The 132,027-nt window shown below is 42.3% G+C and overlaps 1 protein-coding gene across 2 annotated transcripts; it reads left to right on the plus strand.

The window, feature by feature from the left end:
- Window positions 1-25,932: 25,932 nt before the first annotated feature.
- Window positions 25,933-115,281, plus strand: PDK3 (pyruvate dehydrogenase kinase 3). Of its 2 annotated transcripts, none has more exons than XM_074968299.1 (11): window positions 25,933-26,091; window positions 60,300-60,441; window positions 69,466-69,537; window positions 80,496-80,680; window positions 85,126-85,215; window positions 97,368-97,445; window positions 98,040-98,116; window positions 99,820-99,921; window positions 100,176-100,286; window positions 109,654-109,767; window positions 111,993-115,279. In XM_074968299.1, exons 1-11 carry the CDS (start codon window positions 25,986-25,988, stop codon window positions 112,134-112,136), a joined length of 1,221 nt encoding a protein of 406 aa, XP_074824400.1. In that variant the 5' UTR covers window positions 25,933-25,985; the 3' UTR covers window positions 112,137-115,279. The 2 variants fall into 2 exon arrangements, with proteins under 2 accessions (XP_074824400.1, XP_074824402.1); XM_074968301.1 differs by lacking the exon at window positions 25,933-26,091 and adding an exon at window positions 67,574-67,632 and having other exon boundaries at window positions 60,317-60,441; window positions 111,993-115,281.
- The last annotated feature ends 16,746 nt before the right edge of the window (window positions 115,282-132,027 follow it).

Raw genomic sequence — 132,027 nt, forward strand, 5'->3', positions numbered from 1 at the left:
GTCGATTTCTTACCTCTTTCAATCCATTCCAAATATATCCCTAGAAAACATTATTATTGAGAGAAGCAAGAGGTGCCTTATTAAGCACACAACCTTATTAGAGACTCTTTGTACTGTTTACATTTTTCCTTCAGTTTTCTTCTTTAATTGCTAAAATTGCAGTTTAATACCCAAAAGCTCCGTTTCTGTGCTTGTAAATAAGTCTAGGTGATTGTAATTTTGAAGGACAGTGTGCTCCTCAGTTGCCTTGAGGAATGTCTGCAAAAACAGATATAAACTAGGCTTTCCACTTCTGCTGCTGCCATTGCTGCTGCAAGACATGGATTACTTGTTGTGACTTGTTTTAGGGGAAATAATGACCTGGGGCTCCACAAACAAGCAACCTCAGATACTGCTGTTATACTGGAAACAAACAACTTTCACTGATCAGTTTGCTTTCACGGGAGGGGGGGCGGGGAGGGGGGGAGGAGGAACAACTTAATTTACAATTCCAAATATTTTAAAACTGTAAGAGCTGTCATCATTGATATCTTTGCCACAAATACTGCATGTAGTAGCCTAGCATCACACTTACTTTCAATTACCATCAGAAAAATATTGTAAACTCAGACTGCATGAGGGAAAGAAATGTTGATTGATAATAACTTAGTATGCATCTATCACATAAGCTTCTTCAGTCTGGGGACAAAGGCTTTCTCTTTGTACTATACAGTGCCTAGTAGGCTTGGGTGCTGTAAAAAACCCAAATGAATAAATCATCATTAATGCCGTACAAAAAAATGACCCCTTACAGCTTAATTCTGGGTGAAATTTTCACCTGTGCAAAGGACCCACAAAAGACTACTTGTAGGGCATGCCAGCTTGCAGCTGCTGAGGTCCTCAAATCAGGGTTTAGGTGAATGTAAGTGGTGCACAACTTGTACCCTAGTATTACTGAGTCCCATTAATTATCATCATTCCAACAAGTGTCTGTAATGCCTGGCCATTTGTGCAGGGATGAATTTTGCTCTTTGTCCAGTACAGGTTAAAAGCTCCTCCCTAATATTGTGAAGCACCTCTTTTCTGGGTCAAATTGTACCCTAGGTATAACACAAAGCTTCCCAGGTCTCCATCCTTTCCACCAATTGGTCTCCATTCTATACATTTACTTCAGATTTATAGATTTCAAAATGATTCTCCCCTTGGATTAAGGAGACTATCACTTCTCTATTATTTCCATGTGATGCCAGATATGTCCATCACAGGCTTTGCTGTCCTGAGGTGCTGATGGACATGGCATAAAGAATCTAGATAGAAGTCTATTCTATGCTGCAGGCAACTGGTTATGTTTCTGTTCTGTATCTAATGGCCTGCGGTGCCCGGGAGAAGCTGAAGATTCTGACAGAGAAGCTCTGTGTTCAGCCTCGTTAATTTTCACCTCACCTGCCTGTGTTGGAGTAGCAGTCAGCCCACACAGACGTGCTCCTTAACAGCTGTAGTTCTTTCCAGAGGTGACGCATGGGGGAGGGCACGTGGGGTCACCAGATTTCTGCCAGGGTGGGAGTCAGGCCGAGCAAGGCTGAGAGGGATGTGCCTGAGAAAGGCACCGGCACCTAGCACTCCTGCTGAGCCCAACTAGGAGGCACCTGGAGCAGGGAAGAGAGACCAGGCTGGCAGCTCAGCTCTGCCAGACAGGGCGCGGGGAAGCCCACTGAGTCCCGTCCCTTCCTTGCCCACAGTCGCAGTTACCGATGCTCAGTAGTAGGTGTCTGGAGCCTGCTCTGAACTGCGCCGTGCCCACAGCAGGGAGACAATGGGACCAGTGTGGGAGGAGCTGTGAGGGGAGCGGCAACTGGGTGGTGCCAGCTTGGAGTGCGTGTGGTAGGCATGTGGGACATAGGCACCACCTCCAGTGGTGCTCTGGGACTGGAGCACCCATGGAAAAAAAACAGTGGGTGCTCAGCACCCACCAGCAGCCCCACAGATCTGCTTTTTCCCTTCCCTCCCAGTGCCTCCTACCCAGTGCAAATCAGCTGTGCAGGGGTGGCGGTGGACTGAGGGCAGGCACAGGGAAGAGGCGGGGCAGGAGTGGAGTGAGAAGAGCAGGGCTGGGATGGGGCCTTGGGGGAAGGGTTGGAGTGGGGGTTGAGTACGCCCAGGGAGATGAGGAAGCTGGCACCTATGGTGGGGGGCGTGGGTAAGGGGCCAGAGGCAATGCGTGAGGCCGTTTTGTCCCCTCTCAACCCCCCAGCCTTTACATTGTGTCTATCAAGAGTTTTGTGTCACCTCTGGTTCTTTCCCTGTCACTGGGATCTTTTCTGCTCCCATGGTTGACTAAACGTGGTTTTGGGTGGCCTAGGAGCAGTATTCAGGCTGGAGAGACAGTTGCTCCTTAAGGGTGGGTGGTGATAGTCTGCTGATGTCACTTAACAACAGAAGATGAATACCTCCTGACACTTACCAGCAACCCCTTTGCCATTCAAGGAGTGCTATTGGTGTGGTCCAATGGTGCAGTCAGTTTATCCACTACCATCATAGGTGAGGGTGGTAGCTGACCTAGAACCTTGAGACTGATGTGTATGACAGGGATGAATAAAGCAGGGAAGAAGAGGGCATGCCCAGGACTGTATCACTCACATAGGGGACCCCCGTGTACTCGGGAGAGGGATCATGATCCGGTGCATAAAGCACAGGACGGGGAGTCTGGACACCGGCATTCTATTCCTGGCCCCTCTGCTAAATTACTTCCCCTCTCTGTGCCTGTTTCCCACATGCAAAAATAATTGGGATAATAATGCTTTTCCTGATCGGAGTTGCTATTGCAGAACAGTGAACCCTTTACCAGTCGGCACTGAGGGGTTCTTAGGGTCACAGTAACACATATGCACCGGAGAGGAAATGGGGGTAAATGAAAGTGTTTGACAGCTAGATGGAAGTTCCCATCGAAATGGAGAGGCATGTATTACATCCCTGATTATTATGTCACCTATACTGATGTCACACCAGTCATTCAAACAGTATCTTTAACTGGTTTTTGAACATAGCATTTAGATGATTAAGATTCTGAGGCCAGAAGGGACCACTGTGATGATCTAGTCTGACTGCCTGTGCAACACAGGCCATAGACCTTCCCTGGATCAATTCCTCTTTGAACTAGAACACACCATTCAGAAAAACAGTCATTCTTAATTTAAAAATTTCCATTGATGGAACTTAGCAACCCTTAGCAAGTTGTTTTGCTGGTTAATTGTTTCTGTAGGATAAGCAGCGTCTAATGTAGGGGTGGGCAAACTTTTTGACCTGAGGGCCACATCGCGGTTGTGAAACTTTATGGAGGGCCAGGTAGGGAAGGCTGTGCCTCTCCAAACAGCCTGGCCCCCACCCCCTATCCGCCCCCTTCCACTTCCTGCCCCCTGACTGCCCCCCTCATAACCCCCGATCCATCCAACCTATCCTGCTCCTTGTCCCCTGATCCCCCCTCCTGGGACCCCCGCCCCTAACTGCCCCCCAGGATCCCACCCCCTATCCAACCCTCCCCTGCTCCCTGTCCCCTGACTGCTGCGACCCCTATCCACACCCCCGCCCCTTACAGGCCCCCCATGGTCCCATCCCCTAGCCAACCCCTCCTGCTCCCCATCCCCTGTCTGCCCGCCCCCCCACCCCGAACCTCCACCCCATCCAATAAATTAAAAACCAGCAGGATCTTATTAAAGGGAAAAAGGCAAAATACCACATTTATTGTGAATACAGAAAGAATCATAGTAAGCAGTTAGTTACAGCTGTAACATTCCATTCAATCTCATCTTTATTCACTCATTCATTCATACAAACACACGCACACACACAGGTTCTGCAAGGTTGTTATCATAGTAAGCAGTTAGTTATAGCTATAACATTCCATTCAATCTCATATTTATTCACACATTCATTCATTCATTCATACACACACACACACACACAGGTTCTGCAAGGTTGTTATCATAGTTACCAGCCTTAGAGTTGCTCATGCCAAGCCACTGGCCAGGTGGCCTGGACATGAGGAGGGAGCAGGGCCTTGTCAGATGCTCATCTGATGCTCCTGGAAGTTGGTTTGCAGAATCAGACCCCAAAGTTCTCACTTTTTAAGAGTCTATTTTTATAGGAATTTCTTCCTATGCCAGTCTATGGGAATTGCTTCATCATGCTGTTGCTGAATCAATCAGCAGATAGCACATTCCTGACGGCTCCAAGAAGTTATCTTGTTCTTTGGTTCTCCCATTCTTGAGGCTGTTGGGTGGATTCCAGTCTGCCCTCCGGGGGTCCTCTGGTTATTTCCACTTGACGCCTTCTTCAGCCGATGGACACTGGATTCTTAGGCTGGCACCTCCCTGATCATTCAGTTGTTATCCACACCAAGCATCCGTCCACATACATCCTCTATCTCTATTTTAATCACAATTGTTAATACAACAAAAGGGCGGGGAGTCTCTGGGTGCTGTTTCTGTTGTTAGAGTATTGCTTTGAGTCTCTGTGAATTGCTTTGAGAACAGATTCTGTCTTAGAATGTACTAACACAATTAGCAGCTTGCAAGTTTCACACATAGAGGGAGAGAAACAGTACCAAAACCCAAGAGACCTCTTAATTAGTAATACCCTGGAATTTAAACTATGGGGAATCAAACTCATTTGTGATTTTAATACAGAACTTCTTTAATATGATCCAACACCGCCCCCCCACCCCGAACCTCCACCCCATCCAACTGCCCCCTGTTCCCTGTCCCCTGACTGCCCCCTGGCACGCCCTGCCCCTTATCCAACCCCCCCGCTCCCCGCCCCCTTACCATGCCACTCAGAGCGGCAGGAGCTCGCAGCCCCGCCGCCCAGCCGGAGCCAGCCATGCCACCACACTGCTCGTCAGGAACGGTGGGCCAAAGCGCTGGTGGCACAGTGAGCTGAGGTTGCAGGAGGGAGCGGGGACAGCAAGGGAGGGGCCAGGGGCTAGCCGCCCTGGCTGGGAGCTCAAGGGCCGGGCAGGACGGTCCTGCGGACTGTAGTTTGCCCACCTCTGGTCTAATGTGACCAAATACATCAGAGATACACTTTCAATAAAAAGCCTGGTTTCTGAAATCGTCTGCAAAAGATAAGAACAATTGATTTTGTGAGGGGACCTTTTTGTAGAGTACAAATAAGACTTTTAAAAAAATTGATTTTAATACTCAGGCTGATGGGAAAGAGAGGGGTCTCCATCTTAGTCTCCGTAACAGCAGAGTAGAAATGCTCTTAGCTATTTGATAAGTTAGGAGTCCTTTTTGTTATCAGAAACCACACATGGCGAGAACTAAGCCTGTGATCTTGATATTACAGCTGGAAACAAGCTCTTTGATTTGACAGTTAATCAAAATTTACTGCAGACAAATCAATACAAAGTTAATCACATTTGCTATTGTACCTGCCTTCAAACTCTCACTGGCTCTGATGGGCCTATAATATCAGCATGCTTTGTTCTGTAGGAGAATGCTGTGAATTTTAGTACTTATGCTGTAGCCACCTCCAAAATATTCAGATATTGTTCCAGAAAACTCTTCTGACAGCAGTTGGGACAGGCTTTGCATTAAGACTTTTGACAAACTTAGAAGAAATAACAATGGCCCAATTTCAGTGCTGATAAAAATTGTATGTTGGTTATAGGTGCAAGAGGTAAATGAGTGCAATTTGCACTGACTTGGCATTTCATGGGTGTGGAATATGAGTGTAATTACGTGCTGAAAATCCTGGAGCAGAGTAGACCTTTGAAGTCTATGAAAAACACAGCTTCAGGCCCCGTAATTTTGTGGATGTCAGCATGGCCAGATCTAACAATCTTTTCACCAGTGACATGATTTTAGCTGTGGAACAGAGAGATTAAGTGATTTGACCAAGGTCACCCACAGAGTCTGTGGTACAGCCTAGAACAGTACCCAGCTCTTCTGAGACCCAGTCCACTGCCTTAACCACAAGACCATCTTACCGCCCATGATTTTAGCTGGGGCTAGAGCTGATCTGGTGATGAGCAGCAAGAAGCTCCAGCCTGTCAGTGAATTTGAGCCCTCTGATTGGCTGCCTGCTCCACTTGCCCACCTCCTGGGGCAGAATCAGAACTACTGCTGGCCCTCTCCCTATCTAGCAGCCTGAAGCCATTCTCACAAGAAGGGAGGAGGGAACTTAAGAGTCTAGCTGCTCAGGGTGCTCTGCCCCCCCTCCCTGTGAGCAATAGGGACAGGATTCTTCCCCCCGCCTACAGCACCCAGCCTGAAAAGGGAGAGAGGAGGGTGAAGAGCCTCTGGAGCTGCCCCCCCAGGAGGGGGATAGGGGATCCCATTGCAGTCCCACATAGGCCCGGGAGAGGCATATGAAGAGTCCCTGGGGGAGCATAGGTGAGGCTGGATGGGGCTGAACTGGGAGGGTAAGGGCTGAATTAATTGCTGGGCAGGGGAAGGGTAGATGTGAGGTGTGAACTCCTTTAGCAGGAACTAAATTCCCCTTACCCAATACATGTGGGAAAGTGGGCAACCCTAATTCTCTCTCTGTCTCACACACACATACACACACACGGGATGGGCAGGAGAAGTTCAAAAATCAAAAGATAGACCAAAAAACTGCACGGTATGGTCTTTTTAAAGAATAATGCATGATTTTTGATCTCTTGAGGTTGGCAATACTGGAACATAAACATGTGAAAGAGAATCTCTCTCTCTCTCTCTCTCTCTCTCTCTCTCTTTGCTCGCCCCCGCCCCTGGAAGCATCTAAACCTTTGTCTTGCAAAGACAGCGTTCACATGGAAACCAGTCACTAGGGCTTATGTTCTAATACTGTGACTTTTTGCACTAAAGATCATGGGCTATTCATCGTCCTCCCTGCACTTGGAAGGGGTGGCCTCTAGGACGCTGAAACATGTGGCCATGGGTCTGTAGGCTCTGGAATCTTTCCTTGTAATAATGTACAAACTTAGAAAAAGAAAGAAAAAGCTACAGCTTTGCTTTTAAATCCCACTTTGAGCTTGCAAGGTTGGCAGTTAGCAAAAAAAACCTTGAAAACTGAGACTTTGATCTGGAGACAATAATCATGGACCTCCTCTATACTTTTTTTTTTTTTAAAAAAGGGACTGTACCTTTTTCCTAAGGTCAACCTTACGAAGATGAATGTCAGCTTCAATTTGGCAGGTGCGTATTGCTGAGTGAGCTACTTTGCTGACATCGCACAAGAGAGGGCTGCTGAGGGGAAAAGAGTTGTTTAGGTGCAAATTTAAGGAAAAATCTTGGCACAAGCAGCTGTTAGTAGTTGCATATAATGTGCACATAAAGACTAGGGTCTTCAGAAAGATTTGAGCTACTGATTCTAATACGTCAAACAGCTCTCAGTGAAGATGAAGGCAGCCTTCGGTCACTTGGGATGAGGCTCCTGGGAGTCTTTACAGTGAATGTAACTCCATGACAGACAGCATTTCTTTTATCTCTCCTTTACAATTTTGATTCCCCCCCCACTTCCATTGTTCCTCTGGATTGGCCATAACAATCTGACCAAATGGGCTAATGCGTTTATAATAGCTGCTTACAATTGCTCCATGGTGTGTGTATTGTTTGCTTTTCTTCTTTGTATTTTATTAGCAGTTTATTAGAAATAGAAAAAGCCATTTAACAAAAGCAGCTACTATACGTGGGTAAGTGCTTCCTGCAACAAAAAGAAAAGAATTGGCAGAAAATCTGCTTTTGTGGCACTGATGTGTCTGACCCCTGAGTATAAGACTTGGGCCCCTTCTTTGTCAGAAGTACAGATTATGGTACTCCGCTAGAGCTGGAAGTGGGAGCCCTGTAAATACACCATCTCTCCATGCAGGCTGCTTTGGTCTGTTAACCATTGCCATTATTTTTCAAAATAAAGAAGCGTTCGAATATGGCTTTGAGATTTTTCAGTATTAATCCTCTCCTTTATTTGGGATAAATCTACTGAGCTCCATTTTTCCTATGAAAAAAACTGTTTCAAGCTTCATATCAGCTGCATGTTCCATGAACAGAGCACAGTGATTAAAGAACTCTTACTTTGTGCTACCAGTTGGGAAAATGGCAGGAGATGCATTTAAATTATACTGTCTAAAGGTTATAAAGTTCTTCTATTTCATGGTAATGCTAATATTTGCCTATCTATTGATTAATTTGTTGATCCTATAGCAGCTCTGTTCTTAAAGGGAAATGCAAGTCACACAACTAAATGAGTGTTTCCAGTTAAGAGAGTGCAATACAAGGTTATTTTTGTTTGCAATTGAGTCGGATGCTTGCCTTCAATATTGCCCCATTGGGCTGGAAAACTGCTCTAACCAGTATGGAGGAATCCTAAATTGCATGGACCCAGCATTCCGCCCCTCTCTCTTGCAGCCCTCTCGGCATGTTATACTGCAGCCAGCTAGGGGAGGCAGGCCAGAATGCTGCTGCACTCTGGCTAATCTCCAACTGGGGGAATGGCTCCTTGAGAGCAGTTAGTAGCCACTGTAATTTAGAACGGACCTAAAACTGCTCTAAGTTGTGCTACGGCTTGAATTAGGTCCCAGCTGACTTTAGGATTGGGGGAAGCAGAAAGATAGTGTCACGGTTACTGGGTGAGTTGTGCTTTAGGCCCCCTTTGCAGCCCCGTGCAAGTATGCTCCCCAAGTGCCAGATTGTGCCACCTTCATGCTTCCCTGGGTGGAACCAAGAGATCCTACCATCCTCAGACTGGATCTCTGGGCAGCAGCCCCATTTACCAACCATGTTCACACACCTGCAACTATATTTGGCAGCTGCAAGAAATTTCCCTCTGGGAGCTTGTGACCAGCAGTTAATTAAAGTGTTGCAAAACAACTTCTTCAAAACAAACATTGTTTATTCACCCAAATATACATAACAATCAGAGAACAGGGATATAACCTCTATGCCTTGCCCTTACCTAAAAGCTTATAATTTTCCTCCAAGCTTTGGCAAGCCTAGCTGCTCCAGACCCATCCTGCAGGGCCTGTGTCTCAGTCCATTGGCTGTTCATGAACTGCTCCCAGACAACTGAACCCTCCTCCCTCTCTAGAGAGACTTGCTAACTGTTTAGGATTCTAGAATTTCCTATGTTAGTTTGCTCCAGTGTTCCTACTTGCTGTTAGGCTCTCAATATGTCTACTCTGCGTGGCTGCCTCCTATTCTGTGCAGTAGCTTATTTTGGGAGCTGTAACTTAACTGGCAAAAATGGGACCTGTAATTTACCACTTATGCTCCGCCAATGGTAGCTGCTGCAGAGTAGACAGAACTCAGGCAATTTAGCAGCATATTTTCACTGGACTCTTAATCCTCTTTTGCTACAGCTTCTACTAATGAAGCTGTACGGATGTTTCCATTTTTGCCAGTATAGACAAGACCTGGGACTACTTATATGCTGTCTCCTATCCAAAATGCACACTGAACACTACCTCAGAAGTTAACACTTTACTGCTCTATCTTAATTTTTAATGATATTTTCTGTAGGGGAAATTATATGGTACAAACCTCTCTGCCAATTACTCCATCCACCTTCCTACAACCCATTTTGGCATTTTCCTAGACTCCTCCTGCACAGAGCAGGTTCCTCACTTGCTAATACCAAACAACGTTTCTTGATTTTTGGGCATCATGTGGGCCCCTAGCTTCTCTGATTAAATCTATTGGAAAATGTGACTTAATTTGTTTTCTCTCATCTAAGACTAATTTTCTCTCTGTTCTGCAATAAATACTGTAATTTCCGAAGGATAAGGTCAAACATCAGTAAAATTGCAAGATATAAGAGGCGTTCTTGTCAGTGTTGTATACTAAAATAAAAAATGTTTTATGACTTCTCTAGTTACTGAGCCCTTGTTTGAGATAGTTGCATTGGGCTCATGGTTAAGAGACCTGCTATGCTATTCTTCATCTTAGCCTCTTATAACTGTTAGAGTCATCTTAACACTATGGTAATTGCCTTAGAACAATTAAAAAAACCAACGTACCAAGGGACGTGGATCTGTTCAGCAGTAGATCACTAACATTAATGCAATCCACATTCAGGTTAAAAGTGATCAAAACTTTGTAATAATAGTGATTGCTCAGCACAGGAATACACCAAACCCCTAGAGCAGTGGTTCTCAAACTGTAGGTCGAGATCCCAGGGCTGGCTTAGACTTGCTGGGGCTTGGGGCCAAACCGCACACCCCTGGGCAGCGGGGCTCAGGCTATAGGCCCCCCGGCTGGAGCTGAAGTCCTTGGGCTTGGGCTTTGACCCCTTCCCTGCCCGGGGCAGTGATGCTCAGGCTTTGGCCCCCGACCCAGGGAGGTGAGACTCTGGCGGACTCAGGCTTCGGTCCCCCCTCCTGGGATCGTGTAGTAATTTGTGTTGTCAGAAAGGGGTCGCGGTGCAATGAAGTTTGAAAACTCCTGCCCTAGGGTGCCAGTAGCAAGCCAGGTGTAACATATCTCAGAGGCAACCTTTGTAGATGCTTCAGGAGCTAGACCTTGTAGGCACCAGGTCTGTGGGTCCCAATAATCACAAGGGGAAAGGTTGCAAATACCCTAGGGTACAGAGGCTTAAACAGCTCCTGTTCAGCATGAACAATAGCAGTTCTTGTTTGGGTCCCTGCGACAGTGCAACGGAAAGTTAGGGCTCTCCAGGCTTAGTGCTTGGAGTGCCCTCTACAGCTCAGTCTCTGTTCAAACAAATGGGGGCTTGCAGGTTTCCAGGCTGGGCTCAGTTAGTATCTCTCACTGGGCCTCTTCTGCACTGACTACGTGTTCAGCTGCTGTTGCTCCCCAAGAAGTCCCACACGGACCTGCGACCAGTTGTATCATCCAGCAAACTCTGCCTGTTCCTTATGTGGATCTGCATATGGTTCCTGGGGATTCGACTCTGCATGCAGCTTCTCTCCAGTTCCTGGCTTGCATGCAGCTGTTGCTTTTCCAAGAGAGCTGTTCAGAACCTTCTTACATGGTGAGGGGACCGGGAAGTGCAGTGGGGTCTGGAAAACTTAGTCTCTGCTTTGCCAGGAACAAGGTCTATCCAGTGGGGACAGGGCTGACTTGTAGTTCCCTGCTTAGCAGAGCCATTAGAACTTACTGCCAATTGATGGTTATATTACACATAAAAAAACGATAAAAGGACATCATTAAGATTCCAAATCAACTGCTCAAAGATTGGGACATGTCAGAATTCCACTTGCCAATACAAGCTTAATTTGACCCCTTTGATAAAATCTTTAGTTACATGATCATTTCATTTTTTCCACAGGACCCCCTACCTCATTCAGTGCACAGGTTGGAGGGTTCTCTGTTAATGAGCAGCTGTTTCATAATTTGTTTTCTCCTCATATTTCATCATGTGGCCCAATGAATTATTTACTGTACACTATTCTAACCTGGCTCTGAAGACAGAATTATTAATTTCCTCATTTTAGCAGCTGAATGCTTCACAAACATTAAATTAATTTAATTGCACAGACAACCTTAATTCTGGCATTTCCTAACTTCTGAATGCTTGACTTGGAACCCTAATAATGTTATTTTAACACAGTAGTGTGTGTTTGTGTGTGTGTGTGTGTGTGTGTGTGTGTGTGTGTGTGTGTAATTTCTTAGATTTTTAAAAAAGCAAACTGAAAAAAACCAGAAATTCCACCATGTAGCATCATATTGACATCGGTGTGGTTCATCAGCAGGGTTGGAACCTTTAAGTCCATCACACAGACCTCTGCCACGTGAGCTAATGGAGTAACTGTCAGCAATAGTGGGTTGTAATTGTCTGTGTGGCCCAGCATTAGAGGGGGAGGCAACACACACTTTGCCGGTGAGTTTCACAGATATTTGCTGATAGCCGAGGAATGTTGAAATTCAGGAATCTTGGGTTCCTTTCCAGGCTCTGGAGGGGACCGTGCTCTAGTGAGCACAGACATTTTTGCTCCATCCTTGACCCACTATGGTCTCTTTATCACTTCTGGCTCCTTCTCCTTGTCCCAGTCTCCCCATCCCAGTCCTAGTCTCCCTCGCTGAGCTTGCTTCCCAGTGTCCTCCCTGACTTCCAGTCTCTCCTCCTCCCCATACCCTGTCTCAGTCTACTTTCCCAGCTGTTCCAGTTCCTCCCTTCTGGTTCATCATCCAATCTGTCTCCCCCACTGGTTCCGAGTCCTAGTTTCTCTCCCCAGGCGCCTCATTCAGTTTCAGTCTCCCCTTCCATCTCCTCCTCAGCTCCTCACCCTTGTCTCCCCACTCTCTGGCTCATTGTTCCATATCTTTTCCTAGCTGGTCCCAGTTCTTTCCCTGCACCCCAGCTCCTCATCAGATGTTTCTCCTCCCTGCCACCCTCATTCCTGTCCTCACTGGCTCCTAGGCCCAGTCTTCTTGTACAGCCAGTCCTACTTTTCCACTACCCCCCAGCTCCTTAGCTGATCTGAGTTGTCCCAGTGTCCTCCTTTTCCCCCATCAGCCCCTATTCTCCTTGTCCCAGTCACCTCATCCAGACAGTCCCAATCCCACTTTCTCTCCTCATCCAGTCCCCATATCACAAGACTCCTTGTCACAATCTATTCTTTTCCCGTCACCTTGGTCTGGCTTATGCACTGTCTGCATTTAAATCAGGTGGCTTCCTCTTCCACACTGCCTGATTGTCAGCATGGGGTTTACCCAGAGCAGAGGAGAGGGAGGCTTCCTGCTCAGTACCAGTGACTGGCTCCACCTCAGTCCAGAGCAGCTGGGAATAGCCATTACAGGGAAAGTCTGGCTTCACCCCTGTAGCCATGGGCTGGAGGGAGCATGCTCAATTGATCTAATGGGGATAGAATATGCACAGTTTAATCATCAATAGGAGGCGTGAGGGGATGCAGCATGCACAGTTCGGTCAGCAGGAACAGCTGAGAGGGGCTCAACATGCTCAGTGAAGACAGAATGTTCAGAGATTTTGGCTGTTAAAATTGAAATCTCGGATTATGCACAAATTTTGATTTTTTTTTTCCAGAGGCTTACAATTTGGCCAGATTTGGGGGGATTTTCCTGGGGACAGCAAAAGGCACATCTCTGACACAAAGGCCACAATGTCAAGTTTGTGTTGCAGGGCATGAGGGAGGGTGTGGTTGTTCAAAGAAAAGGTCTCCAGAATTAAACATGTGCTAAATAACATATTTTTTTCACTAGCCTCATTGTCAGAAAAAGCTGAACTGTTTTGGCTGAAATTTTCCAAAACTGTTCAGCCTGAGGCAGATACCCAGCATGGAAAATTTCAGCCCACATAGTTAATTTGACACAGATATAAGAAACTGAAAACAGGGTCTTCTATTGGGAAGTATCAGATAACCTTAATAAGAGGTGGTGCTAGCACTCTGCCTATAATAATGGTCTAAGTCTCAGTCCAATTTCCAATAGGTAGGTATCCAAATCACAAAAACACACTATTCACAGAGAAGTGAAGTATTCTAGGTGTAGGGAAAATGGAAAATTTTTGAACCACCTGATTGTAGAACTTTCTAGGTTGGTTGTTAACTATTAATGTGGTGTAGATGAACTTGAACCCTGGCTCCCAATCCACTCAAACAGCGGTGCTGTTCCGAGCAATAACAAATCTGCCAGAGAAATCTAATCCACCCTGTAATTAGCTACCAGACAGTACAATGGTTTGCATAGGGGCAGGAATGTCTTGCATATAGGTATATATTATCAGTTGATGTCCTGAAGCATAGCATTTAATTACTTTTATTATCATGAGGCAGGTGCAGCTTGCAGATAAATGCGAGGAAGTTGCATTTGTGCTGTTTGTGCTGTACTTATTCTTTGGAAAGAGGATCAAGTTCCAGTGTTTGTGATTTTACACCTTTCATGCAGAATAAATCCACTTAAATGTCTCCAATCTAAAAAGCAAACAACCAAGTAAAGGTTTTCTTCCTAGGTGTGGCGTGCTTTGGGCACTGTCTTGCTTACTGCTCACCAGAATATCTGGCAAGATAAGATTTTGTGTGTTGCTCAGTGGGTATGTTCTGATGAATGTCTGATGAATGGCAGGATGTTCCTTGCAGGAGAAAGGCTTTTGGATGTACTGTAGTTATGTTAAAATAATGTAATCTTAAAAAAATTAAATATGTTAAACAGCAGAACATGTATAGAACTTACGTCATGAAAATGTTATTTCTGTAGAAGGGGGAAATGATTTTTAAAAATTTGTTTTTAAATTTGGGATTTTTGTGTGTCTCAGTTGTGGCATTCTTGCCCTTAGTGCTTTAAGGAAACTCTTTTTTTTAGAGACCCATGAGGATTACATGAAAGATAACGTTGGAATAACTGTCATCTAACCAAATTAGAGTTGGACCTCAGCCTTCAAATTCAGATCCAGATTCAAACTCTCCCAAGATCAGGTACTTGAAATATTATAGTAATGAGAGTGGTATACATAGCTGGAGAGGGAGGTAGAAAAATATGGGTGAATAGAAATTTCTGAAGGTTTTGATTTGGGGGTCATCTTGAGTTCCATTACAGATATAGGTCTGAGCTGTGACATTTGTGTCCTCATCTGAACTTGCCACTGTTTGTTTGAGTGGATTAGGAGCCAGGATTCTGGACTAGACAAGGAGACAGGTTTGTAGAACTGTTTTAAAATGATGGGCACAAAGCTTCAGTTTGTGAACCGTTACAGAAAACCAAACAAAATCTGTATTAAAATACACTGCGTATTGCACACTTCAGTATGGAGAAATATTCAGGACTTTCAGAATCTGGCAGAAAGCATTACATCCATGCCAACGTATCAGCAGAAGGTACAAGAGTAAATTTGAAGGTCATGATATCACAGAAAGGTTAAAGATAATATTTAACTTGTGTTCCAATGCAGGCAGTTTTTCTGTGATGAATTTGCAAATCAGCAACATAGAATGAACAAGTGAAACTCAGTGGTTTGAGCATTGCCCTGCTAAACTCAGGGTTGTGAGTTCAATCCTTGAGGGGCTATTTAGGGATCTGGGGCAAAAATTGGGGGCTGGTCCTGAGGTCCCTTCCAACTCTGACATTCTGTGATTTGGAAATGTAATTCTCTGTGGGAATTTCCTCAAAATAACTGCTATTGGTTTCTGTTACTGTTAGGTTTTCAATTTTATTATACCCATTCTCAATGCTTGTGCTTGTGAACTTTGATATAGGGGTTACAATAATTTCAGAATGGATTTTTTCAGTAAAATAAAAATTCTACAATGAAAGTCACATCAAGAATAAAGTAATGACCATGTTATTCTTGTTTCATGTCTTAACATGCAATCTGTTGCCCCTCTGACATCCATTTGAAATTAATTACACTGAATCCCACCTGTTAGTGAAAAAGGCTACCAAATGCTCTATGATGATGAAAAATAAACTTTCTTAGAGAGATTATAGCAACAGTGATGTAATATTCTGAATGGTTCATTAAGAATTGAATTAACCAATCCCAGTCAGACAAAATATTCACTGTAAAAACTTTTGCTTCCTAGACACTGAAGAGCAGAAACTGAAGTATGTAGAGTATCGAAGTTTTGGAATACAGGACATGGAATAGAAATAGGACTTGTCTACACTTAAAATGCTACAGCGGCACATTTCAGTGTAGATACTACTTATGCCACTGGCACAGGTTCTCTCATCAGTGTAGGTAATCCACCTCCTGAAGAGGAGGTAGCTAGGTTAATGGAAGAATTCTTTCATCGACCTAGTGCTGTTCACATGGGGACTTAGGTTGGCTTAACTGTGCTATTTAGGGGTGTGGATTTTTCACACCCGACTGACATAGTTAAACCGACCAATTTCTAGTATACAGCAGGCCACAAAAGATTATAAAAAATGAGCATGTGTGGCCAAATCTGACTTGTTCTGTGGGACTACTCACATGAGTAAAGACTAGTCACATGTGTGAGGGTCTGGCAGCTAACTTTATCTATTAACTGCACAGTAGCCTATTAAAAATATAAAAACATCATAAATATCTAAAGCACAAAAGATAGAAATAAAGTGGCCAGATTTTCAAAAGTGGCCATTGAAGTCAATGGGAACAGTGGATCCTCCAAACCTTTTAAAAATCACGCCTTTGGTGATTCAAATTGGGCACCCAAAACTTGAGGCATCTTTGATCAGTAGCCACTTCTAAACATTTTGGCCCTAATTGTCTATGAAAAACAGGCAAAGAACAATCTTTACAAACTAAGTGAGCTTAGGTTTCAGAGTAGCAGCCATGTTAGTTTGTATTCGCAAAAAGAAAAGGAGGACTTGTGGCCCTTAGAGACTAACTAATTTATTTGAGCATAAGCTTTCGTGAGTGAGCTGTAGCCACACTCTAAGGTGCCACAATCCTCCTTTTCTTTAAGTGAGCTTAGACATCTACAAAGGGTTCTATACTCCCATCAGTGTGTAATGGATGCACTGAACCCCCACTGTGAGGTAAATCCACCTGTATCCTCTCCTCCATAGCTGTGGGAGCCTTTTTTACAGTAAGGCTGATGTGGTTCTGCTGCACGGAGAATGAGGGGAGGCGGTTGCACAGTGAGTTGTAGAGAACAGCTCCATGAGAGCTATGCATTGGAACACAAGCAGGTGGGAATGAGTTATGGGAAGTCCAGAGTTGGGCGAGGACCAGAAGAATCACTCATACCTAGGGTGACCAGATGTCCTGATTTTATAGGGACGGTCCTGATATTTGGGCTTTTTCTTATATAGGTGCCTATTACCCCATACCCCTTGTCCCGATTTTTCACACTTTCTATGTGGTCATCCTACTCATACCAGAGTTGGATTTTGTGGGCCCTTGAATGCCTTGAAAATGGAAATATAGAGAAGAATGTGATGGGGTTTACACACTCCATACTAATGAGGAAGGTGGCAGAGAGGCTAGCCCTGCCCCTCTGACCTTGCTAGTCATGTATGATAGGAGGCCTTTAAAAGGGAGGAGACTGCAGTCAGCTGGAGTGGGAGGAGAAGTAGCAGGATTGCTAATGTGACACCTGGGGCCACAGGAGGACCTCCCAGCCAGAAGACTTTCACCCCGAACCTATGTGGAGTGCAGCAAACTCCCAGGGAGAGACTTAAGAAGGCCTGCAAGAGGTAAGGGCCAATGTAAGAAGTAAGGAACTAGGGGCTGTGTAGGAGCCTCCCAGTGCAAGTAACTGCATGTGGTCAGCTTCTCCCACCATCTGGGAGACAAACCTCAGGGGACTCCTATACAAAGAATCTCAGCTTTCATTTTTTAAAAGTACATTTCAGGCCCTCTTTCTTCCCAAGATAGCCATGGGCTCCCTGCATCCAGATCACTTTCCCCATCTGAGCTGTGTAACGAGAGGGCAAGAGAGTTCCTGTTGCTCACTTCACAGCACAGCCCAGGTGGGGAAAGGACATGGATGCATGGAGCGCTTGGTGTTGCTCCTTGCTCCCCACCTCACAGACCCCTGGTGGGGGGCACAGAAGAACATGGGGGGGGGGGGGGAAGGGAGCAGTATCTGTGAGTTCCAGCTTGTGACCCCCACCCCACATTCCTCTGCTGGGAGGAAGCACCTTCTGTGAGTTTGTGGAGCTCCTCTGCCTGCTGGCAGTGCACATCTCTGTGCTGCTGCATGGCACCCCACCAACCATGGTACCCTGAGTGGTTGCCCAGATGGGCCACCCCAAAGCCTAGTCCTGCCTTTGGAGGCTGGAAAACCAATAGCAATAGGTCTGTTGATTTTTGAGAAGAGCCCCAGTCATTTCACAGTGCTGCCTGGACAACTGTAAATGACACTAATCCTAACAACCCCCTCTCCCCACAGCTGCCTCTTGCCTTCCTTTCCCCCTTATAACTGGAGGGGTGTTAACAGGCCACTTCACCATGAATTATCCCTTGAAATATGTATTTAATACTTATGCTAAGTACTTGTATTTAGCTGTGACACTAAAATGTTTCCCAGACCTGAAGAAGAGCTCTGTGTAAGCTTGAGAGCTTGTCTGTCTCAGCAATAGAAATTGGTCTAATAAAAGAAATTACCTCACCCACCTCATGGGACCAAAATGGCTACAACATTAGTATTATTGAAAATTCATTATCAGACAGCTGTCTGTGACTGAGCCAGGTCCTCTGCTGCATAGCTAGCATGACCTATGTATAAAAGGAGATTGAGCTCAACAGTGCAAGAGGACTGAGGAGGGGAGTAACTAACACCTTCTGGGGCCTTCTGTCAAATCACATAGGACAAAATTTTCAAACCTGGATATTTAAACGTAGGTACCTAAATCTAAAGCTACTGATGAGTAGCTTCCAATCTAAAGCTTCCAATGACTTCAGTCTGAACTGAGAGCTCAGCACCTCTAAAAAGAAGGTCACTTTTGTTTAGATGCTTAAATATAGTCAGGTGCTTAACTTCATTTACTCAAGTTTGAAAATGTTGGCCTTAACCTCTCTGTGCCCCATTTCCCCCCTTTGTAAAATTGGATAATACCTACCTACATTACAAATGTTAACAATTATCACAACTCCTCTATAAAGTGCTGTGTAGGTTCTAAAACTCACCAGTTCGAAATAATGGGACTATATGGATAAGATAAGCAAGATTTGGCCCTATCTGTCAAGATCCTACATAAAAAGATAGACAAATAATGAGAAAAAGATTAGACCAAGAAAATTAGGCCAAAAATATACTAGAGAAGATGCCTATTTGGTATTAAAAATGCCCAATGAGGTATTGCTGGAGAAAATTAGCTGCCCAATGAGATGAGACTGATCATTAGCATTTTAACTGATGTCATCTATCCCTGCTCAGAGAACTGGACAACACATTGGTTGAAAAGCTAATAGACTATGCACATTTGCATCATGTTGTAATCATGGGGCCTACACATTTACCCTCATTATGAGCTCAATTGTGAGAAATAAGTGAAAATTCAAAAATGTGTCAATAACAATAAATGTTGATAGGAAAAGATGCAAAAGGGCTGCAGAAAGACTGCATTCGTCCAGACAAAAAGGCTGACTGATATAATAAAGGACTGTGTTAAGATCATGCATGGTAAACAAGAGAAGAGTGGCTCCAGTGTAGGCCTGGTACCTAATCACCCCTTTTCCCCGCACCATATTAAACCAGCCTTGGGTGAAATTCAGGGAGTTCACCACTAAAATTGAAGAAAAGAATGCTCTGCTGCTGCAGCTGATAAAGCATGCCCGCCGCAGGAATGTCCCTAACAAGAGTTATTACTGCCATGCACAGGTGCTGACTTTCAGCTTTCTCCAGGAGTGCTCTGCCCCCAAGGCCTCGCCCCCCCTCTGTGCCTTCCCCCAAGACCCCACCCTTGCTCTGTCTCTTCCTGCCTCTGCTCTGCCCCCTCTCCTGAGGCTCAAGCCCTTCCCTGCCCCTGCTCCTTGCCCCCTCCCCAACAGCTGATTGGTGGTGGGTGGGAGGCCCTGGGGGAGGGGAAGGGGCTGATCGGCAGGTGGCTGGTGGGTGCTGAGCACCACTATTGTTGTTATAAAGGATTGTAAAGACACCCAGGTGCTGGGAAATTTTAGGGAGGATACAGAGAGACTCGGCAAATGGTGAGATAGGCTCTGACCATCAGCAGCAACAGAGAAGGTCACAAATAAGTGATAATTTGGGCATGAAAGATAAATTGTAAAAAAAAACTTGGGCAGGAAGGAGGACACATAGGTACCAGTGTGATTGGTTAAATTTTTTTGTTCCTTAAGGGGGTGGGATAATGTGATAGGTTTAGTATATTTGAAGGAGGTAATTAGTTTTGCCTATTTAATGTAAATGAAAAGTAATGCTCTTTGGGAATTGACTCCAGACTGCAGTACAACAACAAGTTGCAAGACATCATACCCTACACAACCATGATGTGTAAGGGCATCGGGAACCCTCAGAGGAGTGAATCCTGACTGGCTATCTGATGAAATTTGTCTGTATATTGGGAGCGGTGAGCATAAGAGATTTGCTTGGCATCTGTATTCTCTGTGTGTTGCTAATAAATAGATGTTTAGAGCATAGCTGTGTAAGGCTCTTTCATTGGGAAGAGGTCCCGCAGGCGCGTAGAGCCCTGAGCCCCGTGGGTAAGGGCAGGTACTTAAATTGACCAGGTTGAGCCCTGGGGGTAAGGGTAGGTGCCTTATGCCCCTAGCCCTTGGAAGGGAAAGGGTGGGGGGTTTCTAAATTGACTGGGTCACACCTTGAGCCTTGGTTGGGAATAGGTAGGGTGCCCCCAATTATGTGGGTAATACCAGAAATCAAAGGACCAAAATTGGTATGATGGAAATTAGACTTAATTGGTGGACAAATTAATGTGGGGATGAGCTATTCCAGCCATCACTCCCTTTTGTGGTCCTTAAAAAAAGATTTTGGGAGGAAAAGGAAGCTGTCTGACAACTGCTGGCTGGGAGATGAGTGGACAAAAAGAACATAAGAGCTGCCAGACTGTTTTCCACCTATGTATTGGTCGGAGTTCCGTTGAGGCCTAGGGGCTTTGGCATGAGCTGGCACCTGATCTGCTAGCATCACACGAATATACTCTCTTTTGAACACACTGTATCTACATATCAATTTAGTTGCTGGAGAGAATAGGATATCTTATTTCTATGAATAGTTTAAATGACCATTCGGTCCAGCCACTATATTCTGGAGGTGCCTTAGATAAAAACAAATTATGGAGCAGGGTGGGAGAAAGAAATCAGACCATGTTGCTGGGGATGAGGAACAGATGAAAAGGGTAATAGACCAGAGGTCATAAACAAGGCTATTCAAACATTCCAAAGTACTTGGAAGCTGTGTAATTATTTATAGTATTTATTGAGCACCTGTCAACATGGGTGGCCCTGCCTAAGCATAGAAGAAGATATGGTCCCTTAATTAAGGATCTTTTCATCTTGGAAATTCGTTCTACTTTCATGAATTCTTGGACAAATATTTGTGCCAATAAATTTGTCAGAGCTAGAGGCACACATTTCTAGGTTAAACGTAAACTATAAAACCTAGTAGAGCCAAGGAAGATACAGCAAGAATTTATAGAATAAATAATAATGAATATTTAGTTTAAAAAAATCCCAACAGATTGATATTTGTATTGTTGTAATCCTTCCTGAAGGAGGCAGCATGGTTTGGAGGACAGAGCATATAACTGCATCAAACTGCCTTAGTTCTAATCACATCTATGACACTGAATCATTGTGCGGCCCATGACAACTCACAAATTCTCTGAGTGGATTCTGCTATGGGGTGGACAGTTCACTATCTCATACCATATATAGCCATTTACACATGTGCAAAGGGGATGTAAAAACTACCAAATTAGAACAGTACCATTTTATAACTACTATGACTACATATGATGAAAGACTGGAGAGAATGAGGCTCTGTTTCCAGTGAATAAAATGGGGTGATCCTATTTCCCTTATTATGAGCATTAATGAATAATGCTTTGAAGATATAAAATATGTATTGGTGTAAGTAATAAAGTATTAAGAAACACTGGAAGAAAATTATATCAACCCCTTGACCTCTCAGCACACAACGTTAACTTTTCTTTCTGTTCTAAATATATAAATAACATATAATAAAATACTAAATGCAGGTGTGATTTTCTCCGAGGGTAAGACAACTGAGGGTCATATGATAAAATAAAGGAAAAAAGCTTATGGCGCTGTCTGTTCTAATTTCTTGGCTTTCCTTGAGGGGTCAGTTTTCTGAAGAATTCATGCAGAAAGATAGAACTATCTGTGATATTTATGTTAGTGAGACACAGTCAGCCTAAAGAACACGTTTAATCACTTGGAGTTGGAAAAATAATACATTTTATGACTTCCAGAGTGAGGTCCAGAACTGCTAGTTTAGTATTGCTGAATCTTCAGAAAATGGTTGCAGAATTCTGACTTAAATCACTGCAGAATTCTGGACCCTGATTCAGGAAGGCCTCCCTGCTCAAAAAACACATGCATTTGTGTTTAAGGATGATTGAAGTCAATAGGATTTAAGTATATACTTTGTTGCTTTCCTGAATTGGATAAAGATTTGCCTTTGAAATTCTTAAAATGAAGCAAAAAGCAAACACGTTCTTGGACTATACATGGACTTGTATTTTCCATGTGAAGTAGACAGAGAAGGTAACATTTAAGAAATTTGAATACCCACTAACATACAATGAATCTGTTTTTGAGCAGTGGCAAAATTGTAATTACCTCATCTGGAGCAGTATCAAGTCCCCATTCTCTGCAAGACTATTTATCTGGTATACCCAGAGGTGCAATATGACCTTGATCCTAAAATCATGCACATGCTTACAGTTAATCACATGGGTGTTTACAGGATTGGAGTCTAAGTTCAGTGCACAAGACATACCTGGTCTGAGTAGAAGCCTGTCCCTATCTTACATCTGTTATTATGACATCTCCCCATCACTAACTATATGGATTGCAGTTTAAGATGCTTAGTGACACCCGTCCATTTTCCTTGCCTTTTTGTTCTCCTGCCAGTCCCACAGTCTAAGTCTCTCTCAATATTGCTTTCAGACATGAAAATTCAAATAATACGGCCAAGAGAAGAGACATAAAAATCTTTCTTGGAAATTAAAATTATTTCATTATTTTATTATTGTATATTAAGAAAATAACCAACCAGTGACAAAGGCTAGAAAAAGTATGAGCAATTCTGAAGTCTGGGCAGAAATAACACAAAATGGAAAGTGGTGAAATAGATAAAGAAGAAAATTACCTTTGAAACAAATATTTCTTAGAAAATTATTGTAGAAATTTTGACTCTGTGGAAGTCAATGGAGGCTTTGGGATTTGGCTTTTCAAAAAGAAAAAAAAAATACAAAAACTTTTACAAATATTTGGATGGCCTAAGGCAATGTTTCCCAAACTTGGGACGCCGCTCGTTCACGGAAAGCCCCTGGAGGGCCGGGCCGGTTTGTTTACCTGCCCTGTCCGCAGGTTCGGCCGATCGCGGCTCCCACTGGCCGCGGTTCGCCGCTGCAGGCCAAATGGGGCTGCGGGAAACGGCCGCTGCTTCCAGCAGCCCCCACTGGCTTGCAGCGGCGAACTGCAGTCAGTGGGAGCTGCCATCGGCCGAACCTGTGGACGCGGCAGCTAAATAAACCGGCCCGGCCCGCCAGGGGCTTTCCCTGAACGAGCGGCGTCCCAAGTTTAGGAAACACTGGCCTAAGGCATTATTACACATGCAGCTTGGTTCAGTGGATGTGACACTACCCAGGACACCTGGGTTCTATATCAGCTCTGCCATTGATGTGCTTTGTGACCATGGGCAAATCATTTTGCCTTTCTTTCCCTTCCCATCCTCTGCCTGTCTTACCTATTTAGATGGAGGGTTTTTGCAGCTGGAATTTTCTCTTATGATGTGTTTATACAGTGCCTAGCACAATGGGACCCTGGTCACAGCTGGAGCATCCAAGTGCTACTGTGACATAACATAGATAATGCTTCATTTGTGTCTGCATACACTGACAATAGTCCTTACCTATGAGGGCTCTAAAGAGTATATCAGACTACATCTGATACACTAGCTATGGAAAAAGAAAAGGAGTACTTGTGGCACTTTAGAGACTAACAAATTTATCTGACAGGTTTCAGAGTAGCAGCTGTGTTAGTCTGTATTCGCAAAAAGAAAAGGAGTACTAGTGGCACCTTAGAGACTAACCAATTTATTTGAGCATAAGCTTTCACGAGCTACAGCTCACTTCATCGGATGCATGCAGTGGAAAATATAGTATATTCAGTATTTTCCACTGCATGCATCCAATGAAGTGAGCTATAGCTCACGAAAGCTTATGCTCAAATAAATTTGTTAGTCTCTAAGGTGCCACAAGTACTTCTTTTCTTTTTGCGGATACAGACTAACACGGCTGCTACTCTGAAACTAGCTATGGAGCAGCCCTCTCTCTACATATCAATAAATTATGCTTTATTGTGAAGGACCAGATTGCACCATAAATTCCAGATACAGGTTCCAACATTTCGTTTAATAAGTGAGTACTATATACTGATGTGTCCAACCTCTTCTCTCTATATAGCATCAGCTGGCCCAAATCCTCTCTCTCTCTCTTTTGCACTACATCAGGCTGTTCCCTTTCCTCCTCATAACATTGCCTCGAGCTTTTTGCTCGCTAACTTCTCGCCCTAAAGTTAATGCTTACTTTGATACTAAATTTAGCCCCTAATTGCCCTGTCCATTCTCATACACCCACCTACATTAATAATTTCCCACCCCCACAAAAGAGCACCGCTCCTTCTTGCCCAACTCATTACTACCCACTGAGATAAAATGACCCCCAACGGTGTAACAACTAATTCATCAACTCCCACCGTTATCTATGCAGTTACTGTTAATAGTGTCACTCTAGGCTAGCTCACCTGCCAGTATTCAGAAGTCTTTTTGCTATGTATGGCGAATAAAGACAGTAACAGTTGTCACCTTTCTACACTTGATAATCCTAACCTTTTATGCATATGGAGAGATTGCCTTACCATGGACAAATGTGAGAGCTGCCTGTGTGCTCCTCACTGTTCCTCAGATTAGAAGATTTTGCTGTATTATATTCTCTGAGATGGATATTACTGTATGTGTTAGTGTCCCCACCTATGTGGAGATTGGCAGTATTACTGGGTGAGTTAGGCTGTGACTTCACTAGGGAAAAGGGTATTTAAGCCATATTAAAATCCTAATGAAGCAATTATAGTTTTAACCTATCTACGCTGGTCCAGGGGCATATGCCTGGGGAGGGGGGATGTGAAGGTTTTCCTTGACCAGCTAATATGGGTTGAAACTACAATTTGCCTTATCTACATTAAAATTCGAACACGAGTTACCTTAACATGGGTTAAAAATACACCATTACTCCCAGATCGCAAGACCTTACAGTCTCTGGCTTTTTCACTGCAAAAGAGGTCAGTTTTACATTGAGATACCTAACTCCAGAAACAAGATCAATGGAGATAAATCACAAGTAGTTTTTACCTGAATGTAGCTAGTTGAGGTGAACCTACACCGCCACCAGGCTACCTTAGATAAAACTATCAATGCTTTGTCTCCACTGGGATTTTACACCATTCAACATCTTTATGTAAAAATACACTTTTTTTTTTTTTTGGCAGTGAACATGTTACCTATTTCCCTGTGTGGGGGCGAAGGGTGTGCTACAGGCTGTTCTCCTGTGTGATGGAGGGAGGGAGAGAAGAGAGTTTTGCTGGGTGTCTTTTCATTCAGTGGTTCCCCTGCTGTGGACGTGAGAGTGGTTGCTGGGCCTGTGACAGTTTTTTCTCTTCTGTGGGGGCAGCAAGGAAGGGGGCATGTGACAGTCTCTCCCTCTGTGTAAGGAGGAACATGCAGGTAGTTGCTCTGCGTGTGTGTGACAGTCTCTCCCTGTGCCAGGAGGGACATGGAAGATGTTGCTGTTTGTGTGTGTGTGTGTGTGTGACAGTCTCTCCCCCTGTGCCAGGAGGGACATGGAGGATGTTGCTGTATGTGTGTGTGTGTGTGTGTGACAGTCTCTCCCCCCTATGCCAGGAAGGACATGGACGATGTTGCTGTTTGTGTGTGTGACAGTCTCTCCCCGTGCCAGGAGGGACATGGAGGATGTTGCTGTTTGTGTGTGTGTGTGTGTGTGACAGTCTCTCCCCCATGCCAGGAAGGACATGGATGTTGCTCTGTGTGTGTGTGAGACAGCCTCTCCCCCGTCTGTCTCGCTGTTACACCCCTCTCCTGCCAACCTCACTCCCCCAGACCCGAACCCTCGCCAGCCCGGGCCCGCGGCCAGGGGCAGTTGGCGCACGCGCCCAGCAGCGGGCGCGGCTGCGTGCGAGCGGCTGCCGGGGTGCGCGCGCGCGTCAGGTGCTGTCGCCGGGCGGGGAGCTCCCTCCCTTCCTCCCTCTCAGCCGCCGGCCCCCGTTGGCTGCCGGTGACAGACGGAGCCGGCCTCGCGGCTGCCCGGCATGACGGGGGGCGGCTGCGCCCCGGCCCCCGCTCACTAGCCCGGCCGAGCCGCGCAGGCGGGCCCGGGGAGCGGCGCGCCATGCGGCTGTGCGGGGCGCTGCTGAAGAGCCCCATCCCCAAGCAGATCGAGCACTACTCGCGCTTCTCCCCCTCGCCGCTCTCCATCAAGCAGTTCCTGGACTTCGGTGAGTGGCGCCCCCCCGCGGGGGTGTCAGCCCCAGCTGCCCTCGCAGCGGGACCCCCCCGGGCTGCTCGGTCTCTCGCGGGGGGGGGTGCGCAGCCGCCCGGTTGGGGGGAGGGGGGTGGCACCGGCACCGCCTGGCTGGTGGGGTGGGGGAGGCTGAGCGGGGTGATGCGTGTCGGGCACGTGGCTCGCCACGGGGCGGCGATGCGCCCAGCCCCGCTGTGGGTGAGGAGGCCCCTCTCGCCTCCGCTGGGCAGGGAGCGCCGCCCGCCCAGGTTGGAGGCGCCCGCGCCGCCGCCGCTTCCTTGCCACGCGGGCTCCTGCGTCCCCCGTGGCAACGGCCGCTCTCCTGCGCCTCCCTCGCCTGGAAAACTTCTCCTGGGTTGTTCCGCGTGCTCCCCGGAACCGGCCCGGACAACTGCACGCCTCGGCTTGGCCTCCGAGCGGCGCCTCTGCGTGTGTGGCCGGAGCTAGGAGTCGCCGAAATACCCGGCGCAGGAGGCTTGCAGAGGCCTGGCTGAGGGTTACTGTTGTTACTGCAGCTGCGGAACCTTGAGAGCTGGAGGGGGTCAGGGGGACAGAGAAACTGGCTGCGAGGAGATCTCCTACATGAGACAGGGAAGAGATGGGGGCTGCTTCACTGCAGTGCTCTCTCGAGTTACCTGCGCTCCAGTTCGCTCCTCGGGAGTTAGCCTAGCTCAAGTGAGAGCAATCACATGGCAAGCTGTACAGAGTGACTGTATTATCTGCACAGAGTGCTGCATCCTCATTGCCTTACTGACTCAAGCATCAGCAGCAGCACTTGAGTGTTTTTTAACCCATGCTCCCTGAGTGGCCAGCTAGCTTGGGTTTAAAGCACCACTTAAACTGAGCTGGAGATTTGTGTGTGTGAACAAGAATTGGGTGAGGGTCACACTTGAGTTGTGTCTCATGCTAACGCTGCGATGAGGACAAGCCTTATGTCTGTGCAGGTGGTTGGTAGCAAATATCCTCTTCTCTTCAATTCCTTGAGACCTGTGAGTGGAGTTGTGCCTTTGACTCTAACTCAGTGTGTAGGGTAGTGGGCTTTCGTTCCTCTTGGTACTGCTTTAAAAAGATCTCTGCTTAACTTAAAGATGATCTGCAAAGAATTTTTTAAAATTGGGCTTGTGCTCTCAAACGTCTTCATTTTGTACAATAAAGATCATTTGAAAGGAGTTTTCTCTGTTTGCTGTTTGTATTAGATATATCAGGAATGTTGAGTTTGTTCTTCCGTGCTTTTGATGATGGACTTCTGGGGCCTTCAGTATGTTCGTTGAAGGTATTGAATCCTTAGCAAAGGCTTCCTTTTTCCAAAACATTTATTCATGATTGAAGTTATGTACAAAAAGACAGTTTTAAATAGTCTCATTTAAAATTCCTTCGCCTCTTAGACAACATTCACTATGCATCCGATGAAGTGAGCTGTAGCTCACGAAAGCTCATGCTCAAATAAACTGGTTAGTCTCTAAGGTGCCACAAGTACTCCTTTTCTTTTTTCTTTTTACGAATACAGACTAACATGGCTGTTACTCTGAAACCATTCGCTCCCTTGGCTCTTCTGATGTTCCCCAAGTAATTATAGTCTTTCAGGCATTTTCTAGGCTTGATTTCCAATATTAAAAAAAAAAAGGGGGAGGATGAGGAAAAATGTTTTAGTCCTTTATACACAGTAAAGAAGTAAAATAAAGCACAAAATAATTTTTTTTTGCTGTTTATCTTTAAAATAGCCCCTGCTATATCTCTATTAGCAGTTGAAATTTCCTGTGACAGAAATATTAATTATTTGAAGGGAAACTGTCAGGTATCCATAATAACCCCAGAATTAGGTCTGTGTAAATGGGGTTGGGAACAGAATGAAACAACCTAAAATCAATAATGTTTTGTTGGAACTTAAATATTTCAATATTGTGTGTTTGCAACCCAAACAGTAAGGTATTGTTCCAATACAATGGTTCTTCAGCTACTACTTTTAGATCTTTCCCTGATTCCCCTCTGCGGACAACCCAGAAAGTCAGACTGACCAGTCAGTTTTCATTGTTAGCCTGTGTGAGTGCAAAATATCTTTTATTGGACCAGCTTCTGTTGGTGAGAGAAAAAAGCTTTCGAGCTTACGCAGAGCTCTTCTTCAGGTCTGGGAAACTAACTCAGGCTATGTCTACACTACAGATTACTTTGGCATAACATATGTCGCTCGGAGCAGAGTTTGAATAATCCACACCCCTGACTGACGTAAATTATACTGACCCAAGCACCAGTGTGGACAGCACTATGTCGGTGGGAGAACTTCTCACGCCGACATAGCTAGTGCCTCTCTTGAAGGTAGGATTTATTAAGCCGAAGGGAGCAGAGCTTTGGAGCTGTGCTCTGGCTCTGCTCCAGCTCCAGGCAAAAACCTGCAGCTCCGCTGCTCCGTGGGCTCCGCTCCAAAGTCCTGGAAGGGAGAGCTCTTTCCTGTCAGCTTAGGCCATGTCTACACTAGCGATTTTACAGCAACACAGCTATACTGATGCAGCTGTGCTGCTGTAAGATCGCTTGTGTAGCTTCTCTATGCCAATGGGAGAGTCTTCCTGTCGAGCGGTGGTAGCTAGATAGGCAAGCGAGCATCTCCTGTCAACATAGCGCTGTCCACACTGGTGCTTCTGTAGGTGTAACTTACGTTTCTCTGAGGGGTGTTTTTTCACACCGCTGAGTGACATAAGTTATACTGACAAAACGGTAATGTAGATATAGCCTTAGAGCAGGGGTGGCCAACCTGTAGCTCCGGAGCCACATGGGGCTCTTCAGAGGTTAATATGCAGCTCCTTGCATAGGCGCCAACTCCGGGGCTGGAGCTACAGGCGCCAACTTTCCAGTGTGCTACAGGGTGCTCACTGCTCAACCTCTGGCTCTGCCTCAGGCCCCAGCCACACTCCACTCCTTCCTCCAACGCCTCCGTCCCTTCCCTTGAGTCTGCCGTGCCCTTGCTCCTCCTCCTCCCTCCCCTGAGCCTCCTGCACGCCACAGAACAGCTGATGGCGGCGGGCGGGAGGTGCAGGGATGGAGGGTCAGGTGCTGATCGGCGGTGCTGTTGGCGGATGAGAGACACTGGGGGCAGGGAGGGAGCTGACGGGGGGCGGGGCTGCTGATGTGTTACTGTGGCTCTTTGGCAATGCACATTGTTAAATTCTGGTTCCTTCTCAGATGCAGGTTGACCAGCCTGTGGCTCCGGAGCCACATGCAGCTCTTCAGAAGTTAATATGCGGCTCCTTGTATAGGCACCGACTCTGGGACTGGAGCTACAGGCGCCAACTTTCCAATGTGCCAGGGGGTGGTCACTGCTCAACCCTGGCACTGCAACAGGCCCTGCCCCCACTTCATCCCTTCCCACCTCCTCCCCTAAGCCTGCCGTGCCATCCACCCTCCTCTCCAGAGCCTCCTGCACACCACAAAACAGCTGATCGGGAGGTGCAGAGAGGGAGGGAGAGGCACTGACCGGTAGGGCTGCCGGTAGGCGCTGGGAAGGGGGGTGGGGAGCTAATGGGGGGGCTGCTGACTTATTACTGTGGCTCTTTGGCAATGTAAATTCTGTTCCTTCTCAGGCTCAGGTTGGCCACCCCTGCCTCAGAGCGTCTTCACCAGAAGTGCTACAGCGGTGCAGCTGCTGTTGTGTAGACATAGGGCTTGGCTACATTTGCAAGTTAAGGCGCATTAAATCGGCCCCGGGTGCCCTGACTCCTGACGTGTCCACATTGGCAAGGCACTTAGAGCGCCTGGACTCTGCAGCTGAAGTGCTCCTGGTAATCCACCTCCACGAGAAGCATAAAGCTTGCTGCGCCCCAGCTGAAACCCCTGGGAGTCAGTGTGAACAGTGTGTTGCATTACTGCGCTGTTTGGCCTCCGGAAACATCCCATAATGCCCTGAAGTCAAGTGGCCACTCTTGTCATTGTTTTGAAGGGCATGGCTACACTAGAAACTTCAAAGTGCTTTCGTGGGAACGGCAGCGCTTTGAAGTGTGAGTGTGGTCGTGCATGAGCGCTGGGTGAGAGCTCTCCCAGCGCTCCTGGTAATCCACCTCCATGAGGGGATTAGCTCCTAGTGCTGGGAGCATGGCTCCGAGTGCTGGGAGCATGGCTACACTAGCGCTTTAAAGTGCTCAGACTTGCTGCGCTCAGGGGGGTTATTTTTCACCCCCCTGAGCCAACAAGCCTTAGAGTGCTATAAAATGTAAATGTAGACAAGCCCGAACTTGGCTGCAGGTATACGGATATCCCCTTTCGAAGCTCTGTTTCTGATCGCTGGCATGCTTATCTGCTCCAGGACAAAGCAAACCATTACTGTGGAATGCTGCTGCTGTGTGTGTGAGGCGGGGGTCTGTCGCTTTCTGAACTTACAGGACAGCATGCTGACACACTTTCTGCCCCCCAAAACACACGGTCTCTCCCCCCACATACACACAACCCCCCCGCCCATTTGAAAAGCACACTGCAGCCACTTGCACACTGGGATGGCTACCACAATGCACTGCTCTCTGTGGCGTTGCAAGAGCTGCTAATGTGGCCACGCCAGTGCGCTTGCAGCTGACAGTGTAAACACACAGCAGTGTTTTCTCTGCTGCGGACTCTGAAGGCTGGTTTAACTCCCAGCGGTCTACATCTGCAAGTGTAGCCAAGCCCATAGTCTGGGTGTTGTTGCTAAATACAAAGTGACCTGAAGAAGAGCTCTGTGTAAGATTGGAAAGCTTGTCTTTCTTACCAACAGTAGTTGGTCCTATAAAAGATATTACCTCACTCACCTTGTCTCTCAAATACAAGGTGAAACAGATTGTTTAGTATAAGTAGTTCACCTTGAATGGTCCCTTGAAATGTGTGGTAAGTGGCCCATTAACACCTGTCTAGTCCTAGGGAAGAAAGGGTGGGGGAGCAATTGGGGGGGAGGTTGTGAGTAGGTTACAGATTGTAATAAGCCATAAATCCACTGGTTAGTCTCTAAGGTGCCACTAGTACTCCTTTTCTTTTTGTTTCTATTCAGTCCATGATTTTTAGTATCTAGCAAAGTTATAAATTTAAGCTCCCAGGCTGGTCTTTTGAAAGTGTTGTGCAGATTTCCTTTGAGGATGAAGACTTGTAGGTCAGATGCAGTGATTGCTATGTGAAAAGTGTTTACCCACCACTGATGTGGTGTTTTTATCTTTTATCATTTTCCTGTGAGAGTTCATTTGTACCTCACCCACCTTGTCTCTCTAAGGCCTTGTCTACACTGCCACTTTACACGCTGCAACTTTCTCGCTCAGGGGTGTGGAAACCCCCCCCTCCCCGGGGCTGCAAGTTTCAGTACTGTAAAGTGGCAGTGTAGATAGTGCTACAGTGCTGGGAGTGACTCCACTCGTGGGGGTGGTTTTTTTACAGCATTGGGAGAGCTTTCTTCCAGTGCTGGTGCTGCGACTACGCAGCCACAGAGCTTTAACGTTGCCAGTTAAGAGATACCCTAATATCCTGGGACCAACACAGCTACAACAACACTGCATGCAAAAATATAGACTTTGAAAGTACTACCCTTTCTAATGTATAACACAACTTTTTGGTTAAAATAACAATTTTTAACCTGAAGCTGTCCTTTGTCCCTTTGTGAATTTTGCAAGTGTTAAATGTATTCTCACCCGTGTTTTTTTTTTTAAAATGTTCTTCTTTGAGTGCTTGTCATTGCCTTGTTCTACTCTATAAACTTGTGTTGGCATAACTGTGTTGCTCAGGGGTGTACACTCCGCTGAGCAATGCAGTTATATCGACCTAACTCCCAATGTAGACAGCTATATCAGTGGGAAGGCTTCTCTTGTTGACATAGCTACTGCCTCTCCAGGAGGTGGAGTACCTATGATGAAGTTTAAGGATAGAAGCTCTTGTCAGTGTAGGTAGCATCCTCGCTAAGTGCCACTGCAGCTCTGTAAGTGCAGACAAGTTCACTGTTGTGTTCCACTTCTGGTGTGCATGAACCCAGTGTGCTGGCGATCACAACACTTTAGCCAGCACTATCCATCTGTGCACTTCATGCCCTTGTGGGGACCCCTCAATTGAGAGTATAAAGGGGGCTGAGCGACCAACCAACCCTCAGTTCCTCCTTGTCTCCTGTGGAGCCAGCTAGCTGTCACTTGCACTTGTGCTCCTTTTTACTCTTTTAGTAACTTTTATTGTAAATAGTTAATAGTGTGATGTGCAGCTATTAGTATTCAAGGTTATACAGTGTTCTCTCAGCCTTCAGTGATTAAGTTTTTTAGAGGATTTATTAGGGCATTCCTTCTAGCTTTGGAAATCTCCCCTCACTTGGATGGGTCCTCCATTTAATCCTTTAGCTTCATGTTTGTTAATTCTCCAGTCTATGAAGACTGCTTTCCTTGTGACAATCACTTCAGTACACAGAATGGATGAATTACAAACCCTTGTGACTGGAACAGTTTTCTACAGAGACAACCGTATACTCAAACTATACCCTAAATTCATCCCAAAAGTAGTTTTGGGCTTTCATTTAAATCAATCCATGCACTTAGATGTTTTTCCTTTAAACATTCATCCAAAGAGGTGCCCCTTTTTTCCTACTTCAGGCCTTAACTTTTTTTTTTTTTTTTTGAATGGCTCACATAGTAACTTCCCAAATTTTAAATACAATCATGGCTATTGTAGAGCTCAGTCAAGAAAAATAGATTGAGTTATCTGAAACCCATAATTTAAGTGTTTTGGAGCTATTAGGCTAGCAATAGAACTGGGATGGCCAGTTACCCTAATTTTTCCTTCATTAGGGCTATAGTTCAGCATTAACACATTTGTGAGATGGATTCTGCAGTAATAAGGTTAAATTTAAATGTAGCTTAAAAAGTAGGGATGAGACTTTCCCCTCCTTTTTAAAATTACAATACATAAAAATTCAAATATCAGATAGCCACTACTTGGATGGGGGGGTGGGGGTGGGAAGGAACTCATCCAAATAATTAATGTCCTATGGCTAAAGGCTATGGCTACACTACAGCTTGTTGACATAAATTATATTACTCAGGGGTATGAATTAGCCAACCCCTTAAGCGACATAACTTATGGCAACTTAAGTGCTGGCGTGGACTGTGCTGTGTTGGTGGGAGAGCTTCTTCCACCAACATAGCTACCACCGCTCGCGGGGGCTGGAGTAATTAAGCTGATGGGAGAGCTCTCTCCTGTTGGCTTAGAGTGGTTACACTAGAGAGCTTACAGTGGCCCAGCTGCAGCGATGCAGCTGGGCCACTGTAAGCTCTCTAGTGAAGCCATAGCCTTAATTATTTGATTTTGAAGTTAGCAATGTGTGTAGTGTTGTGGTTCTGGGAACAAGACATCTATGAATCAGAACCTATGTTTGTAATGTGCAGAAGAGCTAGCAATGAATGGGAAGGCAGACTGTAGATTTGTAGCAGTCCGTTAAGATATAAAGCCTTGGGGGTTGGATTTTCAGACTTCTTCAAATGTCTTAATAGATGAGATGTCCATGTCTTAATATGCGAGGGTCTTATGGACCTCGTTCCCTTTCCATTTCTGTGGCAATTACAGCAATTGCTGATCAACATCCTCTGCAGCAAACAGGGGAAAGATAAAGAATGAGCTCTCAAAAATGGATACTCTCATAAAAAAAAACAACCTTCCACACAAACTTCCTCGTGGCTGGACTTTACTAAAACTAGACAAGCCATTTACAACACACACTTTGCTTCTCTACAAAAGAAAAAGGACACTAAACTTTCTAAACTACTACATGCCACAAGGGACCACAGCAATGGTTCCCTCAACCCACCCAGCAATATAGTTAACCTATCCAACTATACTCTTAGCCCAGCAGAAGCAGCTGTCCTATCTCGGGGCCTCTCCTTCTGCCCCTCCACCCCCATGAACATGATACAGTTCTGTGGTGACCTAGAATCCTATTTTCGACGTCTCCGACTCAAGGAATATTTCCAACATACCTCTGAACAACATACTAATCCACAGAGGCCTCCCTACCAACACTGCAAAAAGGAGGATTCTAGGTGGACTCCTCCTGAAGGTCGAGACAGCAGACTGGACTTCTACATAGAGTGCTTCCGCCGATGTGCACGGGCTGAAATTGTGGAAAAGCAGCATCACTTGCCCCACAACCTCAGCCGTGCGGAACACAATGCCATCCACAGCCTCAGAAACAACTCTGACATCATAATCAAAAAGGCTGACAAAGGAGGTGCTGTTGTCATCATGAATAGGTCGGAATATGAACAAGAGGCTGCTCGGCAGCTCTCCAACACCACTTTCTACAAGCCATTACCCTCTGATCCCACTGAGAGTTACCAAAAGAAACTACAGCATTTGCTCAAGAAACTCCCTGAAAAAGCACAAGATCAAATCCGCACAGACACACCCCTGGAACCCCAACCTGGGATATTCTATCTACTACCCAAGATCCATAAACCTGGAAATCCTGGGCGCCCCATCATCTCAGGCATTGGCACCCTGACAGCAGGATTGTCTGGCTATGTAGACTCCCTCCTCAGGCCCTACGCTACCAGCACTCCCAGCTACCTTCGAGACACCACTGACTTCCTGAGGAAACTACAATCCATCGGTGATTGTCCTGATAACACCGTCCTGGCCACTATGGATGTAGAAGCCCTCTACACCAACATTCCACACAAAGATGGACTACAAGCCGTCAAGAACACTATCCCCGATAATGTCACGGCTAACCTGGTGGCTGAACTTTGTGACTTTGTCCTTACATTGTCCCCAAATGTAAAATAGTTATGGATATACCTTCAAATCAGCGGCACTGCTATGGGTACCCGCATGGCCCCACAGTATGCCAACATTTTTATGGGTGACTTAGAACAACGCTTCCTCAGCTCTCGTCCCCTAACGCCCCTACTCTGCTTGCGCTATATTGATGACATCTTCATCATCTGGACCCATGGGAAAAAAAGCCCTTGAGGAATTCCACCATGATTTCAACAATTTCCATCCCACCAACCACCTCAGCCTGGACCAGGCCACACAAGAGATCCACTTCCTGGACACTACAGTGCTAATAAGCGATGGTCACATAAACACCACCCTATAACGGAAACCTACTGACCGCTATGCCTACCTACATGCCTCCAGCTTTCACCCTGACCACACCACACGATCCATTGTCTACAGCCAAGCTCTGCGATACAACCGCATTTGCTCCAACCCCTCAGACAGAGACAAACACCTACAAGATCTCTATCAAGCATTCTGTACCCACCTACGGAAGTGAAAAAACAGATTGATAGAGCCAGAAGAGTTCCCAGAAGTCACCTACTACAGGACAGGCCTAACAAAGAAAATAACAGAACGCCACTAGCCGTCACCTTCAGCCCCCAACTAAAACCCCTCCAACGCATTATCAAGGATCTACAACCTATCCTGAAGGATGACCCAACACTCTCACAAATCTTGGGAGACAGGCCAGTCCTTGCCTACAGACAGCCCCCCAACCTGAAGCAAATACTCACCAACAACCACATACCACACAACAGAACCACTAACCCAGGAACCTATCCTTGCACCAAAGCCCGTTGCCAACTGTGCCCACATATCTATTCAGGGGACACCATCACAGGGCCTAATCACATCAGCCACACTATTAGAGGCTCGTTCACCTGCACATCCACCAATGTGATATATGCCATCATGTGCCAGCAATGCCCCTCTGCCATGTACATTGGTCAAACTGGACAGTCTCTACGTAAAAGAATAAATGGACACAAATCAGATGTCAAGAATTATAACATTCATAAACCAGTTGGAGAACACTTCAATCTCTCTGGTCACGCGATTACAGACATGAAAGTTGCGATATTACAACAAAAAAACTTCAAATCCAGACTCCAGCGAGAGACTGTTGAATTGGAATTCATTTGCAAATTGGATACAATTAACTTAGGCTTGAATAGAGACTGGGAGTGGCTAAGTCATTATGCAAGGTAACCTATTTCCCCTTGTTTTTTCCTTACCCCCCCCCCCCCCGATGTTCTTGTTAAACCCTGGATTTGTGCTGGAAATGGCCCACCTTGATTATCATACACATTGTAAGGCGAGTGATCACTTTAGATAAGCTATTACCAGCAGGAGAGTGGGGTGGGGGGAGGTATTTTTTCATGCTTTGTGTGTATAAAAAGATCTTCTACACTTTCCACAGTATGCATCCGATGAAGTGAGCTGTAGCTCACGAAAGCTCATGCTCAAATAAATTGGTTAGTCCCTAAGGTGCCACAAGTACTCCTTTTCTTTTTGTCACAGAAAAGTAATATTCATAGATTCAAGGCCAGAAGTGATCATTGTGATCATCTAGTGTGACCTCCTATATAACACAAGCTACAGAACCTCCCCAAAACAATACAGAGAACATCTTTTAGAAAAACATGCATTCTTTATTTAAAAATGGTCAGTTATAGATAAGGCTACATTTTAGTCATGGGCATTTTTAGTAAAAGTTGGTCACGGCCCTGTGACCTGTCCATGACTTTTACTAAAAATACCTGTGACTGAATCTTACCTGCTGGGAGACGAGCGCTCCTGAAGACTGCTGCCCCTGGCGGGGGGCAGCGCAGGGCCCCACACCTCTGCTGGGGGGTCTGGCCCGGGCCCTGCAGCCACTCTGGGCGGGGGGCTGGCCCAGGACACTGCTGCTGGTCCCAGACCACTGGTCCAGGGCAGCGCCGGGGACCAGCTGCCTGGGGCTGCCAGAGCAGTGGCCAGCACGGCTGGTTCTGGGGCTTCCTCACTGCTGGTGTGGCCCTGGGGTCGGTCGCACCTGCTGCAGAAAAATTCACGGAGGTCAGGGAAATGCACGGAAGCTGTGACATCCGTGAATGATTTGCAGCTTTAGTTATAGAGAATCCACCATGACCCTTGGTAAACTGTTCCAGTGGTTAATTACTCTCACTTACAAATGTATGCCTTATTTCCAGTTTGAATTTGTTGAGCTTCAATTTCCAGCCATTGGATCATGTTATATCTTTGTCTGTTAGACTGAAGAGCCCATTATTAAATATGTGTTCCCCATTTAGGTACTTTCAGAGTATAAAAACCCCTTCATCTTCTCTTCGGTACATTCAATAGATGGAGCCCCCTGAGTCTGTCACTACAAGGTAGGTTTTCTAATCCTCTAATCGTTCTTGGGTCTCCTTTCTGAACCCTGTCCAATTTTTCAACATCTTTCTTGATTTGTGGATACCAGAACTGGACACAGTGTTCCAGCAGAAATGCCAAGTATAGAGGTACAGTACCCTCTCTGCTCCTACTTGAGATTCCTGTATTTATACATCCAAGGATTGCATTAGCTCTTTTGGCCACAGCATTACACTGGGAGCTCATGTTCAGCTGCTTATCCACTACAACCCTCAAACCTTTTTAGAATCACTGCTTCCAAGTATAGAGTCCGCATACTGTAAGTATAGCCTATGTTCTTTGTTGTTAGATGTATACATTTACATTGTCATATTAAAACATGAGTTGTTTGCTTGTGCCCAGCTTACAAAATGGTCCAGATTGCTCTATATCAATACCTCTTCTTTTCATTGTTTATCAATCCTCCCAATTTTTGTGTCATCTGCAGACTTTATCAGTGATGATTCTAGGTCATTGATAAAAATGCTAAATAGAGTAGGGCAAAGAATTAATCCATGTGGGACCCTTCTAGAAACACATCCGTTCCGTGATGATTCTTATTTACAGTTAATTTTTGAGATCTATCAATTAGCCAGTTCTTAATCCATTTAGTGTGTGCCATGTTAACTTGTTCTAGTTTTTTAATCAAAATGTCATGCTGTACGAAGTCAAACGCATTACAGATGTTTAAGTATATTACATCAACACTATTACCTTTATCAACCAAATTTATAATCTCATAAAAAAGATAGTTTGGCAGGATCTGCTTTCCATAAACCCATGTTGATAGGCATTCATTATATTATTAATCAAGTCCTGTATCAGGCGTTTCATTATCTTGCCTGAGATTGATGTCGGACTGACAGGCCTATAATTACCTGGGTCATCCCATTTACCTTTTTTAAAAATTGTCGTAACATAGCTTTCTTCCAGTGTTTTGGAACTTCTCCAGTGTGCCAAGACTTACTGAAAATCATCATGAATGGTTCAGCAAGCTCCGTAGCCAGCTCTTTTAGAACTCTTGGGTGTACATTATCTGGACCTGCTTATTTAAAAATGTCTAACTTTGATAGCTGATGTTTAACAATCTCCTGAGATACCAGTGGAATGGGAAGAGTGTTATCATATGAGATGACTACATTATCTACTTTTTTCCAAAATACAGAACATAAATGTTTATTGAACACTTTTGCCTTTTCTGTATTACTATTGATAATTCTTCCATTTCCCTCTAGTAGTGGACCAATACCATTGTTAAGATTCTTTTTTGTATCTGATATACATTAAAAAAACTCCTTCATATTGTCCTTAACTCTGCTGGCCATAGTTGTTCCCTTTTGTCCCTTTGCTTCCCTTATCAATTTTCCACATTTCCTAGCTTCTGACTTATCTTTATTACTGTCAGCTTCCTCTCTTTTCCATTTGTTAATTTTTTTAATGTTTTATAGCTGCCTTCGCTTCCCCTCTAAATCAGATCGGTTTTTTGACCTTCTTCCCCAATTGTGGCTTTTTGGGTATCTAATAAAGTATTCTTAAACATTCCTAATTATCTTTCACATTTCTCTAACTAAATTCTTCCTCCCAGCTGAAAGGTCATCTTTGTTTTCAGCTATGTGAAATTGGCCCTTTGAAAGCACCAAGTATGTTGGAAATAATTTTCCTAATAAGTTTTTAAGGTATATCATGACTCAGTTTCCACACAAGCATTCCTTTATTAGTCCAAAGGCCACTTGTTGCTTACATCCAAAATGCAAATCTAAGCATATACATGCCTATATTCCATATCCTTGCAACATTACAGTTACAAGCACTGGGCAAAATATTTACAACAGGATCAGGTGTGGGAGGTACCTTCCCATTGTGGTGTGACTCGGGGGTGTGTGTGTGTGTGTTAAGGAACGTTCTGACAAAAAAAACGTAAGAAACCTTGGGTTTTTCCTTCACTGTAACAAACAACTGATGTCATTGCTGGTAATTGAACCTTAGCTAAGGCCAGATGAAGTCGTATTCTTTACCCTGATCAAGACAAGATTAATGACTGGGCCTCTTTTTCTTCAAGGCTTTCTTATCTCATTTTACCATATTTCTTCCTAACTAGAGAGCTAAGCATTTCTTTATAATAACCTAAACAAACCAAATATTTACTGCACCAGTTACCTAATAAACCATATTTCCTGTAGTTCTATGACCTCATCCCTAACTTAAATAATATAATACTGGTATTTCAAGAGTCACTACAAGTTTAACACAAACAATCCCCCCCAAAAGAAGGAAATCATAAGAAAGGTCACATGCTTTTGGCCTGTTACTCATGCTAATATCTAAACCTCCCCATCCAGGGCTTAATTTGTCTCTGCGCTTGCCGGGGCTGAGTAAATCTGTGAAAAGTGATATTTGTATGTTTGTTAATATCACTTTTTATAGCAGATTTAGTAGCTAGCTGGGAGGCTGTGAAAAGTGATATTAACATACAAGTATCAGGTTTCATAGCAGCAGACTTAACAGCTAGTAAGTCTTTTATAAAAAGCAACCAAAGAAGCAAAAGAAACAACAAAAATACAAGAACGTGCAAAACACCTTATTTGTGTTTCTATTCTGTTTAGGTCCAGTAAAGAATAGAGACCACTGTACACTATTTTTATTGAGTGTGCAAAAAAACCCAAACCCTACGTAAGTAAATTACAATGATTCAGACATGTGTATGTTCATATTTATTTGTTTTTCCTAAAATTAAGTATTTTAGGAAAAATTTTCAGAGCGGCCACCAGCAAGAGTTGGTGGCTGCACACTGCTGCCCGTCCTCCCAGCACCAGCGAAGGTCCCGGGCCGCCGGCCTCCACCCGCAGTGCCCCTAGACCAACCCCCAAGCACCTGCGGCCCACCGCCCAAGTTTTAGTTAGAGGTATACAGTAAAAGTCATGGACCGGTCACAGGCCATGAATTTTTGTTTACTGCCCTTGACCTGTCCATGACTTCTACTAAAAATACCTGTGACTAAAATACAGCCTTACCCATGACTAATGAAGTATTATCCTCTGATGGGGCACTCTTTCTGAGTGGAATAGAATAGCCATAAGAAAGCAGAATGGAACTTGGACTGAAGCTGAGGCTTGCTCTATACGATTTTAAGAACCAAAGATGGGAGCTCTGGGAGTAGGAAGGATTGGGTCTTACTCCCAACATCTGCTTCCTCCCATCCTCTGCTTGTGTTGTGGAGCATCTCTACCAGAAATCGCACGACCAATCTGACTTCCTCCACGATGAATTTATTCTCTCCTTCTCCACTTTTGCCATCTTCCTAGGTAACCAGTTCTGCTTTTCCAACTTATTGAATCCCATGTCCACAAGCCCAACTGCTTTTTTGCCAACTTTAACTCACTCCTCAACCCCCTACCCTCTTCCTTTCTCTCTGCACAGCGTCTCTTGCCAGTTTCTTCCAAGAGTAAATTGACAAAACACAACACGATCCCTCTTCCCTTTCCCTCTTACAATTTTTCTCCACCTCTCATCACAAACACAGAAGTTTCTCATCTGCTGCTCCTGGTGTAATCCCTCCTTGTGCCCCACTGACCCCATCCCATTTCCTGATCTCTACTTTCCCCATTCTCATCCCCTTGCTTACTCTTTTCCTTAATTTGTCAGTCTCCTCTGGCTCTTCCCTACAAAATACAAGAATGCTTAATTCTCTCCCATTTTTAAAAAAAACACCCTTAAACCCATTTCCCTCCCAGTTACCAACCCATCCACCTAATCATTTTCATCTTTAAGATCAGGAATGCTCTGTTTACAATCACTGTTTGGAATTCCTCTATTCCAATTCTATTCTAGTGTGTGTCTAATCTGACTCCCACCCCTTCTGCTTCACTGAAATCACTTTAGCCAAAGTCTCTGTGTTCTAACGCAGTGCTTCTCAAGCTATCTGATGTGGGGGACCAGCAATTTTTTTTCCCAGTGTGTGCACAGACTGGCAGCCGATGGCTCGCGGACCGGCACCGGTCCACAGACCACTTTGAGTAGCACTGTTCTAACCAAATCTGAGAATCTGTACTCCATCCTCATTGTCCTTGACCTGTTAACTACTGTTGACGTAGTCAGCCATGTTTTCTTAATAAAATTTCATCCTCCCATGGCTTCCATGACTCTTTCCTCTCCTGGTTGTTCTGCCTCTCTGATGACTTCTTTAACAAGTCCTTCAGAGGATCATCTTCATTCCCCTCTCCAACTTTCTCTTAAGTTTCCTCAGATCTCTGTCTTGGTCACCTTCTCTCTTCCCTCTAAACTTTATCTCTGACTAATCTCACCTGTCAACATAAATTCTGTGACAAAGACACAGATCTACCTCTGTACTTCAGTCTTCTTTCCTGTACAGACCAAACTTTGACATCTCCACATGGATGTCTAGCCATCAATTCAAGCTCAGCATGGCTAAAATGGAACTCGTAATCTTCCCCTCCAACTCCCCCACCTCCTTTTTCGGTCATTGTGGACACCATCACCATCCTGCCTGTCGTTCATGCCCATAACCTGGAGATCATTTTCAACTTGGACCCCTCTCTAGGACCTCCTATCCAGGCTATGTCTAAATCTTGCATATTCTTTCTGCATAATATCTTTGAGATACAGCCTTTCCTATCCATCTACACTGCCAAGCTCTAATCTAAGTTCTCATCATCTTGTGTCTCGATTACTTCTCTCTGCCTTTGACAAATGCAATCATGCTGTGCTCATGTGCATTTAGCTGCTGCAAAGATCATTTTCCTAGCACATCACTTTCACCATGTCATCCCTGTCTCTGCATCCCTCCACTATCTCTCCCTTTATTCCATCGAACATAAGCTACTTGACTTCACTTTTAAGGCCATTCACAATTTATTCCCACCTTACTTTTCTCTCATGTGCAATTGAAAGGTCAGCTCTTGCGTCTTAGCCCTGGATGCCAGCCTCCATCTCCCACTTCTTAAATTTTCAAACAAGTACTTTTGTGCTTTCTCCCATACTGCACTTCATGCTTGAGAGAAGCTCCCCCTAAACATCTGCAAATCTAATGTATTCTCTTTCTTCATATCCCTCCTTAGCTCTCCTTTTCCGTGATGCCTACAAAAAACTTGACAACAGTTAGGCTGCTCATATGCTGAGACCTCTACCTATCATGCCGACCAGTATTACCTTATTGTTTCCTTGTACTCCCCTGTCAATCTGTCTGTATCCATCTATTGTCTCATCTTATACTTAGATTGTGATCTCTCTTGGGCTGAGACCATCCTTTTGGTTTATATTCGTACAGTGCCTAGCTCATTGGGGTACAGGTCTATGACTGGAACTCCTAGGCACTATGGCAATACAAATAATTAATAAAGATAATATATTAATCCCCAACTCCTAGATAGGAAGTGTGTTCTTAATTCACACTGATATCTTGTCTATAATCAAACTGTAACTCTTTCACTGAACTTGGTTTAAAAGGTAGCTTTTTGCTTGGTGGCTGGATAGCATATAAGTGCAGAGGAAATAAATATTTGTGCACACAAACAGCTAGCATGAATGAGGCATTGCTTGCATTTTTTAATCATCCTTGGCATATGTGGCACTGGAAGATAAATAAAAAGGCAAGCCTCTTTGTCCTGAAGACTGGATATTCTAATCCTATTATGGGGCCTGACTTTTCTCTTTACCTCCCACCTTCTTCATCCATTTATGAAGTAGTTGTCATTTGGGGAGATTCATACATTCTTTTATTGGGTACAGTATGATCTCCAATTTTTTGTGTGAACCAAGACTCTTGAAACCTGGTATTTTGTGATGGTACTTTGTGATGTAGTCTGCAATAAAGACACTAAATTTTAAACTAATTTAATTGTGATCAAAATAAAGTGTTGTATTTTGAATGCCTACAGTCTCTAGAGGAAGTAGTGATGTATGAGCAGGGTTCAAAAACCTGCCAAGGCAATTGAGTTAATTTGGGATGAGGAGCTGTTGCATTTCTCAGGGTAAGGGGAGAGCTGGCAATCAATGCAACTGGAACTGGTGTTGAGAGCGACCAGAGCCACTTCTCTTTTTATTGGAGGAAATAGGACACTGGGGATCAGAACCAGGTGCAGTAGAATAGCTATGTGGTAGAGAGTCCCTTAATGTTTTGGAGCTTGCGGCAGCAGCCTTCACATGCCTCCTTCCTCTTCTCCCTGCCTCAAAGCAGGGTGGGAAGAGGAGTGAGGTTGGAGGGAGGGGTGTGTGGTGTAAGGGAAGAGATGTGGCAGTGTAAATTAAATACATACGGCTTTTGGGGACCGCTGCATTGAGTGGGTGGAATAGGTACCTTTCACCCAGGCTCGTAAGTCATCCTCAGGCTAATATCTGTTAGGAAAAAATTTCAAATTATGTATCAGAGAGAACAACTCCAGTTGCATTCTCCCTCTAATAGCACAGTGGGTTAAGACCACCTGTAGACTACACGTCAGCAGCAGCTGTCTATAGACTATACATTAAAGGCTGCCTAGCAATGTTCCCTCTAATTTTTCCATCCATGTGTGGAATGAATTCTGTTACGTGCAGCGCCAATACTGAGGTAATGTGTGGATGTGCGGCACCAATACAAACAAACAACCTAGATTTAATATATATTTTTTAAAAGTTCTTAGGTATGGAAGAAGAGGAGAATATTAAAACAAGGGATAATTAACAAGGTACACTACTTAAGATGTTTAATATGAAATCAAATAAAAAGAAAATTAACACTGCCCTTAGAGTACATGTATTTTATCATCCTTTCTAACTACTCAAGCTAGTAAACACACCAAAATGTGGCATACTGAAAACAGCTATATAAATAAAAAAGACATGGCCATTAAGTGAAAGCATAAAAAATATGCACCAGAGGCCCAATTTAATAACGTACTATCATAGACCACTACATCTTCAGGGAAAGCTGCTCTAAAAAAGCATAAAAGCATCTGCCGAAACACTAGCATGCTACAGATTTTTGTAGTCCACAAAACTATCCCTCTTGCACGCATATTATCTGCACACATAGCTCAGCTTTAAAATGCTAAACAAATATGAGTCAACTAGAAATAGTCATGCTCTATTTGCAAATATTAATACAATATTTTCTGATACTGGAAGGGAGAGTAAAAGGCATTCACTCAGGCTTATACTTTTTCTGTGGGATGTCAACTCTTTAATTTAATAAAAGGTGTACTTGTGGCACCTTAGAGACTAACCAATTTATTTGAGCATAAGCTTTCGTGAGCTACAGCTCACTTCATCGGATGCTGTAGCTCACGAAAGCTTATGCTCAAATAAATTGGTTAGTCTCTAAGGTGCCACAAGTACTCCTTTTCTTTTTGCGAATACAGACTAACACGGCTGTTACTCTGAAACCTGTCTTAATTTAATACTTCAAACACACACAGAACAGTACAATTAAATAATAAAGCAACACAGAGAGCAAACAAAACCATAAACAAAGAAATGACAACACTGAAAATATGAAGGGAAGTAGAACATCAAGTGGTTGGTTATGGATATTTTAAATTAGTGTTTAGAACCAAAGCTGTGCAAACGCAACAGAGCCCTGTAGAAACAGGCAAAGTTTTCCTGGTTTCACATGGTGTGTCACCAACTTAAAAACTCAGAGTAGGCTTATTAAGTTTTTACAAGCCCCTTAAGTAAATGGAGCACCTTAACACATGGCTTCAGAGTTTGCAGACAGATCCCTGCTTCAAAGAGCTTGCAAATAAGGTCTTCATCCTACAAAGAACCTAACGCCAAACCTAGTGCTTGCTACTTATGAGTTAATGGGAGTACTCTGGAGAGCCAGAACTGTACTAGATAGCAAAGATCTGGCCTTAATGATTTCCCGTACCTCTCCCCAAACAAATTCTAAAACTTAATGGAAATCACTTGTCTGGAATCCAAGTGCTTTCCATTAAGTTTTAGAAATTGTTTGGGGAGAGGCATTTCTCCTGGCCGCTGCAGCCCCTGAGCTCAGGCTGGAACATGACAGATTAGAACAGTGATCCCCAACCTTTATGTGAGAATAGCACATTCCTATTCCCACAAGACTGTGGCGGGCACCAGATACCTTGCCGCCGAAATGCCGCCGAGAAGTGGCAGCAGAACAAAGTGTTGCCTCCAAAATGCTGCCGAGAAACAGCAACGCTTCTTGGTGGCATTTCGGCTGGCGGTTTTCCATCGGGCGCGCTCAGCGGTGGCATTTCGGAAGCGCGGTGTCCTGTGGGCGCACACAACTGCCCTGGTGGGCGCCATTGCGCCCGTGGGCACCACGTTGGGGACCCCTGGGTTAGAAAATAGAAGAGTGATACTGCAAATCAAACTTTAAAGCTGTAATACATGTTCCCAGACAAAGCTAAATCCAAACATTTTAAGCATTCATTTTAGGAACTAGATTAATTAACCTATGTACCACTTAAGCAATTATGAAATGCCATTCAGTGCAAAAGCTAGGCATAAATAATACATTGTCACTTCTGTGATTATAAAAAAGTTACTAAATGTGATTTGTAATGACAGTTTTGGGGAGGAGAAGAGATTGTTTTTTTGTTTTTGTTTTTTTTTTAAAGGAATCCAAACAAATAATCCACAGTTACCGGAGTTATTCTCCAGCCAGAAGTCTCTCCCCTCCTAGCCCCCACAGTGCAGCTGGAGCTGGGAGATCTGAGAGTGGGACTCAGTCTCTCGCAGCCCCCACAGCCCAGCTGGGGCTGAAACAGACCAAGTCGGACTCCTCTGCCTGCTTACTTTGTCCCAAACCTAGTCCCCACCTGACCCCACTGACTCCCACCCGCTATTTCCTCCACCACTTCACCTTCCACGCCCTCTCCAAGGTCCAGGAGACACTAATTAGTGGAGCCACAGCCACTCCTGAACGGCTGCACTATTTAGGTCCATGGCACTTTGTTTCCTTGTGCACAGTCACCCAGACACGCACTTTATAGGGAATGTAGCTGCGTAGTAAGTCCACTTTCTTCCTTCTCCCAGTTAGGAATATTATGTAGTACTTTTCTTCTGTCCATCATGGTGATTAAGACTCCTTGCTGTAGAATGTTGTACCACTGGAAAAAGTCCTTTACCTTGTTGTCTTGAACATCTTTACAATAAAGAAGGAAAAATGTGGGTAATACAAGTATGACTTTCCCAGGTTGATGAGATTGACCTGTGCATGATTGACTCCCAAAACATCTGCAAAATTGACATATGTATTTTGTCACGACAAATTTGTCTAGTAGAAAAAATGTAGAAGTGGAAACACTAGAACCTAAAAAACCCTCTTGCATTATTGTCTGTGCATTGTTTTGTATAGATGTGGTTGTCTTGATGCTCTCATGTGAAGGGCTAATTTAGTGGTTTATCAAACTTTTTTGTTTTGTAAGCCATTTTATGAGAAATGAACAAGCTCCCATCATAACATTTCAGTCCCCAACTACTTGTTTTCCTAAATGTTTCACTCTTTAGACAGCCAGGGAAGAATTCTGCAGACCACAATTATCTTCATTCTGGATACCACTATTGTCTCTTTAATTGTGGTGAGATTTTTCCATTGCCAAATACAGGTTAAGTTGGTTATAACTTTCTCAGGTTACCTTTTGAACTGAAACTGCTCATATATTCCCTGAAACTGGAAGAGATTTTGTGTGTATGTGCGCCAAGAAGTTTAAAATATCCATTTGGCCACTGAATTATCTTAATAGGAATAAAAATAATTTCCCAGCTGTTTTTATTAATTATCTTTCATACTTTAACAACTAAGCTTGGTTTCAAACTTTGCATGGGTATATATTCCTGAACTAAGGTCATATTCTTTGATTTGAAGAAATTTTGCTCTGAAATAGTTAAGGATGTTTTAAAAACACATGAAGACGTGTTGTTTTGAATGTTTGCAGGTGTGCAGACTGTTCTAAGGGTTGCAAGTGTGTTTTTTTTCACTCCTTCCTCTCAAGTTCTTTATTCTCAACTAATGCCGGATAAAGGCATAAGCCCCATAAGCCTGTGCCCAGAGATTGAGTTCCTGGAGTCACTTGATAGCTCAAAATCTGAGCTTACATTTTTTTTCAAAAAAGTGTCTGCTCTCATGGGATCATGGATATGCATGAAGGGTTGTCAGGAAGGATCCTCCCCACCCCTGACTCCAGGTTCTAGGAGGAGGTGGTGGTTGGACGTCTCACATAGTGAATACCAGTGAAAATGAGGTAGGATCAGAAGAGGCTAAAATAGGGAAAGAACAAGTTGAAGACATCTAATTTGTCTAAGTAATTTTTAAGTCAGCAGGGGCTGATGAAATGCATCCTAGAATACTCAAGGAGCTGACTGAGGAGATACCTGAGCCATTAGTGATTCTTTGAAAAGTCATGGAAGACGGGAGAGATTCCAGAAGACTAGAAAAGGGCAAATATAGTGCCCATCTATAAAAAGGGAAATAAGGACAAGCCAGGGAATTACAGACCAGTCAGCTTAACTTCTGTACCCGGAAAGATAATGGAGCAAATAATTAAGCAATCAATTGGCAAACATCTAGAAGATAAGTTGATAAGTAACAGTCAGCATGGATTTGTCAAGAACTATTTTTGTTAAACCAACCTGATAGTTTTCTTTGACAGGGTAACAAGCCTTGTGGTTAGGGGGGAAGCGGTAGACGTGGTATATCTTAACTTTAGTAAAGCTTTTGATACTGTCTTGCATGACCTTCTCATAAAGAAACTAGGGAAATGCAGCCTAGATGGAGCTACTATAAGATGAATGCAAAACTGGTTGGAAAACCATTTACTGGGAGTAGTTATTAGTGGTTCATAGTCATGCTGGAAGGATCTAACGAGTGGGGTCTCGCAGGGATCAGTTCTGGGTCTGGTTCTGTTCAATATCTTCATTAATGATTTAGATAAAGGCATAGAGAGTACACTTATAAAGTTTGCAGACAATACCAAGCTGGGAGGGGTTGCAAGTGCTTTGGAGGATAGGCTTAAAACTCAAAATGATCTGGACAAACTGGAGAAATGGTCTGAAATAAATAGGATGAAATTCAATAAGGGCAAATGCAAAGTACTCTATTTAGGACGGAACAATCAGTTGCACACACACACAAAATGGGCAATGACTACCTAGGAATGAGTACTGTGGAAAGGGATCTGGAGGTCATAGTGGATCACAATCTAAATATGAGGCAACAGTCTAACGCTGTTGCAAAAAAACCCCCATTATTCTGGGATGTATTAGCAGGAGTGTTGTAAGCAAGACACAAGAAGTAATTCTTCCGCTCTACTCTGCTCTGATTAGGCCTCAACTGGAGTATTGTGTCCAGTTCTGGGCGCCACATTTCAGGAAGGACATGGACAAATTGAAGAGAGTCCAGAGAAGAGCGACAAAAATGATTAAAGGTGTAGAAGACATGACCTATGAGGGAAGATTGAAAAAATTGGGTTTGTTTAGTCTGGAAAAGAGAAGACTGAGGGGGAACATAACAGTTTTCAAGTACGTAAAAGATTGTTACAAGGAGGAGGGAGAAGAATTGTTTTTCTTAACCTCTGAGGATAGGACAAGAAGCAATGGGCTTAAATTGCAGCAAGGGAGGTTTAGGTTGGACATAAGGAAAAAATGTCTAACTGTCAGGGTGATTAAATACTGGAATAAATTGCCTAGGGAGGTTGTGGAATTTCCATCATTGGAGATATTTAAGAGCAGGATAGACAACACCTGGTAGGAATGGTCTAGATCAGGGTCGGAAACCTTTCAGAAGTGATGTGCCAAGTCTTCATTTACTGACTCTAATTTAAGGTTTCACGTGCCAGTAATACATTTTAATGTTTTTAGAGGGTCTCTCTCTATAAGTCTATAATTTGTAACTAAACTATTGTTGTATGTAAAGTAAATAAAGTTTTAAAAATATTTAAGAAGCTTCATTTAAAATTAAATTAAAATGCAGATCTTATTAGTTTAGTGTGATCCTCGCCCTTGCTTTTCCTTGCTGAGTTTTCCAGTGTCTGGCACGTATATGGATACTTTAAGCTGCACACAGGCTTCTGAGTGATCAGATAACTTCTGGCTCCGAGAGGGACAGAGGACAGATTTAATGTGTGAAAATACCTGGTGGCCGGGACTTGGGCTGGCAGTGGGCTGAGCGGGACTGGCAGGCAGAACCCTGACTGGCAGGGGGCCGGCGGCTGGTACCCTAGGCTGGCAGCAGAGCCCCCAGGACCGGTGGCCAAGACCCGAGGCCGGCGGCCGGGACCCTGGCTGGCAGGGGGCCGCCGGCCTCGGGTCTTGGCCACCGGTCCTGGGGGCTCTGCTGCCAGCCTAGGGTACCAGCCGCCGGCCCCCTGGCTGGCAGGGGGCCGGCGGCCGGGACCCTGGCTGGCAGGGGGCCACTGACAGTCAGCTCGTGTGCCACCTTTGGCACGCGTGCCATAGGTTGCTGACCCCTGGTCTAGATAATACTTAGTCCTGCCATGAGTGCAGGGAATTGGTTTAGATCAGTTGTTCCCAAAGCTGGTCCGCCACTTGTTCAGGGAAAGCCCCTGGTGGGCTTGGCCGGTTTGTTTACCTGCTGTGTCCGCAGGTTCAGCTGATTGCGGCTCCCACTGGCCGCAGTTCACCGCTCCAGGCCAATGGGGGCTGCAGGAAGCGGCGCGGGCCGAGGGATCTGCCGGCCGCCCTTTGAGTGCCCTTTGACCGGCTTTGAGAACCACTGGTCTAGATGACCTCTCAAGGTCCCTTCCAGCGCTCTGGTTCTATGATTCTTTGTTCATTTGAGTGGGAACAGTGTTGTCCAATCTCCAAGGGAGTCCCAGTCTGCTCATAGAGGAACGTTGCTGGTCTCCCAACCAGCTCAGCAAACTGCTCTGGTTTTGATAGCCCCTGCCAGTGTCACCTTGAAGAGGTTCAGGGCCATGCTGCTGGGGTGGGATCATGTGGAACATGGTTAAGATTTCATATTGCCTTAATCTGTCCGTGTTCTGAACAAACATGGAAGCCGGTTCCAAGGTCTGAACTAAAAAAGCTTGTCCACAAAGAATTTTTCTGGATAAAGTACTATTTGGTCTTGTTTCTTTCTTTCTTTCAAATGGAATTAAATAAAAGTTTGTTGCTTCATGAAGAGCACGTGGGCGTAATCAGAGAAGATGAATGTATATAATTCGGACATCAGCACATTCTGTTTACCTGGAGCTCCAACAAACACTTGAATTTTGTTATGGCGCCATAGATTTGCTCAGGAAATAAAACTCTTGGAGGGTAAAATGTTTCTGTAAACATTGTAGGTGGGGGTATCTTGACCACTTGAGAAAACTGAGTAATTAGCTAGTGAAGGGCTAAGTAGATCCGCCATTTGGAAGTAAATTACCAAGGTTCCAGTGGAACTGGGTATACACCCAAGTTCTCAGGTTTCTAATTCTTGTTGTGTTTTCTAACTTTTTTCTGAAAGTGTTTTTAAAATAATTTTTAATTACTATTGTAAATGTCATTTTAGCTAGAAGTGAGCAGGCTGAAGTCAGTTCTACGACATAGACCCATTTCACACAGATGCCAATGTACCTTTTTACACCGGAACTGAATTCGGCACAGATTGTTTATAGCCATTACATTTTGTAGCTAGCTAGTGTTAATCTTTGTTTTGCTTTCAGTTGTGCCTGATACACCTAATAAAGTGTATAATCTTATATAAAAATCCAGACTCTTTGTTATAGTATCTTTCAGTGCCTGAGGCTGAGGCCTGTTAAACTGGTTGCAGTAGTTCTAGCTTTCCTTCTTGGCTGCATGGTTTTAAGAGTCACTGTTCTTTAGGAAGTTGCTTTTTTTTAGCAGATTTTCTTCAGGTGGTTTTTTCCAATAGTTTTCTACAGGAAGTGCATTGTGTTTTTTGTTGCCAAGTGTGATGAAGAGAATCCAAAACATAGCCAAAACAAATGGATGGCCCTGCTTATCATGTGCATGTATAAAATCTAGACACCCCCCCCCCCCGCCCCCAATTCCTGTTTCAAATCCCCCCTGTAAATGTGTTTATCAAGCTGCTCAGTAGGAATTTTGATTGGGACACTATTAGTACTTAGAATGAGGGGACATTTTAAGAACGGAAGTGCTGAATTCACAACACTGTTATCTCACCGCTCTACATTCTCTACAGGAGCTGCAACCGTCATACAATGCATTTACTAATTCCTCAGTAGGGATCTCTGCACATGTTTTATTTTCAGACTCTTAATTAAACATGCAGGGATCTGTAAAAACACATTTAATACATTGCATTTCCGATGTACGATCTTGAAGCCTTTTTTTCTGAAGCAGATTCTTGAATATCTTAGCAGCTTGACTACATCTGAAATGGTATTTTAAAATCTTTATAAAACTGACACTTCTGGACTAAAAAACTGCTGAAAGAATGTTCTCCCTCCCAAAAATATTTATTTATTTTTTTAGTGGACTTTTAATTTGTGTCTGGTATACATAAAATCTGGCCTTTTATTAAGAGTTTTGAGGATAACTCACTAGTAGTATTCACTTGCATACCAACTAGTTGCGCTCCTACAAAATAGACATAGATGAAAAAGGTGAAAGCTAAAAATAATATAAAAAAAAGTAATTGAATTGTCTAACCGAATGATGTCTTGGCCTCTGACAACGTCAGAAGACTTAGGACTTTTCATAGTGAGCTATAGCTGGTGAAGTGAGGCACAGACGCTGGGTGGGGAGCAAATGTGGTTTTATACCACTTATCTGACCGTCAGATTTTGGGCAGCTGAATGGGCCAAAATGTGCCCAGTGTAAGTTAAAGTAGCCATGGGGGTTCAGTGTTTTTAAAGAGTGAGTAACTTTAAAAGAAAAGTCTTGAACCAACAACTTTAGATGTTACAGTTCCATTGTGCTTAATCAATAAACATGTGACTAAAACATGGGAGGTTCTCCGTACTTAACTATTCATCACCAAAAAAACCCACCACCGAGATGAAAGAGAGTTATCACCATGCGGAACCAGAATCAGTCAGTCAGTATGAGAAAGATGTATGCTTCCTCAGCAGACCGAATTCCTCTGATGAGGAGATTGATTAATAGAAATACATTATTCAATACATTGGAATCTGTTTGTTGTTCTGTGGAAAAAGCACTTTACTTGTGCTTGTTAAGTTAGAAATATGTATATATGTACATATAACATAACTCAGCTTTTGACTATAAATTCTGTACAAAAGTTCTTTCTCATTAAGGAACATATTAAATAATAATTCAAAGAAGGTACATCCATCACTTAGAGAAAGTAAAATCTGATTAAGAGTTTGAGGGTAACTCACTTGTATTCACTTGAATATAAACTAGTTAAGCTTCTACAAAAATAAACATAGATGAAAAGGTGGCAGCTAAAAATAATTTAAGAAATACAGACAAGAATAAAAAATGAAAGGGGAAGAGTTTAATTTATAAATCTTAAAAAAAAATCTAAAAATGAAAATACCAAACAAGAAATGTGAGGCTAGGATTAATAACCTATAGTTGAGGCAATGGTGGATTTAATACCAAAGTGAGAATTTGATACAGATCACGGTATTACCTTTTAAATTTATTTTGTTAAAAAGCACTAACAATCCGTGTACCAGCTGTCATAACTCCCCACTTGAATATTTGTGTACTCTTTCCCCTCCCTTAGTATCAGATTCAGCACTTGTCTGTGCACAAGCACGAGGCTGTGTGGATCCCATAGCTTTTGAGCTCCTAAATCTGAGGCTTTTTTCCTTTTAGGTCCCATTTCTGCAAACAGTTAAGCTCTTTACTCATCTGAGTTAGAGCTGGATGGGAAACAGTTCTTCTGTGCTGCACAACTTTCAGATTTCAAAAATCTTTCCCATTCTGCATTGGGAGGTTGAGGGGAGGGATAGAGAGAGATCTACCCATCCAGTAGCCTTGTGGTAAGGATACTCACCTAGGATGTGGGAAGCCCAGGTTCAAGTCTGTGCTTTGCCATTCTTCCACAGCCCAGGTATGTGCCCTAACCACCAGGCTATAGAGTAATTCTCTCTTTTGCCCAATGAACAACCGCTATCTCTGATAGCCAGTAACCTGGTAGTTTGGGTATTCATCTGGGATGAGGTAGAATTGCAGAGCTGGGACTTGAACCTGGGCCTGTTGGCTATTCTAAAGACAATCTCACATCAGAATTTCCCTCCTGGACCTCAAACTTTTTCTGTAAAATGTTTGTGTTGATGAATTTGTATTGTCCAATGCAAAAACCGGTTTGAAAAATTCCCAACCAGCTGTCAGTAGTTTCACTTACGTTGTGGGAACTACTCAAATGAATAAAGTTACTCACTAATATATTTTTAGGATGCAGTCTTTTTTTTTATCCCTAATAGTGACTTTCAGATTCTGTTGTTTTTCTTCAAACACAGTTCTACTTATCACACTTCAGCAGAATTTGATATCTTGTAATTTAGCATCTTCTAGGCAGGAATTCATGACTCCCCAGAGCTATATATGCTTTTTAATTTCATATAATTTAACAAGACAACATAAATCTGTATTTGTGATATATTACTTCAAGTATGAAAACAGCAGGCTGTTGAGTAGTAATTTTATAACAAGAGCTATGTTTATGGTACCATGTGGTTTACCTTTCTATACCATTGTAATTTGTTCCTCCTTGAAATCTACCAAGTCTTCCACTCTTCTACGCAACTCAATTAAAAAATGTTAAACACATTTTGGGAAAATATAAAGTATGATCACTGTTGGCCTTCATGTTTAAAATCTTCCCTCCCAATGCCTGGCTTTTTCTTTGTTGGACATCCTTTTCCTCTGCTATTTATTCCTTTCATGCGAAGTCTTAAAAGCATGGTGGTATGTCTTTTTATTATATTTTATACCTCTATATTATAGTGTAGTGACTTAGAAGAGGCTGCTTTATAAATTTAGGATCAGATTCCAATCTCAACCACACCAATGTAATTTCAAAGTTACTCTGTTGGTGCTAATAGAGTTGATCCATATTTATACCAGAATACTAAATACTGGAACTAAAATCTGACCTTGAAGTATGTGTATTGGCTAAACTGTAGTGATAAAAATAAAACCATGACAACACTTAATACTTGTAGGAGACAGGAGATGAGATACTTTTTTAAAGAAAAAATGGATCAGTATAACAAAAAGTTTGAAGAACACTACAATAAGTTCAGAAATTTCATTTTCAAAGGTTGGTTTTAGTTTGAACATGTTAAAAAGGTTGTGAAATTTAATAAATGATGGTTCCTGGGGAGCATCTTGGTCAATCTTGATTGTGAAAAGTGTTTTATATCTGTATTAAGAAGTAATTCCCTAAAATAATGACAGGTTTCAGAGTAGCAGCTGTGTTAGTCAGTCTCTAGGGTGCCACAAGTACTCCTGGTTTTTTTTGCAGATACAAACAGATTTATTAGAGCATAAGCTTTCGTGGGCTACAGCCCACTTCATCGGATACATAGAATGGAACATACAGTAAGAAGATTATATACATACAGAGAAGGTGGAAGTTGCCATACAAACTGTGAGAGGCTAATTAGTTAAGATGAGCTATTATCAGCAGGAGAAAAAAACTTTTGTAGTGATAATTAAGATGGTTATGAATAAAATAATGGACCATATCCTACCCTCTGCTTCACAGAGTTTAAGGTAACAAAATATGCTCTAAATTAGGGGCCAGATCCATGGTGAAGAAAGATTAATGGCTCAGTTGTGTTCTTCCATTGCCCCAGACTTTGTGGGATGTCCTTTTGCAGCTCTGGATGGGAAAAGGAACTGCTAAGGAGCAACCCCTGGACATGGCATGCTTCCTGCATGTGTGTGGGGATTTCAGTCTGGAAAAACATCCACAGTTAGTGCTTGTCAGATGAGCAATAATCCCTCTTTTCTCTTTCCCTACCTCCTCATTCCTTTTTGAGGATGGCTTTTGATGCATGGCAGCCCAACTGCTGAGACTGTAGCTGGGAGTCAAGGAAACTCTGCAGAGGTCCTGGGACTACATGAAAATTGTTCTGTCCCCTTAGGGTGGCCAGAAATCTATGGGTTGGGGGCCAAATCTGCCACTGCATTGACAAATAAAACTCCTGTCCCTTACCTGAGTTTCCTTCCCATTTTCTTCAGGAATTTTTTAAAGTAGCTACACAGAGAAAACCAATACCAGGTTGTTACATGGGGGGCCAAAATGCTAAGATTTTTTAATCTAATAAATTACATGACAAAATAGGATTCCTATTGTATATCATCAGTAAGGATACGATTTAATCATGGGTATGCTGCTGCTCTGGCGGAGGGTCACTCCCGTGGATGCTGCTTCTCTGTGGGGGTGGGGCGCTCTGGGGCCCCGGGGCTGCTGCTGCTCTGGGTGCAGGGTGTGCTCCGGGGGCCCCCCTGCTGCTGCTGCTGGGGAGGGAGGAGTGGCAGCACCGACTGCTGCTGCTCCAGGTGGGAGGTTGGCTCGGGACGCTACTGTTGCTCTGCCGCAATGCCCGGGACCAGTTACTGCGGGGCAGCGGCCAAGCAGCAGCTGGTGCAGCTGGCCCCGAAGTCAGCTGCACCGGCTGCTGAAGAAGTCACACAGGCCCCAGAAAGTCATGGAATCCGTGACTTCCGTGACTGACACGCAGCCTTAATCATCAGTGTATCTTATTGAAAGCAACGATACAGTTTCATAATTAGTTACTTTGGTGGCTAAGAGTTGCTGACTAATACAACATTTACAGAATTTACTTATGTGTAACTGAAGGGACAGATCCTGCAAAAACATAAGTGAGTAAAATAATTAAGAATTTGCAGGATTGGGCCTTAAATTAATAATTACTGATGCCAATAGAGCATAACAGTCCATTGACTGACATGCCTTAAATGAGCACACAAAAAAAGCGTCAAATGCTTGTTTGACAGCCCCCAATTGGGGGCTGTCTTGCCAGTGTACCCATCAGTGAACAGATGTTGAATGCTGTGCTGTTCAGCTGATTATAATGGGACTGCCTTAAAGTGTGACCTTGATTGTGCCAGTTGCAATGTGCTTGAGGGGTTTTCAAATTGCAAATCGTAGTTATTATATGCATAGCAATGCTTTTAACCTTTCTTGGGCTGCCTGAACATATCTTAAGCAGTACCTTGTATTTTTGGTTCATTTTGCAGGCAGTTGTGTTGGTCGTAGTCACAAAAGACACTTTCAATTTCTCTTTTGCCTATAGTGGAATACTTATAGCCCATGACAAGTAAAACACAGGTGTCTGAGCCTACCCAGTCTGTTTGCATATTGCCATAGATTTTTATACTCCTGGGGAAAGGTGGGAAATCTGAAAATAGGCATAGTCACTGACCTAATCACTCAATTAAGCTCTGCAGTGAAGGATAATGTCTGTAAGCATCACCATTGCTTTCAAATACCGGTGTATATATTTTGACACAGATGTCTCCAATGAATGCTTCTGTTTATTCACACAATGGGAATCCAGTAAAATGATACATTTTAAGATTAAAGTGGAAACTCAAAGGAAATTTCAATTTTCTTAGGCCAAGTTTATACTAGAAAGCTTACAGTGGCACAGCTGTACTGGTGCAGCTGGGCTGCTGTAAGATCGCTTGTGTAGCCGCTCTATGCTGACAGAACTCTCCTGTCGCATAATAAAACTGCCTCCATGAGTGGCGGTAGCTATGTTGGTGGGAGAAGCTCTCCCGCTGACATAGCATTGTCCACACTGGCTTTTCTGTTGGTCTAACTTATGTGACGCAGGGATGTATGGTTTTTCACATCCCTGAGCGACATAAATTATACCAACAAAAGTGGTAGAGTAGACATGGCCTGAGAGCAGCGGTGGGCAGTCTGCGGCCCGTGACAGCTGGAAAGAACATGTTAGCTCACTCTCCCTTCTGCCCTCTTCACAAGTTAACAGGGTGTGTTGACTATGCCTCCTCTTTGGATATTCTTGGAAAAGCCCTTTCAGAAACCAGGTTGCGATATACTGGTATGGCAGTCTGGCCGTTCACAACTTCCATTGTATGTAAGTATAGGGAAAAGGATGCACAGAGTGCTGCCATTCAGAAATAATTTTGCTCATAGGTTTCTCCAGCTATGGTACAAAGCTTTTGTAGCCCAATAACTACAGAGTTAACTTTTTTGGTGGACCAGGGCCTAATTTTATTTTGCTTTCCCTATTTAGTACTGCTATTAGAATGCAAAAGGCAGTTTTTATAGCAATGTTAACTAAACTTTGACTTTGGAAGCACAGAATATAAATAGTTTCCAAAGCAAAGTCTTGACGTATGACAGTTTTAAAAATTCACCTTAGAAATGAAACAAAATTGAAAGGAATATTTTGATCATGAAACATTTTTAAGCTATGGAGCTAAACCAGGAAAGTTAGTGCCACAGATTCACTGCTGTGAAATTAGTTTTCCTTCTGCATCTTTTACCCTGGGTATTGCAAATATTAACAGTCAAAAAGTTGCTGTCTTTACAGTACTATTCCAACTGAGTTTGCCAGAAGTTTTCAATATTTCTGCTAATACTAAACACAATTGACTTTACAGGAATGTAAAGGTTTAATAATTTAACTGGACAAAGGCAGACTTAGGCTCATAAAGTACAGTTTAAAAAGTGCTTATAGTCGAAAAAGTGATTATAAAAATGGCATTGTATGGTTCTACTCAATTAAATTTGCTTGATGATATTACAATTTAAGATTTTTTTTTTCCTAACCACCACTCTGGAAACATCCTGTGTATGTGAATTTACAAAATTAGGGTTGGTAAAAAGGAGTCCAGTTCTGCTTTTATGACTGCAACTGAAATTGAGCTTCACTTGTGTAGCTAAGGGCAGAAGTGGGCCTCATGTTTGTGTTGATTATATGTATGTTTGTTTTAGGTCTTTGAAATGTTTAATTGGACTCTGATTATGGGCAAGATTTTTATGTATAATGGCAACCAAGGCTTTCCAGCTTGCATAAAATATGAAGAGTGTAAAAGTAAAGTTAGCATATAAATTGGTTAGGTTACTGGAGCCACTGGTTATCTATAAAACTTATATTTTATGTTAGAAAAAATATAGGAGAGGGTATGCAGGTAGATCAAGGTATTAGTTGAGAATAAAAAACAGACTTTTGTTTAAAGAGGTTCTGTTACGTACTGACAAATTGTTAAGCAGTAGAACTAGCCTAGTGGATCTGCCAAGTCATCAGTGTGAGACTTGGCAAAGGAAACTTAAGGATATATATATATATACACACAAAATTATGTTATACAACTCAACTTTGATAAATAAGAACGGCCATACTGGGTCAGACCAAAGATCCATCCAGCCCAGTATCCTGTCTTCCAACAGTGGCCAATGCCAGGTGCCCCAGAGGGAATGAATAAAACAGGTAATCATCAAGTGATCCATTCCCTGTCGCTCATTCCCAGCTTCTGGCAAACAGAGTCTAGGGACACCATCTCTGCCCATCCTGGCTAACAGCCATTGATGGACCTATCCTCCATGAATTTATATAGTTCTTTTTTGAACCCTGTTATAGTCTTGGCTTTCACAACATCCTCTGGGAAAAGAGTTCCACAGGTTGACTGTGTTGTGTGAAGAAATACTTCCTTTTGTTTGTTTTTAAACCTGCTGCTTATTAATTTCATTTGGTGACCCCTAGTTCTTGTGTTATGAGAAAGAGTAATAGCACTTCCTTATTTATTTTCTCCACACCAGTCATGATTTTATAGACCTCAGTCATATCCCCCCTTAATCATCTCTGTTCCAAGCTGAAAAGTCCAAGTCTTATTGATCTCTCTTCATATGGAAGCCGTTCCATATCCCTAATCATTTTTGGTTCCCTTTTCTGAACTTTTTCCAGTTCCAATATATCTTTTTTGAGATGGGGTGACTACATCTGCACGCAGTATTCAAGTTGTGGGCGTACCATGGATTTATATAGAGGCAATATGATATTTTCTGTCTTATCTATCCTTTTTTTAATGATTCCCAGCAGTCTGTTAGCTTTTTGGACTGCCGCTGCACTTCGAGTGGATGTTTTCAGAGAACTATCCACAATGACTCCAGGATCTCTTTCTTGAGTGGTAACAGCTAATTTAGACCCCATCATTTTATATGTATAGATCATTATGTTTTCCAATGTGCATTACTTTGCGTTTATCAACATTGAGTATTGTCTGCCATTTTGTTGCCCAGTAACCCAGTTTTGAGAGATCCTTTTGTAGCTGTCTGCCTGGGACTTAACTATCTCGAGTAGTTTTGTATACAGATTTCAGAGTAGCAGCTGTGTTAGTCTGTATTCGCAAAAAGAAAAGGAGTACTTATGGCATCTTAGAGACTAACCAATTTATCTGAGCATAAGCTTTCGTGAGCTACAGCTCACTTCATTGGATGCATAAAGTGGAAAGTACAGTGAGGAGATTTTATACATACACACAGACCTGTCGTAGTACTTAGAAGAGTAGGTAGGCATTTTATCCTGTATAGGCTAGTTTATTTAATGCTTATTTAAAGGGAATCTAAGTAATCCTTGTATCAAATGATTCTACAATAATAGTAGCTTTTCTAGAACAGAAGTGCTAGCATTGTAGTAAAGAGCATTGAAGAAGTACAATTATTATGGAATTGCTTCTGCAACAAAAGCAATAGAAAAAAGCCTCCTTGTATTAGAGAAAATTACTGTAAATTGTTTTTCTTTTACAGTAAGTTTTTTTCAATCATGTGAGTGTGGCTGGGATAGAGGTTTTGAGCACTAGAGACAAATTGTGATTGGGTAAAGCTTGGAAGAATGAATTCGGGGCAGGACCTTACAGGTGGAACCTGAAGATATGAGGGAAAGAGGGCTTTGGAAGGCGTACTGACAGATGGACATGGGAAAGGAGCTAAAGAGGTAAAGATAAATGTGGTGTCCTGAAGAAGGGAACTGGAGGGATCAAAGGGGGACCAGACTTAAGGGTACTTTAATTGATCTTTGTTTTAAAAGATAAACATTTATTTCATTCTAGAGTTGCAAATTCTAAACCATAGTCTATTGCAATAGAATTCTTTATTTTTTCTAACAGGACGTGATAATGCATGTGAGAAAACATCATATATGTTCCTACGGAAAGAACTTCCTGTGCGGCTAGCTAATACCATGAGAGAAGTCAATTTGCTGCCTGATAACTTGCTAAACAGGCCTTCAGTTGGGCTAGTTCAGAGTTGGTAAGTATGGAGAGTGGATTAAGAAATCAGTACATTTCTGCTACTGTAAATGTATTTAAAAGTTGTACTTGTGAAAATGGATCTTATTATCCAGTTGTGTAATTTGAATAATTTATTTTTATAACATTTTTCCCCTGTTGAACTAGTATACCTATACAAATGAGGCCTCATTTCTGCTGTTTGATACTAAACAAATAGTCTAATACAATTTTCAGAGATAGAATGGGGACTCATAAATTGGTTTTTTGAGTTGGAGCCCAGAAATTCTGTGCACGAGTGATTTCAGTGGAAGAGTTTAGAGTGCTAAATCAGTAGCTGCTACAAGGCCTGCTTCATTTTTAAAGGAAAGACTAAACATCAACCTAATTTAATTGTAGCTGTCATGGATTCTTGCATCAGAAGAAATAAGTCCCTGTATATATTTTAAATGTTTGCTCTTTCTCCAGCTATCCCCTCATCACAAAAATTGAAAACTGATTTAAGCTTTTCCTGCTCTCAGAGCTTGTGTTTTTAAAGGTTTAAAATGGCAGCTTTGATTCAGTTGGTACCTTGGAACTGCAAAACTCTGTAGTTTGTCCAGTTGGCTGAGACAAACTATTCGTCTTATCTTCTCAGCTGATTTGTATTAGTGTTAATACCAAATTCTGGCATCTACTCAATACCATTTATCTCTGCTTTACTTGTAAGTTGAGCAAAGGTCTGTAAACTTCTTCCTTGGTTACATTCATTGGGCTCTGAACAAGTTCTGCCACAAGGCACAGCTCTTCATGCTGTTCATGTTTGAGAAGAATTAATCCACAAAATTTATGTAAAAATATCTTTGCATACTCTGCAGAGTTTTGCGAGTGAATTTGACCACAATTTTTGTATTCATAAGTTGCATCTTACCTTGATGGGAATTCAGTAACTTTAGACTTTTCAGGTGGTAAAGTAATAGGTTAATTATTTAATGTTCGGTCGTATCTCAAACTTCAGACCTAAAAAAATCTAGATTAGTGTTAGATTTTGTGCAATATTTGGTTTTAAACTTGTCTTATTCATGTAAAAACATCATGCAATGCCAGCTGTTTTCTTACAGATCATTTCAAACTTCATTACCTACAAATCAGTAAGTCTATATGCCAAATACACCTCTACCCCGATATAACGCAGTCCTCGGGAGACAAAAAATCTCACTGTGTTATAGGTGAGACCGTGTTATATCGAACTTGCTTTGGCCCCCCCGTTCCTTGTTCCCTGACTGCTCTGACCCCTATCCGCACACCCCGCCCCGTGACAGGTACTCACTGGCAGCGGCGGGAAGCGGAGCAACACAGCCCCAACCCGCTCCACTCCGCCACCTCCCAGTCGCGGCTCTCCACTTCCAGCCGATGCTGAGTGCGGGGAGGTTGGGGAAAGGACGCCTCCCGCACTCACCTGTGGTGGGAATTGGAGTGATGCGGCCCCAGACCGTTCCGCTTTCCTTGCCTCGGCCCCAGCTGTGTTGCTGCGGGGAGGGTTGGGGAAAGGTCCCGCACTCACCTGCAGCGGCAAACGGAATCCTGCGGCTGGGAGCTGGCGGAGTGGAGCAGGCTGGGGCCGGGCTGCTCCGCTTCTGCCGCTGCCAGTGCGTGCGGGGGGATCCCTTCCCCCAAGCCCCCTCCCCTGAGCAACACAGCTGGGGCTGGGGTGAGGGAAGCGGAGCGGGCTGCTCCCGGCCCCCCACTAATTCCCCAGGCCATTCTGGGACTGTGGGGCCCCCAGAAATGCCCCCCCAGAGCTCCTGCCTCCCAGACCCTGGGGATGGGGGAGCCCCTGACCTCCCCCGAGACCCTCTGCCCCTTATCCAACCCTTCGGTCCTGGTCCGGCCTGGCACCTTTGACACGCTGCTCAGAACAGCGTGTCGGAGCTTTACCACGTTGTATGCAAACCCGCATTATATCGGGGTAGTGGTGTACATGAAATTTGAAAGTGAATTAATGTGTGAAAAATACAGTAGAGCTATGGAAGTTAGGAATATTTGCATTCTGAGTTAAGATCTTGCTTTAAACTGAGCTATCCTTGCCTCTCTGTATTGTGATACGCAAATGTGTATAGTTAGTTTTTCTTTGAGTGCTTGTTCATGTCGATTCCATTCTAGGTGTGTGCATGCCCATGTGCACAGTCACCGGAGATTTTTGCCTTAGCGGTACCCGTAGGATTGGCTGTAGTGCCCTCTTGAATGCCACGCTCATGTGCTGGTATATTAGGCGCTGCTTGACCCTACATCCTCTCAGTTCCTTCTTAGGAGCGTTAACGGTTCTTACAGTCCATTATTCTGTCACCTTTGTTGTTCGTTGTTAACTTAAAGGTCTAACTAAGTCTAAGTGTTAGAGTAGTTGTTTAGGAGTTAGAGTCTAGGCTGGGACTTCGCCTCGGAGCTGGGCATGCCCTGTTCTCCAGGCTTTAAGCCATGTTCATCGTGCAGCCGGCCAATTGCCATTAGTGACCCCCACAAGAGCAGTTTAAAGTGTTTGGGGGAGTCCCACAGAAAGGATAAGTGCAGGATCTGCAAAAACTTTCACCCTTGAACTCAGAAGGAGCGGGATATCTGCCAGAGGACTCTCCTTGTGGAGGCTGTGCTTTGTCCCTCTTGATTGGACTCCACGCCTGGAATCCTGGGATTGGTGCGCAGCTCATCATTGGCACCGGAACCCTCCTGGCACCATTCTCCCTCCCCGGTGCCTAAGAAGCAGTTGAAGTTGCTGGGCCTCCAGCAGTGCAGGAAAAGGGGACTTCGGGCAAAAGACCTGTCAGGCCACATGGCCACCCCAGAGCTGCTTGTGGGTACTGCTGCGGTCGGACCCCCTAGTCCAGCCAGAGACCCGCCTCCTGCTCCTGGGAGCAGCAACGGGTCCCGGCCCCTAGTATGGTCATCTGTGCCTGAAGTCGGCCCCGTGGGAAAAGAGCAAGCAGGCCGACCGGCACAGCAGAAGCCAAGCCAGATGATGGACCCAGCCAAGGCCCTGGCATCTATGGGCAAGCCAGTTATGGGACCACCCCCTAAAGCAGCAGAGTGTCCCTGATCCCCAGACCACAGGTGTTAGTCCCTGTTGCTCTGGCCTTGGATCCCAGCACTGTATCCTCAGTCCCCATCTGTGTAGGAGCCGGAGGGGGGACATGCCTCTGCTTCTGGGAGCTGCTTGAGGTAAGCGTTGCCCAGAGCCTGCACCCCGACCTCCTTCTGTGTCCCGATCCCTTGCCCCAGCCCTGATCCCCCTCCTGCCCTCCGAACCCCTCAGTCCCAGCTTGGAGTACCCTCCTGCACCTCCAACTCCTCATCCTCAGCCCCACCGCAGAGCACACACCCCCAGCTGTAGCTCTTACCACCTCCCACACCCCAACCCTGTGCCCCAGCCCGGAGCCCCCTCCCACACCCTGAACTCCTCATTTCTGGCCCATCCCAGAGCCCGCCCCCCCAGCTGGAGCCCTCACCCCCTCCTGCATCTGAACCCCAATTTTGTGAGCATTCGTGGCCCGCCATACAATTTCCATATCCAGATGTGGCACTTGAGCCAAAAAGTTTGCCCACCTCTGGCCTAGGCAGTCTCCCAGCATCAATCCCCCTGCGTGCGGGATCGTTCCCGGTCATGGCAACAATCTCTGGCTCCCCGGTACCGCTCCTTGGACAGGCACCAGTCTTCACTCTCTCCTTACCGGACACCGACTAGGGTCAATCAGCAGATGCAGGCATCTATGGCTCCACCCTGGTCACCGGAAGGGCAAAGTTAACACGGGAAGGGTCCAAGCCTCAAGGGGAGTTCAGCCCCTCACCTATAAAAGGCAAATCACCACTGACCCGTGAGACCAGCGTGGCTCCTGTGGCAGTGGTGTGGAGGCGGGGGCAATGGCCTGTCCAGTGGCAGTACTGGAACCCGTGGGGTGTACCTGTTGTACCGGTTCCGTACTCCCATTGTTCCTCCCAGGCTGCATCAGACAACCTGCCCCCGGCACAGCCGGCACCCGAGAAGGAGCAACACATCTCAAAGAACAACAGTTACAAAAAAGTAGGTAACCATCTTTTATTGTCAGCATATTAGTGGCTCACCAATGTCTTCAAGATGACGCAGACATCTGATTGCTAAACTCACAGGTGGAGTTTTTTCTGATAGTTCAGGAAATGACATTTGAAGTCCATGATTAGAGGAAGATATTATGTTTATTGTTGTAATGGGTTCCTTTTTGGAAGATTAAATTCTTTATCTTCTGTTTAATAAAAACACCATGTGTGAAATAATAGATCAGAAAGAGAGCTGTTTTTTGAGAAAATAGAAATACATGTGGTTTTGGACTTGTAACAGATAAGATTTTATTGTGAGAAATTGCAACAAATATTTTCAGCTTTGTATTTCCATATCCAAGTGTTGACTCTAAACAGTTGTTAAAAGGTATTGATGTTTGTATTTCCTCAAATGATGTTTGTTATGTTTCTCTCTCAAATATTTTGTTTTGACCACCAAATGTTTTTTAAAAAGAAAAATATTTACCTGTATTAGGACCAAATTTACTAACTCATTAATATTGTCAGAAGTGTAAATCTTTTTTTTTTGGGGGGGGGGGGAGGGTGCTGAAATTCAAGGGTCTTAACAGGTCACCTTAAAAATTTATTGATGAAGAATCTTGGACAAAATTTATTATACCTGAAATTAGTCACCTTCTAAATGTTTTTTCATATTTTAAATATTGTCTAGTACTTTCAAATTGTCATAAATCCATCAACCTGTGAATTTTTCACAAGTGTAACCATGCCTTTGTGGGACACAACTGAGAATACCAAATTCAGGACAAACTGCTTAGAAATGTGGCAGATATACCCCAGAACTGGAGGTTATTCTCCCTTGAGAAATACCAAACCAGCTACAAAAGTAAACTTCTGTTTGACCACATTGGCTAACAGGAAGCCATAAAAGCAGTTTCTTTAGATATTCAAGTGTTTATATCACCACCAAAAACACTAGATTTGAAGATGAGTGGATCTTTACAACCAATTTCGTCAAATAACAGGTTCTTCTTATCCCAGAGGAGCAGCCACATACCCAGGTCAATATACAACTCGGATCTTACCCAAAAATCACACTGTTTCTGATCCTTTAGTATCTAAAATCTAAAGGTTTATTTATAAAAAGAAAAGAATGAAAGGCAAGAGTTCAAATTGGTTAAAGGAATCAAATACGTACAATAAATGCAAAGTTCTTGATTCAGACTTGTAGCAGTGATGGAATCAGCTGCTGGCTTAATTCAAGTCTCTGGCTGCTTCCGAATCATTGGAAGGTCCTCAGTCCATTGGTTAGAATGCTCCCGTTAGTCCATTGTCCAGAGGTTTGAGCAGGAAAGAGGCAAAATGGAGGGATTTCCAGGGCCTTTTATATCTTCTGCCATGTGGAGGGAAACCCATTGTTTGAAACAAAGCCCTGAGCACAGCTAGTGGAAAGTTACAGATGACAAGATGAGAGTTTGGAGTCACATGGGCAAGTCACCTGTGGATGCGTGATTTCACGTAGGCCTTGTCTACACTGCCACTTTACAGCGCTGCAACTTTCTCGCTCAGGGGTGTGGGAACACCTCCCCTCCCCCCCCGCCCGAGCACTGCAAGTTTCAGCACTGTAAAGTGGCAGTGTAGACAGTGCAACCAGTGCTGGGAGCTACTCCCCTCGTGGTGGTGGGTTTTTTTTTTAGAGTGCTAGGAGAGCTGTCTACCCTAGTCATTGCAGGAAGCCATTATCATAGAACCATAGAATATCAGGGTTGGAAGGGACCTCAGGAGGTCATCTAGTCCAACCCCCTGCTCAAAGCAGGACCAATCCCCAACTAAATCATCCCAGCCAGGGCTTTGTCAAGCCTGACCTTAAAAATATCTAAGGAAGGAGATTCCACCACCTCCCTAGGTAACGCATTCCAGTGTTTCACCACCCTCCTAGTGAAAAAGTTTTTCCTAATATCCAACCTAAACCTCCCCCACTGCAACTTGAGACCATTACTCCTCGTTCTGTCATCAGCTACCACTGAGCTGATTACCTATACTCCAGACAGTACGTTTGCAGGACAGTCCATTCAGTGTAGATGGGCATGGTCCATGGTCCAATGTCGGTTAAGTGTTTCTTAATGAGCCACTTAATTTGTATAGTTCACAATGTGCTGGCTAAACATCTTGTTGGTGTTTCCCAGAAGCAAACATATTAGAAATACAGGTATAGAGCCAATACTCATAACATTAAATACAAAAATGATGCATACAAATAGCATAATCATACTCAGCAAATCATAACCTTTCCATAGACATCTTACATACCACATTTCGTACAAGATTTGTTGCAAATGTATAACAGTGGTTGCAATAATGATCTGTATGGTCATGTTTTAATCAGCTAATGTCACAAGAAGTACGAGACTTTTGTGTATACTGAATTAATATAAATGGGAAACATCACATTTCATTTGCTTTTAAAAGTAAGGCATTCCCAAAGGGCAAGAATGCATGGATTTTGCTGGCTGCCGATAGGAGAATTGCATCTAAAATTACAGCGGTGGCGGTTGCAGCTTCAAGCATGCTTGTCAACGTCTTTAACTATTTGGTATTTTTAAGCAACGTTGTTTCTTCAAGTGAATGCATGTGTCTGTTCCACCATAGGGGTGTGTGTGTGTGTCATGCATCAGTGCTGGAAAGTTTTCCCTAGTGGTACCCATGGGGCAGCCACGCCTGCGCCCTGGCTTCCCTCATGCTTTAAGCTGAGGGTATAAAGCAGGGGTGGCCAAACTGCAGCTTTTTTACTGTTAAAGTGTAGCTCATGGAGCCCCCCTCAAACCCACTGCCCCTAGTCTCTGCCTACTAGACTGGGGGTGTGGAGAGCTCAGGGTTTCTGGGTAATACGCATTGTAAGGAGAGTGATCACTTTACATAAGCTATTAACAGCCGGAGAGTGGGGTGGGGGGAGAGAAAACCTTTTGTAGTGATAGACACCCATTTTTTCATGGTTTGTGTGTATAAAAACGTCTTCTGTACTTTCCCCAGTATGCATCCGATGAAGTGAGCTGTAGCTCACGAAAGCTTATGCTCAAATAAATTGGTTAGTCTCTAAGGTGCCACAAGTACTCCTTTTCTTTTTACCATCACAGTTGCCACTGATACCTGCAATCTGGACTCTGATGCATATTCCCAAGACCTCCTGTTTCAGGTGCTTTAGCCAGTGACTTCAACCATTTTAATGGTTTGACTTTCTTTAAAACTTGGCAGCCAACATGTACTGCTTAATATTATTATTTTGTATTTAATTTAAATTATTTTTAGGGATTATTATAAATTTGCCTTAACATAGGTTGTCAATTTCAAATTGAATTTTGAATAGGTTTATTTTTTAAAAATGAACCTGTATTTAATTTAAATTGGTTATTTAAATTAGTTATTTAAATTAGATTTTTTTTTAATTTAAAAGTGTGGATTTTTGTGTTTTGGTTTTTTAAATTATTTTTTTTCATGCATGCTGATTCTGACTGTCCTTTTTTTGCTTTTCTTGGAAATGTCCCACTTTGTAGCAGTCTTTATAGGGAACTCTTTTTGTGTACTGCATATGTTTTTGTTTCAGACAAAATTATAGTCTTAAGGTAAAAGTTTCAAAAGTGATTTAGGTTCCTATTAGAGAGACAAGGTGGGCGGGGCAATACCTTTTATTGGACCAACTTCTGTTGGTGAGAGAGACAAGCTTTTGAGTTATGCAGAGCTCTTTTTCAGGTCTGATAAACCTACTCAGGGTGTCACAGCTAAATACAAGTTGTAACAGATTGTTTAACATAAGTAGTTAACACACTGTAGGATACTATTCAGTTTGAAGTAACCCGTTAAGATGGCTGCAGTCATAGGATAAAAAACAGATGTTAGTGGGTTACAGATTGTTGTAACAAGCCATAAATCCAGTGTCTTTATTAAAACCCTGATTTTTAGTGTCTAGCAAAATTACGAATTTAAGCTTTCGAGCTTGTCTGTTGAAGGTGTTGTGTAGGTTTCCTTTGAGGACGAGGACTGAGAGGTCAGATATGGAGTTGTCATTTTGTGAAAAGTGTTTGCCCACAGGTGCTATGGTGTCTTTGTCTTTTATTATTTTACTCTGTGAATTCATTCAAAAGTGTAGTGTTTGGTTTCACCCACACAATTATTGGGGTATGTAGTGCACTGGATGAGGTACACAACATATTGTGATAGGCATGTGTATGACCCCTGGATCTTGAAAAGTGTGTTGGAGGGTATTGACCATTGTATGTGTCTGCAAGTTTTTCATCAGTTATGGCAGGGTCTGGTGCTGCGTTGAGTTGGTGGGTCCTAGTCTGTGGGGAACTTGCTTCTGATAATGAGGTTGGTGAGATTGCAGGGCGGGGTGTCTGTTTGAAGACCAGAAGAGGGGGTTTGGGAAAGATTTCTTTCATGATGTGTTCCCCAACAGGCATGGGTTGTAAATGTTAAATGATACTCTGTATGGGTTCCAGTGTGGGGTGGTAGATAACAGCTAGGTGTAGGCGGTCACAGGGTTTTTTCCTGTTTTGAAGGAGTTTCTCTTGGAGTATTTGAGTGGCCTGTTCCATGACATCATCTACTTCTCTGGGGGAGAGTTCTTGTTTGGTGAAAGGCAGTTTTAAGTGTGTTAAGGTGTGTATCCTGGACTTTCTCCATTGAGTATATTCTGTGGTATCTGAGTGCCTGGCTGCAGGTAACAGGTTACTTGCTGTATTTGGGCTGGTTACTTGATCTGTGTAGGTAAGTGTGATGAGCCATGGCTTTCTTGTATACAGTGGTCGGTAGGGATCCATTGCTGAAGCTGATCATGGTGTCCAGGAAGTTGATATTGGTGCAGAAGAGTTCTAGAGAGAGTTTAATGGATGCGTGGTGATCATTGAAGTTGTGGTTCAGTAAGAGTGCCACGGCCAGATATGATCTGTCTGAGTGGGCTTCTATGTCACTTAGGTGTCTGTGAATGTTTTATCCCTAGTTCTTAATGTCACATCTCTTTATATTTCAGGTACATGCAAAGTTTTCTTGAGCTTTTAGAATATGAAAATAAAAGCCCTGAGGATCCTCATATTCTGGATAAGTAAGTAATGATTTATTTTAGAAGTAAGACCACCAGGAAAAAGATCTGTTTGTTTATTGTAACAGCATAGAAATAATCAAATTTTTAATGTAGAATTCAGGTAGTTAAGACTGAGTTTGTAATAACTAAAACATAAAACCTAAGTTTGTTTGAACAGCCTACGCTGTATCCTGCTAGTTCCTAACTTGCAATACTGTATAATGCGTTAAATTAAAGGTATGTAAAAGAAAAAAGTATATATAAATAAAGGTATACTAAAGGTACCAAACACTTTTAATACAAAAAAACCCCCCTACTTAGGTACTCTGTTTTCCTTGAGCTCAGGTACTCTATTATAGTATTTTAACGTATTATGTTAATGTATTAATATTTCAAACAGGTCTATAACTTGGAACAGAACATGTACCATACAATAAAAATTACTTTGGGTGAAATCCTGTCACTATTGGAATCAATGGGAGTTTTGCCATTGATTACAGTGGGTACAGGATTTAACCCTTCATTGCTATCTATCAGAGCTGAATTCAGACTAATGACTTTAAGATGAAAGGTTTCATGGGCCAGATTCATATGAGAGGAAAGCAAGCCTCAACTTCCACTGAAGATCAGTCTTATTCTGATTTTCTTATAGTAACAAACACTCTACCTCAGACTAGAAAGTCCTTTCTTGCTCATGTATCATTACCATTAAAGTAAAGGTTCTGTAGATTCTGTGTTTTTATTTACTTTAGATGTTTATTAAACTGCAATTTAGAGAGTCCATCCAATTCTGCAGGCACCCCTGACACTCTTAAAAATATACTAACAAACAGGCAGACCCATCAGTTACCCCAAATCGTATCAAATAACCCACCAACAGCATAACAAAAAATAATTAACAGAATCCAACACCACTGCTATTCAGCCCTGTCCTACATTCATATCTTCATAGTCAAGGGAGAAAAGGTGGGGGACTCTGAAGGCTAATGGACTTGGACTATTACAGAGCTGAGGAGGAAACAAGTTCCAAAAGTTCTCCATTACATCTGCATAACCATATGATTCTTTTGCGTTTACACAGGTATGACCGAACACAGCATTTGGCCCTTCATTTTAAACTTGGTAGACAATTTTGTTGATGATGCATGAGAAGGAATAAAACTCTGCTGATGCTCCATCAGTTGTATTGGTTCTGCAGTGCTAACCGTATTGAAGTAATAAATTCTTTTAGTCATTAAAGTAAACGGATTAGACTTGGGGCTGATCTGTTGAGAAATATGTCATGTTTAGTTTTTTCCTGTGCAGACCAGAACTGCACTTTAAACTGACATTTTTAATAGCTATATTCTCTTCCAGAAAGGTAAATAAGATATGTCCTCATGTTTCATTCTTGGTTTTTAAGTGATTCTCAAACTTCATCACAAATTTCTCATTCAACTTGTATACTAATTCCATTTAAAGTAAGTCCCTCTGCCTGTCTCTCATTCTAAATCCTTCAAGTGGAAAACTTTCTCCATAAGCTGGATATCAAAAATGCCTTCCACTTTTATGTGACAAGATGAAAGTTTTTGCTTAACTATTTTCTTCTGTTTATGAGGGTAGGCCAAAAAGGGTTAACATATCCAATCAGTAGTAATCTAAACGGATAGTCACTTGAATTGGGTCTTATTCAGAAATTGCCATTACAGAAGGTTGCTACGCTTACTCTGCTAAAGCTGTGGTGACACTCTTGTGTTGATACAAAAGCCAGATCAGAAGTTAGATCTGATACATATTTTGGTAAAACTGCTCCTTCAGTCTGTTTACAAATTATGGAGCTCTTCAGCCTTGCTCCAAAGGTGCTAAGTAATCTCTGTGAGTGGGGGGGGAATCAGTGAAAGATTTTTTTCATGAAAATACAAGGTTATTTGCCAATAGAGTTCTCCAAATGTATTTACTACTAAGACCTACTATGCATCTTGTTACATCATCTCAGCTTGTCTTCATGTAGCTACTGTTTCTGGATAGGCAGTTACCAAATGAAGGGGTAAAGAACTCGTCGTCTTCTTACTGATGCTGCCTTCATGTGCATCTGCCAAAGCACATGAAGTTGACTAGGTTCAACCAGCTTTCTAAGAATTCCTGCTCTATGGAACTCGGTGTTACTCACTGTGGTTTTGGAGAAGTAGGTTACAAGTGACTAACTCAGCATATTAATAAATTTCTTCATTCTGGTTCATGTTAGCTTTGTTTGAAATGGTGCTCGTCTACAGCCTAAAGTGAAAAGATCAGGGGCCAACTTGACAGACATGGAGCATAGCAAGATTAAGGAAAAGTGGTAAACTCATAAATACACATAAATATATTCAGGTTGTTAGCCTTTTAAAAAAATGTTTAGGTCTATCTTAGTTCATAGAAAGGAATATCTTCAAGAGCAAAGTAAAGCATCTTTGAAGATAGGAGGAGGAGCAGCTGCATGTTAGGGTACATCTTCACTACCCGCCGGATTGGTGGGTAGTGATCGATCTGTCGGGGATCGATTTATCTTGTCTCGTCTAGACGTGATAAATCGATCCCCGAATCGATGCCTTTACTCCACCTTGGCAGGAAGAGTAAGCGAAGTCGATGGGGATCCGCCATGGTCGACTCGCCGCCGTGAGGACGGCCAGGTAAGTCGAACTAAGATACTTCGACTTCAGCTACGCGAATAGAATCATAGAATATCAGGGTTGGAAGGGACCTCAGGAGGTCATCTAGACCAACTCCCTGCTCAAAGCAGGACCAATCCCCAATTAAATCATCCCAGCCAGGGCTTTGTCAAGCCTGACCTTAAAAACTTCTAAGGAAGGAGATTCCATCACCTCCCTAGGTAACGCATTCCAGTGTTTCACCACCCTCCTAGTGAAAAAGTTTTTCCTAATATCCAACCTAAACCTCCCCCACTGCAACTTGAGACCATTACTCCTTGTCCTGTCCTCTTCTACCACTGAGAATAGTCTAGAACCATCCTCTTTGGAACCCCCTTTCAGGTAGTTGAAAGCAGCTATCAAATCCCCCCTCATTCTTCTCTTCTGCAGACTAAACAATCCCAGTTCCCTCAGCCTCTCCTCGTAAGTCATGTGTTCCAGACCCCTAATCATTTTTGTTGCCCTTCGCTGGACTCTCTCCAATTTATCCACATCCTTCTTGTAGTGTGGGGCCCAAAACTGGACACAGTACTCCAGATGAGGCCTCACCAATGTCGAATAGAGGGGAATGATCACGTCCCTCAATCTGCTGGCAGTGCCCCTACTTATACATCCCAAAATGCCATTGGCCTTCTTGGCAACAAGGGCACACTGCTGACTCATATCCAGCTTCTCATCCACTGTCACCCCTAGGTCCTTTTCCGCAGAACTGCTGCCTAGCCATTCGGTCCCTAGTCTGTAGCGGTGCATTGGGTTCTTCCGTCCTAAGTGCAGGACCCTGCACTTATCCTTATTGAACCTCATCAGATTTCTTTTGGCTCAATCCTCCAATTTGTCTAGGTCCCTCTGTATCCTATCCCTGCCCTCCAGCGTATCTACCACTCCTTCCAGTTTAGTATCGTCCGCAAATTTGCTGAGTGTGCAATCCACACCATCCTCCAGATCATTTATGAAGATATTGAACAAAACCGGCCCCAGGACCGACCCCTGGGGCACTCCACTTGACACCGGCTGCCAACTAGACATGGAGCCATTGATCACTACCCGCTGAGCCCGACAATCTAGCCAACTTTCTACCCACCTTATAGTGCATTCATCCGGCCCATACTTCTTTAACTTGCTGACAAGAATACTGTGGGAGACCGTGTCAAAAGCTTTGCTAAAGTCAAGAAACAATACATCCACTGCTTTCCCTTCATCCACAGAACCAGTAATCTCATCATAGAAGGCGATTAGATTAGTCAGGCATGACCTACCCTTGGTGAATCCATGCTGACTGTTCCTGATCACTTTCCTCTCATGTAAGTGCTTCAGGTTTGATTCTTTGAGGACCTGCTCCATGATTTTTCCGGGGACTGAGGTGAGGCTGACTGGCCTGTAGTTCCCAGGATCCTCCTCCTTCCCTTTTTTAAAGATTGGCACTACATTAGCCTTTTTCCAGTCATCTCGGACTTCCCCCGTTCGCCACGAGTTTTCAAAGATAATGGCCAATGGCTCTGCAATCACAGCCGCCAATTCCTTTAGCACTCTCGGATGCAACTCGTCCGGCCCCATGGACTTGTGCACGTCCAGCTTTTCTAAATAGTCCCTAACCACCTCTATCTCCACAGAGGGCTGGCCATCTACTCCCCATGTTGTGATGCCCAGCTCAGCAGTCTGGGAGCTGTCCTTGTTAGTGAAGACAGAGGCAAAAAAAGCATTGAGCACATTAGCTTTTTCCACATCCTCTGTCACTAGGTTGCCTCCCTCATTCAGTAAGGGGCCCACACTTTCCTTAGCTTTCTTCTTGTTGCCAACATACCTGAAGAAACCCTTCTTGTTACTCTTGACATCTCTTGCTAGCTGCAGGTCCAGGTGCGATTTGGAATAGTGTAGTTGAATAGTGTAGCTGAAGTTGCGTATCTTAGTTCGACCTCCCCACGCAGTGTAGCCCAGGCCTTAGAAATAACTAAGGATTCCTTTATAATATATGTTGTCCTCTGTAGCACTGAAGGATTCTGGTTTCTAGGCAGGCATGCTTTCTGATACGAAACATAAAGAAATTCAAGTTTGTTTCCTTGTGGCACTATCTCTCCATTTGCAGAAGAGAAAATAGGAGTTTATGTTCCTGTACTTCTTTGCAACCAAAAAAATGATTTTGGTATTCACAGCTAGGAAGAAGAGGACTGAAACCTCTCTTTTCTTGACATTTAACTCTGAGATTTCAGTAGTTACAGATCACACATAATCAGAAAGGCCTAATCTATTTAAAAGAATCTCTGGACCCTTAAGCATTAAAGTAGTTTTGAAGAGGGGATGCTTGTTCAATCAGCAAGGTAGGTGAGTATGTAAGAACAGCCCTTCTTTATTTTAAAAGTCTTTAGATTTGGGATTAGGCAGTATCTATTAAGACTTCCACATTACTGCTTATTTTGCAAAGTAAGATGTCACTTTGAAAGACTAGATGAGCCATTTGTGGAGACACTTAAGAATTGCTGATTAGATAGGAGATGGTGAATAAGTTATTTTACAAGAGGAGCGTTCCTTCACAATCAGCCATGTAGGGTGAAGGGGAAAGCATCTTTAGGGAAAATAGATACATTATTACTCATTAGGAGAGGTACATGTGACATTACCCAGGGTACAATCTGGACTGTAGAACAGCTGTGGCCACTCAATTCTCCAGCCTGGGGTGCCTTTTACACTGTTCACTGTGAGAGCAACCACTCTTGCTCAGCTCACACGCAGCCTTCAGCATGTGAATTACTCCCAGATATTACTGTATGAGTACTAGCGAACCACCAATGAATTACACTGCAGGGCAACACCAGTAAACTCCCAGTCCCAGACTTTCCCCGAACATATGCATCTTGTAGTGCCAAGCTCTCTCCTTCTGGACAGTACAAGCTCATATAAAGTCCATCATTTCATTAATAAAAAATTATATTCTCAAATCCTGTTATGTGGAATGGAGTTTCCCAAACACTTCAAAGCAAACACACTGGTTTAGATAAAACAAGTTTATCAACTACAGAGAGAAAGATTTTAAGTGATTACAAGTAATGAGGCATACAAGTCAGAATTGGTTATAAAAAAAAGGGGTAAAATGCAATTAATATCTAATTTAACAAGCTAAATGAATTCCAAGCAAAGATTTCTCTCACCGCATGCTTCAGCAGTCTTACTGGCTGGATTCCTTTCAGCCACAACCCCTCCCCCAGTTCAGTGTTAATTTCCTTGTTGTTCAGGGCGTGTTGGTGCTGTGGGCAAAGAAAAAGGGAGGAATCTTTTGGGGCTTCTGTTCTCCTTTCTTATAGTTCTCTTTTTCTTTGAAAATCATCTCCAACTGAGGTTCAGAAGACAAAAAGTCTGCGGTGATGGGAACCTCCAACAGTTTCTTTGTCAAGATGTAAATTTCTTGCTAACGCCCTTTTTTCTGCCAAAGAATAGTCACCAGGTGATAGTCCATTTGATCTTGTTGACACCTGGCTGAGGTATTCGTTTGCCTTTTGTTTTTGAGGAACTGGTTTGTGGCTGTTTTTGCAGACTTGGAATATGTCTCAGTAGTATCATATAGTAGAATCGTATACCTTTACATACAACGTTGCCCACACGCATTGGACTAGGACAGTAATTGGCAAATTGAGTTTTCAAATGGCATCTTTTGGGAAAATATACACAAGGCATACTTTGTACAAAATGTATCACAGTCTTGTAAAAGGGGTGAACATAGGAATACAAACTGTTACAGTACATTTTACTTCCCAACCGTGCTATAAGCCTGAAGAACATAAGAAAGTGGGAAATAGAAACCAGTTTTAAGAAACTGATAAAATGGCTTTTTCCCCTTTTTTAACTTTCAGGAATGGTGTGAGATAAAGTAAAGAGGGACAGACTAGGGGCATCACTCTCCACTCTAATTGAGTAATTGGGTTTATCACAGGACTGTTTAAAACTTCTGAATACCCTATAAAAAAATCCAGGTATGTGGTGACAATTCCTTTGTTTACAAATAAGCAATTAAAGCCCTTTTTGAGTACTTGCAACTTTAATCTGAGAGGTTATATATTGACTTTTAGGCCTTATCTACACTACAGAGTTTTGTCTCCAAAAGTCCGTTTTTGTCGACAAAACAGTGGAGGTGTACACACTACAATACTCCTTTTGCCGACAAAACTCTCCTGCTTTGCTGAGAAAATAAAACTACCTTGACAAGAGGTGTAGAGCTTTTTGTGGCTAAGTTAAATCGACAAAGTGTCAGTGTAGACACTGCGCTTGGTTATGTCGCTGTATATGGCCTCCAGGAGGTGCCCCACAATGTCCATTCTGAACACTCTGGTCAGCAGTTAGACCTCTACTACCCTGCACCCGGGTACACCGTTCCCCCTTTAAAGGCCCAGGAATTTTTGAAATTCCACTTCCTGCTTGCTTGGGGTGGACAGTTCATATCGCATCTTCCCAGCTAACCATGGCGGCTCCACACAGCAAATGCTTTCCTGCTTGGAGCACATCTGAGTTGTTGAATATGCTGGCACTGTGGGGAGAGGAGGAGGTGCAGTCCTAGCTTCACTCCAGCTGTAGGAGCTTCGATACTTAAAGTCAGATTTCTCGTGGCATGTTGGAGAAGAGCTACGAACAGGACACATCAGCGCTGTGCAAAGGTAAAAGATCTGAGGCAGGTGTACCAGAAGGCAAGAGACTCATGTGGTCACTCCGGTGCTGCGCTGAAGACTTGCTGCTTCTATAAGGAGCTGGATGCCATCCTCGGCAGTGACCCCACCTCCACGACCAAGAGCCCCATGGATACTTCAGCAGGGTTGGAGACAGCAGGCTCGACCCTGAGGATGAAATTGTGGGCGAAGAGGTTGAGTTGGAGGATGAGATGGGACAGGCGATAGGGTCATCCGGTAACATGGCAAGCCAGGACCTCTTCTCGACCCATGAGGGTTTGAGCCAATCCCAGCACTCCGTCTCTGGTGTGCATGATGCACACATGGGGAGCTCTGATAAGTGATCTTCTTGAGTTGATGCTGCATATGAGGTGGCGTTGTCCTTTTCTTTGTTATATTCTAGAAGTGGGTGAAGGGATAGATATGTCTGAGACTAGCTGTGTTTGCGTGTGCTTCACGTTCCCCTTTGGAGCAATGGAACAGTGTTAATGTGCACAGAGATTTCTGTATTTTGACATCTTCTGTATTTTCCACAGTATGCATCCGATGAAGTGAGCTGTAGCTCACGAAAGCTTATGCTCAAATAAATTGGTTAGTCTCTAAGGTGCCACAAGTACTCCTTTTCTTTTTGCGAATACAGACTAACACGGCTGCTACTCTGAAACCAGAGATTTCATGGGAATCCTCCAGAGAGATCTCTAGGAAACTTTCCTTGAGGTACTCACCAATCCTCTGCCGAAGGTTCCTTGGTAGAGCTGCTTTGTTCCTTCCCCCATTGTAGGAAACTTTCCTGTAATCCCTTGTGCAGGGACTGAAGTGCCACACAAGCGAACAGCATAAGGACCTGATCTGAAACCCCACGCATGCATGAGATGCGCTCTTGCATCCATGCTTACCCTAGGGAATGAGATATTGGCTGTGGAAAATGGTGGCAGAGTTTACAATTTTGTACTTAGTCGCCTTAGTATCTGGCTGCTCAAAATCAGCTACCAGGTGATCTGCCTCCATACACCACCCCAGGGGAAACTTTTCACCCTTAACCTTACAAATATTATGGAGAGCACAGCAGGCTGCTATGGCCATGGGAATATTTTCCTCATTTAGGTCTAACCTGCCATAAAAGCAGTGCCAGCGTGCTTTTAATTCGCCAGACGCACTTTCTACTGTCATTCTGCACCTGCGTAGCCTGTTGTTGAAGCACTCCTTGGTGCTGTCTAGGTTTCTGTTGTTAGGCTTCATGAGCCAGGGGAGTAATGGGCACGCTGGGTCCATCATTATGGGCATTTCAGCATCCCCCATTGGAAAGAAAGTTCCTGCTTGCCGCTTTCTGTACAGGCCAGTGTTTCTGAAGATGTATGCACCTCACATTGATGTCAGTGAAGCGCCCATGGTGATCCACAAGCACCTACAGTACCATAGAGAAGTACCCCTTTCTATTGATGTACTCCATCGCAAAATTGTCCAGGGACAAAATTGAGATGTGTGTGCCATCTATCGCCCCTCCGCAGTTAGGGAGTCCCATTGACGCAAAGCCATCCACTATTTTACACACACTTCTAAGAGTCACAGTCCTTCGTAGCAGAATGCGATTAATAGCCCTGCACATTTGCGTTAATGCAGCCCCAACAGTCGATTTCTCAACTGCAAACTCCAAACCATGACCGGCTAGCAGTCTGGAGTTGCCAGCTTCCATGTAGCGATTGCCACGTGCTTCTCCACTGAGAGGGCACCTCTCATTTTGGTATCCTTGCTCTGCAATGCTGGGGCGAGTTCTTCACACAGTTCCAGGAAGGTGGCTTTCCACATCCGAAAGTTCTGCAGCCACTGCTTGTCATCCCAGACCTGCATCACATGCGATCCCACCATTCAGTACTTGTTTCCCAAGCTCAAAGGCAATGGTCCACCGTGTGCAGCTGCTCCATGAATGCCAAAAGTAATCTGGTGTTGCTTGTTTCCATGGCACACAGCAGGTCAGGCACCTCTGATTCCTGTTCAGATTGGGAGCTTGTGATCTACTGCAAGACCATCTGCAGTGTGTTCATAACAGTGACCACAACAGTAGACAGCAGTGCAGGCTCCATCCTTTCAGACTGAGATGGCAGGTGCACAGTAAACAGGGGCCATTGAAAAATGCCGCAGAACAGTCAGAAGCCTATGGAATGATGGGATGGAAAAAACTGCACCATGGAACATTGCACCCATGATGCATTGCAATCCACTCCGCCATCCCACAATTCCGAGATGGCAAGTAGCACAGTGGGATAGCTACCCACAGTGCATTGCTCTTACTGTCGATGCTAGAGCACCAACCGTGGATGTGCTTTGCCAACAGAAGGGGCGTTATGTGAACGTGCACAAGCAAAGTGATTATAGGTTTTTTTGATCATCAGCATAACTTGCATTGACAAAACTCTGTAGTGTAAATGAGGCCTTAGGAGAAGTAAATACTAGGGACCTAATCAGTCTTCCATGCTCTATAACTTCATACAATCTAATGTATTATTATTTCCTTCCAGAGGTGGTGCTTAGGTTCTAATTTAATGAATTATTCACTCAATTTGTCAAATACTGTTTTTCTGTGCTCATTATAAACCCATTGAGAATTTGGTTCAGAGTTAGCATATAAAAAGACTCCTTAGTTTTGCAGACACAGTTACAACTTAATAAAAGTGTCACCATCTTTGCTTTCTTTTGAAAAGTATATTGCATTTGTTTCTATTTGATCCTGAAGGAAGGAATAAAGCATTATTGTCAATGTAGTATATGATTGTCATTAATGTCAATGAGAAAAGTGGCAGAGATGAAGGTTGCTAACTTTTCGTGTTTTGAGATTAATAAGATATTCAAGTCATCCTTTTTTAAAACATGGATGGTTCTTTGCAGTATTTTGTACCTCAGAAGAATTGTATGTAAAAGGAAGGGGTAATTCTTTAAATATCACAAGCTGTGGTCTGCTTTGACAAGAAAGTAACATTTTTAATCTGTTCTATAATATATGCCTACTGTTGTCTTGCATCAATATCATTAAAAAATAAATGAAAGTAAGCTCCTAAAACTTCTTGATCTCAAAGGGCAGGATACTACAGGAAAAAGGAGAAAGCGCCATTGTGTGGTTTTTTTTGCCCTCTAGAGGCATAGAAAGAAACTGAACAGAATTGTGTCTGTGCACATGCTGATACTGCTCTTTATTTAAACATAACCATCATCATAAATTCCTTCCATGTGGTACCTACTCTAAAAACAAACTGTAGGGACACCTTTCTGGTAATTGTGATAAACAGCCAACTGGTCTCTTCTGCCTCCTGCAGAATTTGTAAACCAAGCAGAATAAATGACATATGTTGTTCTGGATTCACAGAGAAGAAAGACGAATTTTAAAAACACAATTTTAAATAAATTTTTATGGGACATAACTAGAGTTATCAAGAAGCCTTGAATGTTTACACTAGTTTGAACATACAGTTGCACCCTAATATATTTCCCTTTAGCATGACATGTGGTAGGTAATAATGTAGTTGGACGTTTGTTTCTGTGATAAACTTTTGGAGACTCTGGGGGATAAACAATAAGAGACTCTTATATGCAAGTGAATATTTGAAAACCGCAGTGTGAGATGCAGAGATTCCTGTTACTCTAACATTCTGTTTCTAATTTTGTGTTTCAGCTTTTTAGAAGTTTTAATTAAAGTAAGGAACAGACACAATGATGTGGTTCCTACCATGGCGCAAGGGGTGATTGAGTACAAGGAAGAGTATGGCTTTGATCCGTTTGTTAGCAGTAACATCCAGTATTTTCTAGATAGGTTCTACACCAATCGTATCTCTTTCCGCATGCTTATTAACCAACACAGTAAGTAATTGCTTTGTTTTTCAACTTGAAGGAATAATTGGTTTTTGCTTATAAATCTAAATTGACAGAATTGATTTGGCATTCCTCGCATCAATGACTAATTTTAATATTCTGAGGTGAAGATGGTAGATGATATATTGTGACAATTGGTTATTTAAGTAGTGCAGTTTTTTTGAGGTGTCTAGAAATTAATCTGAACCACTAAGCAGAATAACAGCCCTGTATTCCAAAGTGATAGGCTTGCAGTGAAGCTCCACTGTTCTATTTTGTCAACGTGACTGTAAAAATTTTTTCACCCTGTTAGCAGATACAGTGTGCAAGGTGATGTACATGGTATTTTTAGGTACTAGTAAAATAACTACCGTATATACTCATTCATAAGCCAAATATTTTTGGTAAACAAGTGACGCATCAAAGAGCAGGTGTTGGCTTATAAACGGGTCTACACCAAAATTTGATGATTTTAAACTCTCTGAAATAATTGAATTGAATATCTAATACATTGTCATTTTGTTTACATGGCGCATCTGCAGGCATGGAGCCCCTCAGCTCCCTGTGGCCGTGGTTCACTGTTCTCGCAGCTCCCATTGGCTGGGAACGGCGAACCGGGGCCACAGGGAACTGAGGGGCTCCATACCTGCAGACGCTCAAAGTAGACAAAACATCCCGACCCGCCAGCGGCTTACCCTGACAGGCCGGGAGCCAAAGTTTGCCGACCCATTTATTGATGTCAATACTGCAGCCTTTTAAAGTTGCAAAGGCTTTCTTTAGTAGACTAGATTGGCTTGAAAGGAATACTAAAAGAGCAGTGCTGCAAATCTGCATGACATTTGACTCATGCGTTTCACAAAATGCTATGCCTTACAAGCCAATCAGAAAAATACAATGAACGATAGTACTTACAGCACTGGTGTCAGTCCGCTACTGAGTAATTTGATCTCTTCATGCACTTCTACCAATGGACCTCATAAGTCTCGAGCCAATATGAAAATATAACGTGCAAAATCAATGGAATCTCTATTGAAATTGAAATTGCCTGTTATCCCCACAGACATGCCAATCTACAGGGCTGCTTTGAAATAAAGAACAATCATTTGACAGCGATAAAGCAGGTGATATTCCTATATAAAGTCCTACAAAATCTATAACTACAATAATAATCTATTTTCATACTAGTATTTAAAATGAACAATGGTGAAATCAAAAGAAAAAGGTCTGCTTATCATGCAGCGTTCAAACTTAAAGTTGTTGAATATGCAGAAGCAAACAATAATTGCGCCGCTGCTCATGAATTCTGTATCAATGAGAAGCAAGGAAGAGAATGGCGAAAAAATAAAACACTAAAAGACATGCCAAGAAGCAAGAAAAAATGTCCAACGAGGTGCACTTCATTTCCTGAGTTGGAGAGAGAGATCTCACTAATTGGGTTGTTGAATGTGGACAGTATGGGTACATTGTCACTAGAACTGGAATTTGTCTGCGTGCTCTGCAAATGTCGAAAGATGACAAATACAAGTCAGTAAAGCCGTCAATATTTGTCGCATCAGCCAGTTGGTGTACTCGCTTCATGAACCGTCATAGTCTCTGTTTTTGTCAGCGAACAAAGATAGCACAAAAGCTGCTGAGAGATCTGGAAGAAAAAAATCGAATCTTTCCAAAGGCTTATTATAAAATATCGAAAGGAATAGGCATTTGAACTGTCAGAAACAGCAAATATGGACGAAACACCAATGACATTCGATCTCCCGAGCAACAGAACAGTAACCGGTGTTGGTGAAAAAACAGTTTTAATTAAACCACTGGCCATGAAAAAATCCATGTTCCGGTGGTTTTATCGTGTTTGGCAAATGGATCAAAGCTCCCTCCTGTTGTTGTTGTTTTTTTTTTTTTTTTTAAAAAGAAAATCCTTGCCTAAAATCATGAAATTTGCTGCTGGTGTCATTGTACGTGCACACGAAAAGGGATGGATGGATGAAAGTGGGACTATTGAATGGCTGGAAAAAGTGTGGAATAAGAGACCAGGAGCACTTTTCAAGAAACCTGCTATGCTCATTTGGGACATGTTCAGGGCACACAAGATGGATGAGGAGAAAAATGTGGCCAAAAATATGAAAACTAATTTGGCTGTAATACCTGGAGGCTTAACTTCAGTTCTACAACCTCTTGATGTCTGCCTGAACAAACCCTTTAAAGACAGGCTGTGGAACATGTGATCTGAATGGATATGCTCAGGCATGGCGAATTGGCAAAAGGCGGGAATCTTATGAAGCCCGAAATCAGTCTGGTCGCCCAGTGGATCAAGGATGCGTGGGTGTCCATTCCCTCGGAAATGATAGAAAAATCATTTAGGAAATGCTGTATCAGCAATGCGCTCGATGGGTCAGACAACACTGCCGACATCTACAATGACCGTGCAGGAGCAGCTGTGAGTGAAGCAGAGTTTAATGAACTGTTTGGTGAATCAGAGACTGATTCAGGCTTTGAAGGATTTTAAGACTTTTTAAAGTCTCATATTGTTCTAAGTTACTTGTTTTAAATATCCATTTACTGATTTTAAATATTAACTGTAATTTTTAAGGTGAATACATATTTGTTCAGTTATTATAACAACAACAGGTTTTTCATTAGATTACATTAAAATCATTTTAGCAAAACTTTTGAGTGTTTCTTGTGATGCCAGCTTTTAAAATACAGCAGGAGTTGGCAAACTTTGGCTCCCGGCCCGTCAGCGTAAGCCGCTGGTGGGTCGGGACGTTTTGTTTACCTGGAGCTTCCTCAGGCACAGAGCTCCCAGTGGCTGTGGTTTGCCGTTCCCAGCCAGTGGGAGCTGCGGGAAGTGGCTTATGAAAGGGTCATACAGTTTTTGCTGTTTTTACCTATCCATCTTGCGGGGTCGGCTTATAAACGAATGGGCTAATGAACAAGTATATATGGTACATCTTCTCTGCCTATCAGTCCACTTGTAGATTTGACACGTTTAATCATCAGACAAAAAAAAGTCTTCCGCCTTTTCAGTTTTGTTTGTTTGTTCACTGTGCAGATTTTAAAAGCTGAATGGTTTCTAGCAAATTATGCTGTCTCCTGTTAATTCACCAACCTCTTTTTTTCTTTTCTAAAGAAATTATTTCTCACCTGAGATTTCCATTTTTATTCTTTCCTTTATTAATAAGCACAGCAGTTCTGATTTTCACACTTAACTCAAATTAGATTCTCAGGTTTGTACTGTTTAAGTATCCATTGTTGGTATTCATCTTGTAGTATGAAAGGAATTACTTACATAGCTCCCAGTAATCAATATTTGTTGCATTTCAAAGTTAAGGTCAATCTTGTGATCTCTTGAAGTGTATATTTGTGTCATGGGCTCTAGGGTTTCATTCCCTGTCCAATATTTTGCTGTTTGTGACATCTTAGAAACATGGTCACACTACATATGGTAGGATTATATGGTAGGAAAAACGTTAAGTCCAGGGTATTTTACTAACAATTACTTGTGTATCCAGTAACTTTTATTTATAATATGATCAGTGAAAGGTGTTAAATGCACTAGTATAACAAGGCTAAAAAGATTAGAATAGTATATCCACTTAGCAATAAATCTGGCCAGACATAGAAACAAAGACAATAAAGCTAGATAAATAAAAAGGCCCTTCTTAGAAAATAAATGTTGTTAATAAATAAAGGTTTCATCCTATCAGAGTTTGTAGGCCTAGTCTAAACACACCAGTTGCACCCATTTAACTGTGATGTTAACCGGTTTAGTTAGCTGGTGCAATGCTGAATCTGGACACTCATACCAGTTTAAACCTGGCTTTAGTTTGTACAAAGTTGCAGCAGTTTAACTAAACCAGTTTAATATTACACCTTTAATTAAACTGGTGGAATTTCTTTGTGTAGACAAACTCTAGTGATCCAGCCTTGATTAGTTTAGGGCAAATGGTTCTCTTAAGTGTTGAAAGAGAGATGGCTAGGACAAGTTTTGAAAACAGAGGCTTCATGTAATTTCGCCTTGACCCCTACAGAATTCTGTTTAATTTATTGTTGACGTATGGGTGCTAAGTATTAGAAACCTTTTATACCTCATTGAACTTACAGTTCCTACCTACTCAGATATTTATATGAATGGAACATTTTATAATTCAGTTGTATCTGTACTGACTTTAGTCTATCCTGAGAACTATGAGATTTTTTTTCTTTCTTCTGGATAGACATAAATGGACTCCAATGCATTTATTTCTCATATCATATCAGATATTGCAAGCTATAATTACTAAACAGAGTGTTTTTTCTAGAGAGGTCAATAGTCTTGATCAGGGACTAATGTTATGGAGGAGTATCTTTTTGCAGTGTGACACCGAATCTTGTCAACATATTGTCTGATTTAACTTTTCTGTGTTGTTTGAAATGTAATAGCCATTCACTTAACTGTCAACTTATTTTCCTCTTAGCACTTCTTTTTGGTGGAGACACTAATCCTGCTCATCCCAAGCATATTGGAAGTATTGATCCTACCTGTAACGTGGCTGAGGTAGTAAAAGGTAAGGAGATACATTTAATATTTGTATTACGTTTCAAACCCCAATTTACAGTTCTGCATACATAACCAGTTAAGGTGTTCAAGGCAGAAGTTGTATTTCCATTTAATTAAAATTTTAAAAAACTCTAAAGAATGATACACATTTAATTGCTCATAGCAAGGCCATAAAAATATCAAAGTTTTTAATAATATTAACAATATCTAGCTCTTACAGTACTTTTCATCTGTAGATCTCAATGTACTTTACAAGGAAGGTGGGTACAGTTATCTCCTTTTTACATATCAGGAAACCGAGACAGGGGTGAAGTAAAGGCTTGTCCAAGGACACCCAGCAAGCGAGGGGCAGAACTGGAACTAGAATGCATGTCTCTGTGTCTTAGGCTGCTGCGTTATCTACTAGATCACACTTTCTAGTGGCCTCAAAATCCAAAAATCTGAAACTAGTGGAATGTTAACAGAGCTACAAAAAATGGAATTATAACTTTATCTTCTACTACAAGGACAGATGGAAGTCTTTTATCCTTTTATGTTTGATGTGGTGGTTAAATTATTTTCCAAAAAGTATTTAAGCATATATATTCTACTTGACATTCTTTCTAAAGGAAATCAGGGATATACATAGTCATCTGTTCTTGTACGATTATTCAAGTAAGGCTCTATGATAAACAAACACCATAAGAAAGTGAGGTTATAATTACTCCCGGGGGAATTCTGTGCCACTGTGTGTGTGCATAATTAATGAGCCATGCATAATTTTAATTTTTTTGTGCAGAAAAAAGCTTCTGCTGGAAAGTTGCTGCATTTGCACCTTTTGCCCACCAGAGGGCGCTATGGCGCTAGAACAGAGCCCCCTCCCTCCCACCAGCCCCATCAGAAAATAACTTCCGTGGAAAGTTGCTGCGGTTCCGCCTTTTGCCCACCAGAGGGCACTGTGGTGATAGAACAAAGCAGCAGCTCCCAGCCCCCTAGAGACGAGAGAGCCTACCTTCTTCACAGCACTTGTCAGGCCAGGTCAGGAGACAGGGGCTATGGGGAGACAGACAGTGTGGGGCTGCTGGGGAGTCAGACAGGGGCTCATAAGGGCTAGTGTGGGAGGACAGACTGGGGCAGGGGCTGAATGGGAGTGGAGGCGTAGGGCCACAGCGGGGAGTGAGGTGCAGGGCCAGATATGGAGAGGGAGGTGACTGAGTGGGGGCACAGACACACATAGGGATGGGGGTGGCTGCGTGGGGGCATAGAGACACGTGTAGACAGGGGGAGGAGGTACAGGGCCACCTGGGGACAGGGGAGGGGATGTAGAGCCACATCAGGATGGGAAGAATGGATGTCTGAGTGGGAGTGGAGGGACACGTGGACAGGGAGTTCAAGGACACGTGGGACAGGGGCAGATGTGCCTGACTGAATGGGAGAGGCTAGAGGTCAGCCAGGGTCTGCATGGGGGAAGCTCCTTAACAATCTCTCCCCGCCCCCGCAAAAAACCTGCTCTATGCTTTTCCCACCCATACCCAACAACACTCCAAGTTCACACCCAGGCTCCTTCCCAGCAATTACTTCCATCTCCCTCAAGCCCTCTGTTACCCCTGACTCCCCACAAGCCTTTGCTCTGCTTCTGAGGGGTGTGAGAAATATATTTCTGTATTGTACTTTAAATGAATTATTACTCAGAGTTCTGTATTAATAAACCTGAATCTTTTTTGTTGTCTGTAACGATACAGACATACTTGCTGACAGGTATTTTGAAATAAATGATGATAAATAATTGAAACTGGTGTGATTATATTGTGGTGTTTTGAAAAATAAAATACATCTCTACCCCTATATATTGCGACCTGATATAACACGAATTCGGATATAACGCGGTAAAGCAGTGCTCCGGGGGGGGTGGGGCTGTGCGCTCCTGGGGATCAAAACAAGTTCGATATAACGCGGTAAGATTTTTTGGCTCCTGAGTACAGCGTTATATCGGGGTAGAGGTGTATTCAGAATTTTGCAGAATTTGAAAATGTGTGCATAATTTTTAATTTTTTGTTGCAGAATTCCCCCAGGAATAATATAATACAGGAATAATCTTCAGATATTTAGAAACTCTTGGCTTTTGTCTTTGGGCGCCAAGCACATAGGGAAGTTTTGAGGTAACTGTACACCTTGTCACACGGTGTTGATCCCATGGAGAGCGTGTGTGTACATCACACACGTTCCATACGCACATGAATAAATGCACATGCATATATGTGTTTCATACACATATGAGCATATGCACATACAAACATTGGGTACCTATTAGTGTCTTCTGTGTATGGAATGTGTGTATCTGAATTCTCAGTTGATATATTCTCAATGTGAAGACATAGTGGCCAACTATGCCAGGATGGTAATCTAGTGGAAGAATATTGGGATGCCATATGAGAACTGGTGTTGGGCATCAAATCTTGGTCTTTAGTTCTTGGGTCGACAAGGGCTATGAACACAGTGGAAGCAGAAACTATTTTACACCCATGAGAGGAGGTATCTCTTCCTGTTGATCTCATTTCACCCATATTAACTCAAGGAGCAAAACTGATTGCCTCTAAGGGAGTGTGACCACAATGCTTTAAAAGAGGGGAGAAAAATGAAGAAAATAGTTGGAGGGAATCCTTAGTGCTAGGAGAGGGTATTCGGATCCTTATGAAGGTCGGAGAGACACCACGTGAGAAACTAGTGGAACACAAAGCACCTTTTTTAAAACTACGGAATCTATCCATGCTCATACTTGAAAATGTTATTTTGATATATGCTATAAAATACATAATTTATGTGAGCAATAGTATAGAAGTTCAGGTATATTAAAAAGAAAGAAAAAGGATGTGCTTAAACCCTACAGAACAACTTTCAGAGTAACAGCCGTGTTAGTCTGTATTCGCAAAAAGAAAAGGAGGACTTGTGGCACCTTAGAGACTAACCAATTTATTTGAGCATAAGCTTTTGTGAGCTACAGCTCACTTCATTGGATGCATACTGTGGAAAATACAGAAGATGTTTTTATGTACACAAACCATGAAAAAATGGGTGATTATGCATCCGATGAAGTGAGCTGTAGCTCACGAAAGCTTATGCTCAAATAAATTGGTTAGTCTCTAAGGTGCCACAAGTACTCCTTTTCTTCCTACAGAGCAAGTTTGTTCAAGCCTCTAATACAGCAAAATTACAAAGCATTTTTAAATATTTAAGTAGCAACTGCGTGTGTGTGTGTGTGTGTGTGTGTGTATATATATATATATATACACACACACACTAATTGCATAGCACTGATTGCTTGAATACAGTTCCACTTGCAGTGTGATACTTTATTTCACCCTTTGTTATACATTTGTGTATCAGTTGATGTGTCTGTAATGTTTCACCTGCAGTCTTTCTGCTTTATAAGCATTTGAAAATTAATATTAACCTTATCCCAGTTTTGCTTTCGGAGTAAGTGACTATCCCAAAGTGACCTCATGTTTTACTGAGCTTTTTTAAAAGCAGTTTTTGAATGTTTGTTGAAACCATGTGAAATTTAGTGTATGAATTATAAGTAACTATAAATTACAGAGCTTGAAAATAAACTTTAAGAGTTTGTGTTATTTTGATATCATCAAAGAATTCTAACCCCATAGATTCAGCTTTTCTCTTTCTTTTCTATGAAGTCATTGCAGTTGGAAATTCTTCATAAATTAATATTTTCCAGTTTACATAGTAATTGGCGAAACAGTTTATTTTTATAGGTTAACAATGGCTGCCTTATAAGAAGTGCTGTTTTGTCCAGTGTGTTTTCAAGATAGCAGTTGTCTGCATTGTGTTGCAATTTTTTGTCAGCAGATGGAGATATGGCATAGATTGCCAAAGCAGGAAATATAACCAAAATGGATTCTTGATGTTCCTTTGATTTTATTTTTCTGTTCTAATCCATAGTAATTATTGATGTCATATTGAGATGAGTCTTGAAATTTAAGCTACTGTATTACAACATTTAAATCTAACAAGTATTGATCACTTGGGCCTGGCTATATAATCCTTAGTCACTTCAATAGTTTTGTTATAGTGAGACAGTAGCACCACGAGTTAAAGATGAGACTATAGTTGATGAATAATTTTTTTTTTTAATTTAGTGGCTGAACTGAAAAATCAGAAGGGGAAAAAACACAGTTTCAAACTGAAACTTTAATTTGTTCATTTTTTCCTTGATAAAACAAAAAACTGAATTTTTTTATTCAGGTAAAATGAAATATTATTTTGAATGTCAGTTTGAAAGGATGTTTTGAAACAAAATGTTGATATGAAATGACATTTTTGAAATTTTCATTTTGGGTTTTTTTTCCAGCTAAAACTATTTGCTGAACTTGACCCAAATTCTCAGTTTCAATACCCCCCAAAATGCATTTGCTTGGGAAATTTACTATTTGCCAAATAAAGTCACACACCTCTAGTTGAGACTAGCTTACTGATTTTTCTAAGTGTTCTAAAATCTGCATGTTTATTTGCTGAAAGTTGCTGTGTATTGAGGAGGCCTGGGGGCAGGGTTAGTGGTCAAAATTTGAGGTCATTTGAACAAGGGACACCCCAAATAGTCCACCAAACCAAAAAAGTGACATGCTGTAGCCAGTGAACCTGAGAAGTACCCATGTACAGTGAGTTTGAGCTCTGCCCTAAGTAGATTTCAAAGAATGTATATTTTGTGCAAAGAGTCATAGGAGTTTAGGACTGGAAGGGACCTCAAGGGGTCTTCTAGTCCAGTCCCCTTCATCCAAGGCAGCACTAAGGAATAACTAGACCATTCCTGACAGGTGTTTGTCTAATCTGTTCTTAAAAACCTTCAACGATGGAGATTCCACAGACTCCCTAGGCAATTTATTCCAGTGCTTAGCTGCCCTGACAGTTAGGAAGTTTTTCCTAATATCCAACCTAAACCTCCCTTGCTGCAGTTTAAGTTAATTGCTTCTTGTCCTATCCTCTGAGGTTAATTAGAATATTTTTTTCTCCTTCCTCCTTGTAACAATCTTTTATGTATTTGAAAACTGTTATCATGCCCCATCCTGCCCCACTGCACCCCCCAGTCTTCTCTTCTCCGACTAAACAAACCCAGTTTTTCTTCCAATCTTCTCTCATAACTCATGTTTTCTAGACATTTGATCATTAGTTGCTTTCAGCCTGTACTCTGCATGGTCATCTTCTGGAAGTTGTCCCCTGAGGATACAGTTTCTGGTTTAAGAGCTGTGTTCTGAAATCTACATGCTTAATCAGATTTACGTTAGAAGTATTGCCAAGGAAAATTGAATTACCTAATTAAATAGAGGGAAGATGAAAGACTCTAGTAAGCAGTAGCATTTGGTCAGTGTAATCATGATGCATGCTTCTCATCCCATTCCTGACCAGTGGGACTGTGTGTGTGTTCGTTTGGTTTTTTTTTTTAAAGGGGGGGGCAAGTAGCTGTGACTCTGAGCCGTGTCAGCGTGATCAAAGGGATTGCTGAGGCTCAAGATATGCACCCAGGATAGAGAGCCTGTTTTAAGGACTGGTGCAAAGTTGACATTGTAACACAGCACTAGGATGCTGCCATTAGTCAAAATAGTAACTTATATTTATCATGAAAAATAAACACAGAAAACACATTTCAAGTTTCTAAAATAATTTATTTAAGCTACACAAACCAAGGGTCCACACCTATCAGTTTCACCCTTCTAAGTGAGTTCTTCAAGTGCTTTTCCATATGTGTTCCACTCTTGGTGCCCATGTTCCCCATGCTCTTGAGATTAGAATCTTTTGGCCAGCAGTGTCTGTTGGCCCAGGCCTGTACCGTAAGTGCCCTCTAGCCTCCCTCCTGAGAGCATAAAATGGCAGAGTGGGGCCAACTGTCTTTGAGTTCCTTCTTATTGCCCATGGGTGAGACACAGCCTTGCAAGCAATATGTTTTATTGTTGCATACTTGCATAGTTCATTTTTAAAATTGTATAGATCACTTTTAGAATAGTCATAGTATAGTTTTGTTTAAGTGTGTGGTGTTAGGTTTCTTTTCAGGTAATGCTTTGAAACACTTTTTTCTGTTATCTGGGACCGGGTCTTCAATCTTCGTGACTGAACAAAAATCTCCAAGCAGTTTTAATTATTGCTAAGTATTGTAAGCAAGACAAGACAGCTATACCACTTAATTGTGGCCACTTAAAATGTTTATTTTTATATTCAGTGAGCAGCACATCATGAGCAAATGTTCTGTTGGTTGTTCATTTTCATAATAAATTCAGAAAACAAGAAAAGTTCACTCAAACTCTTTTCCTCTTGGATAAATCTGAGACCAGCCTCTGATCTGGGTAAACAAGATCCATCCAAATTTGAGCGGTCTTCTCCAAGAGTTCCTTGATAAGCACTGGCTCTGCTACCAGTTCCTGGGATCCTGCCTCTTTGATACATGCTGCAGCAATTTCTGCTTCCCAAGTCATTGTCCCACATTGGTACCGAGTTGCACTAGAAGCTTGGCACAGAGTGCACATATGGTGTTTATAAGGGATGTCCCCAAAGAAATTACAGGGACTCCTGCTCCACCATTAGAGGAGTATTTCTTTTCCTTATCAGCCTCAGACCAGAGTATGGAGGCTTCTCCTAATGACTCCTGAGTCTACTATACTTCAGTCAGAGAATTTAGGGTACATGTGTATCAACATAACCATAGGGATTATAGGGAGAGATGTTCTATCTGGTACTCTCCAATCCCCTTTTCGGCTCCATACACAGTTTGCCTATGGACCGCACCCCTGCCCTTACTGGGCTCCTGGGGTCTCTCCAGATGTTAGAAAGCCTTCCTCCATCCACTCCAGAGACAAATTGCCCTGCCATATAGAGTCTACAATCATCGACACCATCGCATCCAGATAACTACAAAACTTTTCAGGATCTCCTCAGAAGAATGGCTGAAACATTAGAGATGCGGGTACAGGTTGTACACGAAAAATCGCATGTCTAGACATCCTGCATACTTCATTATTGGAAAGAATGGCAATGCCAGTTAATGATGGTCTTTTAGAACATGCACACATTTTGTGACAGACATCACCCACCATACCGCCAATGTCTAAGAAAGCTGATAGGTAGTAATAAGTTCCCTCTTCGAGATCTGAATATTTTTATACTCACCCAACACCTGGATCACTTGTGGTCACTGCTGCCCAGAAGCGTATGAACCAGCAAAGCTTCAAGTTCATGCCAAAAGAAAAAAGAACCGAGGAGTGTGCTTCCAGATGCTTCTAGTCCCTATCATAGACAGTGGACCTCATCTGGTGTTGATGGCTGTGGGAATTAACCGTGTCCACCACGATGGAATTGTGTGGAGGGTGGAAGAAGTCTCCCACGCAGGGCCATAATATTTGTCTGCCCACTTGCAAGTAGGTGCCAACAATGCTGAGGTCTGCCAAATGATTCTTGCCAGGTCTAGAATGGCCTCATTAATAGTAGGGGAATCTTTGAGGAAGAGGATGAGTGGAGTATGTCAAGGAGGTGATGGTGGGTGTCCTTGACTTCCTCTAGTGATATTTGGAGAGTGTCCGTCACTCTCTTTGCCATGTCCTGGAAGAGGCAAAAGTCATCTGCCAGAGATGGCAGGAGAGGCAGGCAGCCTTATCCAGGGATTAGGAGGATATGGTCCTTGGGGTCACTTCTTCCTTCTACAGTGCTCTCGTGATCTTCCTTTTTTTTTTTTCCAGAGGATCTGAAGCTCTGGAAGCCACGGCTGAAGAGGTGTGCCTTGAGGATTGGACTGGAAGCTCAAGAGGCACGGTGGCAATATACAGCCCAAGATTGCCAGTATTACTACTGTTGATATTGGGCACTGTAAAGATCCTGGGATGAGTACTGTGATGCCACCTCCTCAGGTTTGCAATCGGAGCCCTCACTAGAGAGCGGAGGAACGTGAGGGGGGCAGTCAGGAAGATTCCCGTGCCGGGCGAAGACTCTGTCTGAAGGTCTTGGTACCGAGGAGGCTGCAGAACATCTGATACACGGAGGTCCCTAGAGGGTTAGAATTCCAGCAGTACTGACCAATTTGATGCCATTGGCAGTACCGGGATGGATGGAGGTCTTGACCATACTGGTCGCTCTGGTACCTAATGAGGTGTTGATGACAGTATCAATGTAGGATCATGTACCAGCAACGTCTTTTTAGAGGAGTGCTGACTCGTGTCCTTTGGTGCCATTGACTCAGTGCCTGTGCCCATTGGGACCATGGGTTTGTCAATGGTGCCTGCCACTGAGGACTTCCATGAGCCATGGGTAGTGGTCTGAGAAGGTCTTGGTTCCGTCTGCACCGAGTGTACCAGAGAGCATTTGCGGCTATCTCAGGGTTCCTTGTAGGGCATTTCCCACTCTCTTTTTTAATTATTTGTGAGAGGAGTCAGTGGCTTGTTTCTTCCCCTCAGGCCTCAACATCTAACGGCTCTGGGCTGAAGACTCACATCTGCCAGGTAACTCGTGGCGCGGGTCCGGAGAGTTGGCTCCATGAAGATAATCTTCTATCTGAGCAATTTGTCCTTATGAGACCAGGGCCTGAGTTGTTGGCACAGACCACACCTTTGTTGAATGTGGCCTTTCCCAAAGCAGTGAATGCACTGGGAGTGCTTGTCTGTGACCGGGATCTCTTCTTTGCAAGAGAGAGGCACTTCTTGAAGCCCGATGACCTGGGCACATCCCACTGGGGGAAGGGTTCCCTACAAGGAAAAAGGAGGGGGGGGAAATGTTTTTGTTTTTATTATTTTTAGGGAGAAAAGATAAGAAAAAGGGAAAAATTAGAACTACAACTAAGAACTAGGAGACTAACTATAGAGATGCAAATTGAAAGCAGTGGTCCTCACGGACTGTGAATACCTCTGTTTCTAGCCAAGGGCAGTTGAGAAGGAACTGAGGGGGGTTAGCCTACGTGTGCTGACTAGCCTTGTGGTAGGGCACGAGGGGAGACAGCGCGTGTGGGCCTAATGGACACTGCTACCGAAGTTCTCTGATCGGTCGCGCAAGCATGCAAGCACAGCTACAGTGGAGCACACTTAGGGACACACATCTCAAAGAACCATTGTTAGTGTAAAAGGTGAGTAACTTCTTCATCCTGCAGCCACACCCAGCTTCACTGCACCTCTCAGCCTGGATGCTGGCTGGTTAACCAACATGGTGAAATCTTGATCCATTTTGATTTACAATAGACAAGTCTCCACAAGATTTGTTTGTGGCCAGGTGGGAAGAAAAATCATTATTTGAACAGAGCAGCATCACCTCTCCCTCACAGAGTCTGATGTTTCTACAGTTTTGGATTATCTCTTCTCATTAAAGAGATTAGGACTCTGTTAGCTCTGTAAGAGTTCATCTAGCAAATATGAAAACTCACCATCCACCAATACAGGATCACGCTAGATCATCACACCTTAAAGTGACTAAGGTCCTCAAGGGCTTAATGCATGTGTTCCCTCCAATATATATGAATCTCCTTCCTCCTGGGACCTTAATGTGGTTTTAGCTGGGTTGATTTTGGGGGAGAGACTGGGGCGAGAGGGGTTGGCTTTTGAATTCTTAGTAGTGATTACATCAGCTCAAAGGAGAATTATAAGCATTCATGGCAGGCCTATTGGAAACTGTTTTTCACAAGGACAAGGTTTCTCTTAGACCTCCAGAACTGTTCGCTTACATGTTTTTCTTTCACTCTAGTGACAGTAAAGTGAAGCTCCACTCTCTGAATGTGTTAAGAGCACTCTTTCTAGATTGTTTATTGCCTTTGCAGAAGGGATTACAGGTCAGGCGTTATCATCCAAAAAATATCTAAGTGGATATCAGAGTTTATTAAAATGCTACCAGGTAGCTAGATTAAAGTCTACTAGTCAAGTTAAAGCTCACTCTACAAGGGCTCATGCCGCTTCTTTCAGAAGTGTCCTGATTTCTGAAATTCGTGGAGAAGCCACGTGGAGTTCTGTGCATGCATTCCATAAACACTATTCCCCTGTAAAGACACACAGAGCCAGCTGTCCATTTTGGCAGAGCTGTATTACAATCTCTATTTAAATAGGCTCTGAGCATTCACTTCTTAGCATCAGGTTACTTCTCGAAAGTCACCAAGAGTGGAAAGTGTTTGTGTGTGTGTGTGTGTCTGTGTGTGTAGACAACCACTTGAAGAAGAAAAAAAGATGTCGTACATAACTGTGGTTCTTTTTGAGTTGTGTTGTCCATATGTATTCTGTGACCCGCCCTCCTTCCCTTCTGGTACAGAGTCCTTTAACACCTGGATTCTGTTTTGGCAAAGGAAGTGAAAGGCAGTTGGCCCTGCTCTGTTCTGTTCTTTTATGCCCTTGGGAGCGGGAGCAAGGACACACATGGTGTAGGGATGGGCCAATGCAGGCTGCTGGCCAAAAGATTCCCATGTACACTGAGAGGACTACATATGGACACCACATCTCAAAGAACCACAGTTACTGTAAGTAAGGTAAATAACCATTTTTTTTCCCTATGATAAAGGGATTTGAAGAAAATGTAAGCCATTAAAAAAAATTCGGTCGCTTGGCCCTTCTTAAAATAGTCAGAACAAACCTCAAATGATATAAACTACTAATATCAAGCAATGTACAAACTACAATAAATATTTTAAAATGATATTCTAATGCAAAAGATAATTTTTGTAGGATTTTTTTTTTCCCTGTTAAAAAGGAAATCTTGGTGCAGCCCTACCTATGGTGGTGCTACTGGACTATCATAATATTGCTGTGCCATATTAAAGCCAAAGGTATATACTACTGGTTGTGAATTTGGAGTCATTTGGGGAAAGGGTTCCTCGGATAAGCCCTGCCTCAACTCCCCCAATAAGGAGTTCACTTTATTATTCAAACGGTTCTAAAACCCACTTGCATAGTTATATTGCCGTGAAAATTGGTATTCCACAACAGAAGCTGGGGTAGATTTTGGGGAAGAGAGGGGAGGAGAACACTCATTGAGATGAAATCATCAGTTACCCCCTCTCAGAGTTATTGTATCAGACTGTATTCATCTTCATGGGTGTTCTCCTTCATCTGAGAACATCCCATTGAGATGAATAAGCATCTTCACACCTTTGCAATCCTCCTGTTTTGTAGAGTTTTGTGCATAGACCCCCTCACTCTAAACTAGCCCCGCAAATTGGAGTACAAAGTTTGGGGCTTCGTTCTACTCCATTTTGCTGACTGCAGGTGATATGTATGCTTCTCGCTGCCCCCCTCTTCCTTTCTCCAAGTCCTTCCAATCCTACTGGGGGCATGAAGGGGCCAGGAGGAGAAGAGAACTGGTAGTTGAGTGGCAGTGAGGTGTTCCCAGGAAGGCTTTGTACTCCCCCCACCACAGGTGTCCTGCAGCCATGACCCCCGCACTATCACCACTTACTCAAAAAACCGGGGAAGTTCATGGGCTAAAAACTTCATAAATTCAGATTTAAGGTTGGCCTATAGTGCCTTGTACCCTTCCAGAATGTCAAGGTGCACCTGTGCTTAAATCTCTTAAATACAGGGTTATGGTACACACCAGTCCCACCTTGCAATCTTGATTGTGCCCTCTTTGGGCTCCAACGTCCCCAAACGTATGTTATAACATTCTATCCTTCCAAAGGATTTGAAGCATTCTGGCAACACAGCACATGGATACAGTAGGAGAAACTGTCAGATTGTATCTTTTCTAAATAAAAAAACAGTTGAAGGCAGGCTTAGTGAACGGCAGCTGGCCTATACTCAACTACTTTTACCTACTCAGTTTAAACCATTCCAGAGTTGCTAGATCTTGTAACCCACCCCTTGGCCCTTGTCCTAAGGATGCCTTTTTCCCTGTTGTGTGCTGTTAAGTATGCTCTCATACTACTATAAATTTCCAAGGCAAGATGACTGTTGTGTGCCTCTACTTGCACAACCCTTATAACTCAGTACTTCGGATAGTAAATCCTTTTTTAAGATAATGTGTCCTTTCTTGGGGGATGGGAACATAGATACACAGTACAAATAACAGTGAAAATGCACACTGATTTCAGACTTGTAAGCCAGTGCCTAAAAAGTCAGATATCTGCTTGTAGCCTTGTTATTTTGAGATGTTGAATGAACATTGCTAGCCTTTTTGCATAAATGCAGAATTCAGGATAAAGTATGCTCTTTTATTCTTTCACAGATGCTTATGAAACAGCTAAGATGTTGTGTGAGCAGTACTATCTGGTTGCACCAGAGTTGGAAGTTGAAGAGTTCAATGGTAATAGGAAGTTCATTTTATTTTAAGTGCTTTAGGAAATACAGGGGAGGGGGGTATAGAAGTTTAATAGAACAAGTATACTTGCTAGCTGTTGTTTAGTCAATAGATAAGATTTTAAATTGAATTACTGCAGGATTCAAAGATCATATACAAAGAGGTCTCTTTCCTTGCCCTCCTAATTCCTCTCCCTTCTAGGGCAGCAAAGAAGTTGATTAGTTAAATAAAGTGATTCCAGTGGGAGGAGCACCCTAACATAGAGGAGCATTTGTTTAATACTTGATGCTGAGGGGAAAGTGCTGCATGATGAATCAGATATCATTTCCAGCAGCTGCCTTTGCTTTCCTTCAAGTTACCTTGTGTAGATAATTACCAGGCCTGATTCTACTTATCTTCTGATATGACTGCATTCTGTGTTTAATTGTAAAGTATGTTTTCAAGTGCCACTATTACACATTTGGAAAGTGAGAGAGAACATAGTTATACAGTTGTCTTTATTTGTTACAAATTCAGCTTACTGCAGTAGATGGAGTGAACTGTGATACCACAAGGGGAATATGTTGAAATTTTTTTTAGCTAAGTTTTATTTATTTCTAGCTAAATCTCCAAGCAAGCCTATTCAAGTAGTCTACGTACCCTCACATCTGTTTCATATGCTGTTTGAGTTGTTCAAGGTAGGTAAGATTTATTAATGCTCTGATTGTAATTATATGTTGTAGTTAAGGTTCTTCTCAGTCATAATGTTTGCAAAAATAATTCTTCCTCGTGTTCTCATACTTTTTGTTTCTGAAAGTTTGGAGTGATGTGATGAAAGTTAGCCCTTGTGCCATTCCCTAGCGCACATACGTCAAACACTCATTTACACTCCAGTGATGATTGTACCCCTTTCTGTATCTGGTTGACTCAAAACAGCTTGTGGTAAAATTTCTAACACTACCCTTAATGGTACAGTACAAGACCTTATTATTTTGCTCAGGATTTTTGCCTTATTGGATGGTTTAAAGGCTGGGATATTTGGGTGGATGCTAGTGCTCCTCTTGAAGGATGTCAGTTTTCTTTTTGAATGGTGTAACTTTTAAAAAAATTGTTTACTAATGTTCAGAATAACTGACAAGTTAAACTGTAAAGCAGAGAGAATAGGAGAGACATTAAAGTGCAAAAATTGTATGTTTTGTGAAATAATGTGCAAGTTCCCAGAAAGGCATAATTGGACACATTTTAGAAATTAAAGAAAACAAATACATTCAGTAGAAAGCAATGTGGAGTTTTTCCAAAGAATATATTTTTCTTTTTGTGTTCTCCATTAATGTGCATGTACTCGACTGCTATCTTTCCCCTGTCCTGTCATGAGCTATATGATATGTGACTTACTCTAGGACAGAGTTGGTGCGACTTTGTGGAGTGATGCTGTAGATGTGTTTATAAAACTCTAAAATGATATCATTCGTGCACTAATATAAAAGTCAAACACACAGTAGTAGCTGTAAAAATGGTGTTCAATTTGTGATGTACTGTGAGTGCAAATTGCATTGATTAAATGTCTGCAACATAACAGTTTTGATGTGGGTCAGGAACATCAAGGCTTTACTATACTTCTATTGCACTTTGTCATTTTCAAAGTATAGTGATTTATTTACTCTGTATGATTAATACAAGTGTTAATTTCTGTACTGTGGAAGTGGGCAGTCTTGGTATGTATGAATAATTTAATGTAGAAATACATTTCTTTACAGTAGAACCTCCGAGTTACAAACATCTTGGAAATGGAGGTTGTTTGTAACTCTGAAATGTTGGTAACTCTGAACAAAACGTTATGATTATTCTTTCAAAAGTTTACAACTGAACATTGAGTTAATACAGCTTTGAAATTTTACTATGCATAAGCAAAATGCTGCTTTCCTTTTATCTTTTTAGTAGTTTACATTTAACACAGTACTGTACTATATTTGCTTCTTCTTTTGTTGTTTTTATTTTGTCTCTGCTGCTGCCTGAATGTGTACTTCCAGTTCCAAATGAGGTTTATGATTGACTGGTCAGTTTGTAACTCTGGTGTTCCTAACTCCGAGGTTCTACTGTATTGTTTTGTGCTTTTATGGTGAGGTATCCAATAGAAATATTAAGTTACTTTTACAGTAAAGTATTACAATATAAAAATGTAATAAATTGACAGTTGACCTCCTGTCAAGTACATCTTGAGTTCACTCAGGTATATCCTCTTCTGTATCCATGTATGCAAATTTAGGGCAGTTTTATTCACAAGTTTTTCAGAATAACACAGTGAAAATGTATCTGATTTGTACATTGTTACTAAAAGTATTTATGGTAAAGTTGAGGTGGAGAATATATCAGAATCTAAAACATATGGTTTTAACTTTAGAACTCAATGAGAGCTACTGTGGAATTACATGAAGGTAGGAAAGAAGGCTATCCATCAATTAAAACATTAGTCACTTTGGGGAAAGAAGATCTATCCATAAAGGTAAACTAATAATATTTTTACACTGCTGAACTGACTTTCAAAGAAATGCTCACATTAGTAATGTTTTTGATAAATTTATCTTTAATTTTACAAGGACTAAATTATGTACTCTGTATAGGTTCTGGCATTCATTCCATTTGCATTAATGTTTATACAAGTGATTCAAATAATGCTTTGTCTGTGTTTGATGCTTGAACTTTCTGTTCCCGAGCAGATATTGAGTGTTGAAGTAAAACCTTGACTTTTTTCTGTAGATAAGTGATCAAGGAGGTGGTGTCCCTCTGAGAAAAATAGATCGACTGTTTAACTACATGTACTCAACAGCACCTAGGCCTAGTTTGGAGCCAACAAGAGCTGCACCTTTGGTAAGCATCTGTGGGTCAGGGTAAAATATTTTTTCAGAACATAAGTGCAGTTATACTCCTCTAGTCTCTCTTCTAGAGTAATCTTTTTTCCTACATTAAAACTTCTTGAAGTTTTTCTATCACAGAAACTGGATATTATCAGGAAATCTGCGTAGGGAAAACTTATCAGGAGAAAATGCTGCTGATTCTTCACTATTATTAATTTTTAGCAACTTAACTTTGGAGTAGGAAATTACTTTTCTTTGAGTGTTTTGAACACCATATGCTTGGAAATAACTGTCTATATACAGTGCAGCATTTTAAAACAGATTAATGTAAAAGATGTTTAGTATCTAAATTAACTAGAATATAGTGTTTTGCATATACACCAAATAGTAGCCAATTAGCTGAGCCACTTTTTTCAATATTATAGCACTTACAGAGCACTGCCCGTAAGTAGGAAGTGAGTTTGTATCAGATTTTTAAAAAATGACTTTTATACAGGTTTGTCTTTGTCCTGTAACAATAAAATGAAATCAAAATTTGTTTAATGTGTGGTGTCACCAACTAACTCATTTTAGACTTTGCTCTTTAGTAGTGGCATCTGTCATTCTATTCCTCTTCAGTAATATCTTCTGTGCCAGATTTACAAAAATGTTCAGCATCTGGTAGCTCCCAGTAAGAACAATGGGAGCTGCTGGATGCTGAATACATTTCAGATTTGGCCCTTCTGTTATGTATGATTCCTTCTTACAGGATTTATACATTTTGTATGTATTGGATCATTGAAAAGTTGCTCTAACTAGTGTACCACTTGGCTGGCATTATTTAATAAGAGGATTGGTTAATGACCTACAGTTCACTTGCCTTTAATCATAGATACCTCTCTTCTCATCTTGTTCGTTCTGTACAGTTTCTTATGCAGTTTTTAGCCTTGAGTATGTAAAGTAAAAAATGGTATTTTGGGCACTTTCCTCTTCATGTTTTAAATACTCTCCTACCAAACGTGTTCTTGTGTGGTATTTGGTGATGGTGGTGAACTGCATAAGTTTGCTTTGCTGTTTGTAAGCAAATAAGAAGATATGATGCCTTCCCCCAGAGAGCTTACAATCTAGTTCATACACGTAATGTGTTTGGCATGGAACAATCTCATTGGTACAGAGAAGATTACTGTTTTCCTTCAGGTTATTTGAGTGGCTCTACCTCAACCATCTGCTTCTCTTTTTGGGTATCTCATTGTTTGATCCAGCCTCAGATGCTCCTGCAGTGCAAATGAACCCCAATCTACATCTCTGTTGACTTGCACTCTCATCTTTCTATAGCCTATCTTTCTAACTATTGCTTCTTTTGACTCTTTCAAATTCTAGATTAATACCAAATGCTTCAAAAACAGAAGTGCTCTTTTTCTACAAAATCCTCTTGGATAGTCAGCAACATGGAATGGTCTCTTTAATTCAAACCTGAAGTTTGTTCCCAGTATCAGGAATTGTTTAGTCCTCCTTGACTACAGTCTCTCTTCTTACTGCACCACTTTTGTCTAGAAATCTGATTTTTACCACCCTCAGAAAATTGCCAGAACTCATCCATACCATGAATCTGATAAAATATCTTATTCGTTCCTTAATCACATTTTGTCATCACTATTTTAATTTCTCCTTTTATGGTTTTCCTAAACTCCTGCTCTTTTAAACTTTGTAAGATCTAGACTATTTTGAGCAAATTATTTCCTGTATCCTTTTCAGTCGCTTCTTTTCCATCTGTGAATCCCGTTAAAAACTGCCTTCCTATCTTTCCTAATTCTGTATACAATCATTCCATTTAATATCTTATCTCTGATCCACTTAATCCATACCTTCTCACTTGGGACCCAATCCTGCAACCACTGACAAGCATACTTATTCTTAAGCATGTGCATCAGTGCTTACAGGATTGGGGCTTCTACTTATCCAGTTTTGTCATCTTCTATTTCCCCTGAGATTTTACAAAGTTCAGGGGGTGGGGAAGGTGTTACTATTATACTTGTGCTGCCAATCTGTGTGGGAACTCCTTTCCTCTAAATCACTTTCTCACTAGGAATTCTACTGTAAAATCTATGTCTGCCTGTAATTGATACTATATTCCACTTTCATATTTTCCCATACCTATTTTTTCCCATGAACAGAACCTTATATTGTCTCCTAATCTACAAGCCAGTTGCAATTCTGTAGCAGGGGTGGCCAAACTCACTGACCGTCCAAGCAACATAGGATGATCTTCAGAAGTTTGAGAGCCAGGCGTTCTGGCCAGGGCTCCTGCCCCATGGGGCTGAAGCACCAGCTGGGGCTCCAACCCTGAGCTCCCCCCACACAGGGCAGAAGCCCCTAGGCCCAGCAGGCACCTGCCACAGGGCTGAACCGCCAAGGCCCACCACCCTGCGCAGAGCCTCGAGCCACCGCCCCCAGTCTGACAGGCAGAGAATGGGGATGTGGTTGGCTCCGCGAGCCGCACTTAACTGTAAAAGAGCTGCATGTGGCTTACGAGCCGCGATTTGGCCACATCTGTTCTATAGCATTTATACTTCAGTTTTCTTCTTCTCTACTCCCTCTTCAGGCGGCATTTCCCTCTTCTGCCTGTATGAGCAATTGTTTTCAGTCGGTAAAGCATTCTCTCTCTCTCGCCCCCTCAATCTTCCAAAAAGGAAAGAAAAGTAACCCTGGCAATTATTGTCCTGGAAGTCTGACTACTTCCCTCTAGGGTAGTGGACCAAATATTGAGAGAGAGAGGTCACTGAGCTCTATCACTACATGGCCCATGGGGAGAAGATTTCCAAAACAAGGCTCACCATCCTGTTTCATCCAATGCAGGAGTCGAGAGAGATAAGACCTACTGCTGATTCTATTGTTGAGGGAGATGATATGGTCAACTGCTCAGGTTTTTTTGGCCACAAAAATCAGATAGTTCAGGATAATGTAGGAAAGAATTTCCTGTTTAAATTGAATCATTCAGCCCATCTAAACCATAGGAAGATATTTCTCCATCACTGAATATCGGAGACCATAAAACGTAACTCAGTAAAGACCCATCACTTCTGCATAGGAAGGAAGGTCTATACTTCAAATGATTGTATGATACTCTTATTTTACTTTATATAACACATATCAGAACTTGTCATATATTGTAAAATGATTACTTATATTTTTCTGTTTTAACTTTCTCTCCCATTTTTTTTAAGTGAGCCCATATACAATGTATGAAACATTACATTTGATTTTGGTTTTAGTTCTTTGATGAATATTCCTTCTCTTTCAATAATTTCTGCTACGAAATTAGGTCAGTGGAGAAACCTTGTTACCATGGCAGCCAGTCCTGCCAGTAGGCATCAGCAAACTAAGCAATTGCTTAGGGCCCCAAGCAGCTCATGCCCCACTAGCCCCCATTAATTATTAGTATGTGTTGTGTGGGGGAGGCACCAAAAATATTCCTGCTTAGGGCCCCCCCTGGGCTAGCACTGGTGGGGAGGGGAAGGTAAAATTTAGGAATGAATTGGTGTGGGATGGCATGGACAAAAGTAAGGGATGGGAAACAAGAAAGACTGGATGATAATGGAATTCCATGGTGGAGTCTGGGGACAGGTAGTGTGTGTTCTGGGGGTGCCCAAAATTTGGGGGCAGTGAGTTCTGTTTAGTCTTGATCCACTCTTGAGGGTGAATCATATCAACTGTTAGCTCTCCCGATTCACATGCTTTTTAACTTTAGTAAAATAACTAGTGTCCTATGTCCAGTAAAGTCTTGAGTGTAGTTTTTTTAAAACATTTCTTTGGAAATTGATTATTTTGCTATCCTAGAAAAAATTCTTCCATTGTTAACGATTCACAAGAAATAAATATGCTCTTGAAATGAGATGTCTCCAAGTAATGCATGTGCCTGTATGTCCTGTGTTAATGGGAGTCTTTGAGAAGTGAGTTTATGGCATGCTGTTTTTTAATTTAAAAGAAAGAGCAAGTAAACAAACAGCTATTTTCATAGTGGAAGCACAGATACTAATAACTATATAACAAGCAGCATAACAAATATTTCCAGGAATTATCTTCCCCATTTTTCTCCTCCATTTCGCTCCAACTTACTGTTTTCGCCATCAACTTAAAAGTTGAGCAATGCTGTAATCAATCCAAGTCTCTGCATTTAGATTCTGTAAAAATCAGGCAACTTCCCTGGAAGAGTGTGCGTGTGTGTGTGTGTGTGTCTGTAAAGATAGAAATGATAAAGTTGCACAATATGAGAGAACATGGGAACTCTGGTATAAAGGTTTTATCAATATGAGTTTGGAATAGCTGTAAGAAAAGGAGTACTTGTGGCACTTTAGAGACTAACAAATTTATTTGAGCATAAGCTTTTGTGAGCTACAGCTCACTTCATTGGATGTATTACTCATGAGTGTTGAAGCCATGCACTCATTGTGTAGGTCATCCCGAACTCATGCTGGAAAAACCTTTATAACATAGCATCCCATTGTGTATTTTAAAATTCAGGCCCGATCCTTAGCTGATGTAAATCCAGTGCTGCCTTGTTGACTTCAGTGGCGCTGGGCCATTTTACACCAGCTAAGGATCTGACACCAAGTATCTTGCAGTCTACCAAGGCTAGAAACATTGTATTGGAATGGAGGTTTCCTGGCTTTCCAAAATATAAAATGCCCAGGTCTTGCCCTAAAGAATCTGGAGGTACACCTGTCACATGATACTCTTCCACTCTGTGTACACATTTTTGTTTGTAACACAGTATACAGTAACTCCTCACTTAAAGTTGTCCCGGTTAACGTTGTTTTGTTGTTATGTTGCTGATCAATTAGAGAACATGCTCATTTAAAGTTGTGCAATGCTCCCTTATAACGTTGTTTGGCAGCCGCCAGCTTTGTCCACTGCTTGCAGGAAGAGCAGAGCTCCGTTGGAGCTAGCTGGTGGAGGCTTGGAACCAAGGTGGACGAGCAGCCCCCCTATCAGCTCCCCTAAGTTCTGTGTCTCTAAGTTCTTTGTGCGGCAGCTGCCCAGCAGGCTATCAGTTGCCGGCAGTTCAGCTGTCCCTCCCCACACTGCCATATGCTGCTCCTGCCCTCTGCCTTGGAGCTGCTCCCAGGAGCCTCCTGCTTGCTGTGCAGGGGGGAGTAAAGGGGGGCTAATGTCAGGGTGTCCCCCTCCCCCCTGCTCCTGTCTCACACTTACCCCATCTCCATAGAGTGGGGGACATGACAGGGCTCAGGATGGAGGGAGCTTGCTGGCAGCCACTGCTGTCTCAACTTGCTGATCTACTTAAAAAGGCAATGTACTTAGAGTGCAGTCAGCGTACTTAAAGGGGCAATGCACATCTCTCTCTCTCTTTCACACACAGGGTGTGTGTCTCTGTCTCTGTCTGCCATGCTGTCTCCCCTCCCTCCATTTGTGCTGCCTCGTAGAGTGTGAGGCTACATTAACAACAATGCATTAACCCTTGGGGGCTCAGCTGAGTGCTCGTTCATCATTTAGCACTAAGGCATTCCCTGGGTAATATCCCACCCTCTTCCACCCTCTGACTTCATCACCTCAACCAAGCTTCACAATCATCATTGCTGTGTATAGTATTAAACTGTTTGTTTAAAACTTATACCGTGTGTGTGTGTGTGTGTATATATATGTGTGTGTGTGTGTATATATATATGATATAGCCTTTTGTCTGGTGAAAAAAATTTCCCTGGAACCTAACCCCCCCATTTACATTAATTGTTATGGGGAAATTGGATTCACTTAACATAATTTTGCTTAAAGTCGCATTTTTCAGGAACATAACTGCAACGTTAAGCGAGGAGTTAAGGTACATGTTAATAATTTTAATGTATGTCCATATATATCGTGTGTGTGTGTTCATTGCATGTATTACTCTGTTTCCTTGAGGACCTTACATGATATTTACCTTACGTGATATCTACCTTCTTTTCTGGGAGGCAGATTTTGGGTCTGAACTGATTGAAAGTTTCAGCTTTCAAGGTGGTGGCCATAGCAATAAGTATTGTGCCCCAAGTGGATACATACTTGTATAGAGACTCATTGCAATTTGATGCTATGCTGCTTTTCCATACAGTTTAAAGTGTATCACTCAAGGGGAAGACAGTATGATGTACTTTACTTTTATAATTAAGGTCTTAAATGAAGGAGATGGAGAAATCAGAGCAAAATTATAATAATGCAGTTTGTACGCAATGTGATGCTTGTACCATTGTTGATTTTCTGAAAAAGGTCAGGGCTGAGGTTCTTTGGCAGAGCTATGTGAGGAAGTTAGCACAGCAACTCACGTACATAATGCCTGGCTCAAGCCAGGGTTATTAACACTAACCTCATTAGTAACTTTTCTCTAAAGTCTGTCAAGATGACACATTAACAGCCTTATTATGCAATGTGTTACTGGGTATTGGTGGTACTCGAATTCCCATACAGGGTTTCTTACAACAGTTCTGTTTATCATTACTGCCCCCCAAACAGTGGGTGGGCTTGCTAGGGAGCCACAGAGGTGAGTGATTCCTCTAGTCAGTCAGTCAGTTAGCCAAGAAGCTGGAGCAGCCGTTTGCTTGTTCATGTTTGTGGGATGTGATTCTTCACAAGATTACATAAATGACTGAATGTTAAATGAGCATTTTGGTCCTTTTCCTGTGCTTCTGGTTTGCCTTTCTTGTTGTTTTGCTGTAGTTAAGACTTTTTTGGCAGCTTTTTGTTGTTCATTGCTTTGTAAGAGCATAGTTTGCAAGCACTTTGTTTATTGCAGCCTATCTTTCTTGCTTTGGAAAGTCCTTGCCAATATAAGAGGATTCAAACAAATAACAAGTATGATAATTCTCTGCCTCAGCTGGGTCCACGTTGTGGGGGGCTGAAACAGGGTGTGCGCCGCTCCTGCCTCCTTGCATCACAGAAACCTGCTTAGACTCCCTTAATTGTTTATCTAACTGTGCCATTCATTTACGTTCCCTCCACCAACCCTTTACAGTCTCTTTCAGCAGTGCTATTTGCAGTGTACCCTGTGCTTTTGGCCCTTCCACTAGGACCTGAGAGGGGCTGAGGTTTTTTTTTTCTCTGAGATCTCCATGAAACTGGACTCAGCTAGCTCTGATCCGCTCTCCCCCTCGCTGCTTTCCTGTGCCCTTCTTATCAGTTTTGAGCTGATGGACCAATTGGCTCTTCAGCTCATCCATCCCCCCGCCCCCACTCCTGATTGGGGTAATTTAAGTATCTAATTAGCCTTTTCTGAGCGAACTAAACAATGTCAGAGTGATCAGAGTGCAAGCTTACCTGGTAACTCTCAGGTTTCAGAGTAACAGCCGTGTTAGTCTGTATTCGCAAAAAGAAAAGGAGTACTTGTGGCACCTTAGAGACTAACCAATGCTCAAATAAATTGGTTCGTCTCTAAGGTGCCACAAGTACTCCTTTTCTTTCTGGTAACTCTCTGCACTCTGTCACAGGGGCTGAAAGCTAGGATCTGCAGGTAAAAACTTCTTCCACTATCTTCAGTGAGAGAGAAGACTGCCAGTATGATAATCCTCATTTCCATAGGCTAGGGTCATGAAAGGGGAAGACTTGTGTCCTATGTAATTGGGGATACAGGTCTTAGTGCATAACTACTTCAAGCCTATGAATGAGTCTTTGCCTATGCAAGTAGAGTGTGGCTTCTAATGAGGCCTTAATGTTCAACAGAAGGGCTACTATGCTGCAGCATGATTTTTTTGATGATAGGTAACCATAGCAAGGACTATCTGCCTATTTCTATTTTGTATATTATTAATAAAGTTGCAGTCATTACTTTCCCTACACCTCCCTTCTGTCCTCCATTGCAGCATGTTGCAACGTGCCGTCAACAGTCATAGAATCATAGAATATCAGGGTTGGAAGGGACCCCAGAAGGTCATCTAGTCCAACCCCCTGCTCGAAGCAGGACCAATTCCCAGTTAAATCATCCCAGCCAGGGCTTTGTCAAGCCTGACCTTAAAAACCTCTAAGGAAGGAGATTCTACCGCCTCCCTAGGTAACGCATTCCAGTGTTTCACCACCCTCTTAGTGAAAAAGTTTTTCCTAATATCCAATCTAAACCTCCCCCATTGCAACTTGAGACCATTACTCCTCGTTCTGTCATCTGCTACCATTGAGAACAGTCTAGAGCCATCCTCTTTGGAACCCCCTTTCAGGTAGTTGAAAGCAGCTATCAAATCCCCCCTCATTCTTCTCTTCTGCAGACTAAACAATCCCAGCTCCCTCAGCCTCTCTTCATAAGTCATGTGCTCTAGACCCCTAATCATTTTTGTTGCCCTTCGCTGGACTCTCTCCAATTTATCCACATCCTTGTAGTGTGGGGCCCAAAACTGGACACAGTACTCCAGATGAGGCCTCACCAGTGTCGAATAGAGGGGAACGATCACATCCCTCGATCTGCTCGCTATGCCCCTACTTATACATCCCAAAATGCCATTGGCCTTCTTGGCAACAGTGTCATTGGTCTACATTATAGACAAAACTTTTAATGTCTACATTATATAGACATTATCTATAATCATTATCTATGATCTATAATGACATTAAAAGTTTATCAGTCATTGGTCTACATTATAGATCAGCTGAAGTATGCAGGGCTGTGTCTTGCTTTTTCCACATTCTGTTCCAAGATAATAAATTGCCATCAGATGCTCAGTATCACCAACGATGAATGGAATATTGCAGCACAAGCTATCTCATGAGAGAGCTGTACAGAACATCATCCTCTTTTGTTTGGTAGGGACTGCTTACTGTTTGTGCTGCTAAATTAACTGTATTCTTGGGAAAGTAACAAAATGCACAAGCTAGTCTCCTAAAGCCTCTAATCAGATTTGGTCCTTATTTTTGTATGTTGCCAAAATGCATTACGGCTGTTGGTGATTTTTCTATTTAATATTTAAGCAAGTAAATCTTGTATAGGCAGAAAGAAGGCTGCAATGTTATATAGGCTGAGGAACAAAAGAGAGTCTGAAGGGCAAATTGATGCAAATAGGGTAATTAGTTTTCTTTAAGGACAGGTTTCAGAGTAACAGCCGTGTTAGTCTGTATTCGTAAAAAGAAAAAAGAAAAGGAGTACTTGTGGCACCTTAGAGACTAACCAGTTTATTTGAGCATGAGCTTTCGTGAGCTACAGCTCACTTCACATTCAGCTCACTATGCATCCGATGAAGTGAGCTGTAGCTCACGAAAGCTCATGCTCAAATAAACTGGTTAGTCTCTAAGGTGCCACAAGTACTCCTTTTCTTTTTTAGTTTTCTTTAACTAATTTCTTTAACTTTAACATCTTGTTTTGATAAATAATTATAGCTTATACAGTGTATTGATTTTTTAACCTCCTCACCACAAATTTTTATTTTGTTCCGTAGGCTGGATTTGGGTATGGTTTGCCAATCTCTCGTCTTTATGCTAGATACTTTCAAGGAGATCTCAAACTCTATTCGATGGAAGGCGTGGGTACTGATGCTGTAATTTATTTGAAGGTAACAACTTGATTCCATCATAAGATAGTAAAGCTCTCAATATAATTAATTCTCGTCAGGCAGAACAGTCAACTGTTCCTGCTTTCACACTTAAATTTGTTTCCAGTATATATACCAGTGTGTTTTAACTTGTATTATTGTACTTTATTTAAATCAGACATGCAGAATCCTAAAAACTGAAGTTATAAATGTGGCATTTTTGACCACCAGCTTTGATATTGAATTAGCTTGTTTCCAGTATTTTTTTTTAATCCCTTAATGTTGGGTCTTTGTTCCATATTTTGATTTTGATCCATATTAAAGCGATGAGATACCCAAGACCCTGGTGTGGTGACAGGCAACTTTTCTTAGTACTTTTGTTCTTTTGGTTTCTGACACTTGTGAATTAAATTGGGAGAGCAGGAGCGCAGTGTACATGGGAGTGTAGAATAATGATACCGGTTAAAATGTTCCATATCTATTCTTTTTTTTTCTCCTCCTCCCAGTCTTTACTTTTACTTCTCCCATCTTTGGGGATCACCCCTTTAGTATGAACCTTGCCCCTAGCCAATGAAGGTTAGATAGTTTATTGTTTGGAATTTACCAAGGATTGATTCTCCATCACTAGCAAGTTTTAAATCGGGATTGGCTGTTTTTCTAAAAGATATGCTGTAGGAATTATTGTGGGGAAATTTTACTGCCTGTGTTATACAGGAGGTCATAGAATTATAGAATATCAGGGTTGGAAGGGACTTCAGGAGGTCATCTAGTCCAACCCCCTGCTCAAAGCAGGACCAATCCCCAACTAAATCATCCCAGCCAGGGCTGGGTCAGACTAGATCATCACAAAATAGAGAAACCCGCACAGAGAACGTTCTGCCAGCGGCTCCTTCTCTTTTATATTAAGGGAGTTCCATCTCCAGTGTGTCTGCTGAGCTCAATTGTAGCAGTATATCATGGAGGGAGAAGCATTACTCAGGTAACCAGGTCACAGACAAATCAGGGCATTTAAAGCCAATTGCTTGAATCCAACCCAGTGCATGTCACATAGTGCTAGTCCGTGCAGCTGCCCTAAGTAGGCATTTCATAAGTAATTCTCCACTGGCTTCATCTTCTGAATGGTACCAAAGTGTAATCTCACGTTGAGTGCATTACAATAATCTAATCTTGATTTGACAAAGGTATGGACAAGTGTGGCAGGGTCCTCACTGGAGAGAGAAGCTGAATGTTTGGTGGGCTTACTCACCAGCCCAGGAAAATGTAATAATAGAAAAAACTGCTACCCATACATCCAGGAGCAGCCCAGGCTCTGACAGAAACCCCAAGTTGTGCACTGGTGTTACAACTGGCAGTTGCGATCCCTCTTTGAATTCTACCACCTCTTCCACCTGCTTCCCCACAACCGACCAACACTATCTCAGTCTTGTCTGGATTGCGTCAAGCCAGCTGGCTTTAGTTCTAGATTCAAATTAATCATGTTAGATCTAGGGCAGTGGTTCTCAGCAAGTGGTACATGTATCCCTGGGGGTATACAGAGGTCTTCCAGGGGGTACATCAACTCATCTAGATATTTGCCTAGTTTTACAACAGGCAACATAAAAAGCACTAGTGAAGTAAGTACAAACTAAAATTTCATACAGACAATGACTTGTTTATACTGCTCTATACACTGAAATGTAAGTACAATATTTATATTCCAAATGATTTATTTTATAATTATATGGTAAAAATGAGAAAGTAAGCAGTAATAATGTGTTATGACATTTTTGTATTTTTATGTCAGATTTTGTAAGCTAGTAGTTTTTAAGTGAGGTGAAACTTGGGGGTACACAAGACAAATCAGACTCCTGCAAGGGGTACAGTAGTCTGGAAAGGCTGAGAGACACTGATCTAGGGGAGGGGGCCTGCCAAAATAGTTTAAAAAAAAAAACGCATAAAGGGCCCTCTAAACTTTTTTCTTTTAAGTGCTTTCTTTTTATTCTCTTTATAGCCATCTTGGAGACGGGGAGAATTTCAAAATGGATTTTTTTATGGATTTTTCTTGCAATATGGTCAACCCATTTTGAACTGGGTCACCATAAGCATGGTCAAAGAGGTTTCTAAAATATCATGTGTGGGGGACATGTAAATAGTTGAAGCTTTCGTTGAATGCAGAAGTTAGTGTTCACAAAGAGTCTGTTATCATGTTTACCACCTTATTGTACATATCTCAGCAACAGTCTCTTATCATTGCTTTCATTTTATAGGCTCTTTCAAGTGAATCGTTTGAAAGACTTCCAGTTTTTAATAAGTCAGCATGGCGACACTACAAGACTACACCTGAAGCTGATGACTGGAGCAATCCTAGCAGTGAACCCAGGGATGCGTCTAAATACAAAGCTAATCGATAATTTACCACCTTTGTCTCTCCCGAAGATGACTTCTGATTTCAGTTTAAAGTCTCTGCTTTGTTCCAAAATCCTCTGAACCATATTAGCCAATTACTTCCATACAAAGTGCTATAAGGGCACTGAAATTGCAAAAAACAAAGTGATGTATGAGACATAAGAAAAGCACTAAGCATTTTTGGTGTAGGTAGTGTTATAACAACTTTACCAAAATATGCTTGGTTAGTTTGGTTTGATATTGACAAATGGGATTGCACTGTGATTGCACTTAAGTACACAACTGTACAGTGAAAGGGTATTACTTCTTAAAGGCCAGTTTTTATGCAGAAATAAAAATCAGCAAAATCTATAGAATCCCTTTAATAGTCAATAGCATCTTATACAGCAATATGATGTAACAGACAAGTTCTAACATAGCTGAATGTGTGCTTAGAAAATCCACTCTTTGCAGCAGTTTTATATTGCACAGTCAGTGTCATCTGTTACATAAAATCCTTTTGGGCTCTTCAGATCTTATAGCTAGTGACGATAGAGATGCATAGTTCTTAGAAGGTTTCTGTAGTTTTAAACTGATGCTTACCCACATTCCCAAATCCATTTGTCAAGTGCATCCAAAAATATATATTCTTATAAGGCATTGCGAGTTTCACCTCTTAATATGCACCTTAATGTTTTACTGAATTTGCACAAAATGCCAAATGATAAATCACATTAATTATTTTAAGAAAAGATTATAAGGGGTCAGCGCTTCTCTCCATTCTTGCAAGTAACTCCCATTGATACAGAGGTGAAAGAATAAATTTTATATGTGATGTTCTTTGCCTCTCAGATACTTTTTTGCTTTGTTTTTGGGAAAGCATACCATGAAACCAGTCAGCCAGTCATGTAAATGAATTTGCCTTAAGAATGTTGGTCACCTGGAACCTGATTAGTTGTAAAACGGTAAATAATTTGCAACGTCATTTATCTATGTAGCAAAGGACAATAGTCTGGTAATTTGAATTTGTACTATATATAGAGTTCTTTCACACTGGCTTTTGGAAAGCATTACTGGTCTAAATATTATTAAACCGGGAGCGTAATAGAAACAATGAAGGATAATTAAAATGGCTGATAAGAAGTTGATGACTTCTTCCAAGGAGAGAGAGAGATTCATTAAACAGCATTCTCTAAAATTGGTTGAGAGTTACTTATGAATGTCAAGAAGCTGTACTGTACCAAGTTTCCACCAAATATTGCGGGTCCATAGAGTGTACTGTAGAGGTTCGGCGTTCTGGTAATATCCTAACTACAAGAGTAAAGGTAGAATGGGTTGTAATGACAACTGTGCTTGAAGATGCACCCTCAGTATCTCTGTGGTGTTTTGATATTTTTTGAAAGATATTGCAAGATTTTAACCAGACAAAACTTGTTTACTAAAACTCCGCAAAATATCCCTTTGTCCTCCTGAATATTTATTTTGTAAGAATTAGTCTGTTAGATAAATAAGGAAAAGGTGAGAACTTCCTGGATATTTTTTTTTTAAAAATTAGTTTGAGTTAGAGGAATGATGTTACTATGCACGTGCATGGCACACTTCATCCAAGGATCTCAAAGCACCTTGTAAGCAATTCAGTCTCTCAGCACCCTATTTTTTGATGGACAAACTGGGAAAAGATGAAGCCCTAATCCTGCAGACACGTCCACATACTTGCATGGAAGTTAACCACCTGTAAAACTGTGTGCAGGATTAAGGGCCTATGTTAAACAATAATCCCCCATGGTTGCAGACACCACTGCAGAGAGAAAAAGCTGCCATTCACGTGGCACAGCCAAGTGGTCCATCTGTCACTGTGGAAAACTCAATATAGTCACTGAAGAATACTTTAAATGGCTAGAGCCTTAATTTTAAAGGACACATTCAACCAGAAATCTAGTCAGTTTGAAAAAAAAAAAAAATCTGTTCCTGCCATTTTTTGTACCTTTACAATCTTCCTTTTTAAGTTGCATCTTTGTTGCTGTTTGAAAGATTCCCCCCAAAAACAGATGAACACTAGTCATATAGGGAGACTGTGAAACTGATTATACAAGAAGTGGCAAAATGTAAAATTTGCTTGAAAATATAATTGACTACGAACTTCAAAGAACAGGATAAATGTATGAAGAGGGTAAAATTTTTGCAGTTCTTTGGAAAAAGTCATGTTACGACACAGTGAGTGATTTTTAGGTCTAGACTGGTCCTTTTGGGGGAAATCTTGGCTGACTGGTTTATAAATGAAAATGAATAGAATAGTCCATGCCCAGGAATGTTAAGCAGAAATTCCCTTTTGTGTAGCAGAAGTGCATTAAGAAAATGAATGCAGAAGCCCGTGAGTCAGAAGTGAAGATATGAAGGGCCAGTATTATTATAATGGCTGAGTCACTACTTTAACTAAAACAATTTGTTTGGTATTCAAGGCTAATCTGGCTACTGAAGAGGATGAGTGCTTTGGTCCTCCTTAAGCAAAGAAAGTCTCTGTCACTTGCAGATTGGCCATCAGGTGCTCCTTACTGCTCTAGGGAAGAGGAGTTGGAGCCATATACATTTTCTTCACATCCTATTAGATACTTGAAAACTCATGTCCTCTGAAATGGCTGCAATTGGCAATTTATTCTTTGAATCCTGATCGTGTCCTGATAGTTCAGAGAAGGGAGATAAGAGCATATTCTACTCTCTTCTCTTTTCACCAGGCACTCCTACTTCCTCTGTTTTCCTGTCATTCTCTAGTCACTCTTGCTGAGTGCAGGCAGATCCCACTCCCAGTGATTAATCTTTCTCTCCCTACTCCTGAGGGAATTCTGCGCCAAAAAATTAAATATTTTGCACACATTTTAAAATTCTGCATATTTTATTTGTCAAAATAACACAGTACAATCACACCGTTTTCAGATATTTGCTGACAAGTATTTTTAAATAAATTACCAAAATAATTGAAAATGGTGTGATTATATTGTTGTTGTGTTTGTGTTATTTTGACAAAATATGCAGAACTTTGCAGAATTTTAATTTTTTGGTGCAGAATTTCTTCAGGAGTACCAGGGTGCAGTCTGGGTGTGGGCAGCTCAGTAGAGGGTCTGGGTGTAGGGGGGAATCTGGATGCATAGGGGCTTGGTGCGAGGTTCTGGGTGCAGGGAGAATAGGACTCTGCAGGGGGGCACAAGGTGAAGGTGATTAGGGCTGAGTGGGACTTGGTGAGGTGTGGGGGTCAGGGTGCAGCTGGTTGGAGCTCAGTGGGGTGAGGGTCCGGGTATGGGTGGCTCCTGATACAAGGGGGAAGCTCAGCCGTATGGGGTTTGGGGACTCTGTGGGAGGGTTCTGGGTGCATTGGATTCCTGATTACAAAGGGGGGGAGGGGTCACCGTACAGGGAGCTGCTCCCCATGTCCGCTCAATCCCTGTGAATCTGGACCCCCTCCCCGGCTGAACCTCACCTCCCCGCACTTGGGAACACCCCCCCCCCCCCCCCCCCGCGCACCCAGACACAGACCCATGGTGCAGAGCTTTATGTAGCCAGGGGAAGTTTCTGGGGCTTGATCTGACCCAGCCCCAGCTGCTCAGCACAGGAAAGCGGGAGGGTCTCTGTCCTTCTCCGCCTCCCATGCCCAACTGGGACTAATGTCCCTGGGTGGCCAGGGCATCCCCAGATCCCCTCCCCCCAGTGATTTACCTCTTCCCCTGGCTGCCTGAACAGATGTGTCTGAGCTGCTGGGAGGGGTGAGTGAGCACTGCTGAAGCTTCTCTTTGTTTCCCCACAGAAACAATTTTCTGCAAGGAAGCAAAGGGATTCTTGTAGCTCATTTTTCTGCTGCGCTCCAGTTATGCAGAATTCCCCCAGGAGTACCTCTCCCTTTCTGCCTTACCTAAGCTACCAGCCTACCTACCTGCACGGAGCTCACTTCTGCCCCAGGTTTGATCTCCCTACCTCAAGTAATCCCCCTCTGCAGCATGTTGGCCTGAGGGAGTGGAGAGGAATTGTCAGCAGGGGGAAGTTTGATAGGGAGGAGAGTTTTCCAGAAAGACAAAATTGACTTACATACTGAAAAGTTAAGATTGATATTTGTTAAAGTGTTGATCCTAGCTAGTGTATCTACAGATTCTGCTCTTATTCATTGGTGTCTAATCCTGTTTTGAATCTTATGAGGCCATTTGCCTCAATATCCTGTGGCACTGAATTCAAAAGTAAAATTTTATGTAGTGTAAAAATGTGTTTTTTTATCCATTTCAGATTTATAGCTCTCTAACTTTATTGTATCCCCTTGTCTTGAGTTACACAGTGCAGTATATTAGAACAGACGTCTTCAGTGCTGTCATTAACAAAGACAGAGAGACTGAGCTACACATACCGTCTCTTAGATCCTTCTTGGGAATTTACAACTGACTCTTATACCCTGATTGGATTGGAGTGGTTTAACTTTTTTCTTTCTGGTGTGTATCTTCTGGCATGTCTATCTTGAAGTTAATCTGCTAACTTGTAGCTCAAATACCTAATGTTGATAGATACTTATTGAAGTTCCTTTTAAAAGAAAAGCCATAAAACCTTGTGCTCCTTGATTCAGCTAAATTTCTCAATCTAAGGGGTCTCTCAGGGTCAGTACTTGGAGATGAAACTTTCAAGGAATAGCTAAATGCTCAAGTAAGTATTGTCTGGGAATTTAGTAAATGGTGCTGTCTTCATCTGAGTATTTTTCCCCAGTGACCCAGCATAGTACCAAAGGAATCTTACGCTGCTGCAGTTTGTGTTATCTTTTGGATAATATTTCAAATGGAGGTCCTGTCTTATGCTTTTGTAGTTCCCTTCACACTTTTTGAAGGAGTATGGATGTCCTCTCATGGATCAGTAACTGGTTAAAAGATAGGATACAAAGGGTAGGAATAAATGGTTAGTTTTCACACTGGAATGGTCAGTAGCTGGGCACCCCAAAGATCTGTAGTGGGACCTGTGCTGCTTAACATACTCAGATGATCTTGGAAAAAGGGGTAAACACTGAGGTGGCAACATTTGCAGATGAGACACAAATACTCAAGATAGTTGAGTCCAGAGCTGACAGTGAAGAGTTACAAAGGGATCTCACAAAACTGGGTGACTGGGCAACAAAATGGCAGATGAAATTGAATGTTGATAAATTCAAAGATGATCCCAACTACACATACAAAATGATGGGGTCTAAATTAGCTCTTACCACCCAAGAAAAAGATTGTGGGGTCACTGTGGATAGTTCTCTGAGAACATTTGCTCAGTGTGCAGCACAGTCAAAAAAGCTGACAATATTAGGAACCATTAGGAAAGGGATAGATAATAAGACAAAAAAGTCATTATATAAATCCATTGTACGCCCACAGCTTGAATACTGCAGTTCTGGTCACCCCATCTCAAAACAGATATATCAGAATTGGAAAAGTACAGAGAAGGGCAACACAGATGGCTAAGGGTTTAGAACAGATTCCACATGAGGAAAAATTAAAAAGACTGGGACTGTTCAGCTTAGAAAAGAGACAAGTGAGGAGGGATATGATAGAGATCTATGAAATCATGAATGGTATGGAGAGAGTGCCTAAGGAGGTAGTATTTACCCCTTCACAGAACACAAGAACCAGGTGTCACCCAATGAAATTATTAATCAGCAGGTTTAAAACAAACATAAGGAAGTACTTCTTCACACAAAACACAGTCATCCTGTGGAACTCTTTGCCAGGGGCATTTGTGAAGGCCAAAAATATAACTGAATTCAAAAAAGAATTGGATGAGTTCTTGGAGGATAGGTCTATCAATGCCAAGATGGTCAGGGATGCAGGCCTATGCGCTGGTGTTCCTAAACCTCTGAGTGCCAGAAATTGGGACTGAACAACAGGATGCATTACTCGATGAATTGCCCTGTTCATTCCCTCTGAAGCATGTCATGCAGGTCACTGTTAGAAGACAGGATACTGGGCTAGATGGACCATTGGTCTGATCTGATATGGCCGTTCTTGTTTTTATGATGTACATCTTGGTGTTCTTGCCAGTTTTTTTCTCCAGTTATAAATCCTTCCTATATCTCCAGTTGGATATATATATTTTTAATGGCCTTAAATGTTGTTCAGAGTTCATGTTCACTATGAAACAGTTGTTGCTCACAGCCTAAAGCTGACAGCATTTCAGTGGGGTGGGGTGAGATCTCACAAGCCAGACAAAGCATTTGGGTGAAATCTTGGCCACGTTGAAGTCAGTGGCAAAACTCCCATTGATTTCACCCATAATGTTTTTATAAAGTGTTTTTAGATGCTTACATCTAATGTGCTATAAATTGCAAATTGAGCTTGATGGATTTAAATAATTTTGTATAAAAAAAACCCTAAATTTTAGGGTCAAGTATCTCTCGACAATATCCATGCCAAGTTGGCTATTGTTAATCATTTAATTAGTATGCATGTTCCTTGGTTGTAGCAAAGATTCTGTGGTTTTGTAACAGCTCGTCATCTCCTCTTTCTGGATATTCACTTACTTACGAATGAAAATATTCTAATGTGTTTCAGTGATAAAAGAATCTTCTGCAGGCAGTTTACACTGAAGATGATTTATTTCAGTATTTAATAGGAAGAGGAGTTTATCAACAGGTTATTAAATAAACACAACTATTAAGTTTCAGAGTGGTAGCCGTGTTAGTCTGTATCAGCAAAAACAACAAGGAGTACTTGTGGCACCTTAAAGATTAACAAATTTATTTGGGCATAAACTTTCGTGGGCTAAACCCACTTCAGGTTTTGCTAGAATTATTTTAATGTAATCTAACGAAAAACCTGTTGTAAAATAATAATAATAACTGAACAAATATGTATTCACCTTAAAAATTAGTCAATATTTAAAATCAGTAAATGGATATTTAAAACAAGTAACTTAGAACAATATGAGACTTTAAAAAGTCTTAAAATCCTTCAGAGTCTGAATCAGTGTCTGATTCACCAAACAGTTCATTAAACTCTGCTTCAGTCACAACTGCACCTGCATTGTCATTGTAGATGTTGACAGTGTCGTCTTCAGACTCTGATTCCTTCTCATCATCAGCCTCTGTTGTGTCATCATCAAATATAGCATCTTCTGACCCTTCGAGTGTATTGCTGATACAGCATTTCCTAAATGATTTTTCCTGTCATTTCCGAGGGAATGGACACCCACGCATCCTTGATCCACTGGGCGACCAGATTGATTTCAGGCTTCATAAGATTCCTGCCTTTTGTCAACTTCCCCATGCCTGAGCACATCCATTCAGACCACATTTTGCGTAGCCTGTCTTTAAAGGGTTTGTTCAGGCAGACATCAAGAGGTTGTAGAACTGAAGTTAAGCCTCCAGGTATTACAGCCAAATTAGTTTTCATATTTTTGGCCACATTTTTCACCTCATCAGTCTTGTGTGCCCTAAACATGTCCCAAACGAGCATAGCAGGTTTCTTGAAAAGTGCTCCTGGTCTCTTATTCCACACTTTTTCCAGCCATTCAATAGTCCCACTTCCGTCCATCCATCCCTTTTCGTGTGCACGTACAATGACACCAGCAGGAAATTTCATGTTTGTAGGCAAGGTTTTTCTTTTAAAAAAAACAACCACCACAGGAGGGAGCTTTGATCCATTTGCCAAACACGATAAAACCACCGGAACATGGATTTTTTCATGGCCAGTGGTTTTAATTAAAACTTTTTTGTCGCCAACACTGGTTACCATTCTGTTGCTCCGGAGATCAATGTCATTGGTGTTTTGTCCATATTTGCTGTTTGTGACAGTTCAAATGCCTATTCCTTTCGATATTTTATAATAAGCCTTTGGAAAGATTCGATTTTTTTCTTCCAGATCTCTCGGCAGCTTTTGCGCTATCTTTGTTCGCTGACAAAAACAGAGACTATGACGGTTCATGAAGCGAGTACACCAACCGGCTGATGCGACAAATACCGATGGCTTTATTGACTTGTATTTGTCGTCTTTCGACATTTGCAGAGCACGCAGACAAATTCCAGTTCTAGTGACAATGTACCCATACTGTCAACATTCAACAACCCAATTAATGAGATCTCTCTCTCCAACTCAGGAAATGAAGTGCACCTCGTTGGACATTTTTTCTTGCTTCTTGGCATGTCTTTTAGTGTTTTATTTTTTCGCCATTCTCTTCCTTGCTTCTCATTGATACAGAATTCATGAGCAGCGGCGCAATTATTGTTTGCTTCTGCATATTCAACAACTTTAAGTTTGAACGCTGCATGATAAGCAGACCTTTTTCTTTTGATTTCACCATTGTTCATTTTAAATACTAGTATGAAAATAGATTATTATTGTAGTTATAGATTTTGTAGGACTTTATATAGGAATATCACCTGCTTTATCGCTGTCAAATGATTGTTCTTTATTTCAAAGCAGCCCTGTAGATTGGCATGTCTGTGGGGATAACAGGCAATTTCAATTTCAATAGAGATTCCATTGATTTTGCACGTTATATTTTCATATTGGCTCGAGACTTATGAGGTCCATTGGTAGAAGTGCATGAAGAGATCAAATTACTCAGTAGCGGACTGACACCAGTGCTGTAGTACTATCGTTCATTGTATTTTTCTGATTGGCTTGTAAGGCATAGCATTTTGTGAAACGCATGAGTCAAATGTCATGCAGATTTGCAGCACTGCTCTTTTAGTATTCCTTTCAAGCCAATCTAGTCTACTAAAGAAAGCCTTTGCAACTTTAAAAGGCTGCAGTATTGACATCAATAAATGGGTCAGCAAACTTTGGCTCCCGGCCTGTCAGGGTAAGCTGCTGGTGGGTCGGTACATTTTGTTTACCTGGAGTGTCTGCAGGCATGGGCTGAGGGGCTCCATGCCTGCAGACGCTCCAGGTAAACAAAACGACAATGTATCAGATATTCAATTCAATGATTCCATAGAGTTTAAAATCATCAAATTTTGGTGTAGACCCGTTTATAAGCCCACCCCTGCTCTTTGATGCGTCACTTGTTTACCAAAAATATTCGGCTTATGAACGAGTATATACGGTATATTTCCTGAATCAAATTTAGTTGCTGTTCCCTCAGCATATTCATAGGAGAGTGAATGTCCCAGGTTTCTTGGCTAGGAATTGGGAAATTATTGCCTAGAATGTGATAGTACTAACAGGCGCTCCCAACACTCCCTATCCTCACCTCAATGTCAGTGGATTCAATTGCAGTGGTTGTTTTAGCTTAAAGGGTCCTGCGGTAAATTTAAATAAAGTAAGTTGCCACTTATCAGTCAGTTGGTCAGTGTGACAGTTTGTAAGTATGAAGTGCTCTTTTGAAATGTCCAGAGGCCACAGCAAAACTCTGATGCTGGGTTCCAGAAAAAGCTCTCCTATTAGAGGTACACGTACACAATAGCATGTGTATAGAAAAAGCATTAGCAAGGTTTATATTGAAGAATATGAAGAATTATGGAGCTTCAGTACTTGTACATGTAATACTCTCTCTAAACTTGATGTCCAGCATTTTTTGGTGCAAGGATTACTGTAGGTTGTTTGACTTTTATCTCACTATCTGTTTGTTAAATGATTTTGGGTGCCCAACTGGAAGCAACTTGAAGGAGTCTGTAAGCTGGTGGGCCATTTCGCCAGCAAGGCAACGGAAATAAATCGCCAAACCTTTTAAGGCCTTTTCCACACAATCTTCACAAAACAAAAAGCCAAATCAGCTGAGAAACACTGGGCAAATAATCTCCAGAGGCTTTGCCTGCCTCAGCCAGCCAGCAGGGGAGAGGACACACTCTTCCCTCTATTTCCCCTTTTTACCCAGCTTCCCCTTCCTTTTATATTCCACCCTGAGAAGCCATCTGCTCAGTGGGGCCTGTTAACTCTCTTAAAGACTGCAGATCCAGCCTGATTCCCAAGAGCTGCATGCCAACTCTATAAAAATCAGGCTTCTTTCATGGTGGCTCAGATCACTAGTTGCGAAAATCCTGACCATTTTTATTTGATATTTATTACCAAAAGCCGAGTGAGAATGAGGGTCCCACTGTTGGGCATTGTGCAAATGCGTATGAAGACCCTTGCCCCTGAAAAGCTTGAAATTTAAGTAATTAATTCCTTGCTGTACAATTTAATTTTTCTGTCTTTAAAACTCATCCAAACTTTCTGCTAAAGTCTCTGGAAACTTGTTGGTAGACAGGACATAGTCCTTCGATCAGGGAAAGATTGATCTCGTCATTCATATAAGCAAAAGATAAGTGACTCCTAAGTGAAGCAAAAAGGGGAAGGATGCCATTCTAATATCTTTCTATGGTCTTCCCTCCTGTACATCACAATCTGGTTCAAGCTGTATAAAAAAAATTGAGATCTGGGATTTACTGGGATCTGGCATGCCAGTTGCTGACTGAAGGAAGGCAGAAGGCAACTGGTGGATATTGCCGTTGCTTAAAACCCTGGGTGTCCTGGGCAAACTGTGGTGTTCTTATGGGTCCTGTGAGCATGTTGGACAGACCAGCTGTCATTTTGCATTTGAGAAGAATCCATACAGCCACTTCTGACACTTGATTAGGTTTTGCTCAAGGATTCTTTTAGCCCAAGCAATAATTAAGCCATTAAAGCTTCAAAAGCAGCTTTGGGGATTTGCTAACGTACTGTGACACTTGCAGGTGGGGCAGTAGAACTTACTTTTCTAGGTGTTGTGTGCATCACCAATGTATCCGAGCACCTTGAAGGCTTTTTCAAATTCAAGGCTCTACAAAAAGTGCAGATCCTGCAGCCATTTTAAAGAGATGATAGCACTATGTTTCACGTGGTCGTAGTGACGCACCTATCTGTTAATATTAGTGTTCTCTCTCAGTTGAATGGATACCGTGCCAGCAGTCAGTGTAGGCTACTTCCCATGTATTTCATTGAGATATAGTGATTCCTTGGCAGTTTAAGTTCCTGCACTTGAGCTGTCCAGAAGCTCGTGTTTGCCTTGCGAAATCCTGGGCTTCATGACCTATAAACTGTAGAAGCTCTGAAAGTTCTGCAGCTGAAAAGGACAAGTATCTGCACTCTTTTGTGTCTAAATTGAGCCTGTAGCTAGCAAAATGCTTAGAATTCTAGTGCATCCTCTTCTCTGGTAAGTGTGATGGCAATGAGTGATTTGAGTCTGCAAACTGGTTCTATTACACGTGCATCTTATTTTTAAATTTTATGCATTTTTAAAATAAAATGCTTAATGTAGCAGATGAGGAATGACTGACTTTGGATTTTTGATACTGTCATAGCTAAGAATTAAACAATGAAATGGGACTGAATTTGCAAAGCGCTCCCTTGCCCCCCCCCCCCCCCCGTGCTATAAATGCTTTTCAGAGACATGCTAATCCAGTTTAATTAGATATAGCTAGACTCTTGTCGGATACTGTAATTCAGAATAATTTTCAGCTATAGATGGTAATATTTTCTACTGGAATTTTTATTAAGCACTCCAGTTCAGTAATAATAAGGATGACAAAATCAACCGCAGGAAGGTTAATTATTATGAGTATATAGTGGATTATTTTTCATACCTAAATTATTTTAATTTTGAAGACTGAATTTGCATGGAGAAGCATTATTTGTTGTCTTGGAATATGTTACTTACATTTGAGAAAAATAGACTTGCAAAATATTTAAAATTCCAATGTGCAGTATTTATATGTACGTCTGGATAGTTTGTCTTGTTGCCACATTTTTCCATAATTAAATGCTATTTCTTTTTTTCTGAGTTGTAATGTTTGTTTTTGTGCATACATCTTTGTGGCTTTAAATGTTCTTAGATAACATTGGACATTTGAACTGTCAAAATAACAGCAGGCACTTTTCATCTTGAAATCCTCAAACCTCTTTGTAAAGTTAGGTAAGCACGATATAATTTTCCTCATTGTATAGAAGGAAAAATGGGGGCACAGAGGAGTTCGTTACTTAACACTTCTGGGGCAGATAAAGGGATTGAAACCCAGGTTCCCTGATTCCCAGTCTCTTTCTCTAACCGCTCAACTAAATTACAAGAATAAACATATTGCTAGGTCTGAGGTCACTTTCTTTTTCCTGAAGAAATATTTTTATTACCTGTAAGGAATCTGCATTGCATTTCCTCACTGCTTGCCCTTTGTCATCTCAGAGGTAGGAAGTAGTTAATAACAGCATTGAAATAGCAAAATCTGTCAGTATGTACTATATAATGTCTGACAGTAGCTGTCTTTAGAATAGAGAGCTACTAGTTACAGCAGCAATATAATTAAGATGTGTAAGCTCCAGGACACAGGATCACATCAAAGACCGAATTAATGATGCAAGTACTCATCTCCCATTACACTATGCATACATTTTTATTTTGCAAACTTATTTTATGCAATTCAATCTGGTTATTCAGTATGTGGATTTTTTCTGCCAGTGTAGCCAGAAGTCTTAAATAGTAATCAGTTTTAAAATATTTTGTACAAGGTTTTTTTTTTGTCTGACGAATTTTTGTAATAGAAAAATTAAACGTGTAAGCTGTTTGAGTCAAACTTGTCTTTATTCATAGTGTCTCTTGCCATTGGGGCTGTTCGTTTTTGTAGAGGTTGTACTGATTTCTCAAACCGTAGTATAAAATGAAATTAATTAGTAAATTTAATCTATTACACATTCTCATCAAAAGCATCAGCTGGGCCAGTGACTCATTCCAAGCAATTCATTAGAAGACTGTTCCCTATCCACATTTGAGACAACCTGCTCTTGGACCTCTCATTCAAACGTATTCCTTTTTATGTGTCTCCTGTTCTGAGGACAGTATGTACCTCATTTGCTTCTGCTGCAATGAAAGTTAGCAAGGCAAAGTACTTAAATTGGTAGCTGCCAACACTTCATTTTACTTTGCTCTTAGTCTAAGTGATTGGAAATTGTTTATGATTGGGAAAAAAATACAGTCAAATGAACATTTAATCAAGTTACATTGGCATTGCTCTTTATGATTAAACAAGTAAATTATGTTTTCATATAGACAATCCCACCCTTATTGTAACTTTCAATCCCACCCTTTTAACATTGATCAAGTGTTGCTACTTTTTGTATTACACTGGACTATTTCTTTCAGTGGATAGAAAAGAAGTACTTGTGGCACCTTAGAGACTAACAAATTTATTTAAGCATAAGCTTTCGTGAGCTACAGCTCACTTCATCGGATGCATGCAGTGGGGAGATTTTATTTACACAGAGAACATGAAACAATGGGTGTTACCATACACACTGTAGCGAGAGTGATCAGGTAAGGTGAGCTATTACCAGCAGGAGAGAGGAAAAAACATTTGTAGTGATAATCAAGGTGGGCCATTTCCAGCAGTTGACAAGAACGTGTGAGGAACAGTGTGTGTGTGTGTGGGGGGGAATAAACATGGGGAAATAGTTTTACTTTGTGTAATGACACATCCACGCCCAGTCTTTATTCAAGCCTAAGTTAATGGTGTCCAGTTTTCAAATTAATTCCAATTCAGCAGTCTCTCATTGGAGTCTGTTTTTGAAGTTTTTTTTTGTGGAAGAATTGCCACTTTTAGGCTGTAATCGAGTGACCAGAGAGATTGAAGTGTTCTCCGACTGGTTTTTGAATGTTATAACTCTTGACGTCTGATTTGTGTCCATTCTTTTACGTAGAGACTGTCCAGTTTGGCCACACACAAAGATGGACTACAAGCCGTCAGGAACAGTATCCCCGATAATGTCACAGAAAACCTGGTGGCTGAACTTTGTGACTTTGTCCTCACCCATACTATTTCACATTTGGGGACAATGTATACCTTCAAATCAGCGGCACTGCTATGGGTACCCGCATGGCCCACAGTATGCCAACATTTTTATGGCCGACTTAGAACAATGCTTCCTCAGCTCTCATCCCCTAATGCCCCAGTTCTACTTGTGCTACATTGATGACATCTTCATAATCTGGATCCATGGAAAAGAAGCCCTTGAGGAATCCCACCATGATTTCAACAATTTCCATCCCACCATCAACCTCAGCCTGGACCAGTCCAAACAAGAGGTCCACTTCCTGGACACTACGGTGCTAATAAGCGATGGTCACATAAACACCACCCTATACCGGAAACCTACTGACCGCTATACTTACCTACATGCCTCCATCTTTCATCCAGACCACACCACACGATCCATTGTCTACAGCCAAGCTCTACGATACAACCGCATTTGTTCCAACCCCTCAGACAGAGACAAACACCTACAAGATCTCTATCAAGATTTCTTACAACTACAATACCCACCTGCTGAAGTGAAGAAACAGATTGACAGAGCCAAAAGAGTACCCAGAAGTTACCTACTGCAGGACAGGCCCAACAAAGAAAATAACAGAACACCACTAGCCATCACCTTCAGCCCCCAACTAAAACCTCTCCAACGCATCATCAAGGATCTACAACCTATCCTGAAGGACAACCCATCACTCTCACAAATCTTGGGAGACAGGCCAGTCCTTGCTTACAGACAGCCCCCCAACCTGAAGCAAATACTCACCAGTAACCACAAACCACACAACAAAAACACTAATCCAGGAACCTATTCTTGCAACAAAGCCTGGTGCCAACTCTGTCCACATATCTATTTAGGGGACACCATCATAGGGCCTAATTACATCAGCCACACTATCAGAGGCTCGTTCACCTGCACATCTACCAATGTGATATATGCCATCATGTGCCAGCAATGCCCCTCTGCCATGTTCATTGGCCAAACCAGACAGTTTCTACATAAAAGAATAAATGGACACAAATCAGACATCAAGAATTATTCAAAAACCAGTCGGAGAACACTTCAATCTCTCTGGTCACTCGATTACAGACCTAAAAGTGGCAATTCTTCCACAAAAAGCTTCAAAAACAGACTCCAACAAGAGACTGCTGAATTGGAATTAATTTGCAAACTGGACACCATTACATTAGGCTTGACTAAAGACTTGGAGTGGATGTATCATTACACAAAGTAAAACTATTTCCCCATGTTTATTTCCCCCCCTACTTTTCCTCACACGTTTTTGTCAACTGCTGGAAATGGCCCACCTTGATTATCATTACAAAAGGGTTTTTTTCCTCTCCTGCTGGTAATAGCTCACCTTACCTCATCACTCTTGCTACAGTGTGTATGGTAACACCCATTGTTTCATTTTCTCTGTGTATATAAATCTCCCCAATGTATTTTCCACTGTATGCATCCGATGAAGTGAGCTGTAGCTCATGAAAGCTTATGCTCAAATATGTTTGTTAGTCTCTAAGGTGCCACAAGTACGGCTTTTCTTTTTGCGGATACAGACTAACACGGCTGCTACTCTGAAACCTTTCAGTGGGTAGGCTCACTAGTATTTTTTGTGTCTTTAAAAAGTGACACAGGTTTCCCCATGTATGTGAAGTGTGTGGGCACTTAAAATGCGAAACCCATTTTAGCATGCTGCACATTGTGTTATGGTATAGACTTCTCACTGGTATTCTTTTTCTATGTAAAGTTTTTTATTTTTCCTGTTTTGTTTCACCTTGATCTTATGTTTTGTTTTATGTTAATAGGCCCACTGTTCTGTAGAAGCACATTTAATACATGACTTTGGTCCGTGAATGATTCTTTTATATATCTAAGCTTAAGACAACTGTGTCATTATATAAGAGTGAGTCATTTTGTTGCAAATAAACTATTTAACCTTGTATTCAGTTAGAGGAACCTATTTTATTCTTTTCTCTCTTCATTTTGTTTATGTTCTTATACCATTCTTTATGCTACATGAGTGGTAGTTTCTGTACTTCTGGATGTTGGTGAACTAAAGGTTTAGTTTTTGCAGCAGGAGACAGGTGACCTTCATTTATCTTTAAAAGAGGCTGGCATCAACAACTCTTAATCTTCTGCAAGATGGTGCCCAATAGTGTGCTAAGTACATCACTTTTTGAGAACTACTGTATATACTGCATCATGTGTCTAAGCCGGAAAGGTTTATTCTGTATTGTAGCACACTAGTTTAACTGTTATTGCACAAACATGATATCATGCACTCGGGATCTTCAAATGTGTTTCAATAAGAGTCTGAATCTGCTGATATATTTAAAAGCATTAGATTTTAATATTGCACGGTATGCTTTATTATACCAGTGGTGTTATTTGCTCAGAGTTCTTGTTTTAGAGTACACAAACTAAACATCTTCATTTTAATGGGGCATGAAAATAACTTTGCCAGTCATAAATTATACCTAAGCAATGTTTGTGGCACTGGACAATGTTACAAGTCTCCTGCTTTGAGATAAAATACCCAAGTACTGAAACAAAAGATGACCCTGTTGCATTGTCCTGGAGCGCCATTATTTCAAGCGACTAATACACATGGAGTCACTTTGTCTGGTGGTGCAGTAATGATAGCACTGGGCCATCATTGATTGGCTGCATTCTAATTAAAGAATAAACTTGTTTTGTGCACCTACGTTTGAGGTCATTTTATCCATGTGACTTTAACAGTGAATTGATTTCTGATTTCTCTCTAATTGGGGGACCTAGGGTTTCAAAATAGAATTCCAGGCAGCCGGCCATTGGAGTAGCTGGCACCAATTTTACTGACGATTGGTGTAACTAGATACAAATACTGCACCTGATCCATCAATCTTTTCTCATATGAGTGGTGTCACTGAAACCTCTGGGGCTATTTCATGAGGGAGAGAAATTACAAAACTTGGCCTCTTATTTGACTCACTCTTTGACTTAAAATGAGTTTGTCTCTGATGAAAACTAATGTTAATTCTTAAGCAGGAAAAGTCTTCTGTCACTTTTTACTTGTGTACACAGACAGTATGAATATTAAAAAGATCTTCCTTGTTTTCTGTATTTGGAATAGATTAAGTTGAAACAGGCACATCTCTGCTAGGAACAGAATGTGTTCTTCTAATTCACTGTGCAGCTTGGTGATTGTGTATATGTGGAATTTTCCCCTCTGCATTTTACCCTCTTCATATGCTTAAAAACATGAGGATCATTATTTTGAGGTAATAGACTATTTGATTTCTTTATCTGCTTTCTTGAGCTGCTGAAGGGTTAGTTTAAAGCTAGGTTTTTTATGAACCAAAAGATTGCATCTTATAACAGGCATTCTTGGTGTGTGCCATTAACCATGGGCACCTCTAAAGGAAAACAAAGTGTTTCTGGATCTGATCTCTTCTCCAAACAGAGATTTAGGTTTCATCCCCATCTTCTTGCCCCCTTCCCCTCCCAATGCTGGAAGCTGTTCATGCTTGTTCATGGGGTTCTGGGACTCGATGGCCCCTTCCATGGTATCTTCCTCCATCTATTCAAATGGAACAGCTGCTCAGCATCCCTGATTTATCCATTGCAGTCCATTTGTAAGTCTTATTTTGGGGCAAGGGCAAGCAACATTTTTCCTTACTTTCTTTTACCTTAAAATTTCCAGGACTCTGCCAACCTGCTACTTCTCTGAATTTGTTCCTCCGTCCACTTTCATAACGGAGGCCAAGAAGCACTCTATCTGTGCGGAGGCCCTCTCAGTAGCCACAGAAAGGGCACTCTGCCACAACTACTCCCAGCCCATGAACTCTTGTTTTGCCGTGAGATGAGACTTGGAGTGAGGACCTACACCAGCTGGGATACGAGACTTTTTCACAAGGGCAGGTCAGTCTTTGTGAGCACCTGGGATTTACCATGCAACTGCAGCCTCACCGATGAAGGAATCTTTGGGGGAAAGTCTGTAACATCTTTGCCAGTTCAGTCCCTTGGGAAAGTTCCATCATCCTCTTCCACATAGTTATCTGGGTGATAATCACTTGGCAAGGAGTCTGGCATACTTCCTGATTCCCTTTCTTCTCAGGATGGGAATCTGAGCTCTTAAAGGGATCTACTCTAACTTTGTCTCTAATTATATATTGCAATATGTTAAGCACAGGGGCTCAAACCCACACCAAAAGGATCCCTAAAGAGACCAGTTTTTCTTTCAAACTACAAATGCAAAGTTAAAGCCACAAAGGCCAGAAAACACAACAAAAAAGTCCAAATACCCAAATCTGATCAACTCACATGAGCTCCAGCTCCTTCCTTAAAGAAATCATAGATTTTTAAGACACAAAGGGACTACTACAATCTAGTCTTATCTCCTGGATAACATAGGCCATAGAATATTACTAAATATTCCTACATCTAGCCCAGTAACTTGTGGCTGAACTAGGGAATATTTTAAACTGATCAAAGATTCCCAGTGGAGAATTGCCCCTAGGTAGGATAGAAATCACCTGGTGTAGAGTTGGTAAAGGTGACATTAAGATTGTTGCTTCCCTGCTAAATTTGTGTTATCTCTTTCTCCTGCATTTGCAGTCTCAGGCTCTCTAGCATGTGGAATTGGCTTCCTCCCTAGTTTACTGGCTAACACCTGTGAAAATTACCAAGCGCTTTGTCTTCACTAGGATTTTCCCTGTGTTAGTTACCATGCGGTACCTAAGAAATTACCCTTTTTCTTACTGTGGATGCACCTGAAGAGACCTGATAGTCAAGTTTTGGCTTCCTGTGATGTCCTCTTCCCATTTCTCCAAATATTGCTAAAGTCATCCTGGAAAGAGTCAGGACCTGATCATTTTAGCATACAAAATAAATAAAAATATTTTAAACCAAACAGGCCACCATTCTATATCACAAAGGAGCAGTAAGGGGAGCACAATGGTATTATGGATTGAAGGTCAGTTTTCCTTCCAGGCTTAGGCCTTATGTTTGCTAGGCAAAAGGTGTGAGCTTATGGTGTGTGACCTAACACTTGGTAAAACTTTTATGTGGACATGGCAGTTGAATTAGTTGGTCGAGCTGAATGCTAAGGGAGAGCCTGCCAACATTTGAGAAAACTTACAGCTGCCTTGTCTACACGAGGATTTTACTACGTGTTAATTGCCATGTGTTAGCTAACATGGTACAATAACACCTTCTTTGCTGCTGGGGAAGCCCTGGTGGGGTTGGTAATGGAGAGACTGACCTAACCCTTACAAATATATTAACTTTGACTGGAAGATACCACAATCTGTGGCAGACCCATGACACAAAACTGCAATTGAAACTGTAGAGTTCATTCACCAGAGTTAGTCTTGGTTGGGAGGACTCTCCTCCAAAGTGCTTCTTGCCATCAAATAATTGTATTTTACAAAAAACTTTAAAATCTTTATGTAATGTATGTGTTGGATTAGGATTTTATTTGAGCACAAATTCTATATTTTAAATTCTTACATATTGCAACAGGATGCTTGTAGAATAGCTACTATGTTTTTTTTAAAGTAAAATAGGAGGAAAACAAAGGAAACACAAAACATTTACTTGCAGTTTTCAGTAAACTTGCAGTATTCAGCCACTAGATGTCTCTATGTTTTGAGTTCCAGACCCGGTGTGGTCTCTGGTTCACAGCAAAGAAAAAGTTTGGAACTTGCGCGGTCTCTCATTGCACCTGTTTTCTGTAAGGGGATGTTTCTTCACTGTAGTTAACTTGGGTGATCAGCCCCTGGGTGTTAGCCATGCACTGCAAAGTGCTACCGAAGTTATATGTCCTCACTGGTACTGCTCTGTGGTGTGTGTATCCCATGGTTCTTTGTGCTGCAGAAAGCTTACCTGCTATGATTCTTTCCAGGGAATTGTGGGATAACCTCTGTCCTCCTGAACACACCTGGGAAATTGTCAGAAGGGATGAGAAGACTTAGCACTCATGTGGTTTAACCTGTGTCCTCTCAGCAAAGAGGGCAGGTTACCAGTGAAAGTCTGGTGCATATAGCCCCAAAGAAGCCAGTGAAATCACCGTCAAGCTCTGGTGAGAATGTTTTGTGTGTGGATTGTGGCCAGGTTGGGCCAACACCTGAGTCAAAGCTCTGATTAACTCTGCAGTGAGGACATACCCTAAAAGTCTCTTCAG

This window comes from Natator depressus, chromosome 1 (genome assembly GCF_965152275.1).
Source record: "Natator depressus isolate rNatDep1 chromosome 1, rNatDep2.hap1, whole genome shotgun sequence".
Classification (NCBI taxonomy): domain Eukaryota; kingdom Metazoa; phylum Chordata; order Testudines; family Cheloniidae; genus Natator; species Natator depressus.

Coding starts and splice junctions, on each gene's coding strand:
- PDK3 (XM_074968299.1), top strand. CDS start 25,986: ATGCGGCTGTGCGGGGCGCTGCTGAAGAGCCCCATCCCCAAGCAGATC. Junction 80,681..85,125: donor CATGCTTATTAACCAACACA/GTAAGTAATTGC, acceptor TTTTCCTCTTAG/CACTTCTTTTTGGTGGAGAC. Junction 98,117..99,819: donor TGCTGTTTGAGTTGTTCAAG/GTAGGTAAGATT, acceptor TTTTAACTTTAG/AACTCAATGAGAGCTACTGT.